At 40.1% G+C, this 139747-nt stretch overlaps 15 protein-coding genes and 1 long non-coding RNA gene across 21 annotated transcripts; 10 read left to right on the top strand and 6 right to left on the bottom strand.

Moving 5' to 3' along the window:
* The first annotated feature begins 9007 nt into the window (after nucleotides 1–9007).
* On the top strand, nucleotides 9008–10681 carry LOC116262958 (plant cysteine oxidase 1-like). Its single transcript, XM_031642506.2, has 5 exons — nucleotides 9008–9313; nucleotides 9416–9561; nucleotides 9648–9810; nucleotides 10104–10307; nucleotides 10454–10681. The coding sequence occupies exons 1-5, from the start codon at nucleotides 9199–9201 to the stop codon at nucleotides 10549–10551; spliced, it is 726 nt and encodes a 241-aa protein (XP_031498366.1). The 5' UTR covers nucleotides 9008–9198; the 3' UTR covers nucleotides 10552–10681.
* A 10891-nt stretch (nucleotides 10682–21572) lies between these two features.
* Nucleotides 21573–24603, top strand: LOC116262136 (serine/threonine-protein kinase SAPK2-like). The gene is made up of 9 exons (XM_031641241.2): nucleotides 21573–21867; nucleotides 21984–22058; nucleotides 22929–23030; nucleotides 23134–23187; nucleotides 23384–23476; nucleotides 23544–23636; nucleotides 23730–23834; nucleotides 23916–24014; nucleotides 24107–24603. The coding sequence occupies exons 1-9, from the start codon at nucleotides 21748–21750 to the stop codon at nucleotides 24383–24385; spliced, it is 1020 nt and encodes a 339-aa protein (XP_031497101.1). The 5' UTR covers nucleotides 21573–21747; the 3' UTR covers nucleotides 24386–24603.
* Nucleotides 24604–27035: 2432 nt separating this feature from the next.
* On the top strand, nucleotides 27036–29646 carry LOC116262135 (F-box protein FBW2-like). The gene is made up of 3 exons (XM_031641240.2): nucleotides 27036–28334; nucleotides 28692–29398; nucleotides 29510–29646. The coding sequence occupies exons 1-2, from the start codon at nucleotides 28012–28014 to the stop codon at nucleotides 29389–29391; spliced, it is 1023 nt and encodes a 340-aa protein (XP_031497100.1). The 5' UTR covers nucleotides 27036–28011; the 3' UTR covers nucleotides 29392–29398; nucleotides 29510–29646.
* A 3097-nt stretch (nucleotides 29647–32743) lies between these two features.
* LOC116262137 (uncharacterized) lies at nucleotides 32744–36258 on the bottom strand. 2 transcript variants are annotated; one of them, XR_007574416.1, is made up of 3 exons: nucleotides 36056–36258; nucleotides 35536–35778; nucleotides 32744–33452 (listed from the first exon to the last, which is right to left on the bottom strand). It is a non-coding gene; the product is annotated as an uncharacterized LOC116262137 (long non-coding RNA). The 2 variants fall into 2 exon arrangements; XR_004174426.2 differs by lacking the exon at nucleotides 36056–36258 and adding an exon at nucleotides 35928–36054.
* A 2864-nt stretch (nucleotides 36259–39122) lies between these two features.
* Nucleotides 39123–41983, top strand: LOC116263317 (phospho-2-dehydro-3-deoxyheptonate aldolase 2, chloroplastic-like). Its single transcript, XM_031643008.2, has 5 exons — nucleotides 39123–39734; nucleotides 40405–40682; nucleotides 40771–41047; nucleotides 41203–41448; nucleotides 41547–41983. The coding sequence occupies exons 1-5, from the start codon at nucleotides 39189–39191 to the stop codon at nucleotides 41820–41822; spliced, it is 1623 nt and encodes a 540-aa protein (XP_031498868.1). The 5' UTR covers nucleotides 39123–39188; the 3' UTR covers nucleotides 41823–41983.
* A 1892-nt stretch (nucleotides 41984–43875) lies between these two features.
* LOC126410422 (uncharacterized) lies at nucleotides 43876–46381 on the bottom strand. Of its 3 annotated transcripts, XM_050079848.1 has the most exons (3): nucleotides 45777–46381; nucleotides 45167–45436; nucleotides 43876–44166 (listed from the first exon to the last, which is right to left on the bottom strand). In XM_050079848.1, the coding sequence occupies exons 1-3, from the start codon at nucleotides 45864–45866 to the stop codon at nucleotides 44149–44151; spliced, it is 378 nt and encodes a 125-aa protein (XP_049935805.1). In that variant the 5' UTR covers nucleotides 45867–46381; the 3' UTR covers nucleotides 43876–44148. The 3 variants fall into 3 exon arrangements, 1 of the variants encoding a protein (XP_049935805.1); XR_007574379.1 differs by having other exon boundaries at nucleotides 43876–45426; XR_007574378.1 differs by having other exon boundaries at nucleotides 43876–45302.
* A 7979-nt stretch (nucleotides 46382–54360) lies between these two features.
* LOC116263340 (uncharacterized) lies at nucleotides 54361–59448 on the bottom strand. Of its 2 annotated transcripts, none has more exons than XM_031643032.2 (5): nucleotides 58856–59448; nucleotides 58083–58208; nucleotides 57628–57779; nucleotides 57329–57449; nucleotides 54361–54935 (listed from the first exon to the last, which is right to left on the bottom strand). In XM_031643032.2, the coding sequence occupies exons 1-5, from the start codon at nucleotides 59381–59383 to the stop codon at nucleotides 54744–54746; spliced, it is 1119 nt and encodes a 372-aa protein (XP_031498892.1). In that variant the 5' UTR covers nucleotides 59384–59448; the 3' UTR covers nucleotides 54361–54743. The 2 variants fall into 2 exon arrangements, with proteins under 2 accessions (XP_031498892.1, XP_031498893.1); XM_031643033.2 differs by having other exon boundaries at nucleotides 57329–57440.
* Nucleotides 59449–62041: 2593 nt separating this feature from the next.
* On the top strand, nucleotides 62042–64890 carry LOC116261874 (lysM domain-containing GPI-anchored protein 1-like). The gene is made up of 5 exons (XM_031640787.2): nucleotides 62042–62808; nucleotides 62999–63116; nucleotides 63831–63992; nucleotides 64073–64104; nucleotides 64274–64890. The coding sequence occupies exons 1-5, from the start codon at nucleotides 62163–62165 to the stop codon at nucleotides 64540–64542; spliced, it is 1227 nt and encodes a 408-aa protein (XP_031496647.1). The 5' UTR covers nucleotides 62042–62162; the 3' UTR covers nucleotides 64543–64890.
* Nucleotides 64891–71205: 6315 nt separating this feature from the next.
* LOC116262881 (auxin-responsive protein SAUR27-like) lies at nucleotides 71206–71994 on the top strand. The gene has a single exon (XM_031642411.2). The coding sequence runs from the start codon at nucleotides 71381–71383 to the stop codon at nucleotides 71900–71902; it is 522 nt and encodes a 173-aa protein (XP_031498271.1). The 5' UTR covers nucleotides 71206–71380; the 3' UTR covers nucleotides 71903–71994.
* An 11466-nt stretch (nucleotides 71995–83460) lies between these two features.
* On the top strand, nucleotides 83461–89286 carry LOC116262965 (uncharacterized). Its single transcript, XM_031642519.2, has 5 exons — nucleotides 83461–84273; nucleotides 85604–86540; nucleotides 86649–86744; nucleotides 88235–88371; nucleotides 88870–89286. Exons 1-5 carry the CDS (start codon nucleotides 84062–84064, stop codon nucleotides 89042–89044), a joined length of 1557 nt encoding a protein of 518 aa, XP_031498379.1. The 5' UTR covers nucleotides 83461–84061; the 3' UTR covers nucleotides 89045–89286.
* Nucleotides 89287–93396: 4110 nt separating this feature from the next.
* On the top strand, nucleotides 93397–99651 carry LOC116262589 (partner of Y14 and mago). Its single transcript, XM_031642078.2, has 4 exons — nucleotides 93397–93961; nucleotides 94102–94215; nucleotides 97383–97625; nucleotides 99188–99651. The coding sequence occupies exons 1-4, from the start codon at nucleotides 93791–93793 to the stop codon at nucleotides 99326–99328; spliced, it is 669 nt and encodes a 222-aa protein (XP_031497938.1). The 5' UTR covers nucleotides 93397–93790; the 3' UTR covers nucleotides 99329–99651.
* An 850-nt stretch (nucleotides 99652–100501) lies between these two features.
* Nucleotides 100502–101366, bottom strand: LOC116262117 (probable calcium-binding protein CML29). Its single transcript, XM_031641213.2, has one exon. The coding sequence runs from the start codon at nucleotides 101104–101106 to the stop codon at nucleotides 100633–100635; it is 474 nt and encodes a 157-aa protein (XP_031497073.1). The 5' UTR covers nucleotides 101107–101366; the 3' UTR covers nucleotides 100502–100632.
* A 2369-nt stretch (nucleotides 101367–103735) lies between these two features.
* Nucleotides 103736–110184, top strand: LOC116262116 (magnesium transporter MRS2-4-like). Its single transcript, XM_031641212.2, has 4 exons — nucleotides 103736–104242; nucleotides 105011–105447; nucleotides 107306–107590; nucleotides 109350–110184. Exons 1-4 carry the CDS (start codon nucleotides 103957–103959, stop codon nucleotides 109626–109628), a joined length of 1287 nt encoding a protein of 428 aa, XP_031497072.1. The 5' UTR covers nucleotides 103736–103956; the 3' UTR covers nucleotides 109629–110184.
* Nucleotides 110185–111221: 1037 nt separating this feature from the next.
* Nucleotides 111222–114737, bottom strand: LOC116262841 (probable receptor-like serine/threonine-protein kinase At5g57670). 2 transcript variants are annotated; one of them, XM_031642358.2, is made up of 11 exons: nucleotides 114410–114737; nucleotides 114185–114306; nucleotides 114002–114138; nucleotides 113782–113930; nucleotides 113198–113689; nucleotides 112867–113121; nucleotides 112619–112776; nucleotides 112465–112544; nucleotides 112098–112233; nucleotides 111837–111986; nucleotides 111222–111751 (listed from the first exon to the last, which is right to left on the bottom strand). In XM_031642358.2, the coding sequence occupies exons 1-11, from the start codon at nucleotides 114627–114629 to the stop codon at nucleotides 111587–111589; spliced, it is 2064 nt and encodes a 687-aa protein (XP_031498218.1). In that variant the 5' UTR covers nucleotides 114630–114737; the 3' UTR covers nucleotides 111222–111586. The 2 variants fall into 2 exon arrangements, with proteins under 2 accessions (XP_031498218.1, XP_031498219.1); XM_031642359.2 differs by having other exon boundaries at nucleotides 114002–114114; nucleotides 114410–114735.
* A 2026-nt stretch (nucleotides 114738–116763) lies between these two features.
* Nucleotides 116764–118399, bottom strand: LOC116263245 (uncharacterized). The gene is made up of 3 exons (XM_031642907.2): nucleotides 117970–118399; nucleotides 117709–117828; nucleotides 116764–117263 (listed from the first exon to the last, which is right to left on the bottom strand). The coding sequence occupies exons 1-3, from the start codon at nucleotides 118240–118242 to the stop codon at nucleotides 117204–117206; spliced, it is 453 nt and encodes a 150-aa protein (XP_031498767.1). The 5' UTR covers nucleotides 118243–118399; the 3' UTR covers nucleotides 116764–117203.
* A 15054-nt stretch (nucleotides 118400–133453) lies between these two features.
* LOC116262783 (nitrate reductase [NADH] 1-like) lies at nucleotides 133454–138752 on the top strand. Its single transcript, XM_031642278.2, has 4 exons — nucleotides 133454–134629; nucleotides 134842–134982; nucleotides 136960–137192; nucleotides 137277–138752. Exons 1-4 carry the CDS (start codon nucleotides 133588–133590, stop codon nucleotides 138618–138620), a joined length of 2760 nt encoding a protein of 919 aa, XP_031498138.1. The 5' UTR covers nucleotides 133454–133587; the 3' UTR covers nucleotides 138621–138752.
* Nucleotides 138753–139747: the final 995 nt, after the last annotated feature.

The raw sequence follows: 139747 nt of genomic DNA, 5'->3' as shown, positions 1-139747 counted from the left end.
GATGACCTTATTAAGCTTTCTTGCACCAAATCAAGAATTTTCACTTGCAGCAACGATCTTCACCAACTTAATTGCTTAGAGAGAGCCAATTCTCCTGAATTACAGGTATCGCGGATGAGTGTCTTACTGACTTTATTAGGCATCAACCGGAAGTACGAAGATGCTGTAATTTGCATTAGATAAAAGTGTTTGCTATTTGATACCAAATATCAAACTTAGAGACTCCTGGTTCACTTCGATTACACCCTGTTACTTGGGCAGGGAACTTCCTCTCATATATAAGATCGTCTCAGCAGATTCAAGCTTTCCTCTAATTTCCATACTATCCATCTTATCATTGCTAAGTCTTTGCCACTCGGGGCTAAGGCCATTGTACTCAAAGTCACTAAGTTCTTCATGCTCATTTGATTTCATCAATGGCCGCAAGTTGCTAGAATGGTCTTGCTCTAGCTACTGAAATTGCAAATTCGATGGAACGAAATGGCAATTCACTCTATATGCTGAAATAATAATCTCCATAAAGGTTATGATTTTTAGAACGACTGCTATTTCAATACCTTTCTCGTAAGGGATTTAGGTAAGGCTGCACGCGAGCTGAGTCTACCTTGAGTTGGGTAAGCTCGACAGAACAAGCTCAAGCTCGAGCTCGACTCAATGATACAACGTTTAGCTCAAACTCAACTCATTTAACTCTTCTATGTTAAGCATGTCTTGTTGCTTTTAACTCTTGTAGTTGCTACTCGTTTAATTATTTTCTTATTATAATTCAATATTCATTGTGTACAATTTGAACCCATCTCGTTTAACATTTTTAACATATACTTGAACTCTAGCTCGACTTGTTTATAAACGAGTTTTCACTCGTGCTTTAACATCCCAACATCTTGTTGGTTTCCGAGATTTTAGTAATGTCCAATTTCGTTTCCTTTTTTGACTGTCGATTGTAGAAGCATACATAGTAATCAGTTTTCCCCCATGTTTGTGCATTTGTACCTTTAAATGATCTTAGTTAAATAAAATAAGTTTAAAGTTAGATTGATCTGAACTATTTCTAGCCAATTTTCTGATTAAATTTAATCATGCACGACAAGCGAGTAGAAAATGTGGCCCTCACTATTTCCTGAAAAGGGTCGCGACATTTTTCTGAGTTAATCGTCTTTCCTTTTTCAACTAAGATATATAAATGCCTTTTGAAAACGAGTTTTTGACAAGAAAAACGTTTTCCATTACAATTATATTATGACTACTTGCAGGAAACTGCTTTCGGCATAAAACCCATAAGGCCAACACATGGGCCTACTTCTTTTGGCATTGGCAGTGAGCTTGAAGTCTTAATCATACTTACTTAAAGTTTGCGTGAGTACATGCAATGCATGCATATGTTCTTTTTATTTTAAGCGATAGCTCCCAACGCTCAACTGTTCGAGTCTAGGCTCGAGCAGCTAGCTGCTCGGTCACACAAACAGGCAAAGTAGGCTCACCAGTTAAACTGGTGCTGCTTGTTATTTTATTACTACTGGCTTAGTAGGATCAAAGCCTAAACAAAGATCTAACTCAAAGTAGATGAAGGTCTTCTCCTTAATAATGCAAATGGAAGTAGTGAGTCAGAAATTTTTTTTCCAAATTTTGACACAGGCTGAAATATCATTTTTTGAAATTTTTATATAGGACAAATATTTTTTTTTTCAATTTACATATTATATTTATATATATATATATATATTTAAGGTGGGGCCAGGGCTGAGTTTCGCTAATCGAGCCTTGTGTCTTATCCATCTAAGACGATAAGGCCCAAAGAGATGGGGGATAGTGCTGGGCCATGGCTGTTAGGTGTGCAGTCCTGATTCAACTGTCATGGCTGTCATCCCTTCCGTAAGGCAAACAGTTTCAAAGGATTTCTACCTCTTTATACTGTTCTCAAGGAGGTTTAGGATTTTGGATCTTTAAAAACCATATATTTGAGGTCAGATAGGTGGAAGGTCTAACCATGAATAAGGATCTCAGCGCGATGAAACAAACACAACTTAAAATTGGTGAATCAGTGTCATTATATATAACCCATATTAAGAGAACATTTTTTAGTGTTATATCTGATAGTTACAATCAGGCCTTATGTTGCATTCGGCATGAATTACTTCGAACAATGGTAAATAACTAGAGATAATCTTATCACCATAGGGCCTATACATGTATGTACATTGCGTGTGTGTGCCATTATCATAAAATTTAGTCATGAAAACACCAATGTTAGTGTCTTTGAAATTGATGCACTGCACTGTGGGGCAATTATTTGTCAAGGTTTTCATATGCCCATATTTATTTAGGAATTATATAATCTTAGTGTTAATTTGTTTTTTCGCTACGACAGGAATGTAGGGTCGCGTTTGTCGCATTTGATGATAAAAATACTTTTCATTTGTAAGGGACACATAGGAAAAACATCAAAATAGCATGACTGGATAATTGTTTCAAGAAGTGTAGTGCAAACGGGCCGCTAGGTGGATTACAATCAGTGGAATCCAGTGGTCATTGTCACGCTCCAGTGTATTACTCTTCTTCTCTGCTACAAAAGGTAAAAAATGTGAGTAGAAGAATGTACATGATATCCACCCAAGCCAAACGAAGTAAAAATCTTGAAGGTACAAGGGTACAACATTGTGAGTTTTTTTGCAAAAGATGGTTTCTTATAAGTAGACATTAAGAGAAAAGAACATGATTGAATAATTTACAAATTACTTCATGCATGAAAGCAGTTTTTTCACAAAAAAAAGTAGATAATAATCAGCAGCTAAAATGATGTAATTTTAACATTTATAGTTATAATGTTTCTTGGGACAGACATCATACGTATAGAGATTTTGTATCTTCACTAAGGATAAAATATATACACTTAGACGATAACAGGTACAACATGATCTGTAAACATGCTAATTCCTTCCTGTTTCATCTAAAATTGAAAATAGTTCATGTGAGTAATTAATTAAAAAGCAAGGCCTCAATCTCCCACGGTTCTAATCTCCTAGAGTCAACCATCAAATGGTAGTAAAATAATACATATTTCTGTTATCTATTTACTCAGCAATGAAGATCATGTGCTGGTTAAGCTACCATAATATATTAATTAAAAAAAGCAACCTACTGTCATAAATTAAATCAAGATTCCTACCAAACGTCCATATAAAAGAGAAAAAGATAGTGGTACTTGCCAAACAATTTAAGTAAATTCCATGATAGCAACTAAGGTGAAAAAAAGCAACTTAAATACGTGGAATGTTTTTTTCTTCACAAATTCAAAGGTATATATAAATGCAACGTTTCTAAATTTACCATATTTTGAAAAATGAAAATGGTATATGTATATGTCAAATTTTTTGAAATTTACAATCATATATTTCTTCGATTAAATGCTAAATTTAGATTAAACATCAGATTTTTCATATTTTCTTTTAGTTGCTTACATGTTTTCATATTTTGCATCTATCTATAGCTAGATTCTTAAAACCCAACTAAAACATTGGGACGCATATATCAATGACATATTTAGAGAGTTATAATTCAAAGATTATAAATAGAGTGTGTGGTCCTCTTATCAGCAAAAAAAAAAAAAAAAACAGAAATAGGAAAACAAAGTGCAATCTATCACATGAGAAATTAAAGATTGAAAAGTTAGATGTGGCAATTAGCTGTGAGTCACTCAAGTAAATCCATTGGATAACACACAATAGTTTGTGCTTGTATAGCTCACGATACCATTAGTTCTTGATCGAATTAGTTTATAAGGGAGTGTGTCAGTGGCGGTAGGCTGCTAGCTGTTTGAAAGCGATTTTTCTTTCTTCTATTCGGTCACTCTATTTAGAAAGCGTGCGCATGAATTGTGGAATTGCTAGCATGGTAAGTGGGACAAGTCCGTTCTTGGGAAAATTTCTCTTATCCACAAGGTCCTGGATTGATTAGGGATACAGTTATTTTCTTTAACTTGATAGTAGTGTTTGCTACCATTTGCAATTCGTAGGAAAAACACAAACGAGAATCAAACTGATGACCGAGCTTTCACTTGCCTGCTATTTTGGTAATCTTTTTTTCGTTACTTTTCTTTCAATGATCTATCCTATCAACGAACAAGATGATTACTTATAGGCACTTAAAAGATCTGGTACCTATTAATTTTTGCATGCATGTTCTAGACTCTAAAGTATCAAACCCGTGACTAATAATTTAAACCTTTGATTCGTTTTCGATGTTGATGGTGGTACGCACCACATAAGAAAAATGTCTTGTCATATTTTCTTCCAACCATCTATCTGAACTAGTGAGTCCAGCACCTCAGAGTCTGACTTCTAATTATTTCGCATGTACATGTACAATAAAGTGGTTTGACAGGCTTTATTAATAATTCACGTTGCACTATACGGCATCATTTATATTTTCCGAAAAATGGCATTGATAATGACGCTTGGTGATTCATAAATAAAAAATAAACTAAATGCCCCCTGATAAATTTACATGATATTCATATAAGGAAAATGTTGATTTCAGGATCCAGGAGACAAATGGGGGCCCATACCCGACGCTAAGGCAGGGGAAGGCCGACGCCAAGATGAAAACAACGAAAGTCACCGGGCCGTAACGGCTAGCGGTTTCGATGAGATGCCGGCCGCGGTTTCATTAGCAACATCCCATTGTTGATCGATACTTTTCAAGTCAGTTTCGAATGAGGAGGCGTCCCCAGTCTGTGGACTTTGCTTCCACATTTAGAGCTGCTCTAAACTCCAGGGCCCACGGCCACGGCCACGGCCACGGCCGCACCCTGGTTTCTCTCTTCATTCCATTTTAACATTCACAAAATTGGTTGGAATTATGGGGAACAGTGGCGGAGGTATGTGTGGGACACCGCTCGTGCCGGCCGCTGGATCTAGTTCTAAATGTAATGCCTACACCAGACTCACGTCAATGCCCTATAAACACCAAACCGACTAAGGTTCGCGCTCCTTTGATAAATTTTTTTTACTATGCCACCCCCTTTTCCTCGTTTATTTGAAATGCAAACACAATGTTTTTTCGTTTTGTTTTTAGTTTAATGTTTGTTTGGGTGATGGTTAAAATTAAAGTTTTAAAGAACCCAATTTTTGAGAAAACGACCGACTCGGAAGGGCGTGAATGATCTGTCCTTGAATGTGGTTTTGGTTTTGTCTCCTAAACATTAAAAAAAAAAAACCTAGATATGAGCTTATTAAAGAACCAAGTTTTTGCAAAAATATTCTTTATTAGATTTATATGTACGTTTGACATCACTTTCGGGAACTTAAATGTTCAACTACCGTGCCTCGCATGAAAAAGGTCAAACTACATGAAAAACTATATATATATATATATAAGAAGATCAACTATTATATTATATGAATTTATGGGTGACCACGGCCCCATAAAAAATTTCTGGTTTTGCCAGAAGAAAAAATGACGATTGTTCGTTTTCTAGAGAAAAAAAAGTGACATAAAAAGGAAAAACATTCCTAGCATGTATATTAGACATCCTTTTGCTTGATTATGTTGAAGATTTTGGTTTGTGGGGGCATAACGCCCCCTGGTTTCGCTCCCCTTCATTTTTATTTTGGGGGACTTAACTGGGGTCGTGTTCTGTCACATGCTTTCTTGGTCTTTAGATGTTAGTTTTCTTAGTTGATATAATAATAGAGTGACGATATATAGTAATCGACGATGATATAATTTACTTTAACAGTCATAAAGAAACTTAACATTCAAAAAGCATACAATCTAAGATACGTGGATGAGCTGGGCAATGTTCAGGCCATCAATTTCTACCAAAGAAATTATCTTAGGCGATGTGCTAAACGTTTAATTACTTAAGAAAAATGGATTGGATCTTAGAATCTATCACTCTAGATAAGTTAAAATTAGTATTATCAAAATTGGCCTATTAAAAACACTGGTGACACATGTTTTTTTGCTCTTTTTAAATAGTTTTATGTTTCCTTCCTATTCTTAACCATTCTGGTATTTTTATTTATTTTTCAAAAATAAATGAAGAACTTTTTTTTTTTTTAATTTTATACCACTGATAAGAACTTAACCCAAATCAAATTCCTTTATTGTGTTCGAACCGTAGTTAAATGCCCTTCTCTAATTCAAGGTGGGTCAACCTTGCTTCTCATCTGGATTCTCTCTCCCCTATTGGTAGCATTTCTTTCATTTCTAGCGTCTTAACTTATTCTTCATTTTGTCTTCGATCACGTTTTGTTTATTTAAGTTTAAGATTTTTTCTACTTGTTTGCCTCTCAAGCACCTACTAAGATAAGACGAATGATCAAGATTATTCCTTATGATTATAGCACTTAAGTCTGTCTGGTACGTACAATGTATATATTTGTTGAATTCGAAAGAAAATATAAGCCGAGTGGTGAAGTAAGACCTCAGCTTTGTTTGGAAGTGAATTTGTGTACCATACTTTGGAATGTTCATGAACTCCAATGTGCATGGAAAAGTTTGTTAGTAATATATTTTATGATATATAGTCCGCCAACCTTAATCATTCGCTAAAATTATTGGGGCTCTTGAACCTTTTCCTGAGAAGATAAAAAGAAGAAAAGGAGGAATATTTCCCGTCACTTCAAACGCCATGAAGCCTACATTATTTGTTCTTACGAACCTTTTTATCGGGAAAAATGGAAAAAAGGGATCAACTATAGTCTATAGAAACGACGACGTCCACACAAATTGTTGAACCTGGTTACCTTTTCGTGCGCAACGAGGGAGAGACGTGGTTGCGAATGGGTCAGGTCCTTTTCTTTCCAATATGCGATTGGAGTCGGATGACGAGGGAACCTTCTTCTCCTTCGTCCATACAAGGAGAGATGGATTGGATGACAGATCGAATCCCATTTTGATTAGTTCGCATCCTCAGTTGGATGTTATCGGATTCTACTTAATCAAAGTCAGACACCCAAATCCGGACTTAGAAAATTTCAGATTTGACAAAGGTAAGAACCAATTTTATTGTATAATCAAGTCTGATAGCTGAACAGATCCGCTTTTGGGTAGCAGCTAGACAGATCTTACCGAGCCATTTCGTTTAGAAAGAGATGAAACCTATTTCTTTGATGATTTACATATAATTTTTAACTCAAGTGTTGTGCATGCCACTATTTACTAGCTCACCAAACGGACCAAAGCCCCTCCGGCAGATGAGGTTCGTGAAGGCAATGCAGTACATAGATTTGCATCTTAGTAAGCAGTATGGAGAAAATTTTGTAGCGATGCAATTCAATAATGAGCTTTGGAAAACGTATGGTTACGTGCTTTTTGTCCACCTCGAAGATTGAATGGCGTGCAACGCGGGGGATCTCATCCGCTGCTTTGCTTACTTGTCCATTCTTCAGTTGTAAACTTTATTATGGGTGACGAAGTTTTGATCAAGCGAAGAAGGTGTGGATGCTGTGGTTTCAGAATATATGTCTCCAGAATACATGACAAAAAGATACTGTTATTGTTCAAAGTTCAAACAAATACAGTGTGCATTACGTTCAGCGTTTGATTCTTGGATCTAACAACGACATCTACATTCACATCGTGATTCTTGAAACAAAAGCATGGTGATTTTACAAGATTTATGTTAAGAACATGTGTTTCAAAAGTTCAGTGTTGTTCTTCTCAAATCCCTCCAACGTAACCAATATTTGGGATGTGATTTTCGGCATATTTCTGTTGTGGCAGATTTCCAACTTGTTTGGATTATACCAATCTGAAATTTTTGACATTCCTACTGGGTTTAACAAGCTGAAGTAACGAACATCTCCAAACCCAAAACAGTATTTTGTTGGGGTGGACTGATTCTCTCCATACCCTCCTTTCTGTTTTCTGCATACCTTTTTCTGGTTGCTGTTGTTGCATCAGAATGGGGGCCATAGCTCTTCAATTAATCACAGTGTGAAACTTGGCTTAGTGGACAGCACATGATTTAGTACAGGACTTTGATTATGAGAAGCAAACAGTGGGAATAGAGACAGAAAATATGTGAATTAATGTGAGTCCATTTTTATAGTTCCGGTACTAATCTTACGAAACACTAGCTTCCTGATGTCTGCCACCAAGATGAAATGGTGGTCATCCTTGAACTATAGTTTCTAATTAGCGGTGGATATTGAAATAATTTCTGGATGCATCGAGTCATCTGACCTTGAGCACGACCAACTTCGAATTCCAGTTAGCAAAGGGTCGGATTCAATTTGATTTGAACTTGAGGTCTGTTCCAAATAAGAAACTGCGCACACAATTTCTATAGGGTTGATTACAGAGGGACCTTGTTTTCATTGCCAAACCTGAACAATCAAACCTAGAGTTGGGGAGTTATTATAGGATCGACGATTTGGACATGTTGAAGGGGAATGTGCTGTGTCCACCACGTCAGGCGCAGAAAAGGAAGCTTCTCTCCGCAGTACTGCAGCATGGGCAATCCGTTTCTGTGGGACTTGATTCACTATGTGACAATTCACAGCAGGAGAGAATTCTTTTCCTCTCAGGAAAGTCAATCCTCTTAACGAAACAAGAACTTCATGCTTGTCAACCACTTTCCATGGAATTTCCTGCCCTGACATACCAACTTCCATTCAGACTGAGTTCTGATCCATAGTTTATCATTTTAACACAAAAACTGTTGGATCTGGGGTGATGACCAGGTCTGCTGTTCACTTTTCATGGCGTGTGGGCTTGGAGTTTGGGAAGTTGGGAGCCCCGGAGCTGCCCCTTGGTACAAACTCTGCGAGTTATGATGAAGGCCACCTCCCACGGGAATGAGAGTAAAGGACTGTGGCCCAGCCCACCGGCTGGCAAGGCAGGGTTCAGACTTCTCCTTTTTTTTTTTTTTTTCCAACACTAGACTCTTCTGTCAACCATCAAACTCTTCTTTTTTTAACTGACAGGCAAAACCAAAGGCTTCCTATTGTTCAATGGAATAAATTAATATTCGACATGAGAGAGAGTGACAGAGAGAGAGAGAGAGAGAGAGAGAGAGGCCCATTGTAAAGGAGAAGGGAGCCCCCGGGTTTCGAATTCCGTTGAGAACTTAAATGAAAACCGCCCTTTCTTCTTGGCGGAAGTAAACGTATATATACTTATTCATTTCCCTTCCAGCATCTGAGAAGTAGCACAACAAATGCAATCCTAGAACACCCACAACCACAAGAAATGGCAACGATCGAGACCACCAAAATACAGCGCCTCTTTGATGCCTGCAACGCTGTCTTCGCAGACCAGGACCCTCCCACTTACAGACAGATCCAGTGGCTCCGACGCATATTGGGTACAATTCTATCTGATATCACACACAACCTCTCTCTCTCTCTTTCTATAGATCTTTCTGTCTGTCTCTTACACATATTCTTTCTTGGTGTTGCTTCTGCAGATTCAATAGAAGCCGAAGATGTTGGTATCAATGAGTTTGGTCATGTGGAAGGATCACCAGAGTCCCCTGGAAGCAAAAGACTGATAGATGGCCAATCCTTGTCCAACATCACGTATATTCATATCTATGAATCAGAGTTTTTCTCTGTGAGTTTCCTTCCACACAGTTGTCTGCCCTTACTGAAACCTGTAGGAGGGAACTTCATTGAGGTTATTTGTTTTGTTCTTTCCAGATGGGCGTCTTCTGTTTCCCGGCCGGAGTAAGCCTGCCGTTTCACGACCATCCGAGCATGACAGTGCTCAGCAAGTTGCTGTATGGCTCCATGTACGTCAAAGCCTACGATTGGGTTCTTCCCACCGACGTGGCCCATATGAAAGATCGCCACACCCGAACAGGTCTGTTTTCTTCTGCAACTGCGCGTAAAACTCAGAGACAGGTGTCAAACATGTACAACACGTCTCTTTCTTTTTCCTAGTAATTTAAGGCCTCCCCCCACCTCCTTCTCTCTCTCTCTGCAACGGAGAGAAAGAGTCGCCATGAAGTTACTGTTAGTAATAATGGAGAATAAATTAAAAGGAGGGATCTCAAGAGACAGTGGAAGACATGGTGGTCCCTGAACTGAAGCGTCTCTCTGATTGTTTGCCTTTGATCATGTGGTCAATAGCGGTTGAACTTTGAATGGGTGCAGTGGGGCTGGCGGGACTGGCGGTGGACGAGGTGTTGGAAGCGCCGTGCGAGCCCAGCGTCTTGTTCCCGAGGAGTGGCGGCAACATTCACTCCTTCACGGCATTAGCGCCGAGTGCAATCCTCGACGTGCTCTCCCCTCCTTACTCAGACGAATTCGGAAGGCCCTCCACTTACTTCAACGAGCTACCCATCCGTGCCCTACCAGGTCTGTTTAATTTCTTGCACTTTTTTTTCTTCTTCTTCTTCTTCTTCTTTTTCTTCTTCTTCTTCTTCTTTTTCTTCTTCTTCTTCTTAGGTTGATTCATTAGAGATTGGTTAGTGGGTACATGTGTTTTTGTTTGTTCCTTTCAGGGTATGCGATTTTAGAAGAGAGGGAGTTGCCTAAAGATTTGACAGTGGAAGGAGCTCCGTATCTTGGGCCCAAACTCATGGATATTGAAGAAAGTTGATGATCAAAAGGAGCGCTGACTGAGTTTGATCCTTATTGTACATATGTATGTATGCATATCTTTATGTAGACCACCTTCCCGGAGTAGACATCCAGTGCATGAATATAGCAGAAAAAAGGTTTCCTGTTCATATGTATATAAACACTTTTGCGTCCCTCATTACAGAGTGAGGGAGAATCGAGGCGAGGCGAAATACGTGTTTCAGAACACAAATGGCTCTGAGATAGATTTTCTAGTTTTCAGCATCTTCTTGAATAAGTCTATTGAAAGAAATATTTAAAAAGAAGGAAATCACTTTCTTAGTCTACGGGATGAGTGTTGATGGGAGAAGAACAATTTGTTAAGAGAAAAGAAATCGAGATCTGCTTAGTCTTGAAGGTGAGTGGTAATGGAGATAAGATGGGGGGATATATTTATTTACAGTGGTTGCTGTTGAGTTATTGGGACGGTGGTGGTGCATTCTCTCATGACGTGAGATTTTCAGGAAAGATCGTTGATTACCTAACGTGATTTCTTGCGATGGCTCCTTGAGATTTCCATCGTTAACCAAAAAGTCCTCCCCATGACTGCAACTGCAGGAAAAAGCTCCAGCTCCCTTTCTTCTTCCTGTCTAATAAAATATAATACTTTTCGTGCAAGAAACCGGAAGATTTATCAAACATATAATATTGACATCTACCAGATTCTACGTTCATATGTTAGGGCTGTGGTGCCATTGGTCGTTAATTAAGTTCTTACTTTTTATCTGAACTCCACACCATGCTTGTACCGTTCATATCACAAATTGGGCGTCGTCACTCAGACAAGTCAATTAATGGGGTCATGTCTACATCTTCGTGAGTCTCCTTATAAGAAACAGGGCATCTGATGCAGAATAGTAGGTCCAACTTCTCAGTCATTTGGTGTTCCATTTTATATATATCCGTTGCATTTTATAATATCCAGCCATGCTCATCTCCAACTTAATCTACTGATCTACCTTGTCTCCCTCTCATGTCCTTGCCTCAGCACGATTGACCAAAGCCATGCCTATTGTTATTGACACCAACCTGTTTCCCTAACAACAAAAGAAAAACTTGAAATGGTTGTCATCATCTCACAATGAAGTGAACAAATTGAGTCATTAATTTGCTAGGAGACGACGGAACTGTAAGTATTTAGGCGGGCCTTAGATAGACCAGGCAAGGGTAAAACTTTTTTGAGGATTACCTCTTTGGGGTGAATAAAAAGTTAACAATCTACTTCTTAAATAATACCAAAGACCTTTCATTTCCCCTGCTTATTTTGGGTTGTGTGGGAATTTTAGTGGGGTACATTATACTCTTCAACTTTGAGTATCCTGATATCACATTTTATCGTCTAAAAGAATACCACCCAAAAGAATCAAAGATGTACAGCCCTTGAAAATCAAGATTTACCACATACCTTGCATGAGAAAGTTTTTCTCGATATTTTCACCTATTTTTCGGGGATCGGCTCTTTTTTGTTCTGAAATGTTTAGACTGCCATTTTTGGGGGAGTCGGAGATCATGCGGAATTAAGATTGTGCAGTGGCTTAAGGAAAAGGAAAAGTTAAAATTCTTGGGAAACTTGCGAGCAGCACAAACAATCTGATTCTAAGTACCGAAGAAAGCAACTGATTTAATAAACTATTCTGTGGGGCTTACAGCCCAAGCAATTATTATGACTGGGGAGGGTCGCCGGCAATGAACAACCGGCCGGCCATCATGGGTTCAAACTTCACGGTCACCCTTTTAACTCGGAGAAAGCGCTGTTCTTGTTCGGATGAAGGTTCTTAAAAGTTCATGGGAGCCGATCTACTTCGATGTCACTTCTGGTTAAACTATTACAGCCAGAAGTCTTTCACCTCAAGAGCGACTTACTTTTTGCTGCTTCGCCGATCGATCGGGTGGGCATCCTTAAAGATCTTTGAGGACATCGCTTGCTCAAGTTTTTCCAGGTTCCTGCATTAAACTCCGTGGGAAACAGAGAAAAATTAAGATGCCTCTTCTGATCCTTTTTTCTTTGTGCCTTTTGACTTCGGTTGGCACCAAAACAACCGGTAAATTGATATTAGTGCAATAGAACGTGTCCCACATTGCGTTTGCACCCAATGTTGGACAAGGAATTCATGCCATGGTGCTGAAAGAAACACGGCCACATGATCTGGTTGCCTATTCTTGGGCATCACTATCAATCAAATGTTGCACATCCATTTACTAATTCAAAATGTGAACTCTTGTTGGTAGTCTTTATTATCATGATTGCTTTCTAATAGTCTCTCTCTCTCCCCGTCTCTTTCTGGCATTGGTGGTCAGTGAAGCAGGTGGCGGTGAAACACAATCAATGGGTGGAAAAAATATAAACAGGAAAAGAGTTGACGCCGAGACAGTTGGCGGTTGTTTCAGTACAGCAGATCTCAAGTCCTGGGCTTTATATCATATCACCTTAAAGTCATAATTCTGCGTGTCGTAAGTTTCGAACCAGAACTTGAGAATCTTCATTAACCCTTCATCGACTTCTAGTCAGGACTTTAGATCCTTGAGGCTTGAACTAAAGATGCATCTTTCAGACAAAAGATCTAAGATACTTGATAAAATCAAAGATCCAAAATTCTGAGATCTTAGATTATTAAGATTCAAAATCACAAGATCTTAGATCGCTTCACAGATTACCACGTCCCCTCCCCAGAGAAATGAAGTCCACCTACGCCTGCAAGAAATATTGATACTCATAAATGTGGAACTACTTGATGTTCCCACAGTACCATATTGCAGAGGGCGAACATATACATTAAGGGATTATAAGCCCATTGTTTTCATCATAATTTTTTCCTTAATTGACTAAAATACACTAGAGTAGAAGACAAAATCATCCACCCAAATTCCAAAAGACCCCGGCTAGTAACCCATGTTATCAACATTACATATCGTATTTAAGCTCTTCATTGCCAAAATGCAGGGGCTGATAAGATCTTTCTCTTCAAATACAGCCCAGTTTGGGGACCATAAGAGCTTTCCAAATAGATATGATATGTTTTTTGTGTCCCGACATGCTTTAGAATTCCTTAGCACCATGTAGCTCATAACTGTGTCAAGCTTTCTCAAGAGCTTATATCAAAACCAAAATTTTTGGCTACTCATATTTCGTTAGGCTGATCCATCTTAGCTTTGGAAGAGAAGTTGGGTGGGAACGTCCACTCAATTATCTCTTAAGCACATGCTTAGAGTCCAGACAGGGTAGAAAACACAGAGACATGTCTAATGTCTCCCAAGTCATTGGGCAGAAAAATGCACATATTCAATCTTCCTCTCTACTTGCTTTTGTGCCCCACACATGGTTCCAGTCAAGAGCCAAAACAGGCTTTCTCATTCCAATCAAAAGTATGTGTTCCTAAATATTGTTTGCCCAATTACTGGATGCTAACAATGCAGTCATTGTGAGTGTTTTTTTTCAACTCAAAGGCCCATGAAGCCTTCTATCCAAGAAGGCCAATCAAAGGCTACAAAATTTGGTTCTTTCATGCTCATGTACTTCCAGAGTATCGATTAAACTTGAATCGTCTCTCAGTTGGACACCCTCCTCGCCGTCTACCATATCCTACTTCACCTGTCCCAGTTCAGCTTGTTCCGTGTCTCAAGTAATTACCCTTGTCAGAAAATGACTGTAATAAACAAGATTTAGAACAAGTTACAGTAAGGTCTCTAAGCTTGATTCTCATGGGCACTATAACTTAAGTACCTGGGTGAAAGGTACACCACTACCATCATTGACGGCAATGCAGCCCAAAACCCTGGAGGCAGGGAGAATTGGAGGAATTCTGACTTCATCTCTGGGCAGTAGATTGTTAACATTCTGCTCATCCAGTAGGACTTCATATGCTCCAAGTGTGAGTTTTATATTGTAAGTTTAAAAATCAATCGAATTAAACATCAGCAGATATGTAATGTAGGGATACTTTCTTTCCTTATGTGCTTACAACGTGTGTTATATGCCTGCAGCAGAGATCTGTTTGCTTGATTCTGCAGTGGAAACTCAGGAAATGCCTGACTGAAACTGACTGTTATCAGATCAGTCACGCTAAGGGCTACCATTAAATGTTTGAAGAATTGTTGCAACGAAATAGAAGATTGCCGCCCCAATAACGTGTTCAGCTTTCATGGTTGGCATTGCTGTACATGTCAGTTTCTCACGTTCCAAAAAATTGCACCATTCTGCGTGTAATAAGAAAGTGCATTCAGATGTTGCACCACTCATCATCTGGGTCACCACATCATTTTCCACAACTTAGAAAGTGCTTGCCGAGGAAATCAGATGTAGGAACTTAGAGATTTCTGAAAGTGGAGAAACTGAAGACAAATGGTTGGGTTCAACAGTGAAACATTATTCGAGGAAAATGAAGGCTGATATAATTGGATACGTTTGGATACATTCTCCGAAACTAAAACCAACTAGTGTAGATATACGTGTTAAGCACATCATGTTTGAACAGTTGGTTCCACCTGGTGAAATGTTCTTCACTAAGTTTTTCTTGAAAAGACACGCAAGGCCGGGGATGCCCAAGGCTCCGATTCATTTTCCTTCATTGTGTTCTTTCAAAATCAAAACAAGTTCAACAGATTTGGAGAGGGCTTGGTGGTCTTCCTCATTAATTTTTACAGGTCGCTGAGAAATGCTTTCAGGAAATCGATGTTGAATTCCGAATTTACTCAGGCCGCAGCCATCGACAAGAGCCAGATCACCCAATGAAAATCCATTCTCTGGCATTTTTCCACCATGGAAATCTAACTTCTGGATTAGGGCCAAGCTTCAACTCCGAGAGCAAGTTACACAAATTTTATCAGTGGCACGCAATCTGAGGCCAGGAAATGGAACCATTCTGCAGCATTTCTCCACCACGGAGATCAATGTATGTCTTTGAATTGGACCACCATCAGGCAAACTTCGACATCGAAGCAGAAGGAACTAATATAGGAGTTCACAGATGGACGAAATGTACGCTTGAGATCATTTTCACAAAACCAACATCCATTAACCAAAGTAGAACCAACGGAATTGCTCCCTGATTTAGCAATTTAAAAACTTGCACAAAACATTGAGCAATTGCTTGCACCTTAAAGATCTTGTTCCTTGTTTCTTTTCTACATTCTGACCATATGCATGAATGCTATATCTATTGTTGAAAACATAGAAGTCCATTATGTACATGTGAAATTAAGATCTCATAATCTATGAAATTTGGAAATTTTGAAGCCGTCAGATTTTAGATCTTCATAAAGTCCTCATTAAATATTAGATCATTGACCCGTAAGCGAGTGGTTTCCTACGCTTCAGTCCGTAGAAATCACATCCTTGTAGTTAAAACTTGGAAACTAAGAAAGCCCAAGAAAACTAATCTTATATATTTTACAGTTAAAATTTGGAAAGCAAGAAAACCCAAGAAAGCTTTTTAGCAATTACATGGCGCAGGAGCTGTCCATCTCCTGTAACATAGTTTCACTTACGGGGTGTTGGATGATGGTCTTGAATTTTGATTCTAGAACTAAATTCTAAAAACAAAATACCACCTCAAACTGAAATTTGGATGAAAATTCCAGTTCTAGTTTCTATTTGTGTTTGCTAGTCTTAATTTAAGGATTGAAAATGACGTGTTTGATACAGCAGGAATTAAAATTCTAAAGTTGAACTAAAAGCATCATGACAATAAAGAGAAATGAAAAAAATTCGAAACTTCTGAAATCATGATAATCCCACTCCCTCCCTAGGATAGACCACAATTCCGAAATTTTTGATTCAAGAATAAGTCTATAATTCTACAATCAAAACTCTTTGTTTGATAACAGAATTCTCATTTCATCAAAACTAAGAATTTTAATTATAGAATTCCACGATTCCTGCCTCATCAAACACCCCTTTACAGTTTATCTTGAATTTGAGCTCCTATATTCCATAGTTCGATCTTCTCATATCTCGGAACTCTTTTTCCAAAAATGACAAAACTCCATAACCCAACCCACAATTCTATTTTCATTTTTTTTTTCTTTCTTCCCTTCCTTTCAAGGCTAAACAAAATTTGCTGGTTCGTTCTAAGTTTAGGAAGTACAAGACCTGCCCTCGACCACAATCTTTTTCATTTTTTTGTTATCGAGTTGCCCATCTTCAAGGAACTCCCAATATTTTGAAAAAGTGAACTTTCCCTCCGAAAACGTTCATACTCAAGAAGAGCACCGGATTGAGTCGTTCGTTCGGACACAAATATCGCAAGCATTATGTGCCCCTACGATCTAGCTAGCTGACTGCGTGAACAACACGGGAGGAATATTTTCATGTGGTTCTCATAAAAAGATGAATTTGGCATTCTTCCAACTTCTTGCCTTTGAAACTTAGTGGGAATAAAAACGTCTGCATTTTGTCTGCTACCACTGTTGCTTTAATTCACAGAGACAGGGAGCTCGTGGTAAAGTTAAAAAGGAAAACAATGGAAGGTTATCCACAACTATTCAGTTAGCGCCAAAATCATGCCAAAGTTAAAATACCTTTTTTGAGAGATCAATTGGATAAAGAACAACAGCTAGTGTGAGAGTCCATCACATGACTAACTAGAGTTGCTGAGTTATTATTGTTCTTCTAATGAGTTGAACTTGTAATGAGATTTATGTTGATTGCTTTTAATTATTGTAATCACAAGTTAGTATGAACACGAGAGGTATTTGAGTCATCATTTGCTTTTTAGTGTAGTTAATCTAATGAGTTACTTGTTATGACATTTTTATTGATCGATTTAAATGATCATAATTACAATTAATCCAATATATTTAACTTGTAGTTACATGTATATTGAATGGTAATTGTTTAAATAATTTTTTTTCTGCAGAGATTCAATTATTGTGCCTTCCAGTGATGAATAGTCTTGGACTTTCTTATCCATATGTTGGGCAAACAAAAGCATTCCACTAAGAACTATTTCCGTATTCCTTTTGACAAAGCATATTAAATATTTGTTATGTAAAAAGGTGCATGAACAAGACTTGGAAAACGAGAATTTTCAGAATACATAATTGCAAGATATTCCCTTTTTCAGGTGACCTTTTTTTCACCTTTTGGTTCTCTGATCTATACACCATACACTTTTTTTTTTTTTTGTATAGAGAGAATCTTGCCCTACATTTTAAATTGCAGATTAAAAGCATCGTTACCTTAATCTGCAGCACATTTATGGAAATGCTGTTTCTTCCTGCTGTAACCAGCAGTTACATAGACTGAATTATAAAAATCCCATTTCTTTCTCATTTTAAGTCTTAATTAATTACCTAAACAAGCATTGTCTAGAATAAATACATAATTAATCCATCGATTATAATTAAATCAGTCAATCGAGTTGCTTTGATTCAAACCCTTCTTGGCACATTAATAATTTTCTTATATTATTGTTGGTTTTACATTTCCAATTTCTTAAAAAGAATACGAGTTTCAGTATTTTCGCTAATTCAGGGGATTCTCTAAATTTTTTTACGGATTGATTTGAATCAGAAACTGAGTTTAATTTATACTACTAAATGCTGACGTACGCTATCTAGGAATGCCAATGGCTAAGCAAAATGAGTTGGATCCGATCTCAGACTTCGCACATAGTTCAGGTGACAAAATCTTAATGTGATATTCTTTAAAAGGATTCAAGCGAATTATATATAAATTTCATATCTTATGCCTATCAAATTCGGATTCAGTTCCAGAATTTCAAGCTGAAAGATCTGGCTAAATTAAATACGGCAAATGGTGGATCCAATTGACCAAGTTGAATGTGATAAATGATGAATCAAACCCACAAGCTCATAGAAAACTGTTTTTGGACAGAGTCCAATATAACTACTTTTGGGAGCAGCGATGAAGGGAACATTTTTACCGATGGGTTCGAAAAGGTTCATCCACAATGATGAGTGCACAAGGTAAACATCAATTCAAGAAAATAAAATAGTTAACAGAATTAGTTGGTATTCTAGAGAAATGAGAGAATATATATTTCATCAAAGAATGAACAAGCTTAGTGAAATTAACCAACAGCTAATGTTCAGTAAGAAAGCTTGATATGGTACCATTTGATGATGTTACCTTTTTGTAGATGTGCATTGGTAGTTCTTTGCTTAAAAAATTGATTAACTCAGGTAGCCTTTTATAATTACTTTGGCATCCATAAGTGCTTCAAAAGTTAGCAGCACCTGGAATCTAGTATTAGATTCATGCCACACCAGGGAACATTGCTGAATCATATATGGTTTTATCCAACACTCACTATTGGAATTTTGGTTGAAGGAACAATAATTCAAGACTTTCAATATTTTTTCATATATATATATATATATATATATATATATATATATATATATATAGAGAGAGAGAGAGAGAGAGAGAGAGACACACACACAAAGGAGCGTTGAATCAGCCTAATGCACCGCTTTTGATATCCGGACAACACACATGACTTGGCTATTCCAGTTGCTATCAGCCGCCCCTGTATTTCGAAACTTTGATGCTAATCTTTTAGGAAAGTTGCAGACGTGTTGCTTCACCATTGCTTGCAACTAAAGTCAGAATTTTGCACAAATCACACAATCGCATCAACATCACTTATATATATATATATATATATATATATATATAATATCAGTTAGTCTAGGGATGTTCTGATTGTCGAGATGTACCAATGCATGTGCATGATCATTAAGTTGCTTTCATGTTTCCATTTACTCTGTGGACAGATGAAAGTAAATCATATTTGTATATATAAAACATATTTTACAAAAAAATTAATAATTTAATTATCTTAGTTTGCTTGCCTCTCAAAACTCGTTAGATTTGTATAATTTTTCAATTATATCTTTTCAAACATAGGCATTTAAGAGTTTTGGCATAAGTACTTCGGGTGCCAGACTTAAACAACAAGCATTAATGGGCAGCATGAACCATTCATTTAATATTTTATGACAATTTGAATATGAATTAGTATGCATATCACAATTTATTTAATAATTACGAATCTGACATTTTATCCATTGAAAAAAAAAATTATTTTTGAAGTGGAAATACATGAGATAGAAAATGAGTACTAGCTAACCAACTTTCTGACCCTTTTTTTTTCAGAATTTCATAGAATAGTAGTTGGTAAGAACGGTCGATGATAATCAGGGAGGTTCAAAATGAATTGGACCCATTTCCATTTCATAATGATGCAATTTTAGTCAATGTTACTTGCTATTTTTTTTTTATTTCCTTTGTTTTTAACACAATTGTGATTCATTTCAGCTGATCCTGTGAATCCTGTCCTGGCTGATTCGGTTCAAAAATTGCATTGAAACAACATGGTTCAAGCAAGCTACCCTTCTTATTTTCTCCGGTAAACAAGACTTTGAATCTTGTTCACGTATCAGGAATGTGGGGTGCATTCTTTGTATACTTAATTTACTTAAGGTGTTCAAACTCTAATTTCTTACATATTTATTTGGTCTCCTAATCAATTCCATTACACATTTAAAATACAACCAGTCCTGCCACCAGCTTCGACCATCTTTCTTTTTCTCTTTTTCTCTTTTTCTTGATCACTTGAAGTGTATGAAAGATGAAACCCCATTCCATTCCTCCTGTTTTTAGGGTTTTAGATTGTTTTAGAACCTGAATAATCTATCCTTCGATTTAGGTGTGGAGCCTGTGTGCCCCAAAAAGACTCGTCTCAAACCATACATCTCATTTATATATATATATATATATATATATATATATATATATATATAGGGAAACAGAAATGAATAATATCATTGATAATATTGATTAGGAGGTTGTTTGGGAGATACTTTAAAACCAAATTCAGGGTTTTAGAGTGTTTGGGTGGCAAAACCTGATTTTGTAAATGGGGGTGAAAAACCTTAAACTAAAAAACAAAGTTTTCAGAACTCATTAAAAAACTTTATCTTGATAAAATATAATCTTTAAAAAGCTAATCCGGAAGAAGTCGACGGCGCTTTTATTTTGGTTGGAGGTTTCTGTGTTGCAATGTGTACACGTTTCTCCATGGCGTGTGAAAGGTTGCACTTGCTGCCAAGTCAAAAACTCTGTGTTGGTAAAGGAAGGAAGTGGGGAACCCGAACCCCACCAACTGGACCACGTCTAGCAGCTTTCATTTACAAGTGGTGGAGAGAAAAGAGAGGAAGCGAGAGGCTCTCCTCTGTTCATCCATTCCATCTCCGTTCGGAATGCGAGGACCATTGCTGACAAGAGCTTAAGTGGGAGACAGGCCAAGGATGAGTCGCAGAAGAGAATGGTAAACTATGGATGTGGAGAAGGAGCCATGTCCATCTTCTACTCAACAAAGCTAATGAAAAGGTACGTAGTTATGAGATGACCAATCTTTAAAAGAATCTAGCACTTGTAACCAAACATGAAAGAGATTTGACGCATGTTGAGCAGCCGATAGATCTGTAGGGAGTTATTGTTTCTGTAAAATGTGCTTGCTTCCGGCCGAATCTCATGCCATCTGATGAGAACCAACTCAAAAAGACACTTTTTAACTTACTTTGAACTTGTAGATACACTAGTTATTGCTGACAAGTTATATCTTTAATTTTAGATTGGACAAAGAAGATCAATTCACCCATTTGGATCTTTCCTTTTTTCTGATGTTTTAAATTCATTGTTGAATTTAAGACAGTTCAATGTTGCCCTGTGCCAGATACTATCAAGTCACCAAAATTCAAAAAATTATTACTAGGTTGACATTAACTGTGGTTTATGGTTTTAGTAGTTTCATCAATGATTTGTGTTATATATATATATATGATTTTGGTAAAACCGGGTTCCAAGCGATCCGGCTCTGTCTCAACACTTGTGCCGCCACAGCCACAGGCGGCCTGGAGTGTGGACTTTCGTGTTTTCTTCCACCCAGTGGTGGGCCCACCAACTCGCTCGCAGTGATGTCTCTCTCATGTGTCCTCTTTCTACCGAACGCAAACCCCTGCTTTTTGTAATACTGCTTTGTATTCTTTTGAAACTTGATCGCCTTTCCTGCGTCGGTTTTGAATAGGACCCAACAGAATTTATTCTCTAACGGGAATTAGCTCCCACTGATAATCGTCGACAAGTTGGTTATCCTTTCCTTTGAGGGATTACCGTGAACTCTTCTCAATTGGCGCAGACTGCAGAGGAAAGATGGAACGGTATGAGCTTGTGAAGGATATTGGTGCCGGCAACTTTGGGGTCGCTAAGCTGGTCAGAGACAAGAGAACAAGAGAGTTGTTTGCCGTCAAGTACATCGAGAGAGGGCAGAAGGTGCGCATTCGTTTCTTTCTCTCTTCTCTGTGTTATCTTTACCTTGAGAAAATTTGTTGGTAGGTGGAGTTTGGTTTTGTGGGTGGCCTGGTTTTTGAGGAATTATTGTTTGGCAGATTGATGAAAATGTTCAGAGGGAGATCATGAACCACAGGTCTTTGACGCACCCCAACATAGTTCGGTTTAAGGAGGTAATGGTTCATGGATTATTTTTTATGAAATCTGTGGTATGAGTGTGTATGTGTGTGCGTGTCTGTGCAAGTGAGAGAGAGAAGAGAGAGAGAGGGAGAGGGAGATTTGTCTTTCTGTTTCTTTCTTCTTCCTTTTCTATTTCCTTTTCTCGGCTAAGACATTCATGTCCGGTTCAGAGAAAGGTTTCATCCTTGTGCCATGAGAAGCAATTGCTCGATAAAGTAGATGGTAGATGACTTCATAAGAATTTCGTCAAGTGATTCCAATTCCATGCTTTCGTCATATTTATTCACTTTCCCCCTTACGGTCGTTATTGTATATTTCATACTCTACGATTGTCTTTTTATTGGAGAAAACCAATGTTTTTGGTATTCGAAATGAACGTCCACTTCCTTCACCTCCTCCCCTGTTCTGTCGAATGCCTGGTGATTGGAGAATCTTCTTTTCTATGAAAAGTAATTGCGACAATTGAGAGAGAGAATTCTCGGAGAAGATAAGCAGTAGGCATACAGCATACTCACAAATCATGAAGGGCGGGATTTAAGGTCATTACTTGAATGTTCTCTTTAACTCTAAAACATGAACTGATAAAAGTGACCTCAGTTTGTAGCTTCTGCTTCCTTCGCCTTTTTCAATGTTTATCTGTCATTCAATGTGGTCATGGGACGCGGAGGTATCCTCAGTTTGAATCCAGATCTTGTAGCTATTAATTTTTCTGTTGGGCACGAAGGGTGCAGCTTCTGGAAGCTATACAGCCTATACTGCCCTTTTCAGAGTTCAGGCTATTAATGTATCTAACCACTGTTGTTTCTTTAAGCAGAGTTGCGAATGCTCACCGGATTGATTTGATTTGGCTTTGGCTGTTCCAGGTTCTGCTTACGCCAACTCATCTAGCCATAGTAATGGAATATGCCTCTGGTGGTGAGCTTTTCGAGAGGATATGCAATGCTGGGAGATTCAGTGAGGATGAGGTTCTATAGAATCCTTTGTAGTGTATATGGCTATATTGTTCTATTTATCCCATTCTTCTCTTTCGTGAAGTTAACCAGATCGTTTTCTGGCGAATTGATACAGGCGAGATTTTTTTTCCAACAACTGATATCAGGAGTCAGCTACTGCCATTCCATGGTACATTTCTCTGCACTTAGCTTTTCATCTCTACCTGGAATTATTTCTTATGCAGTCCCTTAATTTGTTCCATTAGTTTTTACATGCAACTCCCTTGACTGCAGGAGATCTTTGATAAAAATCTTAAACTTGAGACTTTCCAATGTTACACTGATTCTTGCTACTTAAGTTTTACATGCATCTCTGTTGACTGCAGGAAATCTGCCATAGAGATCTCAAACTTGAGAACACTCTCTTGGATGGAAGCACGGCACCTCGTGTTAAAATTTGTGACTTCGGCTACTCAAAGGTACTGCTTGACAGTGCAGGTTCTCTTATTTAACTGCCTCTATTCATGCTACTCTCTGTATTTGCAGTCGGCTGTTTTGCATTCTCAGCCTAAGTCAACAGTGGGAACGCCAGCATACATAGCCCCGGAGGTTTTAGCCCGACGTCAGTATGATGGAAAGGTTGAGCCTCACTACTCTTACATATTGCTTTTGATAATCAAACTGGTGCTAAATTCGTTGGAAACAACTAGTGCTAAATTCGTTGGAAACCAGATTGCAGATGTTTGGTCTTGTGGAGTCACCCTGTATGTGATGCTTGTTGGTGCATATCCCTTTGAAGATCCAGAAGACCCAAAGAACTTTAAAAAGACAATTGGGGTAATCTTCTTCTTCAAAAATAAACTGCTTAGTGACATCCTTGATGGACTAACAGAGAGTTTGGTTGGTTTTTTTTCACAGCGGATACTCAGTGCCCACTATGCCATTCCAAACTATGTGCGTATTTCTGCTGAATGCTGCCATCTGCTTACCCGGATATTTGTTGCTAATCCTGAGAAGGTAATGCAGAAAGACTGTCACGGGAAGTCATTAAGATCAAATTACTTTTTCAGTTGGTTTATCTTATATTCATCTTCCCCTGTTTGTCACAGAGAATAACTATTCCTGAGATAAAAAACCATCCATGGTTTCTAAAGAACTTGCCCATAGAATTGATAGAAGGAGAAGCAGCAATGTATAAGGATCAAGAACCAGACCATTCTCAACAAAGCATGGAAGAGATCATGATGGTTGTGCAAGAAGCACGGAAACCTACAGACTTTCCACTGCTTGGTTGTCACCTAATTGGTGGTAGCATGGATATGGATGATATGGATGCTGATGCTGATATTGATATTGAAAGCAGTGGAGATTTTGTGTGTGCAGTGTGAGCCACGTAACACGATCTACATGTGACAATGTCGAAGATTTGAAATTGCTCCAAACGGAACTTAGGGGAACACCCAGTTCCACATCATTTGTGTCCTTTGTTTTGTATCTGTAAGTTGTAAGTCATCTGTTGATTACACCTTGTTTGCACTAGAGAAATGTGCTCCATGATTGTAGTCTCTTGTGCTGTTTGGAATATAGAGTGAGTCTGGATTTTCAATGTGCGGTTTGCTGCAGTTTATTTTTCATATCAATCACCTGCGAAGCAAGTGATTTGGAAGTGGTTCTCGCTTTCTGGGTTCACGGTCTTTTTCCCGATGTGCAGAATTTGTACCCAAACCTGATTTGTTTGTACCAACTCGATCCAAGCCCAGATCTCTACACGGTCGTATCACTAAAATTGCTCCATTTGCTATCTTTTCTTGATTGTCCTTAGCAATTATTTCCTGATTCCCCCATCTTTTCGCCGTTAGAGCTGCTACCTCCTCTGAATTGGACGCACAGTTCGTTTGCATGTCACTCTATTGGAAAAAGAAAAAGAAAAAATTAGTATTTGGGTAGGAACAACTTACTGGATAGTGGATAGGTAGTGTAACAACGACCCACTCTTGAGCTTTAGCCCTCCCTGGTTTGGTGGATTCTAACCCGTCCCTCGGCTTCAGCCTCAAAAAGAGTAAAAACCAAGACAATCATCTCATTAATAACCCACTTTATAAGCCCTTAAAGATAATCTTCAATACGAAATTAAATTTTTGAAGTATTATAATCCACCTCTTTAAGGCATACGCATCCGCGAGTGTGGGACTCTAGGTCTGAGTGTTGAATCAGCTATGATGCCATTGTAACAACTCGACCCACTTTCGGGCTTGAGCCCTTGATTTGGTGGATCCCAACCCGCCCCTTAACTGTTTCGACTTCAATCTCAAAAAGACTATGACTAATTTATGAAATAAAAACAATCATTTATGGTAATGATTCCCTTTATAAACACTTAAATTCTTTACAATGTATACCTTTGTCCTCATGGTCCTTTGACACTTGACAGGAGCAACTGGTTGTATGGATTCAGCATGAAATTGTGGCACCTTCCAAACCTCTCTCTCTCTCTCTCTCTCTCTCTCTATATATATATATATATATATATATATATATATATATATATATATGCACACCACACACAATTGATTGATCGCAACATTATTAATCTCACTTCAATGGAAACAGAAGGGGTGGCCATGCAACTCTGCCTTCCTGCGTTTCTAACCCTTCCAGATGCAACGAACTGAGGCTTGCAATTTGTGTGGAAGAGTTATAAATGCTGTCCATGGAAAGGCAAAATTCCCTATTAAGCCATGGAGTAGAACAGATGAGAAGGGAAACAATTTAGGAAGCCCTGGTTGCTCCTTTCACTTTCATCATTTGCCATTATCTTATGGACAAGCTTTCACCGGTTCACCGTGACAGAAGCATCCCCAATGGTTCTATATCACCAGTCAGAACCAGTTCCTTGATGGAGAAAGGAACATAAAGAAGAGGGTGGATCCACGCATTCCCTTTCTGTGTGGTAGTAGATTGGACGCGCTCTAGTACTCTTCCGGGGCCCCTTCCCTAGAGCCCCACCGTATCCTGCGCGTCACTCTTCGGCGACAATTTCGCCACATGTCTGCGTTCCCTAGGAGAGAGTATCCTTGTCGCTAATGAAGTCGCGCTACTCAAACTTATCCCCTGTTGAGATAATGATGTCCTCGTTTGGAGGACCAGAGCACTTAATAGCTTTCCCTTTCGAGAGATGAACATCAACTCCTGTGATTGGAATGTTGGTTTTCATTCTTTTCGGCCCTCGATTTCAAGACGAATGAAATTGGAAGATATGAAAATTGGGGCAGCCATTAATGACCTGTTGCTGCGCATCCGTTGTCCAGCACAGAGAGACGAATGTAAATGACGGTCGATCTGTCCAAGCAATGGCAAAGCCAGAAATCTGAAGAGGGGAGAACTGAAGCTAGCAGGCAGTGTCTAGAGGAGGCACCCCATTGCCTGAACCCGGTTCTCCAGTGTAGTCTTGAGCAGGGAGACACATATAAATGACGGCAGGCAAATGCAAGGATGGAACTGAAAAAGGGGCCACGGGGCTCTGGCTCCCTTCAATTTTTGCTCTAAAAAGTTTTGAAAGGCAATTCACAACACCATGTTGAAATTTTAGTAAGTAAAAAAAATATCTATCGTGAGAAACGTTTTGTTTTGAGGCCTTAGTAATAGCAACTTTCTGTCGAATAAAGACTAGGTTATGAATAACTTAAATTGGATCTTTGAGATAAAATTAAGAAAACACTCAACAATATTAATATATGTTTGACTATATCAGTTAGTTCTTTGTTCTAAGCTAGCGAGCTACTTTTATTTTATTAAGTGGAATTCTTGTCAGGCTTTGGATTTAGATCCAAAAATGATGCAAAACCACATAGGAAAATGCAGGTCCAACTGGCAATGGTTCTTCTTTTAATGAAACTCAAGTGAACGGGTTTGGACTGAACCCGATGTTTAGATAAACCCAACCCGTTGACAACCCAACTACCCAAGACATGGACCCAGCGGAGCCAGCTAGCTAGTTTGTTCGTTGTGATGTTGTTCCCTTGAAAGGAAGAAGAATTTGCAGACACACTGGTGAGTTCTAAAAGTTTGCAGTCATGTGAGGATGAACTCCCTGAAGACAAGAACAAGGGACTTCGTGCAGGTGGCAGCAATGGGCTCGTCATTTTCTCCTCCTTTGCTGCTTCCACTTTGTCTTTAATGGTGTCCGTCTGTCAAATTTCAGTTCAGTGGGTAAAAGATGCAAGATATTAATTTTGGTGTTTTCCTTTCAAATTCGAATCATAGGCAAATGTTAAGTCCGTTGTCCCCTTATTCTTCTTTGGCTGTTCATTCTTGTCTGTTGCTTTGGTTCTCTAAACAAGTTTTTGAAAATAAATTTGACAATCGAAAACCGATGTTGTCAAAAATTGGTTTCCAAATCAAATCGACTTTCAATCATAATAGTTTTGAGAAACAAAATTTAAGTACATGATTGACCAGGATAAGAGCTAAACCTGCCGAATATAAGAATAGAATATAGCAATGGCCTACAAGTATAAGAGGAGACCATTTGGAGAATTTACTCCTGCTTCGGTTGGCCCTTTGCAGTTTGGCTAATTGCCCCACTCCATTTTTTTTTCCTTCTATCCTCCTCAAAATTACTGGTCTACGTTTGCTATCGTTTGTTCTTTTTTGGAGCCTTCTTGTCTCTATATTTTTGAATAGCCTACCCTTCTTGCAAGGCGGGGAACCCGGACTACTCGCTTCTCGTTGGTAACAAACTCAGCTGGTTCTTGGTTCTTCTCCCATCCCAGCGTTCCCCTTCATTCCCCTCCCATTGTTTTCTTGTTCATCATCAACTTGATTTGGAGGATACCCATCTGCTATTTCTGTGGAATTTGTGTTGAACAGTTGAAGCAGGATTCCCGTATCGGTCTCGTCGATAGAGGGAATAAATACCGTTTTTGAAGAAAGCAAGAAACATTTCTTCCTACCTTTCATTTTTTCCTTTGTTTGGTTGGCATTTGATGTCTCAGAGCGAGAGAGATAGAGAGCAATGTGTGGTGGTGGCAGGGAGGCAGAGGAATTGCGGTCTTGGGAGGAATTAGTTCCCGACGTGATTGGGCTGATCTTCAGCAAGCTTTCCCTGCGAGACTTACTGATGGTGGTGCCGAGGGTCTGCAGATCGTGGGCGGAGGTCGCCGCTGCTCCTTACTGCTGGCAAAATATCGATATCGAGGAATGGTGCATGATGCATAGCAAACTCGACCAGGTGGACCGGATGCTTCGCCTTCTCCTCCCCAGGAGCTCCGGTTCGCTCCGTCAGCTCTCCGTCTACGCCGTCCCGGACGACAATTCCTTCGCTTTCATAGCAGACCAGTAGAGTTTCCCTCACACTTCCTCTTCTTCCCTCTGTTTTTTTCGTTCCCTTATTTTATTCTTTTTTGCTTCTTGCCTGTGGGGTCTTTTTTCAACATTTCTTTGTATTTTTCTGCTTCCATTTTTGCTTTACGCTGTTCTTCAAGATTCAAGTTCTTTCGCCTGCTTTACGAGAGTATCTGCCTGCCCTTGATTTATGCTTTCAATTTCTTTTATAACTTCTTTAATATCTGTCTTCCCGGGTGTTTTGATGCATATGCTTCTCTACTTCTGGCCTTCTTCATTTTGTTTTCCCTTTGTGCTGTTGCTTTATTCTGCATTTCCAGTGATGTGATCTTATTCTGTTGGACATGTCAGTGCTTCTTCTCTGGAGAGCCTGCGAATCCCCAAAAGTCAATTAAGTGATGCCGTTGTTGTCCAAGTTGCTGCCAAGTTCCAGAAACTGAAGTTATTGGATATGAGTTACTGTGAGAGCATTGGGGCTGAAGCTCTGGAGTCTTTCGGCAGGCATTGCAAATCTCTAGTATCTGTGAAGAGGACAATGCATCCGATGGGGGTGTTGAGTAAGAACCCCCAAGACGATGAGGCGTTGGCGATTGCAAGGACCATGCCGCAGATCAAGCATTTAGAGATGCCGTATGGTCTGCTGACAACGGCGGGTGTTAGAGAGATCCTTTCGGCGTGCCTGGAGCTGGAGTTCCTGGATTTGAGAGGATGTTGGTATGTCAGATTGCAAGGGGAGGAATGGCTGACTCAGAGGCAGAAGCAAGGTTTGAAGGTTTTAGGACCAGAAGTGGTGGACCAATTTGATCTGCATTATCAGGAGCCTTGCAATGACGAGGAGGATGATGATGATGAATGGAACTCAATTGGGGATGAAGAATTCGACTCGGATTGGCACCTCCATGATGGTGCGGATGAAATGCTGGACAGTTATGATGGAAGCGCTGATGATGTGTCGGATGATTATGAAGAGGATCAAGGGTTGGATGGTCTAGGCATGAGGATCTATGTTCCTGATACGAACCATTGCGTTGGTTGGCCTGCAACACCATGATTCGTCTGTAATTCTTTTCTCCTGTTTCTTCTTAGCTCACATTTGTTTTCTTGGTAAGATGTGTAAAAATGCTGTTTGGTCATAGCATTGATTTGTACTCATGGTATACTTCCTGCAGCTGCTCCAACATGCTCCTCTGGTCGTAGCATTGGTTTGAAGACTTTGAACTCATGCTGTGGAGTGTTGTCCATCTTGTTGATTTCTCATATTTTTTCTTAGAACGTAGGCCTCAGGCCCTGTACTGGATTTCCTGCACCTGACTCTTGCATCTTTCTTCAGCTGTAAGCAGGTTCTGTCTCTGTGCCTCAGTCGTAATCATCACCACCATCATCGCTGATTTCTTTCGAACGAATCAGCATGGCTGCAAATTAAGGACTTAGCTAATGCTATATGCTGCCAACTTAAGCAGCTTGAACCATTCTCTAATGGAAAATAAAAATCTAAAAAAGAAAGTAGTGAAAAAATACTTGAGCAGTTGTTCTGCGCTCCCTATCCGTAGATGGGGAATGAAAACAAAGCCGTTCTTTCGTATTTAAGAAACCAAAAGAAGTTTGAAGCCAACTCTTTGTTCCTAACAAGAGGAAAGGGGCCTTAGCTTGTCCTTCCAGGTTTTCCAAAAGTTATCCACATTGTCCTGGAAAATTTTGTTTATTCTAGCAAGAAGCAAGTCCAGTTGCCGTCGATTCAGATTTGCAACAGTACTATAATAAAGACGATAAACTTATCATTATGCAATGCAGTTGTTCATTATAGATGAAAAACTATTCTTTTCTTCCTCTCTGATTCTTTGAATTTTTATCGACATTTCAGTGCTTGGGTAGTCATCGATCTATTCTCAGGTTTTCTCACCTTGTTAAGAAAAATGGTGCTTCCATATCCTGTGAGTTTATCAAAACAGAAGTGGTAAATGCAGAAGATAATTGGATGGTTTGGAAGGTAAATGCTGAAGATATCATTTATCGAAAGGATGGTTGCACACGCATCAAGGGGATAGTCAAAAAATCAAATTGGATAAACAATGGAAGCTGTTAGAATAAAAAATTATTTTACATAATTCTATAATAATTGAATCAGAAAGTATGCGTCATATTTGAATGGCAGTGACTGTAGATCTGCAGCAAAAAATTACATAACCTCAGTGTGTACGCCTAGTTGGTATAAATATAATGATAATTGACAAACAATTCACGAACATATTTGTGGTGTAGATGTTACAGCACATGGTTTACTGATGAAAAAGGAAAAAAAACTCTTTCTTAAAGGAAAAAATGTGCATTTAGTTCGTGTAATATCCTTCATCTTATAAAGAAGCAACATACAACTTATTTACAAAGCTATTGGTAAAGTAAGGCTTTAATTTGTTCACAGTCCATGTGGTCTTAATAATTGTACTACTTTTATGGATGATGCATCCAGAAAAGTGTGATCCTATATTATAAAACGTAAAAGAAAATTAGTATTACTTATGGAGCTTTTCATGCGTAATTAAGCATGAAATGCACACGTTTACAACGTTGCATAGACGAAAACAGAAGTGAATAAAAGCTGGAAGTAAAGTACAAGATTTGACCATATTCCAGAAAGCAAGGTGAGGCTGCAACTAAAGGGTGAACAAGATGATATTGGAGAGGAAGAAGAGCATGTCCGCTCAACTAAATATTGCCAAAATTATCTTCGGAGAAAGATGATGCATATAGCAGGACCTTACCGATCTTGCTCAAAAGACATATTGCATGATCGTTAATCAGTATTTGAATGCAAGAGCTTACTTAAGCAGTTGAAGTTAAGAGATGAAGGAGTGCCCAAATATTTTCCAGGTGCATAAATAAGGAGCTTAACTACAAGTCGTGAGATTCCAATTAAAAACACTGTGCAAAAGAGTTGATGTGATGTTCAAAGAATGAGAGTTAATTCACCTTGAATAATCAAAACAAGAAAAATTGTTAATTGTCCCATGTCTGCAATAGAATTGCATCCGAAGCAACAAACCCGAATCCGAAATATTTAAAGAAAAAATCGATCAAGAAAGATTTTCCAAGAAGTGAACGATTTCTCCATAGAATGTGTTGATCTGTAAACTGGAATCGGGAAAAGCTTCTCATGCAAAGCCATATGAGGAACAGAGAGGCCAATGAAATTGTGCCTCTTCTACCGATTAAATATTGTTCCGATTAACATATTGTGCTTACAAAAGTGGAAGGCTTTATAAAACTGCATTAACAGCTTTTCTTGAAAGTGCAATTAAAGATTGAGAGATTTACAAACGCAAAGAAGACGGCAATAACTCTTCCAGGAATGCCAATTTTAAGGTGGCATTTTATTTTTAGCTAGGGAATATGTATTGTGGGCGTGTCTAGATTGGCAAAAAACATATGATTTCTAAATAAAGAAATCCTTATGATATAATCTTAACCATAATCTTTATGCAGAATATGAAAATCGCTAGCGTTCTTCATCCGGGCAAAGAATTATGTTTTTTTACTAGACAAGTCATTTCAATTAGAAAAGAACACATGAAAAAGAACGGAGTGTTAGGTGAAGATAGCGACTTCTTAGATCAAGGTAGACCAGATCCACTAGCATGGTAGAGACCACCCCTCGTGTTATTCAAACCGGGAGATATTTGGGGGTGTAAATGGTCGGAGAGCTATTTCTAGGTGCCTGTTTCATTCCTACAAGAATTTTGTGATGTTTCTCCTTCCTTGCCTGTTTTATTCTTTATATTTAGAGATTTTGTAGTTAATTTATTTTTCAGATCCAGTCACGTGATTGGAAAAGTTTTTTTTTTCTCCTTTAGTTGAATAATGAGCACTTCCCCGGTGGAAGAATTAATACCTGGATTCCCCTGCAGTAATATGGTGAGTATTTCCACCACTCCATATTTTGCCTGCCTAAGCATCTACCTTCATCTTTTGTCCCATGATATCCATACTAGCGGCCCCATTATATCAGCGTTCATGTTATACTAAGGCTAACCAAAATCCCAGAATCAAAATCGGGTGCAAATTTCGACTTTCATGGATGTTTCACAGCCATCGTGAGTTACATCTGTCCCCTAAGTTAACAGTCTAACAAGTTTATCTCTACCAAACCTTTCGAGCGATGATCAACACTCAGATTGTTGTGCAACAGTAGGTACTCATCGCACATAAGGTGGGAAACTCATGATAACTTGTATGAAATCCAAACAATGAACCCATTCATATTCTGTAACTTAACCCCTCGTATGAGATAGCAGCCAAAAAAATCTTCCTGCAATTCATCTCCAAGGGCTCATTCCTGGGACCCCATTTCGTCAATTCCCATTCTCTGCTGACTTGAATTAGACACGTCAACAAAGCCTTGGCAATTGTAAGAACAAGCAAAAACAATTCTTACTTTTTGCTACTGAAAGATGTTCATCAAGAAGATAGAGAAAGCAGGTTAAAAGTTGAAGAATTATAAAACAGGAACAACTAATCAGCACACTTACAGGTCCTAACAGAGAGACCGAAGAAAGCAACCAAGCTACAGGTGATGCCAATAACAATTTAGAGAACTTTTTTGGGGATCAAAATTAGGAGTTAAGATTACAGAATATGCAACTAATAGACAAACAGCGTACTTTTTGGCATCATGCCTGTTCGCAAATAATCCAGGATAAAGGTGGACTCAAAGTTCTTTTGTCACAACATAACATCAAACTTTTTTCTCTGTGGGATATCTTATGGTTGACGTTTTTGAAATTGGACTGGAGTTTTTAATTTCATAGTCATCAAATTTCCACCTAAATATGACGATGAAGTTGAGCATGCTTCAGGATAATCAGCTAGAGGTACCTTGCCTTCACACCGAGGACTGCGAGTGACTTTTCAGGCCCAGGAAACTATGAGATGGAGATGGTGCTTTAAAGGTAAGAATTCATTTTGCAGAAACGAAAGCCTTGAACCTGAACCATACCTTTGGTTAGTTGAGATCCCTCTCAATTGTCAGGACCCAAATGGTGCTTTAGAAGTTACCGCTGACAGAGCAACGTCACAGATTTTTACACCGAAGAAGTAAGTCGGCAATTATGGAATGGTCTAGAAAATAATGGTGAAGTTAACTCATTTCAGTGTCAAAACTCAAAAGCCAATTAAAGACAAGAAAAATATGCAGTGTGACATCTCGACAAAACCATTACCATCAGTTCAGAACCCAAGTGTCTACAACAGAGACCTAGACGGTTTAAATGAACTCAGTAGCATGTGATAACATGTTTTCTATGTGATTTTGGCATATTATTTGCTAATAGGTAAATGTTTTAGCAATTATTAGCTCAACGGCTCAACCAGAAAATGGTAGATTTAGATGATCTAGAATCCATTAGCTAATATGCTTTTGTCTCTCAGTAGTTATTACAATTACCTACGTGAATGTGTATTCAACCCTATGTTCCCATCCCTAGTGATGTTTAGAGGGCTCAGCATATCTTAACTGCTGTAAAACATGTAAATGAACCAATATTTTTTCACATAGTTCAGAAGAACTAAATTTATCTTTTCACAGAAATTTATGTTTAGCCCGGAATGAACCACTATCATGTTCACATAGATTCCTTAAGAGAGAAAATCCACGGCCAAGAAGCCTGCTCTAAAGCATGAAAAAGCAATCTTCACCAATGAGGAGCTTCACTAGAGGGCATATTCATTCACAGGAAGCAAGAACACAATTTACTAACAAGCAAAATTTCAATGACTTACTATGAACACAAGATAACGTTTTGCATAACTGCTGCAGAAAATCCTCTGTATTATTTTCCTCTTTTGCATGTATTATGAGACACTTTTAGAATTCTACAATGTGCAATATTTGACAAAAGAGTAAAAGACAGCCACGAGACACTAAACTGGCATTGCCAACAAAAGCTTTTGAAACTCAATAGGCTCTTTCAGAAGAATATCTTCTTGAACTGCAAATATCCGTGTAGCTTTAGAACAAACAAATACTGTTTTCTGCATGTGCATATAACAATATCCGCAGGTTACTTCACTAATAACCAGCTGAAAACAGTAATGACGTCAGATAAACTGTAAAAGCACATACGGGTACAACTGGAAAAGGCCAGCCGAAATGATATCTCGCTTTTTCTTGATGATTTTCGCATGGACAGTGTTGTGTATTGATTTCTTTATCAATTTTAGGAAATGTTTTATATATGGTGCACGCATGATGATGAACGATGACTGTACAAGCGACAACCTCACATTTTGGGTAGGAAACAGAGAATTTTAGATAAAGAAGACTGGCAAGCCAAGAGCTTCAATCTAGGAAGATTAATTAAAACACAACGTTTGTCATCTAGATGCTTCCTGTGTTGGACTGTGGAGCCTGACTCATACTTAATAGGCTTTCCTGTGAAAGGGCATTCACATAATTTTATGTTTTGTGGGTTTTCCCTAATCCCCATGTTTTTGAGGGGGGCAGTTTCTTGTATTCTTCTATTCTTTTGTGGTAGTGAAAACTCTGTGGGGCCGAGGACGTAGGAGAACCTTATCATTGAACCACATAAAATCCTTGTGCCTTATTATTTCTTCTCTTCTTTGGTTTCTTCTCTGGGTGTCGTAAGAGAAAGTGAGAGGGCGTCGTTCCTAACATCCTGCTCCTCACTCTCCATACTCTGTCTGAGTCCTATGTGACTATAAAGTCGTGATAACTGTAGTGGAACCAAAGCTCCTCTGTAAACTAAACTCTTAGCAGGTGATGAAGTACAATTCCGCAGTATCGCGACCACAAATTAACTAACCACTCAAGCATGGAATCAAAGAAGAATGTGGACATTCCTTTCTTTGGATCCATCCAAACTTGAATGAGTTATTTTGAAATAAAAAGTATTACCAAAAGCAAAATGATGGTAAATTAATATGCCCGAGAACTTACCTACAATCACTAAACAAAGACGGACAGAATGAAAGTTCAAAGCCCAATCAAGCATCATTTCAATGTCATTAATGGAGCATTTCAACTAATTACCCATTAATCCAACTTGAAATAACTCAAAAATCTGCACTTTATCATTGCAGTCAAGGTGCAAAGCAATCGACAAGGAACTGAAACAACTGTGAAAGAAGAACGAAGAGAACAACAGCAGAAAATTTTACTTCAGCAATGGGCTTCCCCGCTTACCTGGTCACTCTAAATTTGATTCCCGACTTCTCAAGCAGTCGCAACTATGGACCGCGAGCCAGTTACCAAACTCTGGACGTCCTCCCCAACTTCTTCGTTCCCTCAACCGCACTAGAGCCTCGATCACAAGAACTGCCGCTACCGACCATAATACACGGATTACTCCTAACTAAGGCCCTGACTGCTATCGCTCCCACCAGTAGAACCAACTGCCAAGCGATCAACCAGTTCGCCGAAGCCATCCTATATTTCAGCACCAAAAAAAACCAACATTAGCACGTAGCAGCCCCAAATTTTATCCAAATCAGACACCATTAGGGAAACCCAACAAGACCCAGGAAAACGAAGGAAGAGAAGAAGCATATGAGTTTCGAAACTAGCAGAACCAGCACCGGCACACTCTCTCTCGCAAAGAGGCCTCCTATAGACGAGGGAAGGAAGATAGCCCAAGATGGAGGGCACCGGAAAGGGATCAAAAGGAAATCCACGCAAATGGATAAATCCTGGACGAGGACGTTACCTTCTTCGCTTAATTAACTACGCCTTACCCGTCGGTTTTGTTCCATCAATCGGATTTCTTAAGATCAAAAAATTTTAGCTTTCTCACTTGCATATATACCAGGTTCCATCCTCCCCATAAATAGTTGAAAGAAATGTTAAACAAGCTCCAGTTGTGCATGCCAACATTACGTTGGTTCACTTAGCTGTGGGGTATTTTTGGAGTCGTCAACTCCGGGGGCTTCCCATGTTACTGAAACTAGGTATAAATCGATTGCAGTGAGATTTTGAAGGTTTCGAGTAGGCGCTGGCCCACACCAACCACACTGTAGCTCTGCTGTTTCTTCAAAGATTCCGGTTTGGTCTTCCCACCTACTAATTAAGCACACAACGTCATTTTCTTGATCAAACTTTCAAACCTTTTATTGATTGTGAAAATTTTGAAGCTAATTTGATAACTAGGCAAGTGGAGACCTTGTAGCCGGCTAGGAATAGTTAGTTGTTGCAGGTATTATTCTTTCTTTCTCTTATTACTATATTCATAATCTTGGTCAATTCTGATATACTACCTAGAAACTAAGCTGCCTATTTAACTTTGGACGCTGTCTCTTATTCTAACCAAACAAGACGAGAAAAATAATTTCATATAGTCCATACAGATGGAACAATATGGTGTCTAGTTTTCATTATTGTTGCAGGTCACAACAGTCTGTGCGGTTTGTGCTTATTCCGCACAAGTTGGCAACGGTATCAGCCATGGCGGAAACATGGTGAGTTTAATATTTGTGTTCAAATAATTCAAACATGAGATGAGATGTTGCACAAATAACTATTGGCTTCAAATGTGTAGATGTGTACGGTTCATTTGGTAGCCGTAGGAACGGAGTTTTTGAGATCATGCTTCGCCAGTGTAAAAACATCACTTTCCGAAGTTGTTGACGTTTGTCTCAAGGGGCATAGCGTAGCTGGTTGAGCTAGGGGCCTGTACTAAGGCAGGTCTCTAGTTCGATTCCCGTGGGCGTTATGTTCCTGTGTCTTAAGGCGGTAGGGCGCGGCATCTAAGATGAAGGGTGCACCGTTGCTATCGCCGACACCGACGCAGCTCAGGACCCCGGAGGCAGGGGGAATGGGGGGGCCTTCGGGCCTTTTTCGGGCGGTGGGATTAATACCCCTTGCTCACCCGGAAGTTGTTGACGTTTGGCATTTTGCCTGGCCTTCGATTTTCAGGAACTTAAAAGATCCTGATCTTTGGCGACGCCACGATTGATTCTTACTCGAACCAAATGTTCCTGGCCTATGACGTCATCGGGCGTCATTACCACCCTATATCTTGTTCAATATTGAGTATCAAAAGGATTCGAATCGTTGAATCAAATTCGGCATAAGCATTTATTCAGCTGTTTTCTTTGGTAGATCGACATTGGAATAAACACAGAATTTGGACGGATATAGTCAAATTTGGTGTTTAAATGCATTTTCAAGGGAGTTGGTGCAATGTGGAGGTAGGAGCTGGGCAGGGGCCAGTTTTTATTTTGAGTTTCTGGAGCGTTGACTTCCAATATTTTTAAATAAAACGCCGTTATAATTTGAAGTATAGAGAGAACATCACCCCAAGACACCAAAAGCAGATCTGGTGTCGAACAAGAGCGAGAGTTTTGGTTCTTTGGTTGAACAGTACTTAAATGCATAACATGAATTCGGATCTGATCAGGCAACTTTCAATATCGGACTCGTCAAGAGGCCAGGCTTAGAAATATGAACCTCAACGGATCAGATATAACTGTTTCACGTCCGACTAAAACTTCGAATCAAATTTAAATATGTGAAAAACAGAATCACTGTATCTGAAACTTTACAAGTTACTCGATTTAGATATGATCGGTTAAAATTGGACAAGGAACATCAAGATTTTTTACCAAATCCAGCTACCAAGATTGGGATTCAAATGAAATACCAGATCATTTCATATTTGAGAAACCATTAATGGCGCTATAGCTAATTGACTGAAAGAGAAAGGTTTTGGGGGTTGGTGGGAGGGGTGAGATAGAGAGTGGGAAGGAGGAGGTCGATGGGAGTTGGAAAATGTGAGGGTAGGTGGCCACCGGGCCTTGTCGTTGATCCTTTCACGTCACTTTTGCCAGCCCCCACCCCCACCTTCCTATTAGCATTATCATCTTCATTATTAGTAGATAAACCATAATCAAATGCCCCCTAAGTGTTCTTCTAATGAAGATCAAGAGGACCTGTGGGCCATAAACTTTTTTGTTGCGAGATTCTAAGGCTGATCTAAAATTTGTGTCATGTAAGTGAGATAGCATGTATGTTTAAACAAAGAGAGGATCTCAGCAGCACCAACATAAACATTTCTGCGAGATTCAAGGCTGATTTAAAATTTGTACCAACCTCATATATACGCTAAATGTAAGAAAAAAAAATATGGATTTAAGGTCAGATTGAAGGAGAGGAGGGGGGGTTGGCTTTGGCGCTGACTAGCATATAACCCATTTTGATGCGGATCTATTCGCTTTAGATGTTCGTATCAAAAATATCTTTTATGATTTTGATGTTACTATTGATACCTTTTATGATTTTGATGTTACTATACAACGTCGTAGAACTGAAGAAATCGATTTTTGCTCAAAACTGGTTGAGCTCGCCAATATCAACGTGTTGCACCTTTTAGCGAAGAGTAGATATGAGAAAAGACGCTTGAATGGATGGTAAGCCTTAGTTTTGGTCAAAAAGAGCAGCATACCTTCAAAGACCTTTAGCTCAGGCTACCTTGCTCTTTGACGATTAGAAAAACAATGCAACAATCCCACTACCAAAAAATGTGACATCATCAATATATATAAAATCATTGTTCCAATGAAAACTTATAAAATCATTATTAAACCTCACCGATTGGTCATATATATATATATATATATATATATATATATATATATATATATATATCAAGAGAGAGAAGAGAGAGAGAGAGAGAGATTCTCTCTCTAAAAAGGCAGCCACCAACCACCCTCCTGATTGGGTCAATGACCACCAAACTCTTTCTGATTACTTCCTTATAAATTAGCCCTCTCTGCAGATCTGTCCTTGTAGGGAAGCGCTTAGAGGAACAGCTCCCTGTAGTAGTACCATTGCACCAAACTAAGATGGCATCTCTGTCAGCTGCCGCCTCAAGCTCCATGCTCCTCCAGAAACCAACGGAGCTCCACCAACCTTCCTCCACCTCCCTATTCACCCTGAAGAACATCCCTACCACCGTCGCCAGGAGGAGCCTCAGGGTCTCCGCGGTCCATGCGGAGAAGGTGCCGGCAGAAGGAGCAGCGGGGAAGGTGAAGGCCGCCGCCGCCGTCGCCGCCGCTGCTGCGCCGCCGGCTACTTCCAGCAAGAACTGGACCCTGGAGGGATGGAAGAGCAAGAAGGCCCTGCAGCTGCCGGAGTACCCGAACCAGGCAGAGCTGCAGGCCGTGTTGAAGACGCTGGAGTCGTTTCCCCCCATTGTGTTCGCAGGGGAGGCGAGGCATCTGGAAGAGAGGTTGGCTGAGGCCGCCATGGGCAATGCCTTCGTCCTTCAGGGCGGCGACTGCGCGGAGAGCTTCAAGGAGTTCAACGCCAACAACATCAGGGATACCTTCCGGATCCTGCTCCAGATGGGTGCCGTCCTCATGTTCGGAGGCCAGATGCCCGTCGTCAAGGTATTTTCTGCATCCAATATTGCAAAACTTAAGATTTGAATCAAATCCGAATATTCAGCATACTATAGAAACCATTGATTTTCATTACAGAGGTAAATTTTTTTATGCTAAGAGTTAGATTGAAGAAATTATGTCAAATGGGAACCTGAATATTTAGATGATCATCCAATTTCGGCCCCTTTTGCAATTATATATTAAAAAAATGGCTGGAGTTTGTTATTATGTAATAATATAATATGGAAACAATATTTGAACTTACCCTCTCTACCACCAAAGAGGTTTGGTGGAGTTGGTGGACACAAAATATGGATCTGGGTGGTTGGACCCAGCGATCTTTGAGTACACTGGCAGGTGACTGGGCCAAGTGTGTATAGATGCGGGGAGCCTGTGGATGCTTTGACCGAGATCAATGGATAACAGATCCCTGTTAATCAAGGCTTCAACACAGCTTGAGCTTGAGCTTGAACTTGAACTTGAACCATGGTGGCAATTGCTCACTTAAAATTACAAAGAGGGAGCAGAAACCCATGAATTTGGGTTTCTTTGTGATTCTAAGGTTAGTCGATATTAGGATATTTCAATATATGTATACAAGTGAAATTGATGAACATGGCGCTGCTTAATTTTCTCTTGAACGGCGGTGATGACTTAATGGGGGTTGCACTTGCAGGTGGGGAGAATGGCAGGGCAATTTGCGAAGCCAAGGTCGGATCCGTTCGAGGAGAGGGACGGGGTGAAGCTGCCGAGCTACAGAGGGGACAACGTCAATGGGGATGCCTTCGAGGAGAAGGCGAGGATCCCGGATCCGCAGCGGATGATAAGGGCCTATACCCAGTCGTCGGCGACGCTCAACCTCCTGAGGGCCTTCGCCACCGGTGGCTACGCCGCCATGCAGAGGGTCACCAACTGGAACCTCGACTTCACTGACAACAGCGAGCAAGGCGACAGGTAGCCGCCATTATACAATTGAGAAAGCTACTTTCAACCCCTTTTTACATGGGCGCCATGATTGAGATGGAGACTCGAAACATTGCAGGTACCGGGAGCTGGCGCACAGGGTGGACGAGGCGCTGGGATTCATGGCAGCAGCCGGCTTGACGATGGACCACCCGATCATGACTACGACCGAGTTCTGGACATCGCACGAGTGCCTGCTGCTTCCCTATGAGCAGGCGCTGACCAGGGAGGACTCCACCACCGGCCTCTACTATGACTGCTCTGCTCACATGCTCTGGGTCGGCGAGCGCACCCGCCAACTCGACGGAGCCCACGTCGAGTTCTTGCGCGGGGTCGCCAATCCCCTGGGGATCAAGGTACAACCAACACATACATCCCACCAGACTCGATCAACAGTCGGGTCTGATCTGGTTCCCTGCAGAGATGACACTAAAAATTTCTTGCTCACACTTGGTCACAGCAACACCAAGATCCTTCTTGATGATGATGTTGTTCATGTTTATTCTTTTAGGTGAGTGATAAAATGAACCCCAGTGATCTGGTTAAGCTCATCGAGATCTTGAACCCCCAAAACAAGCCCGGGAGGATCACCGTAATCTTGAGAATGGGTGCTGAGAACATGAGGGTGAAGCTTCCACATCTCATAAGGGCGGTCCGCAGAGCAGGCCAGATTGTTACTTGGGTCAGTGACCCCATGCACGGCAACACCATTAAAGCTCCATGTGGTCTCAAAACCAGGCCTTTCGATGCCATCAGGGTAAGAAATTCGGCTTGAAATGCTAATCCAGCTATCCTCTGTTTCTTAAAATTAAGTAAAATCGGTCTCCTAAGTTTTCATGGCAATGGCTTTTACAGGCTGAGGTGCGTGCTTTCTTTGATGTTCATGAGCAAGAGGGCAGCCATCCAGGAGGTGTTCATCTGGAGATGACTGGTCAGAATGTGACCGAGTGCATTGGTGGATCGAGTACCGTGACATTTGACGACTTGAGCTCACGGTATCACACCCACTGTGACCCAAGGCTCAATGCTTCGCAGTCCCTTGAGCTTGCATTCATCATCGCAGAGCGGCTACGCAAGAGAAGGATTGGGTCTCAGAAACTGCAGGGCTCACCTTTTCCTTCGGCCTTTTGAGTTCTGTTAAACTGCAGTTATTTCATCATTGTGGTCGATATTTTGGTTTATTATGTTGCTAAGCTGAATGGTGGGAGTTCTCTGTTGTAATTCCTACTGCGCCATGCAAAGGTGTTTGTGAGAGTGGATTTAAATAACGAAGAAATCGAGATGTTCTATCATTTTGTTATTATCCAAAGCATAAACAATTACCTGCCGTCTATTGTTGTTCACGCATTCTTCCTTCCCATCAAATGTCTGAACATTTAGTTTTGCAGATCTACAATTTTGCAAAGAGTAAAATGTGGAAGAAATCCATTCTCTTACTGGTTGAGAAGTAGAAATATCCTTTCCCCCCTTTTTCTTGTTTCTGATACAAAGAAACCACATCTGAAGCATAAGACATTGTCACACTCCCGGCAGCGTACACCCATGGCTATGGAGTACCATCCTCCCATGGCAAGATATCTTACAGATGACCCGAAGGAATTGGTGCAGGTGGGATAAACTGTATCTCAGATCGCCCATCATGCGTCAAACGATCTTATGGGGCAGTTATTCCTGCCAATGCTGAAAACAAGGTCCACCTTGGAGCATACTAGAAACCCAAGTGGCATTACTGCTGCTCCAAAAAAGGATTAAGATCTAACATTTCAATTCAATTTATTTGAAAAAGAGTTAGGAAGTGTTATTTATGGTTCCCTCTGTAGCAGATGAGAGCCTGAGATGATGTAGCAGAGATGGCAGATCATGACACTGATTTGATTACCCACTAGACATGGATCGAGACCATGGAGTTTAGAAAACAACTGTTATCTTGCGGTCAAGCACGGTCTTGCTGCCTTGCAAACTCCATGCTTGCGGATCATGATTCTGTACACTATGCTTGGGAACTGTTGAAGTGTTTCCAAACGTCCTGCACCTAAAAAGGTGACTTCGTTGGAATTTATCTTCATGTCAGATACAAAACTTCATGTCAAATATGAGACCACGATCTATGTCCCAGAGAATAGCCTACAAGCGATGCTTAAGAAAAGAACGAAAGCACCCTTGAGAGGAAAATAGAGAAAAGGATAAAAATGGCTGGAAAGATTTGACCCCACAAGAATCTGAGGCCAAGGACAATAATCTCATTGCAGTCAGATGCCTACCACGAGAAACAACCAAGAGATCATCAGGTAATTTGCAGATATTCGGCCAGTACTAAATACTTCAAACAGCTTTTTGACCCACTTTTTGCCACTCCTCGAAAGGTTAAGGACTGATATAGGGAGACTCATTCTAAGCCCCTAATGCTGTCAAATGTCAGATACCACTACTGTAGAATGCAGAACATCCAAAAAACAGTATATCAAACTGAACGTGTAATAGAAAATATATGGCTCTTCATTGACCCCGTGTTCAGACCTTGCTGAACTTGCAGGTGTTCTGGACATACTGCACCTAGTAAAGGTAAAAAAGAATATTGTTCAAAAAAGAGTATATATATAACACAAAGTGCATAACACAGCCTGTAGGCAACATTCCTTCATCAGATCGATCAATACTGGAGTAAATTCCATGGTTAAACGGACAGATACAGCTACCACCGAGCAAAAAGTATTTTCTGGTTTGGTCCAAGAGTGTAAACAACATCCAATACGCCTCAGAAAAGACAAACTAACAAAATGTGACGAGAAGATATCAGTAGCGAAGGCATGCTTTGATTGCGACTATAACAAGGCACCGACATAGCAGCACATCAGTAGTAAGGTCTGTAACGCATTGGCTTCCTGAACCTAGGAACGTTCCTGCTCTGAGAAATTGGATTGAACACAATAGCTTAGTTATAATCTCTCTCTCTCTCTCTCTCTCTCTCTCTCTCTCTCTCTTTACACAAGATAGTACCATAATTGCTTCCCACACTGGAATGCTAGCGAGTTAATTTACCCATATCCATGAGGTGAATAGATACTTGGAGGTGGCATAAAGGGCCTCCTATGATATGGATCGAAACATTTACCACAATATGCCATCACCATGGCATGTTGGTCCTTTTAGCTAAAACCTGCAAATTAACCTTACAGTGTCCGTCCATATCTTTGACTACAAAAGATGCTTTTAGGGTGTAGTTTTACTAAATCAAATTCACAACATAAATTGTCCTCAAAAGTAGAGACACATTATGACTAACAACTGTTGCTTCATTCAAGGATGCCCTAAAGTTCATGATATCTAGGGCAAGGGCAATATTATGCACCTTTTGTTGACGACCATGGAGCTCTGGTTCTTTCGAAAGGAGAGCATTCTGGACAGCTTCTGTTTCTAGAAATTCCACATGAAAATCCTTTAGGTTGGCCAAACTTTGTCAGTCAAAATTGTAACCCTGTCAACAGTACCACAAGATTGGAAATGTTGCTGCGCCTAAGATAAACATAGTCATATATCAACATAATCGATATGATACACCAGCAAAATTTCAACCGCTTGTTTGGATGCTAGTTGAAGCCAGACATGACAACTTAGAAGAGCTGTACAGATGAAATGTCCAAACTCCAACTCCAAACATATTTTAGGATATCAAATATCATACATTGACAGAAGGAACCAAAATATATGCAGGAACTGAAAATGTGAGACATCCAAACATGTTCTTGGGAATGCTGACAATGGCATTGGAAGATTTCAAACCAATGAAATATATAAAGCTACTGGATAACCGAGATCATGGCAGAAGGGCATCTAGTGACCTGGATCTAAATAAGATCCCATACCACTAGGTTTGATAGAAGCATTAATCAACATGAAAGTATTGAAAGAAGTCATTTATGCCATGGCTAAAGGCAATACACCTGTCCTTTGACAATTTCTCACCTGAATTCATCACCAATCTAGCCAAACAATTAACAACTCAAAGTAAGATCCTTGTTGAACCTAACATCAAATGGCTAGATCCAGAGGATATAATTTATGTCCCAAGAAGACACAATTTTGCTGTCGGAAGATTTGTACAAACAAGCAAATTACATATAATAAGACTGAAATTGTTAACCAGAACCCCATCACACCAGCAAGAATTCGACTGCGAGATATATTAGTCAAGAATGTTCGATGCAGGCAAATGAATTCTTTCTACAAAAGCAATAAAAACATCACATTTTGTCCCCAAAAATGTCCGACTATGTTACAGATATACAAATACATATGCTTATGTGAATTTTGTACAGGAGTGTGAACTTTCAAAAATTCTAAAAAAGTAGGACACAAGGACAAAATACACACAGGCACACTCACTCATAGATATACATATGGTAAGAAACGTGGTGCCCTCAATCCCAAATTAGAGAATATTAATCCATCAAAGACAAAAAAAAATGAAACCTTACATTACCAACAGACACTGATTGACTATCCACTTCTTCCCTGCTTGCCTGTGCTTCTGCAGCAGTAGCTGGGTCTGAATGCAATGTAAAGGGTGCCAAGGTGGCTACGAGAAGCTTCGGATAAGAGAGTGGGGTACAGCTGGAGTACAATTGTATTTGCAACAGAAATGTAATTAGTATTCGGTTTATACAGTATATATACAAAAGAATCGAATCATTATGTTTGCATTTCTCATCTCCCGTGTCTCTGTTTTCCTCTGATACTGCAAAACTCTCACAGACAAGAATATGTAAAAGAAATTTAGAATTGAAAATTATGAAGGAACAGAAATATTCATGTTCATAATCACGAAAAGACGAACTCAAATAATTTCATAGACATCGTTAACATATTGAAAGTATTAGCAGTTGAAAATGTGGGCCATAAGACAGACACACATGAATGCCGTTGACTTAGCTTGAGCAAATGCAGGGAAACATACTTAGTGAAATCGCAGGACCCAAAAATGCATACAGCGCTTCTATCTGATAACAGAGAATTTGAATTGAAAAAAAGTAGGAAACTAAGCTGAATGGTGGGTCAAAATAGAAAAAGCAAAAGAGGAAGACCAACCTTGAACAGGCCCCATTCTTGGTAGAGCTTAGCCTGCATCTCTCGACGAGCTGCAGTTTCCTGCTCCATCTCCTTCATCCTCTTCTTCATCTCGTGTAGCCTTGTTTTCCCCAAAATGCAAAATCCCAGAATAGCAATCGAAGAAAGGGCCCAATAACAGAAAGTGAAAAGAATTGCAGCACTTCGGTGCTCAACGAACGGAAGGAACACCCACCTCACTCCTCAAAAACAAAATCTTCATGAAGCCAAGAGCCGGTTAAGGGCAATAACAATAAGAAGAGGAAGAAGAAGAATGAGGAGGAAGGAAAGATACTTTCGAAAGCAGCGGCATCGGCATCAGGCTCACCGCCGGCGTCAGCCTCGCCATCGTTGTCCCTGGACATGTCGACGTCGTCGTGCCGAACCTCCATGTCGGGTCCTCTTCCATCCCTTCCTCTTCCATCCTCTCTCTCTCTCCCTCTGTGCAAAGCGACAGTGGTAGTAGGGGTGATTTCGGCTTCTTTTTCCTGCAGAACGAGGTTTGAACCTGTAAAACCCACGTCTGGTGAATCTGCGTCAGCCTTCTATGCCTACCAATCATTTTATTCCCCACCAAAACCATTCGAATCCCCCGCGAACATCCATTGGCTCTTATTTTCAGTCATCATTTTCTCCCGCTCTCAGTTTTCCCTCTTGGACGTTATAGAAATGTAAGATCAGTAAACGGGACTTCAGCGTTGATAAGTAAGATTCTTAATGTATTCTCATTCAGAACCCATCCTTAAACTGGCACGTAAAAATAGAGCTGCTTGTGCTGTTAAGTGCACGATTACTTCTCAATTGTAGCCTTCTAGACAAGATTTTGAAGTGTCTAACGTGAAACTCTACGGCCAAAATGTAGTGCTAATTAAGAGTGTATCTGGTTACACAATACCTGGTTTGTTTATTTGCTTAGTGTATCTGAATCGACTCGTTTACAGAAATAGATTGCTCCACTAGTCCTGTAGTTTTTCTAGATGCGTAATCGGAAAGAGGTTGAGAATTGACTGATGGCAACAAACGAGATCGTTGTCAACCTCTGTTAAATGATGATATTCAGCTGCAGTGAAATTATCTGTTCTTGATTGATGATAGTTGGGAAAAGTTGGCAACGTGAATTCCCGTTCATATCATATGTGTAGTCGCAATTTACTTAAAACTTTCAGCCATAATTTGAACTGAATTCTGGCCATTCTTGTTGAGTCGGAAGACCAATAACAGCAGGCTTTCATCAACCCTTGGCGACATTCCATGATTCCAATTTTCTGTTCCTAAGATGGTCATCAACCGGTTAGATCATATAGATGACGGGATATTCATATATTTGTCGTTTTAATGATCATATACCAGAATAGAAATCGTATTATATGGCATACACCAATGTTGCTAACATTTGCTTATAAATCAAAAATATTATTGTTCAGCATTTAAAAAAAAAAATAGAGAATGGACTGACTTAAATTGGAGTTGAATAATTTGTGAATCGGATAGCAAATTTTATATTTATATAATTTTTGTCCTTGGCTAGATTTACTTAATCCATGTACATACGTCAGCTGAACAAAGCTATTATTGCAATTAAAAATGATCGAGTTGGGTTTTGTCTTTGTTCTTTCTGGATGTGACTTAATTTGGTTGGAGGTTTCACGTTCTTCGATTAATCCAAAACTTACTTGAGCAGCGGGTCGGTCCACCTAATTAACCTCCTTTGTAGCAAAAGATACAGTTACATGTATATAGCTGTTGAAGAGTTTCTCAAGAACTTTCTTACGGAAACTCTGTAACAAAAGAATTAAGATCAAAAGCTTACCCGGCATGACAAAATTAACCGTAAATCAACATGCCTAACTTTTGTGATGCTCCTTATTAATTTCTCAAGAAAAACAGTAGCAACAAAGAGTTTTTCTTTTATTTAAACCATGATTTCACATGTTTTTCATTACCTGTTTACTCAAGAATATGAAGTTCCTAATCAATCACATGAAAAATCTTGGGTTCTATTGCGAAACTTAACTGGAATTCAATCAGTGAATTTTCACCTATTTCAAATTAAAGCACGTTGGCATCGAAGACATCTAAATGTTACGAACAATATATTTCTCCACTAAGTAAATGATCATGATAACCACGTCCAACTTCTCGGAAAATAGCCAAAGCTGTCTCCTCTCATGCTAATGGGGAACTAGTAAACCGTATCTCATGTTCATGTGTGCATGTGTTTGTGCGTGTGCGTGCATACCCATCCAGGTCTGTCTGTGGACGTCTGTATGTCCGAATGCATGTTCATGCATATCCGTGCATGTGTACACGTGTATTCATGCATTGCATGTGTGTATGCGTGCATGTCAGTTCATGTATACATGTGTATATATGCATGCATGTTCATGTACATGATCGTGTGAATCAATTTGTAAGTGACTTTAGTGCAACTATCTATATCATTCTCTATCTTCGTGCACATGCATATATGCATGCATGTGTGAGCCTGCACACACTCCCGTACACGAGAACAACAGCTAATTATATACGCACAATTAGCTAGGTTAGGATGGACGCCTTATGGAGCTTATGAGGAAGAAATAGTGGCCGCTGCCCTCCCAATCTCAAATCTCCAGTCCAGGGAAAGAAGCCAAGCACGTAGAAATTATATATGCTTTGACCCTTAAAACTAGGCCAAGCATGCAGCAGGAAGAAGATCGCTGCAACACAAAATGCATGATGAACAATTATATGAATCTTTTTTACAAGGAGAAAAGAAGTCTTTCTTTAGTGCAACAAGTTTTTGGTTGGTTAGAACATGACAGACTCGCCAACCCAAAAGTGCATATCGATTGAACATATTATATTCTAGCTAATTATGAAATTGGTATAAAACGCGTTCTTGATTAAGCCAACGTACTTCTGACCTCGCCAGGATGTTGAAGCCTGCAACTGCAAGTTGCTTCACCTTTATGACCATATAAATATGAGTATATGAAGCGACTCTATAAGGCTGCTTCCTAGTGCAAATATCCAACTATAATATTAATGCAAAAGTTCTTTGTTTCCGCGACTATATGTTTATTAACATCGATTTGCATCACTGTAACTAATTAGTTGCTAGATTTATGTATATGATAGTAACTAACCATATCGCAACTCTTCTTTCTAGGATCAAACAGATTTATAGAACTGAAGAAAGTCCCATTAAATTATAGAAATGGTTTTTAGCCAGAAAAGGAACTCTCTATGCCCCATAGCTAGCTTAGACAATGCATGGTTTTCAGGAAACTTGCATAGTTGAATTGGACAGGTTTCGAGCACTCCCTTGAATAGATAATTGGTTATTGTGAAGTTACAATATAGAGATGCAGTAACTTTGATTAATGGTCCTGCCAATATGTACAGAACATAACAATATATTAAAGAAAGCATCCATGCATGTCACATGTCAACAGTGCACACTGTAATCGTAATTATACTATGGGCCACCATTAAATGATAGTTTGCTACTACACAGGCTCATGTAAAGTTCATATGTGATTCATAAGCTACTATTACTCATTTAGTGTTCATATGTTGGTCGCATCACACACCTACAAACTTATATGTACCCATGCAAATGCAAAATCAACCTTCATAGGGCATTCAATGCCCACGTATGTAAATGAGCTGTCAGTGATCTGGTTCGGATTGCACCGGCTCTTACGATGTCCCGCAGAGTAGAAAAGGCTCAATCAGCCTTGAAGTAAGACTGAGATCTAGTTCTCAATGCGAGAAACCAAAGTAATTTAAACTTTTGCCTGAAGTGTATTCAGTAAGTAAATTTGATACTGAATTTGGATTCGATTGACAATAGGATTTAGATTTCCTTCTCCAAACCAAGCAACTGTACTCAGATTCAAATCAGAGATGAGACAAAATGTGACCCATTGACACCCTGTCTGATTCTGCACAATTCCTACTCACACCCAAATCTCAATAATTCTGCGGTTAGCTATAATTTGAACCGCGGTTGGATCGTAGCTGAGTAGACAAAGAAGCTGATTGTCATATGTGGCATGTGGAAGGGAATCTGCCCATTAACAGCAGAAGCTTATAATATACAATCTGCTGCTAGTACATGTCATCTTTTCGATACCCTTGCAGAGGAAATGCATTTAATGCTAATTCCAGGTTAAGGGGTTGAACGTAAGAAGCAAGGTTTGACCGGGGGAACAACCCAGGCTCTTTGTGTCAAATCACATGCTTGCTACGTCATTTTCATATGGACCTTCCTTCATTGATCCATCTTGATGATACTATGCAAATAGATCCTTCATTTCTGGCCACTAATAGATCAGATAGGTTGGTTTGGAATCATTAGATGATATACGTGTTTAATTTGTGATCAATATGTAGTGCATATGAAATTAAATTCTGCAAATGCAAAGTGGTTCTCGGAAATCGGGATTCAAATAAATGGAAATCCAGCGGATCCTACGATCTGTAGTCAATCTGGTTTGCTGATCGAAGTAAAAGTTTTTTAACTTGCATGTGATCCATTAGCTCCAACTACCAACGCTACGATTCGTTTATGAAGGTAAACTTTGAAGTTTTAACCAACCATGTTTACCAAGCAGCAAACAAGTTGATGTTCTTCTGTCTCTGCTTGTCGAGAGAGAGAGATGACATACAATACCAATAAACACCATGTGTTTAAATGATTAATTTAAAACAGAAGCTGCCCTGTGGTAACTTTTTACTGTAGTTTTCGCAGATGATACGTTAACAAGCTAGAATCCTCTTTATGAAAATGGACATCAGTCTTCAAGCACGTGTTGGGAACTTGAAAGACTTGGCCCCCAAGAGCTCAGTAGTGGTGGAGAAATGTATATTAGAAGAAGAAGCTACTGGATGAAATATGCCGAATCAAATTCAAGGAATATTCAAGTAGTCTTCACTCTTCAGCCCCTCTACTCCTCATGTTGATTTATATTACAATGAAATTCAGATCTCTCTCTCGCACGCCTCCTAAGACCGCGATAACACTTAAAAGAAGAAACAGAGTAAACAAAAGCAGAGCTAATTTATAATTACAGAGAGCGCAGAGAACACATGGGCGTACCCCTGTTGGCTCGACAAGAACCGGCGTTGCCCACAAGAGGGTGCAGAAAGAGAGAGCACATGACATGCCAGTTCATCGGTCAAAACCAACCACTCTGTAGTCAGTATGGTGGTGGAACCCTCCCCTCTTTCGCATCTTCATCCCCACCATCTTGCCTCACATTCGTTTCTCTCCCTCCTTCATTCCTCTAAAAAGCCGCCAACAAGCCTCATAAGTGATTTCTTCACTCTTCTCTTTCAATCTCCCTCCCTACTCTACAGCACAGGGAGGTTGCGGGTTGCTAGGGTTGCCACCGTCCCCATACATTTCCGTGGACTCGTTCCTGTAGGGCGTCTATCTTCACAGCAGGCAGGATGCTGTGCGTTTGCAGGAGGAGTAAAGACATGAGGAGAATCGAGGTGGGGGTCAGCATCTCGTGCTGGACATGCCAGACCTTGCAGAGGAGCGTGCAGAGCGCAGGAGCTGGTGGGGACTTGGTGTGTGGAAGGCGATGCGGGGAAATGGTGGGATGCTGGAGCCGGAGGGCGGCGCACAGGCAGGGCAAGGAGGAGCGGCGGCGGCAGCAGCAGGAGGAGGAAGGGGAAGAAGAGGAGGAAGATAGCCCCATGACACCTCGTGGTCAAGGAGGAATCGTGCTTGAGGACGGGCAGCTGCCACCAACCGAGCCGCGCTTGATGAGGTGCCGAGCGGTCCGGCGTGACTGGAACTTGGATGAGTTATGCAAGGAGGTAGGAGTCGCCTAATGGACCAGAACTGATGGATGATCGAAGTGAATAAATCCCTCTCTCTTCTCTCTTTGTGGTTACTTCTGTATATTATATGAACGCCGACATGTCTTTGATTTTGTTCAATTTTTGGTTGATCTCCTGTCTTTCGTATATAGATAGAGAGATATGGGAGGAGACTCAAGGTTGAGGTTTTGTTGTCTTCGTTGGGACATGAACACGAAGTTGAGTGTCTCCGATGTGAAAATTGAATTACAAAGTGAAGTACTTTCTTCTCCTTTTTCAGGAACTTGCCAGTTAAGTGACTGGTGGGGTTAGATCTACAAATTAAAGATCTTTAGTCAGAAGACATCGAGTGTATAGAGTAAAATTAAGTGCAAAAAGAAATCCACCTATCTCTCCTTCTCTTTGGTGGAAGCGATTTAGCACGATGGCCGAGTGGGAACTCGAAACACAAGCAAACTAGCAAAGCTTGAAATAAACCAACAGTAAGCTTTTTTACTAGTATTTTTTGCTGTATATGTTCTTGTCATTCAACATAAAGGATGGGAGCCTTCTCCCCACAGCTTTAGCAACACGCTTTTTCATAATATTGTTTCTTACAACGTAAAGCATAACTATCTAGACACTGATGGGGTCTAAGCCAAGTGCTTGGCTGTGAATAGTTTGGTAGTGCAATCGAAGGCTTCTTCGTTGATTGTCATTGAAAGATGAAATCAGAACCATGGAAGGTAAAAATTACATCTAGGAGACCGCCCCTTTCTTGGGCCGGCTTTCGTCAGAAAGCGAGACCTTTAATTTTTAGGGCTCAGACCTATCGGGGTTGATCATCATCAGGATGTATAATAGACATCATCGCTATATTGGCAGGAAGAACCCAACTAATATAGAGTTCAGGGGTGCAAGATTTGCGTAGGGATGATAGATTAAAGGCTACTTGAATTAGCAGCTTTCTCTAGGAAGAATGAAGATACGTACATGTAATTCACAAGGATGCAAAGGATTCATAATTAATTTGGATGATATAAGTGAGTCGGATGTCTGCTTGGATCAAATTTGGCACAGCTGACAAAAGCAAAACTTTGAAACTCCTATAACCCTTTGCATCCCTAACAGTGAGACTTCGTATCTTATTATCCTACAATCCTTTGCATCCCTAACAATGAAACTGTTTATTATGAAGTTTGGTCTTCAGCGTAGGAATAACCCGAGCTTGGTTGCGTACGTGTTTGTGTTTGTATGGGTGTGAACATGGATCAATGCAAAGTGTCATCAACTCGGTAAGAAATTAAGTTTCAATTTTCTTTTTACTGTTATATGCCATGGCTGGGTCATCCTTTCGTTTCTTGGTGAAGAAGCATGACTCTTCAAAACCAGAGTCTGTACGAGTGCTGTAGTTTAACTCACTCATTTATGGTTAGGTTCCTATTCTTTTTCCCGGAGAAGCCTCTCTCGAGGCTAACTCAACCGACACAGTTTCATCGCCACATGGGGACAAGACAGATGCTTCCAAGCTTTGGGGATGAATGCCCTCAATGCGTCTCCTAACTCTTGATCAGCACCATTTAGAATAGTCACAAATTCTTGCTTGTTTGCACAGACCCCAAATTTTTTAAACAGAACAAGTCAATCAACCAACAAAGCAACCACCACAGACCTATATAATCATTAATAATGAACAGTTAAGGATAGAGTTATAAAAAGGCCAATAATTGTCGGGAAAATATTTGATATTCCTCTTACTCCCACCCCTTCCATTCACTTGTTTTCTCATCCCTGCAGCAAAATCATCATATCCAAGCATTCCTTTTGGCAGGAGACCCTGCTTCTGGCCGGCCTCGGAATTTGTATTAGTTTGATGACGGAAACTAAAACTGAGATATGTGCGCAGTGTGAGGAGATCGGATTAATTGGAGTCTCTCAGAGTAAATATAAAGATCCACACACAAACCATGCATGAGCAAGCATTCTAGTTTAACGATCTTAGGTATCCATTTTTTACTTTCTATTCTTTCTCATTACACATTCATATGTATGGTTAAATTTTTAACCAAAAAGGGTAACTATAAAGTACCAGACAACCAAATATGGGAAGGAAACAACATGTAAGAGCGTGTTTAATTGTCTGGAGACCTTTATTTCATTGAATGTTTTACCCTCATTGCACAAAGGACAATCAAACAAAAGGAGAATAGATTCATGATTTTCTTTACGCCATACACGTCTAGACTAGAAATTGAGGGAAGAAAGTGGGAGAAAGAGACCTTTTATTTTAAGTGGAAATACAGCGTAGTGACTGTCCACTCAAGGAGCACAATTCAAGCAATCATTGTGCACCTACACAGACAGAGAGAGAGTGTGTGTGTGTGTGTTTTATGGCATACAAAATTCGCCCACGATGAAGCACAAACAAGAGCTCTGGATGTGACAAAAACCAGCTTTCGTCCTCGGCATGCTACTCGGGGCTAACAGTCTTCTGCTTACCTGTCTACATGGCTGAGTTCGGATTTGGTTCAAAGGTGCTGCTTCTGAGCATTGCTCAATGCTCACGGAAATGAAGCTCTCCTCATAAAGATTATAGAACTCATCATCCTTTTATTTGGAATCTGTCAGTACCCTTGCTCGACAATAAAGGCCATTTGTAGACCTCTCGTCTATCGGTTCAGATCTTGCTGTATTTTAGTTTTCCAAGGGTCACTTTTTCTTTTTGTGGTCAACGGAAAAGTTCCCGAGACAATTCACTACAGGAAATAGCTAACTACAACAAAGACCAGCATTACTAAACTGATGAATGTATAAATTACAATTTCCTTTTTGTGGAGGGCAAGCCTTCCAACATCGCTCCGTAACTCAGTGTATCGTTCCAATTTTATTGGAAAAGACGTCCAATACAATTGGGAAGGGTGGCAAGTGGCTAAGCCCACAGGGAGCAAGTGCTACCGTATTTGCTGTACAAGCCTCAGATGAACAGGCAACGACTTCAGTACGGTTCTTCAAGCAGAATCAACCACGTTACCTTTTGTCACACAAGCAGAAATCGTCATGGCAAGAAATAAGCTGCACCGCCACTTAATGTTAGTCGAAGGACCTTCATTTTAGGTAGTCCTGAACATGTAGAAGCGACCGATGCTGCAACATTCACTTAGATAAGTTAACCAATTTGAACAGAGACTCTAATCCATTTCCCACAGTACAAATTCTGCTCATGTGCTCCCGACGTTTCTGCACCCATGTTTCCATTTGCTCTTTTACTTCCCACATGCTGCTTTCCTTCTCCCAATCCCAAACATCCTTCCATGTAAGTTGTTCATTTGCCACTTTTACAGTTCCCTGCCAATGATCAAATGCATGTTTTTATTCTGAAGATATAGGTAATGGATAACATTGTAGAGATATAATGTGGCATCAAGCAGCATCTCATCAGCTGATGAGACAGTCCTGCCTAAATGTCTTCGTAACTGCTACTATTTATGAACAAATATTTTATTTCCATACGGTGTCTATTTTAGATCGTAGACCCTGGTACGTCTATGCCAGGTCAAATTTGATAATATTATCCTCATAGCCCAAGCATGTTTATGGAGCACATTTTGTGTAAGAGAATCCCACAAAGAGCAGCTTCTACAATTTGCTTTTCGTAATTGGAAAACAACAATGGAGGAAAAAGAAAAACATTGAATGTGCAATTCATGAACAGCTGTAACATATACGGATGTGCACCAGAACATATTCATAATTATAGTACAATCATAAATGTCGATGCTACTCTGAACATCTTTGTGATTTTGTCATAATTCAGGAATTGAAAAAGCATGTAGCTGACTAGCTCTAACATATTAGAATGTGCACCAGCACCCATTGACATTCAGATTAAAGAACGGTCACAAATTTCAAAGCAGTAGTTAAAAATATTGTCATTTCATTGCCAAGGAGTTGAATGACGTTACTGGAAAATATCATCATATTTCCAAGACATTTCTAAAAAATAAATAGTGATGATATCCGCATATTTTTCTTTTCCTAAGAAAATTCTTCTTTTCAATATGTGCTGTCAGTTTCTATTTTCCATTTCATTTCCTTCAAAATTTAAACTTTGTTTTGAACATTTGAAAAATGTTTGTAAGAAATTTAGTAAAATACATACTGTGATATTTCTTTTATTATTCTTGAAATATTTTAGTTTTTTTAAGTTCCCAAGGTTTTCCTGAAAAAATTAAAAGATTTCTGTGATAGACCTTGACAGGAAATTCCCTGGAAATATACTTCTGTCTTTGAACTAAAGAAAATCCACAATCACTCACAGTTTTTTCTTCCTGATATCCACTGAACAGTTCTCTTTATCTGTGCACCAGGTTGGTCTGGGTAGCAAAAAAAATTAGGCAAGCTAAATAGATTATGCTTTTACCATGTGCAGGTGGAAGTTATACCTAGAGGTCCTGGACTTCATCATCTGGCAACTGTCAATCAAGCATGTTCCTATGCATAGCAGGTCCATGATGGCCTTAGTAGGGCAGTGAAAGCCCTTGATAGATTTAAAATGCACCTCCAATCATTTCACGGACAGGGGCCAAAAGGCCTATATTGGACATACGCAATTGCAAACAAATAAAATCTATCAAGTAACAACAAAAAAAGAAGTTGGAGTTTAACTTTCAGGGGAGACTGTGTTCAAGTTACAGAATGGTGCTGACTTATTTAGGAGCTAGTTCATAACTTCCACCACCCCTAATACAGTTATATGCGCTTCTCTGGCTAAAGTTAGTCCCCAGGTCTCTCTCTCTCTCTCTCTCTCTCTCTCTCTCTCTCTGTGAGTGTGAGAGAGAGATTGGGGTTCTCTTCCCAATTCAAAAGCAGTTGTTTTACCTGGCGAGTGGCTGCATTTCTAACAAACGAAGGCCTGTGTCTCCCTTCTTGAAGCACAGTACCACTGAGATTGTTAGATTGGCACTTGCAAAACTGAAATATGCACTCTATCAAGGCATTTCTTGCTGGCCCTAAAGGTGGATTGGTAAGATATGAAGGTGCAGCTATGGATGGTCATGATTCTTGATTGGTGGCTTCATTGGCATGAAAGCAATGAAAAAAGTCCCACCCGAATAATGTTTTAAAGGCCAAGTTATAGATAGCAGATCTGCCCAGTATTCCTAAACTTGTAGCAAGAAAGCTAGAGGCAAGAAAGCTAGAGGCAAATGAAATGAATCGGATCAGGTAAATGCACATAATCAGGATCCCTAATGTCGAGATTCACCTGAACTACTTTTAACCATTCACTAGCTAACCTTGCACTGTGGTGAACACATTATTTATTGTCTAATGGAATACCCAGCCAATTGAAAAAGTTCCTATGTATTAGTGGAATCCTGAGCCTTATGGGGTGGCAGTGCAGCACCATGTTAACAACCTTGGACCCTAGAGACAAAGGGAAGAGTGGGGGAGCTTTGGCTTCTTGTACCAAATTGCCATAGACATGAGGGTGAATTCAGCTGATCAGGTTGGTTGAAGCTTTGATGTCAGTCTAAAATCTTACCATTTGTGCTCTTTTCATGCAGCTCTCTTAGATTCATGACAATGTCAGTAGTTATTAAGAATGTTTCAGTTCATGGTTGGTTCCAGATTTTCTTAATTTGAAAATAAAATTGTCTCGGTTACAACTTACAAGAGATAAAGAAAATCTTCAACAATAACTCTTTCAAAGGGTACAGAACAGGCCAAATGTTATCTACCTGATTTGGTTCATCATTGTGAAGATAAATAGGTTGCTTAATAACCCATAGTGCTGTCTCCACATCAAGATAACCTGCTTCCACCATTCTTCTCAATGCTCTAGCCTGAGATCTTTTCCCTCTTTATAAAAGAAAAAGTTAGAACATATGCAGCAAGAACAAGTGCAACATCTGAAAATGCACATATGCAAGAATAAAAACCAAGATCAGTATAACTCATTCCTTAGAGAAATTATGAAAGAATATCATCCAAAAAAAACAGCAACAGAAAAGGAGAGAAGAATTCATGCAGCTCAAACCTGCTCAGGTCTTTAAAAGGTGACAGAATTTCAGGCGAAGGTATGATGCCAGCCAAAAGAGCAGACTCACCCAAACTGAGTGAAGTTGGGCGCTTCCCAAAGTAAAAGGCAGACGCTGAATTAATTCCATACACCCCATGCCCCCAATATATCTGTGGCAAGTGACGTCTGATTGAACATTTTTGTGTATGTGTATATAAATATGTGTGTGTGTGTCTATATATATATATATATATATATATAAAGAGAGAGAGAGAAAGAGAGGGTAACCATCAATAATTTATGACAAAAAGTCGGAAGTATATAATCCTTTTCAATCCACATATCCAATGAACCAAACCACTTATATGGCTAATTTGCTAAAAAACCTCATGAGATTATGCAAATCACACGATCAACATTTCAAATCAAGGACATTACTCAATTAAGGTCACTACCAAGATAATTTAGCTCACCTTCCTCAAGTAAGCCGATAGGATTTGCCACTTTGACATTTTCTTTTCCAAACAAAGAGAAACCAGTCCTTCCACAACTTTTCTCGCCCATCTGCACTCGCTTCGCAGGAGTACATTCTTCACGAGCTGTTATAAAAAATTTTAAAGAAGAGAACCAGCAATCAGCTTTAGCAAATTAAACAATATATACTAAAATTCCTAGTAGAAAAATATTTTCCATGTCTCATGTATTTGTATTTATATTTTTGTTCGTGTACTAACTCGCGTCCTCCTGCTGCTAATATGGTACGGGCAGTTGCACTTGTCATCTTATAAAGCATGTCGAGCAAATGAGAGTATGAGGCCTATAGTCTATAGATGCATTTTGCGTGGACCTTTTGATAGGCATCAATTCATGGATCACGTCTATTGCTAACTATATGTGATTTTTTAACTCTTGGACATAATTGAAACTCATTTGACTTGCAACTCCAATCGGAAAACAGGAAGGCATCCAATAAGGAAACTAAACCGAGTCACGATTTGCGTTGAGCGAAACGAGGAACCTGGGTATAAACAAAGATTGTTACCAGTGCTTCCAATGTTAGAAGTAAATTCACGAAACTCAAAAGTCAGGGTTATCCTCTATTGGCCCCGGAGTTTCATTCACAAATCGAGTCCATGCTCCTCAGCTAACTCGATCATAAAAGAGAAAATCAGAATAAAATCCAAAACTCATGTAAAAGTAAACTGAATCGAAGCACCCCAGAAGCCAAGCACTAACTTGACCTCACCTGTTGGGTGATGGTGCTGCCGCCTCCGTTCGTCGCGAGCGAGAACACGGCGCGCGCAATCCCCCTCGGGTCGACGCCCCGATGCTGGAAAAACCGGCGGTCCTCTGATGCCACCACCGCCTGCCAAACGTACGGAGGGACGTCCCAGGCGTCAGCGCACGTCGCCTCCTCCCGAACCAGGGCCTCCCATCGGCTCCCGAAATTGGAGGGAACGACGGAGAAAAGAAGGCGAAGGACGGCCAGAGAAGAGGCGAACACGAGGACGACGAGGGCGTTTCTAAGGATCAGCCAGATCAAAGTCCAATCATCCCCACGCGTCAAATCGGAGTAGGATCTCGCTGCTCGGCAGCTGGGGAGCGGCGGCATCTCCGTTCGCAATGATGGACGGAAGAAGAGGGACAAGGAAGAAGGTGGTCGGGGATCGCTGAAAGGGAAGGGACGTTGAGGAGAGGTTGACTGGTAAGGACGGCGACGGACAGGAGGAGAATGCCGGACGGCGCCGACGCCGAACGAATATGATGCCAGCATAGTCACTGCATTTGGCGCCTCGTCTCGCCCGCGCGTCCCCGACCAGGAGAAGCGGGAGGGCTCGACTCCGTTTGTTTTCACTTATCACTTTTCCCCCGTTTATAAAGGAAAAATTTTTAAGTTAACGGCCGACGTTATTCTTGTTTTCTTTTGGGCGTCTACTATCAGCCAAGCAGAGATTTCAACTTCTCCCTATCTAAAAGGTATGAATTTCATGCTTCTCTTGTCTCATTATTTTTAGATCATAAACTATAAATCAAAAGCACATTATGGCCCCTAAAGAAAAAGACGATCATACTCTCTACTTTGCAGTACAGTCAAATGAAAGTTATGTTCGTTCCTGCTACGACAAAGACCCTTGGCCGGGTGCTGTCAAATGAAATGTTCGTTCAGTGACAAAGTCTCTTCGCCTTTGTAAGGTGAACATCAGTCGAGTCGAGTTCAATCACCAATTATAGTTCGACAAACTCATAAACTCGTTTGAATATATCAACTTGATTAAGGTTCGACAAACTCGATTAAAGCTCGAGCTCTCGGCAGTTACCTGCTGAGCTTGAATTCAACTCGATTATTTAAACTAATCGACTCATTAACTCGAGTTTGACATGTTAAGAAAATGACTCGGCCCGAACTTGTTCACGAGCCAAGTTTTAACGAGCCGATCTAGCTGGTTGTTCACCCCTAAGCCTAAGTGTAGTTTTATCAAGTCCAACATGCTTTTAGTGCAGAGGGAGTAAGGGCTTGAAGGAATAAGGTACAAAAACAACCAGCCATGAACTGAGAAACACGACTAACTTTGGGAGAAAAAAATAGGAAAGGTTAAAGAAGATGTACGCATTTGTTTGGCTTGGAAGACATTCACCTGCCAAACATTCTCTTCATGTACGTACGTGCTTTTGTATTTTGTGGAGAAATGAAATGAAATGAAGTGACGAGGGGTGGGACAAGACAAGCGGACAGACTGGTGCATGGAATTCTATGTTGGATGCCACCCACGATGAGAATAATGAGTCACATGGAAGCCATCTATTTTCTCATACAGTTTGTAAAACCTAACCATATAGATGTGATTTATATAATTGGTTTTGTAGGAGACTAGAATCATTATTCTAAATTGTAGATGGATTGTTTTACATGGATAGATGTCAAATTTTTTTTTTATAGAATGTCAAGAACACATGTTTTAGCTTTGTCTCATAGGATCTTACCACCACCGAAAAAACAGATTGGCTGCAGACAAGAATTCTGCTTAGGGTTTTTTTGCACTGGCATTGTGTCTGTCTTAAAATAAGAGTATATTTGTGAAACATTTGTATAAGAATTTCATGAATCTTTTCGTTTTTCAATAAATATTGATGAAACACTCACACAACATTCATAATGCTCATAAAATATGTGTTATATTCATGCAACACTCACGCAACATTCATAATGCCATAAGATATGTGCTCTTTTACACAATATATGTGCGTAAATTTGTATAATGACCCATAAGATAAGAGTTATTTTACTTTGTTCTTAAGTGGCCCATTAAAGGACCATGACCCACCGGACTCATTAAAGAAACCGATAAGGCCAAGTTCAAGTTCTTATAGGCTCAGAGCAAATTTTTCATGGGTGGGCACCCTGACCACCCCATCTGGGTGAAAATATGTTAGGAGATGATTTAATTCAGAAATATCATTATCGGTCAGAATAAAGCAGTCATTATTAGATCACCATGAATTTGGTAAAGAAGTTTTCGCAACTTAATGGTGTAAAGACATCCCCTCGTAATATTGGCAAAAACAAGGGAGAAGAAGAAAAAAAAGACAAGCGTTTTAATGGCGAGGGGGTCCCACGCCAACAACTCATTACAATTCTTTAATTTTGAACATTCCGAAATTCGCAGCAGAAGGAAAAAAGATAAAAAGAAAAAGAAAAGTAATCTTTGGTGGTCGCCCCATACTTTTCACGAAAAGCAAGAAAACAGGATCCAGACTTCAAAAAATTCTGAAAAGCAGGACCTTCTTAAAAAGAAAAAAAATGGTTGGATCGATCACGGCCTTTTTTTTGGAAGAGGGATGGTGGGGTCAATTGAAAGACCCTTTAATGGCAGCCTAGCTTAGTCCACTAAAGCTGGTCTGGGTTCAGTTTCTATAACAATAGTTGGTTCCTAGATTGGCTTCTCATTTGGTGAGAGATGGTATAAGAATACCAACCTTGATTATGGAACTTGTGGACTGGTGATCTCAAATCTAACCTACCATTCACAAAGTTATTTGATTGGTATAAGCTTAGTTCGACCGAGACTAGGTTCAATTAATAGTTGGGTGGTAGAGGTTTTAAGGGTTTTTTTTTTTTACTTAGTGGACTCCCATGCCACTCGAATTAGTGACCAACTTCTTATTAACCTTAGACATGAACCAATGTACTAAATTCTTTAGGCTAAATGGAATCTGACCAAAAAATTTAAACCTTCAATGAATGATAAGAGATGCCAATCTGTCTTTCACTTGAAGAAGGTGAACATGTATGATAAGGATGCCATTGTAACCCGAACGTATACTAAATTGCATTATGATAAAAAAGCCAGCGTAAATGTGAAAACTATGAAAAATGATGGCCTGCTACCGGAAAGAGTTCACCTTTTCCTTCCCTCCCCTCTCTCTCTCTCTCCCCACTTTCGCAAGGACAAGGGCTACTTGTACAGTACATGACACTCTCTGGATACCCACGCTTCTCTGCAACCCTCACTGTACCTCGGGATAGTGGGAGGGAGAGCTAGGGAGAGAGAGCCATGGCGGTCCTGCTGCAGCTGTTCCTCTTCTTCCTCATTTGCGTCTCACGGGCCTCGGGGAAGTCCACCATCGAGCCCTGCAGCGGCTCCGACTCCTGCAATGCCATGGTGGGCTACACCCTCCCCACGGACCTCAAGGTCTCGGAGGTGGCCACCCTCTTCCAGGTCGACCCCGTTGCCCTACTGACCGCCAACGCCTACGACCTCTCCTACCCGGACGTCGAGAACCACATTCTTCCCGCTCGCCTCTTCCTCAAGGTCCCTGTCCCCTGCTCCTGCGTCGACGGCATCCGCAAGGTAGCCTCCGTCACCTACCGCGCCCGCGCCTCCGACACCTTCGCCTCCATAGCTTCCTCCGTCTACGCCGGCCTTGTCACCGCCGACCAGATCCGCGACGCCAACGGCATCACCGACCCTGGCCTCGTTGATCTTGGGCAGCCCCTCAAGATTCCTCTCCCTTGTGCTTGCTTCAATGGGACCGACAACGGACTCCCCGCCGTCTACCTCTCCTACGTCGTCCAGGGGCCCGACTCGCTTCCCGCCATCGCCGCCAGGTACAGCACCACGCTCTCCGACCTCATGACTGTCAATGCCATGGGCACGTCGGCGATCACTCCTGGCGACATTCTCGCCATTCCGTTGGCAGGTTGGTGCTCTGCCCTCTCTTTCTTCCTTTCTTCCTCCTTTTTTCTTCTTCATCTTTTCTGTATTTCTTTTGGGGAGTAGAGGAGATAAAGGGGAAGATAAAGCTTAGACCTTTCTGTTTCTTTTCTTCTCTTTTATTTGTTTCTTTCTTTTTCATATTGGTTGAAATTTTTGGGTTGTATTGAATGTAGCTTGTGCTTCTGGATTTTCGAGGTTCGCTACGGACGCGGGGTTGGTCGTCGCAAACGGGAGCTACGCCATTACTGCCAGCCATTGTGTTCAATGCAGTTGTGGGCCTGCCAATATGAAGTAAGACAACAACTAGCACCTCCCATCCTTCTTAACCTTTTTTTTTTCCCTTGTTACTTGTTCGTCATCCTGCCCTTGTTTATGGTTCTGAGTCTGCACTGTCGTGCTGGGTGGTTTGCTGTTGCCTCTTCTGATTTTGGATTGCTGAAGTTCCATTGAGCTGTCATTGGTTTTAGACTAGTAGGATGGATGCGGCTACATAAAAGTAAGAAAAAAAAAGGGAACATTTTTCTTGGTTCAATTTATCATATGTGTTGATTCATTCAATTGGTTATCCTTGCAAAGTTGGAAAATTAACTATTTTCTTAACTTTTTTGTACTATTTATTTATTTTGTTCATATGGTATTTTTCTGTGACATTTTAAAGGGCTTTTGGATGCACTTAGTTTGTGACTCAAAAACCAATGTTCCCAACTTAGTTGTAAGTACAGAGCAACAAAATCATTTCCTGTTTGATTGCTTAAATTTGTTCTTTGACTCCCCAACTTGTCTCGGAAAAGGAGATAAATAGGGGCATTGCATATGGCATAGGAAACGTCTTTTTGTGGTAATGTTCAGTTTGTCAGTCTACAAGAGATTGAAGCGTCTTTTTTAGCTTATATCAGTTTGATACTTGGGTTGCTTAATGGTGCCTTCACTAGTAACCTTTTTGTCTAATTCATGTTCCTTATGTTGCATAAACTGACTGTTGTTTCGTATTGTATGTAATTGCAGTCTCTTCTGCACACCAGCGCCACTGGCCTCTTCATGCACGAGTATGCAGTGCAGGAACAGCAACCTTATGCTTGGGAATTTTTCTGCACAGCCATCAAGTGCAGGTTGTAGTGTTTCCTCCTGTAGCTACAGTGGCTTTGTCAACGGGACCATTATGACTACGTAAGTTGATAGACTCCTTCCCTTGCTTCTGTTTGTTATTTGTTTTGGTCGATTAATTTATTTTGTTTCTGTCTCTGTAGCTTATCAATATCACTTCAGCCTCGGTGCCCAGGTAAAATTCATAAATGTGGTTGCCTTTCATCAACTTTACAAATTTGTAGTTTCTTTATTTGAACATGAACCATGAGAATATATTTAGTACTGAGCCTCTGATACTTGTTATGAGCTCTTGAATTGGGTGATTTTCTGTTAGTTTAGATGATTATTTGTTTATGTTTTAGGGGCACACACCTTCCCTCCGCTTTTGTCCCCGCCTACAGTATTGCCTGTATCTGCAATTGCATCATCTCCATCACCCTCACCATCACAGGCAGGTGGTCCTACATTAACACCTAGGTCATCAACAACAGGGGTTGCTGGTTCGATTCCAGGAACATTGCCAGCAGCTGGTCCATCTGGAAGTACTTCTGACTCTTCATCATTGACATATCCATTGTGCCATATTTTGACAATATCTCTTTTGCATCTTCTACTAAGGCTTATTGGTTAGATGAATCCTTGCAGTCTGGTGAAGGTTGCATTTGAATATGAGGTTGTGCTTTGGGGATGCCATCTACGGGATTAATGTTGTAGCCAGTTACGACCATTCACTGTATCATGATTTGTTGGTTTTGTGTTGCAGATTTCAAGGGGTCTTTGGCATTTTCATGCATCCCCTTTGGACCTTGAGCGGCTATACTTTCATGTAATTTTGTTGTCAAAAAATATTTTATCATTTAGGTCAGGATGACAAGTCAGCTATCTGGGTTCAGTATTTTGCTTTTGTTGTAAAAAGTTCCAATTACTGTGTCAAATGTGGCATTTTCATTTTTATTGCATCACTTTCATTTTTACTGAAGCATGTGAGCTATTACACTTCTCAAATTATTGGTGACATTTGGAAGTTGAAGTCAACTCCATATGGATGCATGTGTGGTGAAGATTTGTGGGCTTAAGCGAATGATTCACTAGATATGGTGCAATGTACAGGAGAGTAGAACTGATGTTGTGTGGGCATGTTTTTGTGTGAGAACTTTGGTGCCGCATGAGCAGCACTTGTAGCATGGCATGTCCCTTGTGAACCCCCTCTTGTGGGTTCAAGTTGGTGATTTTCAGATACTTGATTATAGTTGGATGTTAAGTTTAATGCTTTATCTACTCAGTGCTGAATTTTTGAAAGCTGATGTGATGCGACCCTTTTTACTGTTTTGGTTTCAAATTTTCCTCATTCTTCCCAACATTGAATTGCAGCTTTTAGGGCCTTTTGGAACTTCATGATCACAATGGAAAATTATTTAAGGAATGAACTTTTATTTTCTCTTCTGACAAGATATGTAGTTCGAATATTATTGTTGGATGATCAGCTCAACCGCGTGTGGATTTTGCCATTTCGCAACTGAATGCCAAAAAATTGGAAAGGTCGTGCGTAGAGTCATTGACTCCAGAGCGTTTAGTGTTTCATGAATGTTAAACATCTGGTTTAGCATTTTCTTAGTATTAATAATGGATATCTTGTTTGAATGTTCATGTAGAGCTATTCAATTCCACAAGGAGGTGTTAGATATTAAACTGTAGAGGTCGATTTAATTGTGATCTGGACGGACCGACTTGAGGCTTTTTGTTTTCGCTTAACCACCGAATATTGTGATGTGACCCTTGTATTATGCTCATAATTATATTATTTCATCATGATGAGAATTTGGTATGCTTTGTACTTTGGTAAGCTTCCAGTCGAGAAACTTACTGCTGTTATTTGGATTTCAGAACGCAAGTAAGCAGGTTGAAATTTGGTGAATGACCACGCTGCATGAGTGCAAGCTCTAAAGTTATAATGGTGTTCCTTTAATTAGCTGAACCTGTAGGGCCCAGGAAATACTTAGAAACATCATCTTTCTACGACGTGGAAAAAGAGAAATCTGAAAAGATTACTGAGGTAGGTGCTGTTATAAAATAAAAACAGATTACCAAAGGAGTTGGAAGCTTCTACCTAACCCCGATATTTATGATGAATTGGTTGCAAGCTGCCATCATATGAAACAGGTTCTTTACTGCATGTAAAAGGTTAAATCTACATTTATGTCTACTTCTCTTAAGGATGATTCTAATATTATGACGGACATCTTTGTTGCAATGTACAGCTTATGCCTTGTATCATGGACATTTACCTAACCCTTAGTATATCACTCAAGACTGAATATCAATGCGTCTATATATATATATATATATATATATATATATATATATATATATATATAATACAGTAGAAAGTTCTCAGGAATAGCTGGTACAAATTCTTAGCAAAATGTTGAAGATATCGTGTGAGCAAATTCTGTTTAAATATTCTTTATTATGTGAGAAGGCAAAGAGGTGAATTCTGTAGAACCTGTGATAATGAGACATGAAGCATTGTCATTTGACGATACGACCTTTCCTTGAAAAGGGACGAAGACACTGAATTTGCGGCCGTTAGAATATGGTGTTTGGTACCATGCCAAAAGATGTGTCCCTATTGTTGAAGTAGTGTGGTGAACATGTAAACCATCGATGGAGCCAATTAGTTCCCGACCACGATTTCAAACATGAGAAAATTGTCAATAGTAGGTAGTAATGCAGTCCTAAACTCTCATGCAAGCAACAGTAGATCATCAGAGATCTTTCCTGAATCCAACAGAACTGATTATCTCTCACCCTTACTACAGCTCTTTTGGTTTTAATTTATAAGTACTCGGTTGAGTAATGTTGTCTCAAACTGGTGTTGGCGATATGAGTGCATAAGCAGAAAAGGATCTCACACACTCTCCCAAAATACGTTCACAAATTTCATAAACCTTAAAAAATTTGAGGCTGAATGTTTATGAAAAAAGAAAGGATGCTTCATATGAAAAAAAAAGTTAATTGAATACAAATTCTCACAACTTCGTGATCAAGGGAAGGATCATGGCCATTTTTGTGTGTCAAGACATCAAAAATTCATCCTGAATACGCATAGCAACATGTTCCTGGTATCTTTTCCCACTTTTTTTATCATCCAATTAATGCATCTCTTTCATCGTGTCACAAGAGCTAGACTTCAAGTAGCGAAAAGTCCAAGGTTCGACAAAAATAATTTTGTACAATTTAAACCTGATTCAAAGTAAAATTGTTAGTGTACTTAGTCATCAAAGTAGCAAACCATTCACTTTTGAAAAGGATCCTTTTTCTTTTGCAAGTTAATGAGATCTATGTCAAACTTGAAAGGTACATTATCCAACTTTATGGCTTGATGGTCACACAAATGCGTGTTGTTACATGTTCACTATAATTTCTTAACTCGTGAAGATAGATTAGCTTTCTCCGACATTCTTCATGTTTTTAGAGTTAAAAGTTAGTAATAAAGCTGCAAGTTTCCGTTTGTTGATTTTCTTCACCGCCTCGATCCCTGTTTACACACCAGCAGCAACGAGTGAAGAGCAGGGTTACAGTTTCTAATGACAACATAGCCAAAACCCTGAAGAAGGGGAGGCCATGCTTCCCTGGTCTTCACAACAAGTAAGACGTCTACGTGAACTCTTCAGCCGGCCTCTCCACAGTACTGGGTACTCTGAATGGTTGTGGGTCAGATCATTCTATTAGTAAAAGTGAATATCCTCTCATTTCTTGTTCATATTATTATGAATTGAATCCAAGAGGGCATTAGACGGGAAGAACATTGTGGTCTGAAGAAACATGATTTTAGAATGCATCTTTTAAGAACACTGTACTGTATTTGTTTCAGGAAGTATGGTGTGATTGATAGACATAAGATCGTCGTCTATAATTACAATTTGTTTCTTTGAACAAGAAAAGCATGTCCCTGGGACATGTTTCCTCAAAATATGTCTTCTAAGATGAACGTCAATTTCAAGAACTGTAAATTTTTAGAAAAAAAAAACCCATTGCTTCTTGGAGCCATAGATTTTGGGTCTTGGTGGTGATCCTGTGGCCAGCCGTTTGGTTCTTCGGTGATCACTGATTTGAAATATCTGCCGTTTCCTTTGCTTCTCTACGCATTTTGATCGAGAACATGACAGCGTCGATGCCGACAAATCTGTTCATTGAAATCGGAAACCGAGGCGATTGACCTCACACCATAAAAATGTTCCTTCTCATTACCTCTATGTCTCTATCTTTGTCTTACACACAAAGATGTTTTCTTCTGTTCTCTACGACAAGAATGCCTTTGTTTCGGTGTTTGGACGAATGAATCACAATTCGAAGGAGAGAACAGAACATCGAGTTCAGACCACAGCTTGCCTTCATCTGAGAAGTTTGATTGACAAGGACCAATCAATCCATCGGTGAGTGGACGAAGGACTCGTAATTTGAAGGAGTGAACACAACATCGAGTTCAGACCACAACTCGCCTTTATCGGAGAGGTTTGATTAAAGACAAGGACCAAGCAATCCTATATAATACATTACCATATTCCTACGGTCCTACTCCCATAGGACGCAGCCGGTGCATATCCTTTGTATACGAAGATGGTGAAGTAGCTTTTGCTGGAGGTACCATGATTTTATACACACACATATGTTCACATATATATATATATATATGTCTTCATATGTACTAAAGAGCTACCAAACCTTTATATACCAAACTTTGACGAGAATAATCTGGACTATTGATTCCAGAAGATTAGAGTGTAGCTAAGATGTTTTTTCAATATTCTAATATACGCTTCATAGGAGAAGAGAGAAAGAGGAAAGGAAACAATTTTTTTTAAATGAAACCCTTTATCTCATCTAAAAGGTGGTTTAAAGTCTTAAAAAACCATTATAGCTTCTATATTTGCAGTTTAATATCAATTGTTTGAACTTCTCCATCAAGTCTCATATATAAGGGTTTTTAACAACTATATATATATATATATATATATAAATTAAGTCTTTATTTGATAGCACTAAAAAATTGTGCGTCCTTTATTAAAAAAATTACAAAAGGTGCTCTCTTATTTTTTAAAAAATTTGTTAGTAAACAAAGAAACCTGAAAAAAGAAAATCTTCCTCTCTAATATTTGCTATTGGTTGATAGAAAGGATCGGGCTCTCCCTATGCGCCCACTCTCTTATCACAATGCTTGAGCTTTAGTGGCTGTGAATGAAAGCTAAAGTTGGCCATGCAACTTTTCTTTTCCTCAAACATGAAAAGCGAAACCATAGAAGCATGTGCAGGTGGAAGCAAGTTGAGTCCCTCTAAATTGTTGCCCGGACGATGACAGCGTCTTCTATTTTACTTCACACTCCAAGCTTTAGAAGCGGGTAATTCCGGTGGTTAATTGTTACAAAGGGCACCTTTTGAGTGAGTGGAGGAGAACGTCTTGGATGGAATATTTGAAGTTGCAACCCTCCAATTCTTTTGCGACAAAAAAGAAAGTGTTGCCAAAGAGCTCCCCCTTTCACGTGGTTGCGTTGGAATGGAGAATGTAAAGCGATCGAGACAGATTAATGTTTATCTCGGACGTTCTCCTCAACTATATTCAAACACGCCCTCAAGGATGTGTTATGTGTATAACTTACTAATGTAATTAAGGCATAAGGTTGTGTTATGAAATTAGTAAAACCATATTCATATCATCTCGCCAATCTTTCCCTACTGTTGCTTAATGACCATTACAAAAACCAAGTGTGAAATTATTATTGTTGTTGTTGTTGTTGTTACCGCCATATGCATGTCAAAAGATTTGAAAAATCATTTGATAAAAGTATAAATGAAAAAATGTGTGAAAAAATATTACCATTGTACAAAAAACACCAAGTTCAGCATACTTATCTATGGGGATGTTAAAAGAGAGTAAGTATAAGAAGAATTCCCACCAGATTCATGTGCAACAAAAAGATCTGTTCTATTTTATTGCAGCGGATTCCCCAAAACTGCTTGGTCTTTCTGGTTATTTGTATCCGAAATCATACTTCAAACAAGGCATAAATGTGTATTTGGCAGTCAATATTATCGTGCTTAGGCCAATGAAGAGTGGAGCATGAATTTGAAAAGTTAAGAAAAGGGAACCATGATTTTAGGAATAAGTTGATGCATGGGGAGTGCTAAGGAAAAGTAAATCAGAAATGTGTTTGCTTGCAATTCAGCAAAGAAGGGAAAGACAGAACGATAAGTAGAACGGGTATGAATGAAATGCGAGTGAGTCGGGTCCGAAGGAAAATCCGGTTGGGATCCGGTGTTGTCTTTATCGCCGAAAGCGACAACTCACCTCACATATTGTTACTTTTCTTTACACTAAATCGATTTTTTATTTTATTTTATTTTTCAATATATAAAGGTTGACTCATTGTCCTAGATTCTTGATTTCTGAAACGCGTTTTTAGTTAGGGTTGAGTTTGATAGTTAAATTAGATGTTACATAAAATGATGTGTTTTGAGAGAAAAATATGGTATTCTCCAAATCAATCCCTCATATGGTATGCTTTCAAGTATTATACATACCCTGTTAAATCTTATTGGTTTTTCAAACTATGATGTATATATATATATATATATATATAAGTTGGTAAAAGTCGGATCACTTGCGTAAGAGACAAAAACCACCTTCATTAAAATGAATTATTAAAACATTTCTTTTGCAATCGAACCGTATAAAAAATGATCTTAAGAGTAATTGGTGGTAAACATATATTACGTTCTTTGTTTTAATATTTAAATAAATTTTGTTAACAATAAAAAGAATAAACACTCTCATCACATAAAGAACCATATACATTAAATTTTGATGGAAATTATTTAAACTGCATTTAAGGAGGTCAAGCAGTAGACCTTTAAGTTCTAAATGTAGAAGTCAAATTATTCTTTAAAAGTCTAAAAATATGCTTAAAGGGGGGATTGAGAGAAAGGGGAAGAGAGTTTCCTTAAACAGAACTTCTGATTTTTTGAAGAGATATTTGAAACTATATAAACAGATGATGTTTATATTTACAACTTAATTTTTACTATTGAATCTTCTTAGAGTGGACGGACTTATATGATTTTCACCGAATTTAGTTTATGATCCTGTAGCTACCTTTTCTTCCTCTCTCCTTTATACATATATATATATATATATATATATATATGTGTGTGTGCGTGCGCGCACTGCTGCTGATCAGTGATGTACTGTGGAGGGTTTAATTCAACGTTAGCAATACGGAGCCTATAATAGAATGCCACCAGATAACTCCAACCCTCTCTCTCTCTCTCTCTCTCGCTGTGGTGCACACACAATAAAATCAAAAGCAATCCGTCCTCTTCTCTCTCCCTCTGCTACTTTTAATTGAGTTGGAGGGAGCAACGCCACTCTCTGTACGTCTCCTTTTTGCTCGTCGTTCCTTTCGCTTCCGGCTATGATAAAGACGAAGTGGTCCAAGGGATTCCATCTGGGTCGCAAGCTTGTGAGGCTATGGAGGTGCTTGAAGAGGAGCCGCCCTTTTAGCTACTACCATCGCCTCCATCCCCCGCAAGAAGACGATGAAGAAATCCATCAACGTCTATGGACGGGGGGCAGCGGCCATGGGAGGGTCAGGAGAAGAGTGCTTCTGCACAGGAAGGGGAAGGGAGGGGAGGTGGGGGGAGGGAGAGGGAGAGGGGACGTCCCCAAGGGTCACCTGGCGGTGTACGTTGGGGTTAAGGACCCGGAGCACCGCTTCTTGGTGCCCATCATTTACATCAACCACCCCTTCTTCAGGAGGCTGCTGAAGGTGACGGAGGAGGAGTATGGGTTCGACCAGAAGGGAGGGATTACCATCCCCTGCGGTGTTTCCGACTTCGAGAGCGTCAAGAGGAGCATAGCCGAAGAAGATGGCCGTCATCATCGAGCCAGGAAGGAGACGGTCATCCATCGTCTGTTCCATATTCATCCCTTCTGATGATTTTTCTCTTGTATTCTCTCTCTCTCTCTCTCTACCCTTCTTGTACAGTAGAGAAACAGGAAATCGAAGAGCGGTTTTTTCTACTTTCATTGCTCTCGTGCGTCTCTGTGTTGGGTTCATGGTGTTTCTGCAATTGCGTTTCAGAACCTCAATCCCCACCCAATTCTGCAGCGATACTGAACTTCGAATCCTCGCTTATGAGAAAGAGAGTATGTGGGGAGGGGGTTTCAATTGAAATCTAGAAGAACAAAACTTTCCATTTTCTTCAACAAATCTAAATTCACGCGGAAGCTCAATCTCCATCTCCGTTAATTTCCTGTGCGCAGAGGAGAGAGGAAGAGAGAAGCAGCAGACGCGGACTCTCATCGGATAGGTTTAACTCGGAGTCGTCCGGACCAAATTCAACTGGTGCATGCTTTGATAGTCCCGGACGAAGTCCGAACCTGGAAGAAAGAAATCATTACAAAACTGACGGCCACGCCCGTACCATCAATCGTACGGGTATATTTAAATAAATATAAAAAGCCCACGACGAAACGATCCCCGCGGGCAGCCGAAAAAAGATCGGACCCTGACCGAACCCACCGCCCTGACCGTACGCTTTTTCCCGTATCCCATTTTCTAATCTTTTTCCCAATACCTTGGTGCATCAAGATCTTACAATATCTTCAATTCTTAGCACACCTTCTCTTAATTAAAGAACAGCCAGAATTCCAGCCTGTGCTTATGTCATGTACTGCTGGCGAGACTTAGCGGTTACGACTTTACCACGGTCACGTACAATTGTAAGCATAATTTGGAGTGTACTTGTTGGAGAGTTCAGCTTGACCAGCCATTTTTTTATGTACTACTAAACATCAGTCTTCTTGTTGAAGAACTGATGGTATAGCGATGAAAATAGTAACATAATTGTTATGTATGGAGTAGATTCATGAAAATGTTTCATAAATATGTCTTAATTTTTTGTAGCAAATGTACCAAACAAATTAGATGTAATGCAGTTTTTCAAGTTTTGATAGCATCATGAAACAGAAACTTTGGGAGACAAGGAGCTACCTAAAATATCCAAATTATTGACACATGAATCAACTTTAGGTTATTTAGCACATCTAGAGCGCTATTCATTCAGATTTGGAATCAGTTTCTAATAGACATCTTTCATCCAATATCTATATATTTTGTGTGACTCCCAAATGCTTGCATGACTATATCAACGCTCTTCTTAAACCTAAGAACCAACTTATGTATGAAACCATGGAATGGCTACGCTTGTTTCATCTTCTTTCTGGTGAGCAGGGTTTCTTATCGCAACCCTCCCTTCCCTCCAATCCTTTTATTCCTCTTATGATGCATACAAGGTTCGCTTTCGATACTTCGAGATGCCGATTCTATTTGCGCTTCAAATTGTATATCAGTATCTCTCTCTCTCAATTCTTTAGTTGAGACCTTAGAAATTCAAAAGTTATATGGAAGAAATAAATGACGATTAAAGCACTTGGAACACATAACAACTCTTCCGACTTCCTGTCAATGTAACGGAGGGGAAAAAAGTCGATCAAAAGTGACAGGATAGGTAACGACCATGGCCTTTCATCTCCATGAAGCGTCGTGCTTTTGGTGTTCAAACTTTCCCACACATGCGTACGACCAAGCAACACTCTGACCAGCCTCCTGCAGATAATTCCTTCCCCAGTTGGCATCTGTCGCCCTTCGGCTCGAAGAATTTGTCATTTTCCAGTGTTCAGATCTTTGAATCCCGTCCAGACACGAAACTCAATCTGCAAACACCTGGTGTTCTTTTTCTCTCATTCTCATCCCTTTCAAACTTTTTACGTCCTACCAAGCTTCGTTTCTGCGGGAGCTGCTGTAATGGACAGGGCAGGTGGCCTAAGTCTTTATTTCAAGCTTTTGAATTTAGTTTTAAGCAAACATTGACATCCATATATTTTGAAAAGGAGATTTTAATGTACTATAATGCGATTCAGATCTTCTTTAAACGCTGGATTTGAATGTATAAAGTGAAAGTTAGATTCAGATGGTGAACTTAAAATTTGGATTTAAATATATTATCGACTTTCTACGTTTATAATCTCAATTTGAATCCGAACATATGAACATTCGATGAATCCGATATGGTAAAGTTTATTTGTTAGGTTTCGTGTTCGCTTTACAAACATTATCATGATCATTATCACCATCATCAATTCATCAACATCTTCTTATCTCTATGTTACTATCATCATTAAATAGTGCACTTGTATATATGTGAGGGACCAAACTCTTTTGGGGATGTGAAAGAAAGTCATATTGGCAATCAACCATCAAGTGTCTCGCCTCTATGGCGTTTCATGTGTACAAGCAATCATACTGAGTGCTCTTTATCTGGTATTGTACTAGAGGTGGAACTAGAAATTTTTTGCTAAGAGGCACTATTTATATAATTTTAAATTTAATTTTAGGAAGCACCTTTATGAAAATGAATTTTTAGGAAGCATCTGGTTTCATACCAGAGTTCAATTTTCTTTCATTTGTGACTCGAGAGACTTTGTTGCTCGACCAACAGCCTAAAACCCAGATAGTAGTAAGTCAGTTCCTAGGGTCTATGCTTGTTTAATTGGTTTATGCATGGGGTTGCATCCCACAAGAATCGAACCAATGACTAATGTGTTACTAGCCGCTGGCCGAACCAACTAGACTAAAGCCAAAGAAGATGTAGCCCTATTTTGAGACTCTCACCACATACAACATTAATTTTTTTAACTTTCAATCGACATGTCAACACCCAATAGAGCCAAAAATGGCCCCTGCTGGCCAACATTTACTGCTTAGATGCCCCAGTATTTAAAAGTTGATATGGCCACAACATAACAAACAGTTCCATGTCAATCATTAATTCCATTGAATTGTGCTGCCAATATAAACACATACAAGGGCGGAGCCAAGATAATGCCTGCATGGGCCCTGATCCAACCTTAAATTTTTCTTCATAAGAAAATTTACATGTAAATTTTAGAAAATTTAAATTGTTTTATATAAAAATTTCAAAAAATGATATTTCAGCCCTAGTCAAAATTTAGAAACTTTAATTCGACTCCCCTTATTAAAAGTTTCTGGCTTCGGCCCTGAAGCGACTCCACAAATCACAAAGGGACACCATTGTCTTAAATAGTCACTCGATCAATGTTGATTTGAATGAGAACAAAAGATAAACTCTAAGAAAGAAAAGCAATATGTAATGTTTTAGGGCTACCAATCACATGCCGGAAGGCCACACACATATGTTGGTTTTTTTTTTTTCAAATAAAAATTCATTCTTGAGTGGACCAAATTGCCAAGTCAAGAATCACTAGATTTGCCAACGGGTAGATCAATATGCCTCCACTTTGAATAATTCTTTGGTGATGAAACTCAGAATTAGTTAGCTGTTGATGTTCTAATTAACAATTTTGAGGATAATTTACAATATTGAAGAGATAAACAGGACAATTAGCAGGCTGATCCACTTAATTCAACAGCCATGATCGCATTCATTAGAACAGCTTCGCTCTTCCTTGACCCTACTGAAGTTATCCAAGAAAAAAGTGCTCTCACGGTTGATCAAGATAACTTGCTGTGCATCTTTGAAGTGGAACCGATCCGCTAAGTAAACAATAGAAAAACAAAATACAAAAGGATGTTATGAGCCAATAATAAATAACTACCCAATTTATAAATTTAAATAGATATTCAAATTTTAAAAGCAATTCTCAAAGAGCTGCCTACCGAGAGGCAATATTAATTTTTGATATAAAATCATAAGTTACTCTTATTGTTGACAAAAGTATATTTTGTCAGCCAAGGGAGGAGGGGACGTTTCTTAAGAGGTGTATTTTATCGTTTTACATAAAAACTATATATATATATATATATATATATATATATATATATATATATATAAGGCTGTTTGAGAACTTTTCTTATAAACTTTTAAAAGTTGAGCGGCTCTATTTTATTTGCTCAATCGTTAGGAACATTGTAATTTGTTTCGAAGCAGTGACATGGTGGATATGTTCAAAGTTTGCAGTTTTTCTTAGATCTAATTAAGCCTGAGCACTCGGCCAAGCTAGGTACCTGTTATTTAGCCTGACTCGGGCCAAAAAGAAAGGGCATCGGGCCAGTTCAGGTGGTCCGACAAGCCGAGGTGGGCCCGATAATATTATATTTTATTAAATTTTTGTATATAAATATAATTTTTTGTTATTGATTAATTATGTTCATTTACTATTTTATATTAAAAATATTTTCTTTTTAACTTAATCGGGTCGGGCCAGCTCAGGTTTTTTGGTCCAGAGGCCAGACCGGCACGATGCCCAAGCTTAGATAGCCTCAACCATCCTCTCTCTTTCGCATGGTATCAAAGCCAGTTCCCTGAATTGTCCTCTAACTCTATTATTCTTGAGTAACACCGTCAATTCAATTGTGGGGGCTGATCCTTGGCAGAGAAACGAGTGGGACTCTTTCTTGTCAACACTACTTGATTTCGCGTGATCAGAGAAAAATAAAAACATTACAGTATGAACTAAGCTACCTTTGAAAAAATGTTCATCATTTTTTTTTCTCAACCACCTATCACAATAGATCAGACGGTCCTCATGAGTAAAATGGGTAAACTCTGGACAACCAAACTGTCACCATTCGCTTTTCCAGCATCCCCCCCGTGATTAGCTACTGTTGTTTTGAGATGTTTGAGCAAACAGCGGCAGAGAGAAGGGAGGCTGAAGCTCACCCGCACCAAAGGCACTCGTTGTCTCATCATCAAACTTGAAGATTCTTCATTTGGAAACTGAACTCCAAAGCTTCAAGGGTTCATGTTTGAGCATCTCATTGAGATAATATTTTTTGTAGATTATCTTCTAGGGTACTTGCCTGGATATCTCTCGTGGATGGTATATATGGGTAATGTGATAACCTCCTAATTTCTCTCATGTATTGTTGCGGCTATAAATTTATGTCGCCTATATGCGCTTCTTCTCTTTAACTCAAAATCCAAAACTATTTCCCTTTTAAAGCTGGATGGTAATCGATATGGGGGTCTGGAACGAGAAAGGCATGCTTCCCTCTCTTAAACAAATTAACAGGGCATGAAATGGAGAGGGAGATCAAAAGTAGAAATATAGGAAAAGTTCGAAGAAGGCGATATTGCTACAACAAATAAAATTGGACGATGAATTCTATATCTTAGCAAATGCACCCAAGCTACAGAAAAGAAAAAAATCAAAAGCAATAACAAAAACACGAGCAAGGAAGTTCCCGGTAAAATAAAAAAGTGCTATACGTAGCAGACATGCGGTACATGCGTTTAAGCTTAAGCAGAAGGAACGCAAATGAAAGCTAACACATCGAGAAAGCAGACAGAAAATTGTCACAGAGCAAACACAAGTATCAGCTTTGAAATTATCAGGAAACTAAAATATGAAAAAAATACGAGAATGAATCATGCGAAAGTGGAACTTCTAGATCCTTGAGGGCATTGGCGCAACAGACAGGGCTTCTGTTTCAAACTCCTGTGGTAAGCTTCACCGCAATGGCGGTGGGATTTGACTCCCGCTCGCCCTGAAGTGGAACCTCTATTACAAAAAGGACAACAGATTTAGCACAAATGAGAAACAGAAGCTCAAACCATCGTCTGCAGCGTTTGACTTGAGGATGAGCTTCCTCGGGATCTGCTTCACCTTTTAGATGTAAGGGGCACAATTCCACAAGCCAGGGAAGGGACAGGGAAGGGTCTAGCCCCCGCTTATAGCTTCGCTTACATAGATCACCGAGTCCAAGCAGAACGAGAGACATCAAAGGAGCCGAGCAAACCATGAGACACTAGAACTTCCCCATCCCAATCTCGAACAACAAGCATCAAAGTAGGACACCATGAAAGTTCTAGCAAACCTCCCTGGCAAACACAAGCAAAGCTAAGAAGCAACGTCGGCCGCATGCACCGGTCAACAGTGGATCGACTTGCACAACCCTGTGCAGCTGATGCAATCGACTCCCGGTACCATTCCCTCTCCCCCCCATCCTTGCCAGAACTTCAGGTACAAAACAATTCAGATGGAGGATCGGAAGAGAGCAGGAAGCATCTGAACCTGCCGGCCGTGCCGCCATCGCCGGTCAAAACTTTCCTAATGCACGAAAATTAGACAGGGGCAGCCTTTTGCTCTGGGGGGAACCCAGCGGCAGTTGGGAAGAATACGCGGAGACGTTCCCAATGCCGGGCCCTAAAGAGCAGCATGTAGTAGTACTACTGCAAGTCTAGTCTCCGCCTCTCCATCGCCGAGACCAGAAGCACATGCTTTGTACTTGACACCCCGAATTTCGGCCTCCCCATTTTAATTTTGGCACGAGGGACGCCGGGACAGCGTCTGCAGCCTTTTTCCTTTCACTCAATAAACGAGTTGTCTGCGCGTTGCTTATAGCTTCTGCGTTAACCGAAGGAGAGTAGGCACAGAAAAGGCCAGCCTTTCTGCTGTACGTTGAAGAGGATCCGAGATGTCTCTCAAATTTCAAACTTGAGAAATAAACAACTAATCTCAGTTATCCGCAGAAACAAGCGAATGGTCTTAGTCTTATATGTCTTTTAATGTGCTCAAGTATGCAAATCCTTCGCAACTCTTGGGGACTACAAAAAGAAACTTCAAAAGCGTGATCACTGTTAATTCCAAGACGACAGATAGCCTTTTAAGCCGAAGGTACGGCGGCCGAAAAGGCAAAAGACCATATCAAAATCCAAACATATATAAACCCCTTCTTGACGTGAAAAGTAAAAGGCTGCCCTTTTAATGAAACATTCCTTCGAAAGAGCAGGAATATTCGGAAATAGCAGTGAATTTCAGACAAGAATGAAGAAAGAGAACCATAGTTGTCCATTACATGCATGGTGTAAAGCCGCAGGTATCTGGAAAGGTGAAATAGTTTAAGAATTTACGTGTGTGGGAGAAAGAGAGAGCGAGAGATGATTCCGTTCTCCGCATCGTCCACAACCATGAACGCGTATACAGATGAAAGGCCAAACGGAAGAAAATTCAAGGTCGAGAAACACGTTTGCCGCTTGTGACGCCAACCGAAGCACAGAATCCGTCTCGAGGAGGAACAAACTCGACGGGCAGATACTCATCAGAATCACAGGCGAAGCTGGACTGAGAAAAATGTGCCTTGAGAGCTCGTTTCCCCTGAATGATCAAATCAAAAGATAAACATGTTGCTAGACAAGTTAAAAAGAGACATAGGCAGCGGAAAATCTAGTGACTCAGCCGCAAATGGACGTAAATATATGACGACCCATCTACATGATCGGGACCAATCTAACCTGAATCCTCGCGTAAGTGATTTGACATATCTTCTTGGAGCAGAAATCTTGCCACCTGCTCTTGTGAAGATACCTGTAAAGCCTTGAGGTGGCGATTGGAGTCGTAAAGTTAACGAAGGCATACCCCAAATTACACCTACTCCTGAAAACAAAGCATGAAAAAATAAGAACTAAGAAGACGTCGATTGCGTTATGAATCATGGATTCATATTCAGAGTAAGCCTACTTGAAATCCATCGGCAAGTAGACGAAATCATATGTGGACGGCGGCTGCTTCTCCTTCTCCCCATGGCTCGCAATCTTCTTGTTCACTTCGGCGCAGTGTCCGTCGAGCAAATCTATCAGCATGTTCCGGCTGCAGTTTCATTTTAACAAGGCGTCAATGCCCTTGTTCTATACACACAAACAACAGATACACAACAGGGAAGCATGGAAGATTCTAAAGAGGGAGAGAGAGACCTGTACTTATTAGGAATGTTTCTTATCATCACAGTGGTCTTCCCCACGTCCTCGGCGACCTCCTCCTTGAACTCGAAGAGGGTTGGAACTTTAACGTTGATGACTTTGGAGGGTTTGGATTTTGGTCTCCGGTGAGAGACCACCATCTTGCCGTTCCTAACAGTCCTCCTCCTGCTCCTGCTGCTTCTCGTCCTTGCCTCATCTACCATGCCCTCGACGCACCGGGGGGATGAAACGTTCGGAACGTGAGGTCTGTAAGGATAGGGCGAAGCTTGGTACCAGTGCGCATAGTGATAACACCAGTCGGAGGGGTAGGAGAAGCAGCAGTACGTGGGGAGAAATGCCGTGGAAGAAACAAAGAACTCGGGAGCGTTTGCATTCAACATAATGGTTGTTGTCACAGAAGCTGCCTTAGAAATTTGAAGAGAGAATGGAACAGAAAGAGAAGGCTTCAGGATTCCGAGTTGGAGGGAGAGGAAGAGGAGGGGATAGAGAAAAGTCCGGGACCGGAATGCTGCGCGCGAGACGGGCAGCTTGAGTCGATGTTGGGACGGAACGCCCTGGATCATCATGTCTGTAAACGTACAGTTAGACTAAAAAAAGTTTTAAGAAAAAGAAGAGCCGCTCGATGAGATCAGGTGCTGCAGATCCCAAGTCTCCGATCGGGTGACGTTGTTAACGAGAAATGCCGCCTAAACTTAGTGTTGCCTCCCCTTAGTTTTACTACCTCGTTGATGATACACCAATTAAAATTGTATGTTGATTCAATGTTGTTTCCTGTTCTTAACAAGTGCTGGACTTGAACTGCCACGTTTCAAGTTTAGCCCGTAAAAGTAATGCTATTGAATTCATGAAAATGTACCATAGTTTAATATAATTATAGAGAAAGGTTTTGATAATTGAACAAAATAACTACGAACTTTCTCACATTAAAATACAATACAGTTGATGATCACCTACATACTTCTCCACTATTATTGGGAAAAGAACAAAGAAAGTATGCATGCTTGCTCTTATTGGTATAAACCATCCGCTTATCAGGTGTGTTTACTTTGTAGAAGCCTGGCAAATATTTACTATCGTGATAGACATTGTATCTGATTGCCAAAGTTGCTGAAAAGATTTAGCGGGAATGTGCACTTGCTGTCTCTGCTGATAATACAAGTATCTCTTATTATTTTGTTTTGCTTGCCAACATATTGATCTTACTTCCAATCGGAAATTGCCTAACAAATAATGCCCGATGTGGAGTCTCCTGTAATGCCTTTCGTTCAAGCCCTTTCCGTTTCGCCTGGTTACCAACAAGCAGGATTGAACCAGGCTGTCTGCTGCTTTGACAAGGAAAATGAACACGTACATTACGAGTAACTTGCGGGCACCACCGGTCTTCTGCCACAGCCACGAGAGTCTGACTGGTGGGCAGTGGATGCATGATCTGTGGATGCGGAAATGAGAAATGAGAGCAACCACCATCATTGCGCTCATTTAAGAGAGTAGATTAGAGCAGCTTCCGTGGGGATTTTGTACCATAAGAAGAAGAAAGAATGATCTGCCCACTGAGGATCATGAGATCTACTGACTGATGGCTAATGATTTGACAATCATGTACTCATTGCGGCAGATGTAGGAGACAACCGTCGCCCGGAGGAGAAGCCAGGCGGCCGGACTCCGCTCCGTTGGCGGAGGAAGATGCATTGGCATTAAATGCGACGAGAAAGAGAGAAAGAAAGAGAGGCCGTTCTAAAGTTGGGAAATTTTGCCGCTGCTGCTGCTCCTGATGCCGGCGGAATCATTCCTTATCTATTTTCCAGGTTTATTTAATTCGACATCGTCGCAAGCATTCTCCAGAGTCCAGACCCTTTTTTCTTGAAAAGCAGCGAATCAAGCAGAAAGACGAAAAGAAGATGGAGATCGAGCGTTTCCGCTTAGCACGACCCTGATCAGATCTTTGAGTTTCTAAGCCCTTTTTGGTGACCGATCGGCGGAACTGGCAAAGTGAGTGCCTAAGTTCACGCTGCATCATCATGGAGCCTGACTTCCCATCTTTTCATCCCCGATATGCGTGTTATCATCACTGTGCCGCTAAGATCACTGTTCTCATTCGGGTTGCACTCTATCTTAACCGGCCGCCACCGCTGAAACCGCTTCTCCTCTGCCACCACCACCACTTCACTCTTTCAACTCTGCTGCGGTAAACAAACTGTCATGCATTTTTATTTCTAAAACCCCTTTCATATAATGCTTATTTTTAAGGTATCATGTTCCTTCTAAAGAAACATAAATATGACAATGTTCAGTGTTTGCCCTTTTATAATCACTTCATACTTTTTTAAGAACTATATTAAAGTACGCAATGCGAGACAAATATATATATATAAGGAGAGAGAGAGAGAGACAGAAAGGAGCTGAAGCCGATAGTGAACAGATCTTAAATATCAGAAGCTCTTCAATGTATGCAGCCTTCATCTGTAAATGATGTTCACTGCTACATCGTCACATGCATTTCAAACTGGCAAGATTTTTGCATCCGAAAAATCTGCGAGTAAACATGAAAGACTCTTAGCCCAGGGTTCGTTCTTTTCTCCGAGTACATGGAATGAAAAAACTGGTTTGATGAGATATTATGTTCTACGGCTATGTAAAATAATCTCCGATCATGGTCCTCATCGTTTTGGCATTCTTTCCGGTCGTCAGGATGAAAACTCGTTACTGACGGAGTTTGGTTCTATGTTAATGGTAATTGTAGTTGTTTGATCTTTTTTGTTCATCTGAATTTCTGATGCTGATGTTTAAAGTTGAATGCATTGAGGTGTATTCCAATACTTCCTTGTGGTCTCTATCATGTCCGTTGATATTACGCGATGGTGGATCTTTTGCCTTCGGAAAGAACTATTATAATAATTGAAAATTTGTGTTTTTTGATTTTACATTTTTACACAAAGGTTTTTTTTTTTAAAGGTGAGCTAACCCATTTAAGAAACTTATTCAACTAGAGCCAAACTGAACTCTAATGTAAAACTACATAACTCAACTAAAAGTTTTTTATCTTTTTATTTTTTTTTTTCAATTAACTGGGTGGTGCAGCGGCCTAGGCGAGCTCCCGTCCTTATATCGGAAGATTATGTCGAGGTCTTTATATTTTTTCTCATTAAGATTGTTTAGTGATTGATTGTAGTTTTTTATCTTTTTATGATTGAAATCAAAATTGTTAAAGGGCAGGTTGAGATCTGTCAAATTGAATGGTAACAACACACAAACCTATAATCTCATGCATGCAAACACGTATATCTTAAAAAGGTAAATTGTAACATTTTTATTTAAGAAGTTTAGTTTTGTATCTAAAATTATGAACAATCTAAATAAAATTGTTTAAGTGATTGACTACCTTGATTCTTAGTGTTTTTAATGCTAAGATCAAAACTGTCGAGAGTAAGTTGGAACCCGCCAAATACATATTTTGATACAAATTACTTACATATAATATTGGTCCATATTAATTTACTTTATAGGTGGCCCTTAAATTATCATTTGACTATATTTTTGAAGAGTTTAAGATTTTTTGAACAGTTACGAAATTTGTTACTATGTATTTGGAATTTCTTTCATTTTACTATGTATTTTTTTCATATAAAACAGTTCTGTGGTCGTATTTATTCAGCTTAACATGTTGTGCTTTCTCTTTTTATATATCGAACAGTGGTCCAATAAGTTCCATTTGAAGATTGGTTTTTTCCAACTCCTTTTTCTTCCTCACTTGTTCGCTCACTTATTTTTTTGGCAACATTTCTTCTCTCTTAAAGCTAATGAATCTCAGAAGTGAATTATTATCTTCTCTCCCCAAAACAAGTTTAGCCCTTGGATCGCAGTCTCGTTGGATTACACTTGCAGTCATGTTAAGCGGGAACAGTATGGCTGCAACTGTGTGATTCAGTTCCCTTCCGAGTCCTCCACAGTCTCCGCGCCGACTGGCCGGCGGACGGAAACTCCTCCGCCTCCTTCAAGGATCCGACGATTTTACCTCTCCAACCATCGGATCTCCAGCCAATTACCTACAATTTGTGAAATATTCCGAGGACATTTCTTTGAATCGGTAAGGGCTTTTTAGTTATTTGGAGCAGTCGGCACAGACATTCATAGTGAGCGGAATCCCACTCACAGCGCCGTTAAGGGCCTTTGACTCCTCACTGCTCTCTCTCTTTCCTCTCTGCCCGGTGTTCTCGACTGGTTCATCTCGCGAGGCCTGGCCGATCTGCATTCCTCCTGGCGTCTAGTGACTCTCTGAATCTGGGTTTGGTAGGGTCTGCGAGATCGGACTGAGGGAATTTCTTGGTCCGTATCGTGGGGGCCCGGCTGCGGCGATGGAGTCCCTACGGTCCAGATCGGTGACGTTTCTTCCCATCCTCTTCCTCGTCCTCGCGCTCGCCCTTGCAGCTACGGTTAGCGGCTCCATCCACACGTACGATCGGGAGAGCTTCAGGGAGAACGGGAACGCTTACCTACTGCCCGGGGGTAGCGAAGGGATCGTTGCCGCAGGCGAGAGCCGATCCTTCAGTGGCAAATCTTATATCAAGTGATTCCTCTCTCTTTCTCTCCCTGCCTCTTGTTGAATGGAGTTAGGGAATCCGGTGAATTTGTCTTTTGCGACCGTCAATTTCATGCTCTAAGTAAAGCGCGTTTTTTGTTTTTCTTCGTTGGGGTCTTTGCAGTTGTTAAATGGCGGAGCTTGCAGAAAAATATTTTGGCTTTTTTTTTGGGCTTTCATTATGTAGCTTTTTGTACGAGCTTATTCTTAGCATTTTCCCCAAATTTGTGGAACTTTGTTTAGAAACTACGAGCAACTAAGATCTCGGTGATTGTTGGATTGTGTCATTTTCCCCAAGACCATATGCGAGTTATGCCAGTTATCAGGGCTTCCACACTCCACACCTAGGGGCCGATTTAACCAAATGTGTCTTGCAGACCATTAGGAGATAACGTGTTAGTGGAAACGCAGTCACCGAAGTCATGGCACGAATAAACATGGTAAAATTCAGTTACTCAGTAAAGAAGTGTGAGAAATGTGTGTATGCGAACAGATTGATTACATAAGAACTCAAAATCCTGATCTTATTAGGGGTATTGGAGCGTAATAAGTTACTTAGTAAGTCGATGCCCATGTCCTGTATTAATGATAAGAATTAAGATATGCATAAGGTAATTGAAAGGAATGAGGTCTATGACTGAGCTTTCTCCTTCTACTGGATGGTTGTCCTTTAGGGAAAGCTGTTTTACGGGTTTGTTGTTTATTCTGCTAGCTTTCTGGGGCTTTCTCTATTATATAATTAACACAATTTGATGTAACAAGAGCCACAGGTTTAAGCGAACAAGGCGAAATGGGAAGACAAATGGTAAATATTATGAGGCAGAAAATGGTGTGGAAGGATTTGGGACGAGTTTAAGAATATAATTAAATGACAATAGAACGCTACAAGAGTTTATTCTAAGTATGGAAGGACTTTTTGATGGTCATGGTGAAGCGTTCTTCGATATGTTGACCATTGGAAATTGTCTATTAATATCCATAGCTAGCGTAGGTCTCACATTTGGGATGTCAATGAGAAGCCCCCTTCGAGAGTCGAACCTGCATTTTCACCTCGACAAGCTGAACACTTCACCAAGGAAGTCCATATGCCATGGGGCGACCTTAAAATGATGAACCGCTTGTCAATCTTCAAAGAATGTGGAGAGCATGCATATGCCGAATACATCTCTAAATGTAGTTCGCTATTTCTAATGTCTATGCATCATATGTTGGTATCATGGCTTTTGCTTGTTCTGGCTCAAGTTTACTTTGTTCTTAGATTTTCATAATCCATATCAATTGAAGCAGCGTGAGGATTTACAAGTGTGTGCATAAACAGGTTTGAGAACATTACTTTCTGGAGGACAGCTGAAGCTGCTTCCTACTATACGAGTATGGAGCACAGCACAGGATTGGTCCAAGCTATTATTTTTGAGGCTTCTGATCGTGACAATATTGGAGGTTCTGCTTATGGTGGACAGAGGTCGTTATGTTGCACGGCAGATCTTGCAAAGCTTGAAGGTTGTAGACAAGGTGAAGTTTTGCGGCGTCCTTCTTCCGGAGATATCAACTGGCCCTATGTGCTAAATACACAATTCAGTGGAGATGACTTATCTGTGGATTTAGTACCAGAGGAAGTCCCCATAACAAAGACTGGAATGTATAATTTGTTCTTTATTTTTTGTGATCCAAGATTAAAGGGGTTAACAATGAGCGGGAAAACGGTGTGGAGAAACCCAACAGGTTATCTGCCTGGAAGGATGGCTTCACTGATGACATTCTACATCTTCATGTCACTGGCATATTTACTGCTTGGTCTCATTTGGTTTTCCCAGTATGTGAGATTCTGGAGGGAGATTCTGCAGCTTCAGAACTGTATCACGCTTGTCATTGTTCTTGGACTATTTGAGATGACATTGTGGTACTTTGAGTATGCAAATTTCAACACTACTGGTGTAAGACCTGTTGGTATTACAGCTTGGGTCGTAACTATTGGAGCTATCAGGAAAACTGTTTCTCGCATTTTAATACTTTGTGTTTCTATGGGTTATGGTGTTGTAAGGCCAACACTTGGTGGTCTCACATCCAAGGTGCTTCTCCTGGGTTTTACATATTTCCTGGCCAATGAATTATTGGATATCTCAGAGAACGTCGGAAGCATCAATGATATTTCAGGGAAAGCAAGACTTTTCCTTGTTCTCCCTGATGCCTTTTTGGATGCATTCTTGATATTGTGGATCTTTACATCTCTGTCCAAAACACTTGAAAAACTGCAGGTAAGAAAGTTATCATGTTCACTCTTGTCTAGTAGTGGTATTGCTTATTTACTTCATCACAATTTGTATTTGTTTGTGTACCTCTGGCACTAATTTTTGTTTCTTTAGGCAAGGAAAAGTTCAGTCAAGTTGGAAACTTACAGGAAGTTTGCTAATGCATTAACGGTTGCTGTAGTGGCTTCTGTTGCTTGGATTGCATACGAGGTATGTAGTTGTCATTTTCGATGAGACCTCTTTAACTGGGTACTTGTTATGGGTCAGTTTAGAAATATCTGAATTTAATCAGGAGACTGCTTTTTTCATTTGGGTTGTCCAAAAATTTCCATTAAATAAGCGTTCTGAACATGTTATGATTCTTTTTATGTGTTTGTTTTACTCGGCAGTCTTTGAAAGTCTTCTGGTTTTATCTAGTTCTGATGCCATTGGCACTTCGTTTATTGGTTACATATTAAATTACCTCAAAAAAATAACCAAATTTTATCATGTCTGTTCTCAACGGCTTTTTTTGCATAGTTTCTACTAAAGCATTGGACTAGAGATTTTTTTTCCTGTTCAGGAACAGGCTGCTAAGTTAGATAGTGAGCAAAGTTGCTTGAGGATATACACAATTTTTTTTTGAATTTTAGATTTACAGAATGTTCCTAAAAATTGAGTTATCCATTAAGAAGCTAACTGAAAGTTTCTGTAACATTTTCTTGAAAGGTCAAAACTCAAGGTTAAGTTGAACTGGGCATTGGAGGTGGTGCCATTGTGATGGTTGTATTAAGAAAGGAGAAGACAAAAAGAAACAGACAGAGTTAACCAATGATATCCAGTTACATTTTCAAATACAAGGAAACTCCTGTTTCTGCTGTACAGAATAGTACAGCTTGTGCCTTTTATGTCATTTAATATATGGATCTCCTACTTAATGGGGACATGAGTTGGCAACTTTCCTTGTAGATGTGAAGTTCTTTTGAACATCTTGTTGTTTTGTAGTCAAAGCTATGAGGTTGGAATAAACTATTCTGAATCTGTTAGCCTATTTCTTTCCTCTAACACATGCCTGTCCTCGGTTTCTCACAAAGTATACATTGGAAATCCTTGAACGTTCTTAACCAGAAAATGTATCGAAGGGGTGCTAGCTGCTTGCAATCGAAATCATTTTGATACAAGCTGATACAGTCGATGCCTTCAGTATTGTCAAAGCCAGTCCCTTCTGAGACTGGTTGAACCCATTGCTTACACACACACACACACACAAACACATGTATATGTTTGTATGTCTACAGTCTCCATGTATTTAATTGGTGGTAAACTTGCTGTAGCCATGATCTTGTGCCTTTGTTTGACATCAGTGCCCATGTCATATGGTGTCTGTGTACAGTCTAGGCTTTATCATTTACTGGCATGTTCAGATTTTCCTGTTCTAGACAGTTACCTTAACTGCAATGATTTAGGGAGGCATATCATAAACACGTGTACTAGTTTCCATGATGATGCCAACTGCTTTTTGTCTGGCATGTCGTTGCATTTCCATTCTTTGCAGCATTTTGTTTTGTTGCTCCACATGCCGCTGAAAGGTTTGATGGATCTTGTTTGTAACCTTTATGGTATGCACAACTGTTCCACTTGGCGAAGTTACAGTTGTTTGGAGTTTGGTATGTTAGTTTTTCTCGTGGAAAATGCGGTTTAAAAGTCCCGCTGTTCTACAGGTTTATTTCAAAGCGACCGACCCCTTCAGTGAACGATGGCAGAGTGCATGGATCATCACTGCATTTTGGGATGTTCTTGCATTTGTGGTGCTCTGTGTTATCTGCTACCTGTGGGCTCCATCCCAGAACTCAAAGAGGTAAACTTTTTAAAGTCCTGAAGCATTGTTTCTCTGATTGCTTGTAAATAATTCGACTTTAAATAGGTTAGATTGTTTTGGCCTTGACAAATTCGCAACACAAAAAGGCTCAACCGTGAGCAAATAAATTTCCATTGGTGAAGTGAACCCTGAAGCTTTCTGCCAACCACGTGGCAATATGGGCACGTGGCCTACTCTTCTCTTAAGACTGATTATAAGCTGAAACGATGCGAGCACTGACAATAGAAGAACAATTAATAATCCTTCTTCCTTAAATGTTAATTCACCTGTAGTTGCTTATAAATTGTGGCCTTTATCTGTGTTTCTCTTGTCGTGAATATGGAAAGGATTAATGGTGTGATCATCGATACAGGAAATTAAACTCTCTCTATAGGTAACAGCAGGGTACTGCCCCAGTTGTTTCCATAAGACATAGTAGGTTATTTACTTAAACATATAGATAAATTCTGAAGAATCCTCAATTTCCATGCATGCCAGGTATGCGTACTCGGATGAGGCTGGAGAAGAGGCGGATGATGAGGAAACGGTATCTTTGACGAAAGTAGTTACCGAGGGCGACATCAGTCTAGCCAAGCGTGACACCGATAAACATTCATCTCATGCAGATGGTTTCAGTCATGATGATGACGTGGAGGAAGACAAGAGGGAGTGAGTGACTGACTGCTTGACACGAGTTCTGCAGATCTGCGCTGAGTTTTGCAGTTTGAGAGTACATGGACAATGTTTGCAGGCTTGCAGCGACAGGTCTATGTATCCTCTATATGGCAGTGGGGCATGACATTATACAAGGCCCGACTTGGGTAAAATATGATAGGTTGTCTTTGGTGTATTCATATTCATTGACAAATGTGCCGTACAAAGGAAAAATTCAATTGATGAGTTTTCAGTGCTCAACTGGTACGATAGCAGTATGGTAGTCCAATGCACGTTGATTGACTCAATTCTCCGCAATCCAATTCAATGGTGAGGCATCAATGGGAAACCCAGTCTCCCACTCGTAGATTTAATTTTATTCGATTGAGGATGCCGCTACCCATTGGCCACTGCACAATGACCTAACGAGTTTAATGGTCCTTGCCTATACACACCGAACACCTTAGGCAATAAATGCATGCTTCTGTTATTGTCTTCCATCTTTACTTAACTTTGGCAAAAGAAGACTTACATCTTCACGAAGGGGACGTAAAGAATCCGGTTATTATTGTCAAACGCTGAACTCTGCTCATCGTGTTTTACTACCGTAGACGGTTCTCTTTTGAAACCTGGGCAGCCGGCGATTCCACTGATGTTTCTGAATGAAACCTTGGGAAATCATTCCCCATCTGTCAGTTGAACTGGATTCGAAGTCGAACACACACACACGCTCTCTCTTTCTTTTGTTGGAGTAATGGAAAGAGATATTTGTAATCCAATTCTCATTTGGATAATGCAATGGCTAAAAGATCTGCATGGCCCTCTCTAGAGTTTGAGACCATTTCCCTGGTTACTGCCAGGCTTTCTGTCCTCAATGATGAGCGTCGTCCAGCTGGTTCCCAACCAAGCAGCCAGCTGCTGCTTGTACGAAAATGACGGGTGGCAAACCCATTCAGTTCGCATCGACTATAGTCGGCATACCAGGAGCACTTAGCGTGTGTGGGTCAATTGACAGCTACTTCCACATTACAGACATTAACACAATGTGGGTTGCAATCTTCCTCCTTGACACACATGCTTGATTTCAGATCTATACTTCCAACAGGTAATTTGATGCAGAAAAAAAAGTTTCATATACACAGATGCGAGAGACGGCGAGAGAGAGGTAAGGGAAAGACCACTTGAGCTTGACATTGAAAATGAAAGTTGACGAGTGCTTGGTTAGCTTATAAAACAGTAAATGCTGAAGTGCGACGTGCCAGGCTAGGCCACGCGGAAGCCAGGCAGGGGCTAATCATTTGGGAAACAAAACTAGAGGCGGCTGCCTATGAAGTTTGTCCACGATTGGCATGTGGACTGCCTCCTCTCCTCCGTTCTTGTTATCTCGATCTGCGTTGGTCCTGAATTCCCAAACACCTTGGCCAAAACAGGTCGGGCCAGGAGCCCGAACTTTTGCGGACACCAACTGAACCTGCCCACTTCGCGTCCCCATCTGTTCACATGCAGAGGCTTCCCCACTACTCCCCCTTTCCCCACCATCATGAACAGCGACCCAAATGCTTATCATGATTGTGTTAATGTGTGGACCTTACCTGTGCTTGCTTTCTAGTTTCTTCCCTTCTTCATACAAGTACCTCAATTCCATTCGCAGAAACCCTCTAATTCAGCAACTTGCAGCTTAGTTCATGGGAAAGATGAAGCACCGCCCTGTCCTCTGCTTCCTTCTGTTTACCGTTCTTGTCTTCTGCTCTGGTAAGTCATTTTTCCTTCGGTTTTCATAGTTTTTGTTTCTAACAGAGTTCGTTTTATGGACTTTAGCATGCCCCAATTGGAGATGGTTGCTGCTGTTCAAACTACTGAGTTGCTGCTGCCACCTCCAACATAATTATGTAAAGCGTCTTCCCATCTTCAGAAATGTGTGTCACATAGGTGAACAGATTGAGTGATAGATCTCATGGACTTACAGAACACTTGCCCAACTCTTGACAGTGGCTTTTGGTTATTAAAACTGATACTCTTATTCATAACAAATTTACAAGCGTTTGGTGTTGGAAAGAAAATTGGGATGAAGTCACCTGGTGTTCATGCAATATGTACCAGAGAACACAAATGTGCTTGACCAGGTTTGTCATGATGAGACACCGAATACTGAATGTGGTGGTCTTAGGGACAATGCACATTTGAATGATGACTTGCAATACTAGTTTGTTGATTTATAATCATTCACCACCACACATTTTTATATCACTTCATGAAGACGACTATTTGTCTCCCACTTCACGAATCAACCATCAACTTGCAGTCGATCAACTTGGGTTACTCCAACCTGAACATACATAACACTCGCAGCAACCATGAAAGTGCAGACCTGCCTCGAAGCGAGACGTTCATCTCGCAGTAACGGAATTAGAATATGCTGTCATACCCAATGTGGCAGCAGCTACTCTGTCTTTCTGACTCTCACTGAATCATCGAGCTGTGCAGTATGATCACCTTACTGGCCTCCATGAGTTTATACGTGCACTTTGCTAGAAGCTACTTCCATTTCTGTTCATATTTTATAGGCTTTCCTTCTGATCAAACGCTGACTGTCAACTGCCGTGCAGAGGGCCAGACGCGGTGCTTCTTGATCTTAAACCAGAACCGGTGCAACCTGTCTGAATGTAAACACCAGTGCCTCTTCCAAGCAAACGGCAACGGCTTGTGTGAAGCAAACGTGAAGGGTTATCGGTGCACTTGCTTTTATAATTGCTTGATGACGAACAAAAACGACAAGAGTGGCAATCGTATCTGAAGGTTTCTCTCGACATTGAGATCAGATGAGGCGCTGATGATCTTACTTCTGTCATGGGAAATTGTCTAGCAGAGTTTTCCTTTTTTCTTTCGTTCAGATGAAGAACTAAACCACATCATGGGCCCATGAAAAAAGCAAAGCTAAGGCCTAAGTGTGTGAAATGACATACTTGATACATGAGGTTTGAATAACTTTGAGTTTAATAGGAAATTGTTTTATATTCTCAAGGGATATACTTCGTTCTTCTCGAAAACTAATTCATGGAAATGAGATTGGAACTCCTTTAACGGAAATAGCAAAAAGCTTTCAGTAGTGAATTCATGACTAAGGCCACGGCCGGCCATAGACAGCCGGCCGCTAACGGTACCTAGACTTTATCGCATGCGCTTCAGGGTAAAACTTCGAGGTTGCTTCCTCCACCCCAGGATCAGAGTTAAATCCTGACTTACATTTAATATATCACAAACACGGGAAAACTGGAAACAACTTCATTAATGTTCATGATAAACATGTGTGTCTACTGTTTGAATTCATGAGATAAGTTCCAACGTGTCTTGCTTTCTTTTGCTTAACTTGTTGCAGACCTCTCCTTGTCAACTTATTGTACTGCTGTTTGGGTATTTCAGGTATTGATGATCTGAACTATCACCGCATTCAACTCATTTGATGTCATAATCCAAAGACATGCATTTGATACTTTTGGGACAGAGGGATTCTCATGTTTATTGCATCAAGTTTGCATTTGATGCCTAATGTTTGCTCGCAATTATTAATCTCAAACTGTTCATTAGACGTGCACCTTACATATGGTTATTGCTCCAAGGATTTCAGTCCGACCCATATAGGTGTCCAATTAGAAAAGGAAAAAACAGTACATATTTTTTGTTATGGGAAAGGACAAGGATCCACCCTCTAGTGTTTGGGTGAAAATTATTCAATCTGTCGAATACAACTAAATTTATAAGTATAATCCATCTAGTAAAGTTCTTTTAAAAATATATATGTTACATACAAATCAATACTTAAGTGCTTCAATTCCTAGGGCTATGTGGGTGGAGCGAAAGACCTTCAAGTTGGTGGTAGTCAAGAACCCAACATCTCTTTGTAGGGGGTCGAAGTCCCCGGTTTAGAGATGCATCAGACCAAGTGAGCTTATAGTTACTTCTTTTATAATTCCAAGAGTCTATGAAAATCAAACTGACAACTCCTCAAAACTAGTTAAACTGTCTACGAGAATCGAACTGACAACTAAACTCGCTCCTCAAAACTAGTTAAACTGTCTACGAGAATCGAACTGACAACTAAACTCACCCCTCAAAACTAGGTAAACTTAATTTGCCTCTTGATAAAGTTACCGAGAATATTAGAACATTTTGAAACTATTTTTCCACTCTGGTTCCTGTTGCAAGGCCTCTAGCCGGGATACTTGTGCATTCAATGTGATTCAAATTCGAATTGGAATTTGGAATTCAGTCTTGTTCCAAATTTCGACCCGAATGAAATCCAGATCAAGTCTCGGATCCTGATGTTACGTTTCAAGAATCCGATGAAACACGACTCAGATTGAACTGCAATCTGGGCCCGTTTGGGTCAGTCCACCGACCCCGTCAAGGGCAGTCTGGAAATCTCATCCCCTCCGTCGCCAGAAACCTGGACGGTGGCGACGGGAAGACGGCCCTGCCGCGGCTGCCATTGTTGTCTCTGGCAGGAGAGGAGGATAAGAGAGAAAGGAAGAGGAAGACGGCGACGAGGAAAGGAGGTAATAAAAGGGTTGGAGCTAAAGAAGCAAGAATGGCGGTAAATGCTTCTCTTTAACGCGGGGAGGAAGAAAACAAGGAAATTTTGGATATAAAATAAAAGAAACGCTCCTATCTTTAGCAGCAGGCGCACAAGCACGCGGCATGCTTCTCTGAGAGGAAAAGGAGGAGAAGCGGGAAGAAGGAGAGCCCTAAGTCGACCCACCTACAGAGAATGGCCACTGCCGAGGAGCAGGTGGCCTTATTCGGGAGAACCTTGAAGGAAGGGGAGAGACTGCTAGCTCCTACCATGAGACCGGACGGCACTCTCAGGAAACCCATCAGGATCAGGGCCGGTTATGTTCCTCAGGACGAAGTCGCCATCTATCAATCCAAGGGTGCCTTGGTGGGTTTTGTTCTGTGTCTCTTGAAATTTTTTTTACTTCCTTCTTTTTTGGCGGTCACCTTCTTGCGCTGTTTTCCTTTTATATTTTAGAATTTCTGATGAGATGGGTTTCTTGATATTTGGGATGGATCGATGGGCAGTTGAGAAAGTCGATGCCGGAGGTGCCGCCGGGCTACGATCCAGAGCTGGATGCGAAGCCGAAGACAAAATCGGCAAAGAGGAATGAGAGGAAGAAGGAGAAAAAGCATCAACAGGTTATTTGTTGCCTGTTTTACCTTTTTCCTTTCTCTATCTCTTCTTTCACATCCTGGGAGATTAAGAACGTAGTTCGTACTTTATCCCATTTTGGAACACTCTGAATTGCTCTTTTCCTTTTGGAATTGGTAATTGTCTGTTTAGTAAGCATTAGAAATCTTAGTGGCGTAAAGAATTTGTTTTCGATGGCAGCAGAACTTTCTCTGGAACTTATAATTTTTACTTGGCGAAGTTGAACGAGGTGAAGTGCTTGCTAGTTGGAAATTGTTTCATCAGATAACATTGGAACAGAAACGAGAACTACAGAAGGCCGCAGATTGCCACGTTTTAGTTTCCTGCCTTTTATTCTGAATGAGGTGGGATCAAGACAGCATTGACTTGCATATTCCATCACATGGTTTTAGGATTGGCGTCATATCACAAGCATTTTTTCTCATTATATGTTGGACGGAGGCATCTTCTTTAGTTTCATCTTCTCTATTAGAAAGTGCAGCCTTCTCCCTTTGTGGGTTTTGGAACGTTGATGTTACAAGTGGAGAGCTTTCCATACTTCTCCTATGATTGTTTTGTAGCATAGCTTTATATCATGTTTGATTCAATGATTTGCTTCTTCCCTTCTTGACCCAAGGTGGAATGAGGTCAAAACATGTTGAATGGGCGCTTTCGTAGAGCGCTTGTCTTGATGATGGTTGCTGCGTAGTTGAACGGGTGCTTTCATACAACAGCTTGACTTGATGGTGGTTGCTTGCTTGGGAATGGCAACTCGTTATTCTAAAAAATACAAGGTCATTTCTTAATTTCAATTTGTGCCTAAAAACTCCGAAAAGGAGAAAACTACTAGAGCTGGTTGAGTTGTGCTTACCTTTTTCTCTTTGTTATAATGGAGAACGTATAATGTGTAAGTATAAAGCCTTCTATAGTTCTAAAGAGCGCCTGTGACACCGTACTTAGTTTTAGGAAGAGCTGTGCAACATGTAGTTATGTGAACATTCCTGTGTATTGAAAAAGGTTTCAGATATCCATGCAGGCATGCTTTCTGATCAACATGTTGAAAATAATGCTTGTGAGTGTTTTTCCTTTTTGCTTGGAAGAAAATAAGTGTATGATAATAATCATACTAGGACCCATTCCTGGATTGGTCTTTTTGGGTGTATGGATAGGTTTGTGGAGGAGGATTTAGAAAGTAGTTTTCTTAAACCTTATGGCTTGTCCCTGTTTAAATAAAAATGCTTAGATTCTTGGGCCTTTGGCCATGCAAACCACATAAAATTTGTTTCACGACGAAGAACTTACGGTATGAGTTTAACTTGTTGGTTTGTCATTCCCCAGTATAGAAATATTTACATCTGGACTGTATATGTCACCAATTAGTTTATTGAAGGATCAGAACCAACTAATGAACAATAGAAGTCTGAAACACCTAAATGGTTCATGCAAACAAAAGAAAAACCTCTTCTATCATTACATAAAAAATACGTAAAAAGTAGATATTTTTTGGAGCAAATTATAAATGCGTGATGAGATATTCTGTTAATAGTCAAACACTGACTAGTCAGCTGAGTAGGTGGATAAGTCAGTTGTCAAACCAGACTGGCTAGTCCTTTTAGGGTCTCAAATGACTTGTGTTTGTGTTTTTGTTTTGGCAACCTATGGTATTGTTTGAGGAGGCTAGGCTTTTTCTTTGTTGACAAACAAACTCTACTATGATTCTTGAGAAAAAGCTTACGTGCATGCACATGAATTCTATATTTATATGAATATTTGTAAAAATTTGCTTTACTCCTATGTTTTTGTATCGATATTCTATTTTCTTTTTCTTTGAAGAAGTGATGGAAAAATCTTTGAATGTCAACTCTGGGGAAATCCTTGCTCTTTTCTTGGAATTTTTTTAAATGTTTTATATTTTGAGATACATAAATGTGAGGTATTAACATGAGAGTTCTCTTTAATATGTTCCATAATGTTCTGTACTTTATGCTATTCTATCTCTAGGACGTAATACATACTGATCATGCAAATTCCTACCTGCAAATGCTCAGCATCATCTTTGATTAGTATGATCCAGTTTCAAGTTACTTATCATGGACCATAGATATGACCACACAATGTGTTATGCTGCTTATGCACCCCTAGTTTATTAAGCAAGTCAAGTTCAAGCTGAAAAGGTAAGCTCCTTTATTTGTACAAGTTGAGCTTAAGTCAGGTGAGTGCATTTTTCATGAGCTTGATTAGGCTCCTCCAAAGTACACATTGTTTTATTACAGAGAGAGTTTGTTGGTTACCATGTGCGTCACTTGTTTGCTCGACATAGGTCTTTCAAAAAAATCTCCTTATGACAATTGATTTTTATTTTTATACTAATCCAGCTAAACTCGAGCCTTAAGCTCTCTGCTTGAGCTGTCTTAGTCTTGGTGAGGGTCCAGCTCTATTTTAGCGCTTTGACGGCTCAAGCCAAGTTTGAGCCTGCTCAATTCTGCTCAAATTCTGCTAATGAAGGCATGCTATATGCAGAATATGGCTTGTTTGTACGTTAAGCAAGTTTTATTGTCCAATACCTGCTTAATTCCATATAGTCTATTTATTATTTACGTATTGTTTGTATATGTGTGTATTTTAGTGGAGGGAAGGAGTGTGGGGAAGTGGTTTTGCTTGGAGGTTTGAGGAGAGTTGCTGATGTTTTTGTCTTCCTGCTTCCTAAACCACTGTTTGTATGTGTGTGATATGGCAGAGGTTTGAGGAGAGTGGCAAATCACACAAAATTGATTCCGTCAGTTCTTCCTCACTTCCCTATAGGCTCCACTGTGCACCATTTGGATCATATTGCAGCCAATCCACTTCCTAAATTGTTGGGCTACGCTGTAGAGCTGGTGTTATCTAGGAAATTAAGATCTAATTATACTGGAACCTTCCTCAGCTTGACCCTCAGGAGGTTTTGGACATTGGATACTATCAAAGATACTACCTTATGCATTTTATTTTTTTTATCTTGACATTTTTTTTAAATACAGCTGCTAATCTTGGCCTTCTTACATTCATGTTTCTTTACTGTCCTAATACTCGTTAATTGCAATAAACAGATTTCTTATCTGTTGGTTCGTTTCTCTATATATCTTTCGTTTTATTTTTTCTTTTTTAAGCTTGAAATGTATATTTCCATTCCTGCCAGGCTGCCCTTGCATCATCATCTGCTGACAAAGAACATGTTGTGGAGAGAAGGGAAGCTGGAGAGAGGTCTTTAGTGGAGGATGTTTACCAGCCACAGGATGTAGATGCATTAACCAACCAAGTAGATAAAATTTCCCTTTCCAGTAAAGCAGTACCTAATGCATCACCACATAAAATGGAGAATACAAATTCCAGGGAATCAGGTCCAGATCTTGAGAAAAGAATCCGGGCACTGAAGAAAAAGGTACCTTATCTATTTTTCCAGATTATTGTTTTTTATGGTTGAAACCCAAAATTCTGTTTGACTTTAGTGTATAGTTTGTTTACCCTTAGCAAGCGTTAGTGGTTTTATTCAGCAAATTACTGGGAGAACATTAAAACAGCTATGAATCTCTAGTGTTTGATGTTGGCAAATGCTGTTTTGCATATTGAAATAGTAATGGGGATTATTCCTGGTCCATTAAATCAGTCATGGTTCGGTTGCATTTTTGAGAATCTAAAACTAACTTGAAGCTTCTTCTCTGGCTCAGCTTTTTATGCATTAGTGTGTGTCAAATGGGACTTGGCTGTACAATGCATTTGAGGATCTCCAAGCTGTTCTTCGTATGGTCTAGCCATTCGACAGGAACTCCTAAGGCTGATCGTCTCTATATTGCTAGTGAAATTGACCCAAGGGGGGCTCACTCCTACTTTTTAATTTGGGGTGCAATGTGACATAGAGTTTGAGCAACACGTACATCACAATCAAACTGCTATTGCAGTCTCCTGAATTTGAAACATGATAATAATCTGAGATCCCTGTGCCTTTTCCCCTATGGTGGAAAGTGTCATTTATTGGATGGATAAAGAGTATAAAATGACGATTGCATGCAGTAAAGTGGTGTCACTGGTGTGAGATATTTGGTTCTTCATCTGGTATTGAATTCCTTGAAAAACTTGATTGTTGACCTCTTTCAGGAGAATAAAATCAAAATCACAAGTATTAAGTTTGCATGCCCTATGAAGTTGTATTGAATTTGAATCTTTTACGTGCTCTTTGGCTTCTTTTCCCTAAGCTACGTTTGTTGTGAAAGTAGATCATGGCTCTTGATTTCTGCCTAACCTAAAAGATGCAAAAGATGCTAAAGTCTAGGTGTAGCTTCTGTTGGTGAGCCACGGTGATCTATTTACTTGGGTCTATCAACTGAATTATGTCTCTTGCTATGTCACATAGGTACGGTACGGGTGCCGGTGCGGGTACGGGTACTGACCATTTTCAAAAAACTTGGGTGCGGGGGTACGGCCGTATATATATATAAACAATAAGAAATACTTAGAAAATATGTATCAAAATGAAGAATATACATCAACATAAACAAATAAATAACATAGAAAATATATATCAACAGCTCTTGCAGCCCCTTAGTCAAATATGAAAAACTATGAAAAACTTTAAATATATGGACAACCAAGCAGCCCCTTAGTCAAATATGAACATCAATCGAATTTTCACATCCAAATAATAGAATAAAAAGTAAAGTGGAAAAAATTAAATCAAAGAAAAATTAAGCAGTTTGGATCTATAGGTATCCAAGTGTCAAAGTACCCATTTTGGGTACAGGTACGGCGACACGGGTACGTGGACCTTAATGAAGTACCCATGTGACTTAGGTCTCTTTGCCAGAAACGTTACATTTTGCTGGGTATTTGTGTATTGGCTTTTATGCTGGTTTTTTTCAGTTGCTGTAGGACGGCTTTTAGACTTTTTAGCATGCTTGGTTACAATGGACTTGGTATTTATTTGCTTAAGCATTACATGTACTACAGATTCGGTTGACAGAGGCATTGAAGAAAGCTGCCAGTGAGAAAGATGATTTGAAGCCAGAGCAACTAGAGAAACTCTCTAAATTGGACAGCTGGTACAAAGAGCTAGCGGAGATGGAGTACAAAAATAGTCCGTCTGCCTGACCAGATCTGAGTTCTTTATTTGCTGCATTTTCTTGACGTCAATGCTCAGTCTGGTGAAGCACTCTAGCATATGGCCTGCAAGGTGCTAATTTTGTCGATGCTTCTGAAACAGTGAGCCACAAACCGCCTACTGGTGGTGGAGTCTAGTTTCCGTTTTCACAGTTAATTTGGGTGTATCAGTTCGGGCCTTCACCTGGTTATCATCAGATATGAGCCTCATTGTGGGCAGTCTCTGTGATGCAACGTAGTTGTGCATTGTGAAACTTGATATGTACTTTGCTCTCACTGTGGATGTTCAATGAAGATTCAGAACCATTTTTTTTTGCGTTGAGTACACATTATCAGCCCTCTTTGTTAGGATGACTAGAAAATAATGAACACTGAAGGTCATGCAATCCGCTCTTATACATCGCAACCTTTATACAAGGGGACACCTGCATACCCAGCGGAAGCAGATATACTCTGACCCTCAAAACTCAAGTTCATTAAGATGTGTCGTGAGCTTAAGGAAGTGTTAAACTGATGATTTGGCTTTAGTCTTTATTGTCATAAATTTATTGTGCGAATGGAGTTATAGTAATGTTGTAAACGATATCTGAATACAATTCCGTGTTCCTATGTATCTCTTTATTGTCGGCAATATGCATGGCATTCTAATTATTCATTGCGGCAGCAAAAAGTTTTGTTGGTCGTGGTGTGCGTAGCTCATGGACTAGTTTGCTAGTTCTATCACATATAATTAAGTCTTGTCATTATGCAAGGACAGAACCCCTTTCCAAGTTGGTTTTCTCAAAATTTCAGTTCAGACAAATTTTCTTGAGACCATGAACTTCAGGGGCTTACTTCTGACCATGCAACATATGTTGTATAATATGTTTCTAGCGACGGTTGCATTCTCACTGCTACTTTTACAAGGTTCCGAGCTATGCTTCACATCTTACGTTTACTAACAAGTAATAATTTGCCTTGAGCTTGCCAAAATCAATTTTACATCTTTTCTTTAACCTGTGTTTTGATTTCAGTGGGCGTTTTTTCGTGTGTCGTCATACATCGAACTTCATATTCTATAGTAATTTTACTTGGTAAGCAGATGGGATCTTCTTTTGCTTATATTCAAGAGGGCCTTCAAGCGGCCCTTCTGTTTCAACCACACTGTAAATGGTTTCCAACAGGTAAACACATAAAAGTTTCATTTATGTTTTGCAAGCAGCTACACTCTTAACACAAGAAACGAGCGAGTAAGAGAGTATCTATATGATTCTTTATCATATACTCCTACGGTTACATGGCGTAATAACATCTGACTAAAGAAGCGCGTTGGCTATGGTCTTGAAGTCATCCAGACCAACCATCCCATCCCCATCCACATCGAGCGCCGCGATCAGGGCCTCGCACTGCTCTTTGGTCACGCCGCTGCCCAGCCCATTCACCAGCTCGTACAGCATCACCCCGTCGATCTCGTCACCACCATCATCAGCAGCGGCGTCCAGCATCTCCAGCGCCGACCTCAGCAACCCGGCCAGGCTCCCCAGGTCGACGTTCTTGAGGCTCATCTCCAGGAACTCTTCCAGGCTCAGCTGCCCGTCTCCGTCCACGTCCGCCTCCCTCATCATCCCCGTCACCTCTTCCTCCGTCGCGTTGTACCCCATCGACGACAGTATGCCTGCCAGCTCCGCTGCCGACACCAGGCCGTCGTCGTCCGAGTCGAAGGCCGTGAACGCCTCCAGAAGCTCCTGCACGTGGCTCAGGACGTCAGGTGATGACGCTCTTGATGCCATCTCCGTCGCCGATCGTTACTCTCTATGGATCTCCCACTCTGAGGCCTGCTATCTTTATACACCCAAGTTCCCAACTCAAATTAATATCTACGAATCTAGAAGTTGCGGTCCTTTCGGTGTGGATATAAATTGTGGATATAAAGCTATGAAGAAAAGAGGGATTCGGATTCCATATGCGGTCTCATCCTTCCAGATGCTGCTTTTTCTGGAACTCTGTCTTTCTCTCTCTCTCTTAATGATATGGAAGCCATCGGCCCGAGCAAGGCTACAGAGATTTTGGAGGGCAAGTTTATGTGTCTGCCTCATGGAAAATAAAGACTGAATCGAAGCGGCTACGTTGTCTCGGTTCCTTCTCCACCAATAACAGTAATGTGCAGTGGGTTCCATGAGGTATTGTAGAACCCATACCTTTATAAAGGGTGAGAAGTACTTGGTAGTCCTTCCTATTGAATTTTTTTTCATCCATTCTTTAGTTCGAGCTAACTCGTTATCATGCTGTGAGTATTGAGATAGAATACTGACCTTGTGTTGTTGGGAATGGGGTAGCAAGGACAAGCAAAAGAGAAAACGGGCGGGGAACAAAAATGATGAGGGGCGGGGTGAGCATATTAACAAAATCACAACTCAGAGAAGCTGACAGATATTGACAGTAATGGAACTTGAGTTATTTTGCTGCGAAGCCCCAGATTTGATCAAAAGAGTTCGAAGGCCATGATCACAGCAAGGCTTTGAAGATATGTATGAGGGAAAGGAAAACATTGTTCTTCAATGGAAGATAGCAGCGTATATAAACCACCGTCTCAGAAAACACGCTTTAATCAAAAAAATTTGAGCGGAAAAAACAGGAAAAACACACTTTTCTGACAAAAAAAGCTAAAATGAATTTCAACTTTTTGTGTTTTTTGCATTTTTATATATGTTTTAGTTATCATATTTTTATTTTCACATGTTATTTTTAGGATTTTTCTTTTTAAATTTTTGTAAAGCTTACTTAGATTTTCCTGATTTTTTTCAAGAAAAACAACTCTGCCAAAAAAAACCTCACCCGCTAATGCCCAAAAAAGATATGTATGACAAAAATATAAGCTTGTCCATTGCGACCCCACTAGCAACAATTCTAAGGAAGACAGATGCCAAAGATTGAGGCTAAGCTTACGCTTATGTTTAACATAGTCGATCTGTGAAATAGTTTTTCGTGCGGTGAAATCATGTTGGTAAACTCCCCTCCTAAAACAACCTTTATATTTTTTCCAAAAATCGGATGCGTCGCGAGTTTAATAAACTCTTGAACTTGAAAGGAAATTGACAAAAGCTAAATTTATATACGGGAGAAGTTACGTCTACTACATGAAATCATCAACAATTACGTCATAACATTGACGAACTTGATACGAAATCCCTAATTGAAATTGAAGTTTTTCAAAAGGCTCTCCATGGATAATGGCGTTCAAAACTAGAGATGAAAGACTAATAGATTTTACCACGTATTTAAGTAACTAAATTTGTGAATAATATCATAGAATTTATAAATGAGTTGTTAAGTTATTGATGAACTGGGTCCTACCCTTATAGGAGAGAAACCAAAATTACTAGGAGACAAGTTGAAATCTGAGCGCGGTACACATGTGCCTCCAAACTTGTGGCATTGTTTTGATTCTTGCCACAAAACCAAGATAAGGAACACACTGAGTTCCAGCTGTCCCATTGATGAATGCTCATGAACTCTTTCTTGTGTATGATCTGATATCACGAAAGGAAAAGGCATAAAGGAAAGTCGTATTTATTCTTAACCAGAGCAGATCAGGTCGGTTCCCCGCCTCGTGAGCGTCACATTCAAAGTGAACCATGAACATGTTACTTTGTCCCATTGCAATAAAGGGGTTCCTGCAATATGCTTTCCACTTTATGTGCAGTAAGTATGGAAGACTCTCGCCGTCTGGTTCTGCAATTTAATCTTCTTCACCTTTTCCCTTGTTAAGTGTATGTTTTTATCTTCTTGATGTCCTGGTATTTAAGCTTTAGAAAAAGTGTTAAAAAACAAAATAAACTTTATGAAATTAAATTTATCACGGAAAAGACTATTACAGCTCTGTTTCTAAACAAAAAATTGGGTTCTAGCGCGCCTTCCTCAATTATTTAGCTGAGACTCATACCCGAATTTTTTATTCAGGTATTCTTTCAAAGCATGTTATTTATTAGAGCATTCTATTCTATTGCCATGAAGGAAATGGAATGTGCCAACACCCATCATCCCATGTTTACTACTTAGAGCTGTAAAGCTGGTACATAAAGTTGCTTTTAATAAAACAAACTACATGACTGTAATTTTGATATAAACAAGTAAAAAGCACCAGTGTAAAATCTGTTAGTAAGAATATATACAACTCCCATGTTCCAGGAGGTAGCTCGTGTCACGAGATATGATTGACATCGTTAAACTTGTGAAAGGCATTAACGTATAAATATCAGTTAGTTTGGATATATCGGGAAGGATAAAAAGAAAAAAGAAAGACGCTTCAGACTGTTCTGCCAAAAATGTTGAAAAGTAAGGACCACATCAGAAAAAAGACATGAGGCAGGACTAGCAACAGTGAACGGTCCGGATTTAAAGTTAATCGCAGAAAAGGCGACACTACGTCAACCCGCCATGTCTTACTATATGTTCGAGCAGACATCTGGCGCCTGTCCGTCAGACTCCCGCCGGCCGGCGCCCTCCATTTTTGCGGCACCTACCTCCCACTCACAGGGTAACCATCCTTGCATCTTACGTTGACCTGAGTCCGCTGCTTCCGTTAAAAGGCCTCTCATCTGCGATACCAGCGGAACGGTGGCGGAGACCGCGCGTTGAAGATGGGGAGAAGACCCAAGTTGCTTGGGTCTTCCACTTCCAATCAGAAGATTGGTCCGGCGAATACGGAGATGCAGCCACTCCTACCGCCCGGCGGCAACTCCGCCGCGGTGGTGGGGGGAAAGGGGAAGAAGAAGAATGGGGCACGGCTCTGGATGAGGTTCGACCGGACCGGCCAGTCAGAGCTCATCGAGTGGGACAAGAGCGCAATCATGAAGCGCGTGGCTATCCCTGCTAGGGATTTGAGGATCCTCGGTCCAGTCTTCTCTCATTCTTCGAATATCCTTGGTATTCTCTTTCTCTTCGATTCTCGCTTTTTACTGAAACTTGGGAAAGCACGGCCTCTTGGGTCATATTACTCTGTTCTATTCTTTGGTTATAGAGTGTTGTGGCTTCGAGCCATTACTAACTTCTACATGATTGAAGTTACTCAAGAGACCGTGGTAGGGAATTTATGTATGGTTTGGACAGATGGTTCTCTGGAGTTCATGTTCATTGGTGAGAAGTTAATGCACACAGAGCTGCTTTATGTACCAAATGTTTTTCAAATTTCCTACTCTTGTTACCAATTTCTCCACGTTCATATTTATGAGAAGTTTTTGTCGTGCCCCTCCTGTACTCTTATTTTCCTTTTCCTTCATGCTCATACGTGGACCTATCAGCTTCAACTTCCACTTTTGAAGCTTCATGGTTCTGCCTTGGTCGTCTCGGATGCATACGAATTAAGTAGGATTCGTTTAGGACTGTTCAATTGTACGCCAGTTAGAGATAAGCTGGTGTCAAGCACATATTTGTTCGATGGTGTTGCAAGGACCATTGCGAATCTCTTCTTGACAAAATCTCAGCGACGGAAAGACCTGGAGGTAGGTTTTTGCGTTGCTTCGTTTTCCTCAAGAGTACAGCGTAAGAGCATGAACAAAAAGTATAAAGCAGTTTGAATACACGCGATACAATCATGAGATTTGAAAACGGAACCTGATTTTTGTGTTAATGGGGATCGAAGTGACAGGAAATCGAGTAGCATCCTGAATTCTTCTTACGTTGCTATATTTGCAGCTAGAGAGAAAGCTATGGTTGTTAATCTTGAATTCATAAAGGCCATAGTGACTGCCGAAGAAATCTTGCTGCTTGACCCTCTACGTCAGGAAGTCCTTCCTTTTGTTGATCAGCTTAGGCAGCAATTCCCACGTCAAAGAATTAATGAAGCTCCACTTGTTGTGCAAGAAGAGGACACGGCTTTTTTTGGTTCCAATCATTGGTTTCATAATCCTGAAGCTGCTGAAGTCTTGCAGTCCGAGCTTCCTTTTGAGTTTCAGGTACTTGAGATTGCACTGGAAGTCGTGTGCACATTTTTGGATTCTAAAGTTGCTGATCTCGAGAGAGAAGCTTATCCAGTACTTGATGAACTAGCTAAGAATGTGAGTACCAAGAGATTAGAGCGTGTGAGGAGCTTGAAGAGCACCCTTACCCGTCTCCTTGCACGTGTGCAGAAGGTACTTTCATGGACTTTATTCCTTTTCTGTTTGATTCTAACTGTTTTCCAATCCATTTTTATTCATACCTGTCATTTGGAAATTATCATGAAGAAACCTTGTATAAGGACTCTTTACTTTCAATGCACCGAATTTTTTTATGTAATATATAAAAAGTCGTGATCCTCTATGTAAACCAAGTTATATTTGCATTACTTTATGTTTTCCATCTTTACATAAATGATTTGAATGTCATGTTTTTTTTTTTTCTTGCGTACCCATAGGTAATAGGTTTAACCTACTATCTGTCCACAAGAAAGTGGTCTTTAACTTTTAACCACAATGACTTAGAACATGAGAAAGACAAAGAGAAGGGAGTTGTGTTTGCATGAGTGACAGGGTTAGCAAAATTCTAGCAACTGCTAAAAAATGCTGTCAATTTTTTCTCAAAAAGTATCCCAAATAAAAGGAGGGAATTATGGAAGGACTCTTGGCCCTAATACATAAAATGAATACCTGAATATCCTTAATCCTTGTACAAAGAAAAAGAATCCAGACATACAAAAATATCCACAAGAAAATACCAATGCCACATGTAGACTCCACGATACTAAGTACTAGCTACTCTCACACTTTCTCATAAATTTCGAAGACGTCTATATCACATGTGTAGACAACATAATGCCTGTTCTATTACTCCTTTGTACTCAAGTTGCACCAGGAAAATGCCTTAGAGGTCTCGACAAGAAAAAGGTGCAAAAAAGAAGTCGAAAAAAGTAAGGGACTGGTGAACACATCTGCCTATTGGTCTATTCTAGTACTTTAAAGTTTAAAGTAATGATATGATGTCAACCCAGTCCTCTTGATGCAAATAGTTTTGAATAACATAATTGTGTTATGCTATTTCATGAAACTTCTGGTTCTTGGCAATATGGCAATATACATGGAAATTTTATTGTCACAAGACACTGATGTGTAACTGGAAAAAGAACATTGTATTTAAATTCATTTGATGTCAATTTTTTCCAGTGAATTAGAATGTCAATGCATAACTTTCTTAATTGTGAGAAATTTTGTTTTTCTGCTTTGTGTTTGTTCAAATCAGTGAAACTGCTAAAACTCTATATGGAATCTAGCTATAGGTCATTGAGTTTGTGTTGTCATATAAAGTTGAATTAGCATGGTCATAGTACAGTACCTTCCCTGTGAACTGTGAAGCTTGAGCCAAATGGCATGATAAAATTTCCTTTGTGCATTTCTTGCTTTTGATGAACCTGAAACAAATAATCTGCATAACTTTTGATCCATTATCACTTGTTCCAGAAAGGCAGAAACATCATTTGAATGTTTTGGGTAAAACTATGAACTATCATGTATTGTGTGTTTGTGTGCAGACTACCTTAAACTATTATCATTGACTAACTTATTGAACTCTTAATGAGCCTATGCTTAGGTTGTCATGGCATTTTCAATTGTTATGCTTGTTAGTGTGTTTGCTAGATTCACAAGCAGCCTGAGCTTCTTTTGTATTGTTGCATGCCAACTGTAAAGGTGTGCCCATGTGTATTTGTCCTTTCTATCCTCACATACTCAAGCAGACTTGTCCCAACCTGCTAAGTCCTGAGGTTATAGCCTGTTGCATCCTTTATTTCATAAAGTATCACCCTATAGTTTCATGTTTTCAATCTTTTCTTTGTCATGGTAATGTGTGGTTCGAGTCTTTTGTTTTTTGTAGTTTAAAATTTAAAGAGATTTTTTGTGTTTTGAACTTGTGATTTGCGGCTAGTTGTCTTCAGTTTCTACTTGTGTCATATCATTTCCTCATCCTTTTGTGCACTCAACATGCCTATTTTACTGTAGAAAAAGTGATTTATGTCAGGTCCGGGATGAGCTAGAGCATCTTCTTGATGACAATGAGGACATGGCATATTTGTACTTGACAAGAAGGCATGTCCAGAATCAGCAGTTAGAAGCTTCTATGCTGGCCAACAGATCTAATAGTCTCAGCATTGTGTCTAATTTGCCTCATGCTGTTTCAAATAGCCAGTACAATGGAAGCAGTATCACTAGTCCCCATTCTGATGACGACAATGTGGAAGACCTTGAAATGTTGCTTGAAGCTTATTTTATGCAGCTTGATGGCACTCGCAACAAAATATTGTCTGTAAGTTTTATTATCCTTTGTAAGGCATTTATTCATATCTTCTACATCACAGATGAATAGTAGAGTAAAACTTGAATAGCCACTGTCTTCATGGTATATAACTAATTACAGGATGTTGTGAATCTGCATCATAAATGTGGGCTCTGATATTGCTGCTAGTGTGAATGTGCTACATGGAACATAGCCAATCTAGGAAAACAGGCCTACAGAATTTCACATGCCAGTGTTGTTAGATGTGTAAGCCTTGAACTGTGAAGCATACGCTTCAGAGGCATAGGCAAATAAAGTGCTACATATTGCTGGTTAAAATGCACAATGTTCAGAAACATGCGCCTCAGTCTGTGAGGTGCACACCTCACTTCAAGGCGTGAAGTGAACATGAAACATGCACTTCATGTGTTATTGGGGTCAAATGAAGTCCTGCCTTTATTTGACTCATTTGACGATAAAAAATGAAAAAACGAAGAACTTCCCTGCACCAATGTAAACCCTGTTCCTTTCTTCTCACAACCTTTGGCCCCTGCATTGGTGGCTATTGCTGTCTCTTCTTCCCCCTTTGCAAGTCCCTTCTTTCTCTCTCTCTCTCTCTCTTATGTAGTCAATGCCATCTAATACTGTAGTGTGAGTTTGGCATGACTGTAAGCTGGATTAGTTAATTTTGTGTATCAAGTTCTTTAGTTTCACATTCATGTGGCGTGAAAACATATATAAGAACACTCCTTTGTAGTTCCATTGTTCCAATAAAAATTGCGTATCTTCTTGTCATGACATGATTTTAAATGGCGGAAGAAAAACTATGAAATATGGATAAGAAACAGAAGCAGAATTGGCATACATTTAGCTTACGGTAGATGCCATGCATCTTTGGAAGCCCTTTGTGGTGCTAATGACATTATGACACACAATGCATATAATAGTAACTTTTTATGCTATGCACTAAAGTTCTAATCCAGCAAGATAGAGAGAGAGAGGTACTGGCCTGGTATCGTCAATAGGCATTAGCCCTAGTTTGAGTACATCTGGTTCCACTAGGCTTCCTTAAGGGCTGTTTGGCAATGGAACAGTAGCAAACTGTTACATCCATGTATCTGCCCCAATCTTTGGTCCATGTTCCTGCAACAGATGTCCTGGTCCCCAATACACAAGTCAAGCCTGTGTGTTGGTTTCTCATTCACATACCATTGTGACATAGGTTATAGCTTTGTAGCTAGCTCTCTATATTGAAATAATAGGAATAGATGTGGCCTATCTTCAAGGGTACACTCTTCTGATTGAAGTGCTACTACTGCCCGAACTCATGTTGGTGATATGGGTGCTTCTGCTTTACTTATATCGCGCAATTTACCTTTTATTTAACTTTGCATGTTGAACTGCTGTCTGAAATCTAATTTCCTCAAAAACTCGCAATTCAGTTTCCTTTGTTCAATTTTTGGAAGTGTTTGTATGTTATTTAGCTTTGCCTGGACTGCTGCATCAAATTATGAATGCCAGGGTGCTGGAAGTTTTTCGTTCTACATACCGACCAGTAATCCTCTTACACATTTATTTGTTTATTTATCTTTCCCATCATTTTCTCCTCTGTGCTTGATGATGACTTAGATGGGAATCCTTTGGTGCACCTTTGCTGCCTTCTGTGTCTGGCCATGTTTTTTGATTTATCATGATTTTACCCTGTAAGTATTTAAGTGATTGGTTTATGAAGCATGTTTTATCCTTTCTATTCCCTTTTTCTTCTTTTAACACCTTTCTACTTTGACAGGTGCGTGAATACATAGATGACACGGAGGATTATGTCAACATTCAACTTGATAATCAGCGAAATGAACTAATCCAGCTGCAGCTAATACTGACTATAGCATCTTTTGCTATAGCAATCGAAACACTGATTGCTGCCGTGTTTGGGATGAACATTCCCTATACGTGGAATGATACAAATGGAGTTTTTGGTCCCTTTGTTATAAGCATTTCAGCTGCATGTTTATTGCTCTTCTTGCTTATTCTTGGATACGGCAGATGGAAAAGGCTGATTGGTGTGTAGCTGTGTTATCTGAGAATGCTCGTAACTGTTAGATCATCGCCTGATTAAAATTTCTCATGCATGGTTCATTTGACAAGGTGCAGCATTCAAATAAAAAAGCCCAGTGGTGTGTAGTGTGGATAGTTCCTGAAGAAACTAAGGTGTGAATCTGAGGATGCATTTGTAAAGGAGAGGCTTGCCTCCCGAGTGAATGTACCGCTGAAGATGTGAATAATGATGTACTACTGGAGATGTATATATATTTGCAGCTTCTATCTTCAATGCGAAACTTATGGCGATACGGTTAAAAGCTCAGCCAGCAAAAAACCTCGGGGTCGCCTTCTGGGTACTGTGACTAGATAGGAAAGAAAGCCTGTATCCATGTCTTGTCTGTTTTGTGTAAATTTCAGAAGGTGTTCAGATTAGGACCACGCTAATTTATTGTAAGCATGTAATTTTTGTCCAGCGATAGCAAGTATACGCATTTCAGCTGAAGTTTTTTCTTTGATAATCTCAACATATCAAACAGTTACTGGTACCTTGGCTGAACGCAAGCTGAGAAGGTTTAATCTCTGTACATTCTTTTGTTTCATTACTTCCTAGAAGGCAATGATTAGTGGAGTTTCCTAACTCATCCACAAAGCTTTCCGTAGCGTCATCCCCTCCTCCATTTTCCCTTGATACAAAACGCTTGGGTATCTCTTGCCCACCAAATTTCTATTTCTTCTGCTTCGGGTCCAAGGGCACACGTCCTGAGCATTAAACTCCAAGGGGCTTTTTCGTTTGTCGCTCTTGGAACATGAGGAACGGATTTTCTAGGAAGAGCTGTTTCCAAGACACTGTTCTAGGTGTTCTAGGGACAAGTATTCCATGTTTCTGTAGGTGGAACTGATGACACCTGCATCTCTCTACGTCTTTTGCGAGTCCCGCTTCCATCCATTTGAAATTTTGAATGGACCATTGGTTTGGACCGACGAGTTCAGAACGCACTCTGTTTCCGTATTTGCATTGCACTCTGTTTCCGTATTTGCATCAGATTAGTAGGACTGGGGGCTCACCTCTTGCAAGAGATCCACTTTCCCCTAAAACACGGCGTTCCGTCCAATCAAACTTCCTCTAGTTTTTCTTAACTTAGAGGCCTTACGCAACCTGCCTGGCCAGGTATTTGGAGTCCATGTCACTGAGAAGTTTCTTGTAGGCTTGTAGCAAGTCCATTGAGTGGAGTTGCCAGAACGGCCCCAATGCTACTTATCTTCCACGATGTTCTGCGGCATTATAGATTTAAAGGTAGTACAGAATGTGCTTGGTAGCTTGGACATTCGGCCAACTGCTGCTATTTTGGTGTCCGACAGAATCACAATTGACAAGCTAAGAAGCTGCAGAACAGCTTTTTCTAATTTAGAGAAAGGGAAGCCAGTGTATTTTACGTCTGCTTTTACCAATGTGGATGGAGAGTTAGGAAGGTCATGGTGGTCTGAAGGGAGATGTCAAAAAGAAATAGTAAAGAAACGGGTAGCAGGATTGCCATTGGGTGCCAAATATGGTTGCTAGGTTGTTTTAGCGTTAATTTGGTGAAACGGGCACACACACCTTCATTCAAAGTACATCAAATCATAAACCAGAAAATCTTCTAATCATTAACATGCTATAGCTCTAGCAACATATCCTGCTACTAACAGAGGTTCTGCAGATAGTAGATTAAAATTTACAAGAAATTGCAGTTTATAGCCATGGATTTCCTAAAAAGAGCTCCACCCATCTAGCTATGGAATTGGACCAAATTCTCAAGTTGAAGAAGCGCTAGAAATGAGTATTCTCTGTCCGGCGTTGTTCTCATAATATGGTAGTATCTGCCTAACCCCAACCTTAGAGAAAACCGTGGATTGGTATTGCCCCAATTATAGAAGTCTTTTGAGCCGCTGCGGAGCAGGTAGCTAAGATCTCCATCCGTTGCCCTGGGCCCCTGGCCAAATTAACTGTTAACTATAGCCTCGAATCTTAGAATATGGTGTACGTAGAAACTGGCATTCTATATCCGTGACGTATCCATTCGTTTCATCATCGTAACAATCATCATCAGATTCTGACACTTTCCAGTTCTTTCCATCCCTTGAGGCAGGTACACCAGTAATAATCTGAATCACCTGAGGATCCATGGACAGATAGAAGCAATTCAGTAAAACAGAACTCATTCGCTGGCACCAACAAATGAAAGAGCTCGTGCTTCACCTCACATATTGATGGGCGCTCTGTTGCGGATTCCCTTACACAGAAGGATGCTGCAAGAACTAATCTATGCATCTGGTTAATATCGTACCTGCTGCCAAGTTTGGGGTCTGCAAGAGCCGCATAATTATGTAATTCCATAAGCGGCTTTACCTACATTGCAGTTATTCAGATTACTTAGCCGTAATATGAAAATTGCGAACATTTTATACATTGTCACATCCGTAAAAGTTACCAGAGGGATATCACTAATTGTTCACTCACCCAGAAGAGAAGGTTATGTTTGGATGGATCTACTGGCTTCCTACCAGTAATGATCTCTAGGAGGAGAATGCCATAAGAAAAAACATCTGTTTTTTCATCAACAATTCCGTTTGTGAAGTATTCCGGAGCCAGACACCTGCCGAATCATACATTAATCGAAGGCAATTTGTGTCACTTTCAGCCATCTATCGACTAAGTTTCCATCATTTTCAGCATGGTATGTAGTTATCTGGTGATTAGTTTGTTAAAAACGGTGTTAAAACATGTCCCAGACCAGCACAATCAAATTATAAGCCCGCCATGCCGCATTAGAAGAACAATCCAGTATAAGCCTGCCATGCTGCATTAAAAGGGATTAAGGATGTACCCGTAGGTGCCTTCTAATGGAATCACAGAGTGATGGCTCCATTGCTCCGGAAGCCACATTGCCAATCCAAAATCTGAAACCTGTGGAAGATGAGCCAAGTCAGGTATTGCAATGGGTTTTCTTTTGCTGAAAGAAGATGAAGTTATGGATGCACCTGCGGCTCAAAATCTCGTCCAAGAAGGATGTTGGATGCCTTAATGTCTCGGTGGATGATCCGTTTCTTGCAACACCTATGAAGATAGTGCAAACCCCTTGCGACTCCGAGGGCAATCCTGTATCTGGCTGACCACTCTAGTGGACGATTGCTTTTACCTGAAGATTTTGCAGAGGACGTAAACTTCAACGCTATTTTTCATTCGAAGTCTTCCACCGTGGAAAGGAAAACTCGTATTCATGACTCACCATGCAATGCTGCTTCTAAGCTTCCATTAGGCGAGAAGTCAAAAATCAGATACAGTCCTCCTTCGATGCAGAAGCCAATCAGACACGTTATGTTGGGATGACGGACATGCCCCATGATGCCTAATTCTATGAGGAATTCTTTCTGTTTCTGATCATCTGCATTTTGGTTTGCTAATTTTTTCACTGCTACCATTTGGCCGTCATGGATTTGGCCTTTGTAGACTTCTGCACGTTCTCCTCCACCTACGAGATTGCCTGTCATGGAAGCAGAGGTGTTGTTAACTGAATCGGACTTGGTTTCCAGTTATTGTAGCAGTAATCATCTTATTACCTGGATGAAAATTATTTGTAGCCTGAAATATCTCACCATAGCTGAAACACCTCCATGTTGGTTTCAGACCATCCCGTTCAGATTCAGCCAATTGCTCGGAAAAGTTTCCATCTTTCTCGAGTGCGCCAAAGATCGATGGGGACAAAAATTGGCTTGATGAGCTGTATTCCCATCTGCTCGACTGGCTTTCTTGATCTGCTGGACCTTTGAGCTCTTCAGGTTCACTAGCTAGAAGAGATCCCAAGGTAACGAAGTTTTCAGCAGAAAAATGAGCATCTCTTTTGTAGAAAGTTTCATCACCAAACGGCCCGTCCTGAGGCTCTTCTGCTGTGATGCTTTGAGCAGATGATCTACGGTTGTGTTGATCGGAGTTTTTGTAATCCATCCTATTTCTGTTCAGTATACTGCCATGAAACGAATTATCTGAAGATTGACCCACCGTGTCAAAATCCCTTTTCGGCTGTTTCGAGCTCATCTTCTGCAACTTTGGAGCTATTTCATGCCAGAGTTAGATGCGGGAAAAAGGAATAGCATGCATAAGGAGCAGCTAATTCTTGTTTACCATTAGGTCTACTTGTACAAACCTTCGAAGTAAGCTGAGCCGGGAAGAACGTCCAAAGTAGAAGAGGCTTTAGGTGCGCTGCCTGGCAACTCCAGTCTGCTCAGAACAGCAACCACAGAGCAGTCAACTGGGGCATGGAGATAGCAGTGTGTCGAAATTGCGAGTGATTGCCTAACATGCAGCAGAAAACTGTAAGTGAATGCCAAAGGCAAGGCAACTCTGACAAGTATGAAGTTACATACCTCACTTTTTTTGAGCGACCCAAAATGAGAAAACCCGCTTGTGTGGATGTTGCTTCATCAACAAGACCTTTCTCTATAGCAGAACTGCACCTGACCTTTGCCTGTACCTTAACCTGTAAGATTTGACAGAAACTTCTCTTTATTTCTTTCTGAATGTTTAGCTACAAGTTATGACACCATTACCTGCTTAGGTTGATAGATGCCTGTGAATTCTCCTACTATGGTCATAGCAAAAGCTTTTGCTCGGCGCATCATCTTCATCTTTTCAACTGTGCCATACTGTTGTGCTTGCTCGTCCTTCACTTCTGAAATTCCGTGGACAAGTGAGCCAACGCATTTTGAGATTCATGCTTGAGGAGGAAAAAAAAAAGAAAAAGGGGAAGAAGAAAAGAATCAACCACCCATTACCAAGGACATGTAAGGCAACTATGGTGTCGCCTGGGCAAGCAGCAACCTCAATTGTCCAGGAGAGAAGCTCCATAGCAGTTTCAGCATTCGAGGATATGCCAACAAGTATGCATGTGCTTTCAGGACTGCTACTACTACCAGGTTGAGTTCCTTGATGGCTGCTGTTGGAGGCCATGCTTCTATCCCGCTTGAGTCTCTCACATAGGAAAAAGGTGGCCATTTTATATTGGTGATCGAACTTGAATGCTCAGATGGGCGACGTTCATGCTGCAGCAAGAAGCGACTACGAGCTACTTTTGCTTCCAGACTTTCCTCACGGAGATTCTTCCTTCTGCGACAAAAGGTGGGCCAATTGAGTTTATTGGGCATGCTCAACTACCTTCCTGAAAATTATAGCTCGTTTGCAATTTAAGCAAAGTCATGGTGCAGATAGTGCGCTATTGATTGCCAAATGTGGCCGAAGAAGAAAAGCAACTCTTGCCAGTCAAGCAAGCAGAATCAGAAAGAAGATAATGAAAGGCATCTCGGACATTCACGTGCGCATGGTATTAGCAAATGAAATCTGGATGCTCCTTTTACGGAAGAAAATCAAGACATAGTTGGCATTTAGCTGGTGGCTAAAATTGGCCGTGCAAGTGACACATGATCGATCAAGCCCCAGAAATTTAAATCAGAATCACATTATAGCTTTCTTTTTATGCTCTGTAAGGAAGAGCAAAAAATCTATCTGTTCAATAGTATGTAAAGTAATTTGCAAGTCAGAGAGCCTTCGCAAAATGTGACTTTGCCCCTGCCCGTGCTGAGCTCCTTCCGAGCAAAGCCGACATGGTTCGCGGATTAAACGGCGGAGCCTCCTGAGCAAAAGAACACCGGACGATCTCCTCGCAACCAGAACTGATCCTCTTGGTCATGGCTGCTTGCTTCATTCAATCAACTTCCATTATCAGACAAATCACAAAACAAGTTGGCTCGTTTAAGTTTTGAGTTTTCTTTTGGTAGTAAATAGTAATTGCTTTGGTTGGAAGGTGGAAGGACGATAATAATTGTAAAGGGTGGGACTAGCGGCACAGACCAAGAAGAGATCAATCATTTCCCTTGCGGCTCTTTGTCTCTTGATGTATATATAAAGCAAGCATCAGCTTTTGTAGTGCATGCGCTATGCCAGGCCCATGCCTCTGCATTGTTTATATGTTGAAACTCGAAACTAAGTCATGGGCCGTGTCTCCATGGTGAGGACTTCCTCATGTTCTCTATCATACTCTCAAGTTGGCACTTCAAAATTAATTCATACTGTTTTCCAATGATCAAATTGAATCGTCTGAATAAATTTAACACGGTTGCTTACGATCGATACTGAAACCATTGAACTGCATATGTTTGATTTCTTCTGCAGGGTCAGAGTAACATATTGACGCAGGAATAGTACTTTCCCGGAGAATTAGATCTATGTCACACCATTAATGCAGGTCCGACCAGGTTCATATCTATATAAAAGTTAGATCTTTTTTGTGTGTTTGGTGCTTACCTGTTGTGATAGGGCTTGGTAATATTGGTTCGATCTGTTGAAGAAATTAGGTTACGATATGGACTTGGGAATTTCAGTAAACCCCATCCGCTGATCTGAACGATTGGAGGAAGGTAAGAACTGTTGATGGACACAAAACCATCCAGTACTATAGTTGTACATTTTTTTGAAGAAGATGCTTGCCAGTTCCATGCGTCCAACCAGGAAACATTTTCTCCTTTCATTCATAAATAAATGATAACGAGACTTCTTATTAAATTACAAATGAGAATATCCTTAATTTAAAGATTACGTATCACATATATGACAACATTCCAAAGGAAAAAGGGCTATACAATCTTGAACGAGCTTTGTGTATAACCTCCTACAAACTCTAGAGCTGGGATCAAACCAACGAAAAGACATTAAATATAAAAGAATATTGCACTTCGGAAAAGCATTACATAATTTCTAGGCAAAACTCTGAATGGAAGTACTCTTCAAAAGATAATACAGTAATATATATATGCACATTCTTATTGTTGAATGATTTCCAATATTAGAGTTCTTTCAAGAGCACCCACCAAGGATCATTAAGCAGATCCATGGATTTTCATTCATCTCGCAACCCCGAAAGGTGGGATTAAAAGAAGGGAGCAGACGATTGTATTTGGAGTTGCAAGGCGTACGCCTGTCATAAGCACAGCTTCGTCAAATTAATTACTAGAGTATACTACTGCAATGACGTCTGCATTTTTACAGTACTGGTTTCTACGTTGAAACTGTAGAAGGAACAATTTTGAGTTCATTGATAAAAAAAAAGTGCAGAGAAGTGACAACTTTCTCCTAGAATCTAACTGTCGAGAAATTCCCCCCCCGATTACAGAAAATAAAAAATATTGTCTGCAGTACTTACAGATGAAAGAAAAAGTAATGAAAATACATGAATTGAAGGTTTGGAATAATTCTCGTCCACTAATTAATTTGAACAAACATCCCATGCAATGGTGGAGCCACACAGGTTAAAATGGCTACCAATGCACCTGAGTCTAGGTCGAACTGGCCCTCCTTCGACTCCATTCCTAAGAAACCCCGTAGAAATAGAACGGCCACTATTTTATTGTAGCTTCCACTACTACTTGCAGGCCGTTTCCACTTTCCGATCGATGCCTTTGCCGCCGGTGCAAGTACGTCTACTTACATGTCCTCCATTTGCATCTAGTTTACAGATCTCTGGCTTCACCCAGGAAGCTGTGAGGCGTTTCACTTAGAAAAAATCCATTGAGTCTCTTACGTTCCTTTGCAAGTGCAGGTTGCTCGTATCTGTTTGATAAGGCACCTCAGTGGTCTCTGCTTACAGTGGAGAAAGTTTTCACGAAAAAGAAAGATGATATAGAAGAGAAGCACATATATATAAAAGTTCAAACAATTCTACCAATTGGATCCAGACTTAATGGGGGATGCAATGCAGTACTTAGAGCACAAAAATTGTGTAATTACACCATTATAAAATCATCTTTGAATCAAAATTGTGTAATTACTCCATTATAAAATAAACATTCGCAAATTATTTGACAATTTGTTACACCTGTAGATTTCTATAGTTAATTTTTTATAACATAGCGATCAGCTAGGTTATAGTTGAAGAGTCACGTCTATATCCTCAGAAATTTGTTAAGAGAACATTTAAAACGTAATAAAACATTTAGTTTTTTAATTACATTTGATCATTCACCGACCCTCACCCCAAAAAAGAAAGACAAAAGAAAACAGATAAATGAAGATGAGAACGTACCAAATAGAGATTAAGGTTTGCAAAGATCCCTACTTTTTCAGGGTCTGCCATCTGCTGATATCTCCTTGATCTTCTAGGAAGGCAAAACAAACCCCTGATCTTCGTTCCCCATTTCCTCCTCTGTTAAGATCAACCAGAGAAAAAAAAAAACACCGAATTGTATAAGATTATTGTGTTCTGCTGTTACACAGATTAAATGGGTGCTCTGCTCTAGATCCCTCATGTTCTATGGACAAAGCCAAGGCCAGGATGAAGTCCTACCTCTCCCATATTGGGTGCATTCCTTTTTTCCCTCCTCAGCCTTTTCGTTGCATTGAGCGATTTGCTTCTTGTTCTTGCCATCTGCCCGCTTCTCCTCAGCCGCTGCGTGTAGGCAAGCAGCTCGGCCCTTCGATTGTATCCGACGGCCGACGTCGGCTTTCTCCATTTCGGTTTGCGATGCCGGCCATTCGTTTGTCTTGGCTTGTTCATTTTTGTTGGTGCAACGTAGATGGTGATGAGAACACCACCATGGTCCTTCTGCTTCTTCTCCATCTTGGCAGCCAATCGATCGTCTTCCTCTCCTTCTTCTTTCTCCTTCGGTTCACAATTCGCGTCGATTATGCGTCAATTTCTGGTTTTAGTTCACGCAGGATTCGGGAAGTTACATGGCGACAACCTTTACCTTGGACATGTCCCCTTTTTCGTTGGAGAATGCACGGTACGTATGAGATGAGCAGATTATATGCAAACTCCACATGTTATATGAATCTGACATGAACAAGATATCACAAGAGCGAATTAATCTTAATGCAAAATCTAAGGTCTTCAGATTCTTAAAAATATGAGAGTAGGAGTACTCCTTCGCACCCCGCCCCTTAAATAATCATTGCCAATTCTTGCTACCTTTTCTAACTGCTCCAAGTCCATTTCTTTTTGGACATATCGAGACGTTCATCTAGTCATCAACCCATCGTTCGAGTAAGCTGAAGTATGGAAATTAAGGATAATCTTTTTTAGTTCGGACCAAACTCGAGAAACTAACATCGATTTTTTAGTTCATATACAGAATTTTAGGAGCCGAATGGATCGACCATTTATGTTTAAATCCCTTATAAATATGCTGAATTAATTCTGCCTATTACACAAAAAAAAAAAAGAAATGTTGATTCATATGAGGGTAATATTTATAGAAAAAATCACGGGCTAGTTCAAAATTTATGTTTTTTTTTTAAGGGTGAATGGCTTATTCTATAGATAGAGGTCATTGTCTTCCCTTGTGTCCAGATCTTGCTTTGCTTTGAGACCTATTATGATCTTGATAAAAAAAAGTATACTGATGAGTATTCTAATTATAAGATTTAAATACAGTCCTAAAGAATGGACCAATTAACATGATTTGGAATCGTGGGTGAGGAAACTATTGCAGAAAATATAAATATATATTAGAAAGTTACGTCTTCCCGATAAAGCTGCAGTCCAAAAAATGTGTGAGGAATTAATGAAAAACGCGCGTTGAAAACCCACAAACGTTAGTCACATTTTTCTTGCGGACATTTTTCATGGTGCATCTTTTTTCCGGAAAAGAAAATAGGATAATTCCAACGATTAATTGGGGAAGAGATTTTTTTTATGTAAAAATAAGAAACCAAAAAAAAAAAGGATGAAAAGCTTAACTACTGTTTAATGAATAGTCGAAGCGATGCCCCACATAGACCTAGTCAAAATTAATGGCGACACACCTGTCCTTCTCACAAAGTCTGAAATTTTCATAAGAAAAAAAAAAGGAAAAACATGAATTGTGTGTAGAGTGATAAACCTTATTGGCATATTGAATTCCCCCTAAAAAAAAGAAGCATTTTCCTAAAGTAAATGCGGGAAGTTGTAAATATCAACATCAGTTTTGTATAGGTTTGTTCACCAATATGGTACATTGGTCGATCGATGGGTGTAGTTAAGTATTAAAATCAAATTAATAATTGGTTCCGATTCGGAGCAATATTTGGTAACAGTAGAAAAATATGTACTAGTGAGGGGCATGCGCCTTCTTACTAAAACATACCTAAAAACTAAAAATGGATAATATTGCATATCCATATGAACACCAGCATGTTGCTTTCAAGTTGGCAGAGGAATTAAAAGGAAAATTACTACCTGTTCAAGGAAAGCATTTGACAGCTACAAATTAAAATTAGTCCTGATTGGGATGTCAATGATTGGATACTCAGTTTGAATCTGAATGAGATCCGTGGGATTCGACAATAAAGTCCAACGCAATTAGTAATGTTTGGATTTTAATGTGGTGCTGGATTTTTTTCCTCTGCTACTGATTAATCTGATTAAATTGGATTTTAATCTAAAAATTATGTTTTGTATATGCCTTATTTTGTAATAACACACTTTATTGTTGCTTTCTTTTTCAGAAGCTCCCTTGTTTACTTTAGGTTCTAGGATACTGATCATTAATTTCCCGTTGAATCAGGAGTTTGTGTGATCCTCCTAACCGATCGTCACAAATGTCACATCGTCCTTGGGTAATTATGGGAATTGATTTCTCATCATAATTTGCTCAGTTTTAAAGAAGACAAACAGTCTCTATCTTTGGGTACTATTTGTGAATGCCGCTAAGAATTCACACAAGAAAGGAAAATCCAAAAATCTAAGTAATTTGGAGAAGCGGATCTGTTGGCATCCAAAAAAAAGTCCAAAAAAAGAAGCTCTTATGCCTTATAATTAATTGTATATGTCCCGAGGGGCGTAGTTGGTCGAATTAGGAATCTGTATAAAGACAGATCTTTAGTTCGATTTTAGTGGGCGCTATGTTCATGTGTCTTAAGGTAGTAGGACATGAGATCCAAGTTAAAGAGTGCACCATTGTTATTACGGACACCAATGCAACCTAAGACCCTGGAGGTAGGGGAAATGAGGGGGCCTTCAGGCAGTGGGATGAGCCACTCGCTCATCCAAATTGTATATTCTTGCATAATAAATAATGGTGGTAGACGTACGTGCCCTTCACATATCAAGATACACTTGGTGTTTGATTAGTCGGCTTCAAAGATTAAGATAGATTCATAAAATTCTAAAACTATTGTTTTATGAATCTGACCTAAGTTCACAAAAAACTCACACTGTCAAACGACCTCTAAGCATCGGTATCAGTTATTGATAAACAAAACATAGATGATACAAATCGATAGATTATGTCAGGGGGTTGTACCTTGGATGTTTGGTTGTTGGTCTGATCTGTTCTTATCCAGCTATTTTTGCTTGGATTCTTCTTACGGTCTTGTTCCACTCGGTTGGCGTGGTACACAGGAATAAAAGATACTACATAAGTGGGCACAGGGTCCGAAGTTGGCCACTTGCATGGTGAGACGTACGGTCCATCATGCCAAAAAATAATAATGACTTTTTAACTGTTTGGTAGGTAGAAGATCGCATCTAAATGAATCTCTAATGCTCGTCGTATAATACATCAGAAGGAACGAAATGAACTGCAGTCCGATAGCTGGCTTTCTCATGGTGCTGTCAGCACAAGTCTAGGTGCTCTGAGGTCACCCTTGATGATTCCAAAATAAAAGATTAATAAATGGTTGTATGGCATGAGAAACAATATGGGTTTTATGAATTACCATGAATATTGAATATTTCATGAACCACTTGAACAACTTTTCCAATATTTAAGGCAGATTAGTAGCAAGTGTTTCAACTAACTGGTGTAGTATTTCTGTGCCAAACGGCCCTTAAAAGAACAAAAGAATAGTTAAGTCATCCATCATTAGGAAGAGGCTTTTATTAAAAGTATAAGATCATTGTGCTTTTGCCTTGTCTCCATTTTTCACTCGCAATATATATATATATATATATATATATATATATATATATATATATATATATATATATATATATATATATATATATATATATATATATATATATATATATAACCACTAAAAAGTAAACATATATTGTTAAAAACAACTGTCATAGGAGCAATAATGGTGACAGTTTATGGTATACCAATGGTTCATGATTCTCTTGGCATTTGGCAACAATTTTATGATGCCTTTAATGTTAAGTTCTGATCAAGATTTGTGGATGGAACAACAACACACACCCTAAGAGTGCTAAAGAGAGTATATATATATATATATATAATTGGTAAATACCAGGTAATTGGGTTAAAAAGTGTTTCAAACAAATAATTGGTAAATACCAGGTACATGGGTAAGAGACAAAAAGCAGACCTCTTAAATTTGTGTTAAAAAGTGTTTCAAAAAAAACGCGAACCCCTTCATGTGTTTATAAATACTAATTTGATATAAATCATGTTTTAGTTTAAGTTATTTTTGAAAAAAAAATTGATGTTTCTACTATCAAAATTTTGATGTTACAAGAGAAGTTCGACTTTTTAGTATAAAAAATATAATAAAGTAAAAAATGTCTAACTTAGTATGATTTTCTCACCAAATCACGCTTAAGAACATATTTGTAAGGTTATATTGTAAAAAATAGTAATTAATTGTAATAAATCTAGTTTTTGTCCCCTACCCAACTGGTTTGGCATTTACCTACTTTTCTATGTATATATAAGTGGTTTAATTTCTTGGGAGCACGCATGTGAATAATCGCCAGATCTGAATGCCAAATTTACCTCGAGAAAAAAAAGGATCCGAACAGTCGGATGATTTTGGTTATTGAAAGCGGAAAGAAATATAGTTCTCCAATGAGCAGCAAGTTAAGATGTGAGGATAAGGGAAGGAAGGGGCATATCTAGAGAGCTGCCCTTAAACCAAATGCTTTTTGTTCGACTTTTTGCGACCCACTTGCGGTGCTCCAGATTCCATGAGAGAAATGGGGACAGAACTTGTCAACCTCAATGTCCTAACCTCAGTACATCACGTGAAGGCTCCTTACTTCATCAGCCCACTCAGTAGCAAGGTAGAGGGCCCATTCCTTACATCTCCATCGATCCTGATGTGTTTCCCATCTCCATCCAAGCATGCACTCTCTGATCATGAACGCCGGAAGTGATGTGAACGCATCTTTCTTTATTTTCTTTCTCTTTCTGCTTTCCTTTCGTTCCAGTGACTGCTCCTCTGCAGGATAAAGAGATAATTGTCACCTCCTCCTTCTTCTTCTTCGTCTTCTTCTTTTTCTTAAGGCCACGTAGAGTATGATCGTGAAGAATGGACATGATGGGAGTGAATAATTGATATCAGAAAACAGACACAGAAACAGAAACCAGTCTCACCTTTCACAAAACTTATTGGTTAGATGTGCTTTAGAGCAACTATCTCGGGTCTAGCTTAGTTGCAGGCCTTCTGATTGACAGATCAATGTAGACCATGAAGGCGGTCAGTACGTCTTTGCCAAAACGGACGGCCGGGACACTTTCGAACTGCAATATAATTACATCAATTTAATTCGCAAGTATTTATTTTCAGAAGTGAACATTTAAAGTTTTTTGACTATCCACTCACACTTGAAATATTACACTTGCGTCAGTCATGGGACTAACAAAGAATATGAATTGATAAATTGGTCTATATATAACATATATCTCAAGCTGAAGGCAAAGGAATAATAGGTGGCAAGAGGGGAACGGAAATGGAGTCATGTCAAAAAACCAATATTACGTCTCAAGACTACCATCTATCGTCTGAGCTTTCTCATGCATGCACGCTTGGAGTTGCATAAAGCCAGGATTGATGGTCTGGATTTCACCTCATGAACTGAGATCGAGAGACAACATAAAAGCAGATACGCATACTGACATACATACATATATATAACTGCCCTTCGACCCATATTTGAATATCCTTGACGATCGCCAAGAACGTACGTGGTAGTTCTGAACCACACGATGCAAGCACTCTTGTTTTCACAGAGTGGAATCAAGCGATCAATTTAAAATTAGCATATGTTCGCGCTTAGAGTACTGATCTGTTTTTACCATGCCACCTAGTAGAATGATCTTCGAACAACAAGAAAAAAGTGAACATGCAGAGGTGAATACTTCCAAAGATGGCCCGCTGGTGTGTATACAGAGAAACACCATTGTAAGATAATGATCTCCGAATTAACCATGACCGATCATTATCACTGTTCTCGTCATGATGGGATCATTCCTTTGGGAGGTTCTCGTTGCGTCATGTCGTCAGCTTAGCTTTTCAACAAGGATGTATGACGATCCGTGAAGAATCATGGAAAAAGATGAACCAGAAAGTGGGGCTCGATCGGCAGGCAACTTGGCGTACGTGACGATGCATGTTCCTCGATTTCGGTCAGTTGTCTAGATTGCCCACCTGCTCCGCTAGCTACCTCCTCTCTTTATCTTTTTCCGCAGTACAGAAGAAAGAAGAAGAACGCTCGTACACCACGTCTCTTTCAAAGTAACTAGGTTTACACAGCAAGCGGTCGGTCGGGCACCTTCTTTCGCTTCCATTTCCACCACACAATTTTCATTTATTTTCTTCTTCCAAATCTTTCTTTCTTTAGTTCTTGTTTTTCCAAGTTGGCCCTCCTGCGCATGGAACGGCCACAGCTGAGGAGAGTACGATGGCTCTTCACTGAATCGACGAGCCACCCCTTCCGGCTTGTGGTTGAGATTATATTATTGGCCAACTTGCATCTCTCTCTTACCCGCCGCTCTCTCTCGCTGCCCCCACCGCTCCCCAATTGAGTTGTTTTGCTTTCTGCACGGCCGCCTTCGATTTTTCCTGCCTGGTAGCTGACCCCATTTCTCCATCTTTTCCTTACTCTGAAGAGAGGAGGGAGCGAGGGATATTCAGTGAACAAAAAGATAATATATATGGTTGTGCATGGCACACAATAATGACTAAAATATTAGGAATTCTCTGCTTGTCAGGCCAGTCTTTTCAAGCCAACTGCATATATTTAAAGTAACTAGATTGTAACTAATGAAAAACAGCTGAATCTAGCACATCTTTTTTTTTTTTTCTAAATGTAGCACAGAATGGTAATTTGTATGACTGATTTTGTAGATAGAAAATTGACATGGTCTTACTGATCAAGTAGGATTTAAGGATGCCAACGTCCGCAGGAAATAAATTTGATAAATATTAATCTGGCTTTAAAAGGTTGGATTTTTATCAAAAAGTACTTCAAATATATATATATATATACACACAACACTTAAAGTTGTGAAATTGCTAACCCGATATATATATATACACAGACACACAACACTTGAAACTTGTGAAATTGCTAACCCGAGTCTTTTCAGGTGTTTTTCAGTAGCTGTTAGTAAACTTCAGACCTAGTGAAAAGGGTTTGTGTTTTTCGTCATCAAGTTCTCATGCAATTTGAAGCATAGATTTTTTTTTCTAAAGAGTTGCGGCATCGTTTCCACCAAATGAAGATCATAATTGGCTTAAATTAAGCGGCAAGCACTTGTTGCCATAGTTTTTATGAGAACCAAGCTTGTATCTAACAAAAAAGGTTGTTCGGAACCTCGCGTTTCTTCTTATCTTGTTCTAAATAGAAATGATAAAACAAACCATTAACAAATAGATTAACAATTATTCATGTTGGTATGCGGTCTATGGGCCCAGAATGGTATCTTAGAAAGTGGTTGTTGGCCAATAAATTATAAACACGGCCACATGCGAGCTTGGAAATTAATAATCAATTATATAATGAGGATACAAATCTGTCAGGTTAAACTCATGAGAACAAGCAATTCTGTAAAACGCTATACTGTAAAACTCTACATGACATAATTTTTAAAAAAATCTGCATCTACTTGTCTTTTAATATGAAACTGTGATTTTGTAGGTAGCGTTCATATCAAGTCTCATGGTGCTGCATCCATCAGGGTGGGTGATCGGGTTGGATTCGTCGTACCAGACTCCCCCGTGCATCGCATGGGAGCTAACGCATCTATGTATGTACGTACCTTTTGCAGGAGGGAGGGAGGAGACTGTTGAAGAGAAGGTAAGTGGCATGGTTGAGTGTGAAGAAGAAGAGCAAATTAATGGATCTCGTCGGGGTGGTGGCCATTGTACGTGAAAGGTGTGAAGGACCGGTCTGTTTCATCCACTCGTATGGCTAGAACAGATGAGGTGGCTCCAATGGACTCCGACAGAGGTGTTAGGGTGTCCGAAGGTAGGGCCGAGAGCCAAAGTTTTGTGACTTGTTTAAAACTTTTTTGACCCTGTAGAAGAGCAGGAGTTACACTCTGTTTTTCGCAAAGTCGTATAATATAGAAACTGGCAAGTACTTGACTGTTAGGTACAAGATTCTTAAGCAAAAAAAAAAAAAAATTACTCATCTAGTTTCGATTAACAATTTTTTCTCATTGATGTTATTCAATCTTTTGTCTTGGAAAGATTAATAGTGGAGTTGATTCCTTACGGCACCTTTTGCATCTAACGATTACTTACTTATCAATTATATACATATCGGTATCATAGATTTTTTTTTTTTTTGAAAAACCTTTTTACATGTCAAAAATAGATTAGCAAAAAAAAACCCATCTTTCAAAAAGGCACGAAAACAAAAAAAAATTGCCAAAAACCAAGAAAAATGTGCGTTCTTTTCTCATTTCTTATTTTACATTTTATTTTTGCATTTTATTTTAAGATTTTTATTCTCTATGCTTTTTAAATTGTCAAGATTTTCAACTTCATTGTATTATAACTCATAAAAATCTCGCCCTCTAAAATTCATAAAAGATATTTGTGACAATTATATATATATATATATAGAGAGAGAGAGAGAGAGAAAGAGAGAGAGAGAGATTTTTTTTTCTAAAGTTCTTGACAAATAAAAGTTATAGTCAACTTAGAATGAACATGTCACTATCTAAAGGTGGATCCATTGCACCACCCAATAGGATTTGGAGGAACAGTGGCTGATGACATTGATCAGACCACCTAATGACCAGATCGAGTTGCGTGCACACTTTTGTGCAAATCTCCCTCCATTTAATAAAGTCTCTTGTCCTTGTATATAAATCTGCTTGTGAATTTAGTACAGAAATCAAAAGAAATCACACAAAAATTATAATGGTTCGGTAGGAAATTAACATACATCCACTTAGACTCTATTTTTCACCATCGCCATGGAGGAGAGGTCCACTATTTTTTGGAAAGCGGTTACAGACGATCCTTAATTTTACGATTAGGTTTTACATTCAAATTTTGAACAGAAGGGCACGATTTAAAAGCAACGACAGTGGTAACAAAGCTTTGATAAGCACCAAGGAGGCCATTTAAAGTAAACAGCAGCAGATCTTGATCCTTGACAGTGTCATTGACAGCAGTAATGGAGTCGGCCAAAAAATTTGAGCTCCGTTAGATAATCCACCATCGATTCGTTGTTCTTTTAATATTTTGGAGATCCTTTTTGATTCGTAGGATTTGCATGTTGGAGGAGCAAGCATATGCTTGCCGCAACGCAATCCAAGCTTCCTGATCAGACACCATGCGAATGATTCTACTGAGCGTGGACTCACATACAGTAGCTTCAATCCGTGAGAGAGCTTGCTGATCTGCTCTCTTCCATGATATAAAGACATGATTCGATTCTTCTTTTCCATTAACGGTGACAGTTTTTAATGGTGACCGTCTACGTATTCAGAAGGTGTCGGGAGAACATGACTGCTTCCAGTGGAGATCTCCATAGGAGATAGCTGGTGCTTTCGCTATCGATCTTGACAGAAACCAAACTTGCGAATTCCCATTTTTGTTTCCAACACCCCCTCCATTTATTAAAGTTTATACTCATATATGGTAGGCCCTTAAGCTCGGATGGGTCATAAGCAGGGCCGGAGGCAGGTGTAGGGTATGCAGACCCCCAAAAAACTTTTCTATTTTAATTTATGTTGATATTTCTGAGTAATTTTTTCCTTATTTATATATTAATGTCCCTCAAAATTTTAAAATCAGCACCTCTTAGCCAAAATTTTCTGGCTCTGCTCTTGGTCCACGAGTTCCGGTTTTCCTGTTAGTTGGTTGAAATTCTTGCAACTGGGAGTTCTTACAGCTTAGTTTTACCAGATGAAGGACAAGGGTGGGTGGGACTTCGTGGTCCAGAAAAGCACCAATTACGGAGGTGGTCCATTTGGCCATTGGAGGCTTGGTTGGGCCATTTTGAACACATACGTCATGATCATGAGCTCACATGATCAGCGAGGTGATCACTGTCATGTGGCTTAGTTTTTCTTCATCTCGTGAGTGATCTCAATACAAAACCCTGAGTTTCTATCTGTAACTTTCTTTCTGGAATCAAACGGTTAGATTCAAGAAGAACCTTATTAGATCATGATGGCAATGGAGATGCTACCTCACATTCGATTATAAAAGTTTGGCACCTTCACTCTCATCAGCCAATCTTTTACATTAATGCAATTTCCACGGACAAGTGTTTGAGTTTGCAGGAAAAATTCTTCCACTTGCACCATATTTGCAGTACAGCTCTCCACAGTATTAATTCCCTACCATGTAGTGTTACTATTTTGTGGGAGTAGAAAGCGAGGGTAACTACAAGACGAGTAAAGATCCAAGTGGTGGACCATTTAGGTTTGAGCCACCACAATCATGTCATAGATAGCTATATTCAACATTTACCTTTGATATTGTCCAATATGTGATATTGGATGACACGTAGATATATAGCATTTTACACAATAAAGTAGCTTGTCATATACTCATTCATTTCATACCATCAGTGTACTTCTGATTCCTAGCTTCTTGTAGGGGGAACGTAAAAGTCACAGCAAGCTGGAATCAATCAGATTGATAAGTGGAATATACTTTTTACTTTAGTTTTCCATCTATACCTACATTTTTTAACTTTTGAAAATGGAAGAAAGATTAATGGCTTGGATATCCATGCAGTTTTTCTATTTTATTTATCATTTCAAATATCAAGCTTCTAATGGCTTGATCCACACTTGGATTTTTTTTTTTTTCAGAGTGGTTCAACTCTACCGCCTCGAAGAGAGTCAACTGCCTCTCCACTGTGCGCATCATCCCCCAGGGTTTGCAAAGCTTACGTCAGGACCTTTTACAATTCAGAGGATGAGAAACACTGGGTGGCGACAATGACCATTGAATCTGAACTGAAGTGGACCACCTTGCTGCCCAGTGAGCTACAACCCTTTATCCCAAGCTCATGGAAAGGTAAAGTAAAGGTGTTTATCTAATTCTTTGTTGTACCTAATATTTCATGGCCCGACACGTTTTGAATCCCATAACAACATCTTCATACATATATAATTACACTAGGGTTGGGGGAGCAGGGGCAACTAAAAATAGTTGGAAAGTCCTTGGGCATTTGATAAGGGGGTCCACTATCTAGATATTTAGCAAAAGAACTTCTAGTTCATTGAATCAAGGAATATTGGAAGCAGTGGTGGAGCCATATATTGGCTGGTGTGGGCACTTGCCCACACCAGTCTTACAATTTTTTTGTTTATCTTCATACATGTGTCTTTAAATATTTTCTTATTTATATATGCCAATGCCCCTTAAGAATGAAAATTTCTAAAATAATGACTCATTCCAAAAAATTTCTGGCTCCACCACTGATCGAAAGAGTTCAAAAAACTTTTGATCTCTTCCTTGTCACAACTATCTTGTTTGATGTCAATGTAGTTAATGTATGGATTGGTGGTACTTAGTAAACCTTTTGATGATGCTGTACAAAACATGAAAAATAAATTTCATCTTGTAGTGACCAGTAAGTCAAAAATAAAAGCAATTTGGTTTATGATCCAAGTAAAGTTAATGTTGGCAACTTAAACCTGCTTCCCTCCTCTTCTTTTTTGGGTCTACCACTTTTGGCAAATCTAAAAAGAGTAATAACAACTCATGGACGATAAACTCTACAAAAAGGAGGAAATGTGAATTTCACCTAAAACGTTAATCTCATGTCTATGGATCTACTATTATTCTATATTTGAATCAAGCGACACAAAAATATCAAAATACCAATATATGTATATTTTGACACCACTCTCAGTCCAAATACCAAATATCCCCTTCAAAATGATATAAGAAGATAGTGCTACCATCATGAACTGCCTTGTTTCTCCACTACCAAATTTTTCAATTAAAGAGATCGATTGTAACATCTCAACCCACTCCTCGGCTCGGGCCCTTGGTTCGACGGATCTCACCTAACAATTTTGGTTTCAGCCCTCGAAAAGGCTAGGAACAAAGACAATCAACTCATTAATGGTCTCCTTTTATAAGCCATTGAAGATCCCTCACAATCTTCGATACAAGACTAAACTTCTGAGGTGTAACATCGATGGATAGAACGTAAAATTTAGACATCTATTTCTTTAAAAGTAAGAAGGAATAATCTTTCTTTTACCAAACTTGGCACGATTAACTTTCCAAGTTTTAATTGGTGAGCATGGTCTTTATTCTCCGCCTCATATACAAGACATTTAGAAACAAGACTCACCCACAGGCCATCCTTGTAGTCTAGAGTCAGTGATAACAATGCCTTGACAAACCAAGTAGACAAGCAATTCCCCTTGGGATTTTCATATATACTTTCTCCAATTTTTAAGAGTAGCTCTCATTCAAGCAATATCCTAGATGAGACCTCCTATATCGTCACCTCTCAATAAAAAAACACTGACAATTGTACTTAATTTCTTGTAAGTGTTCAATTAAATTCTCAAAATAATGTATATGAGGTTTAGAATAAAATAAAGTTTAGTTAATAGTTTTCCAAATAGTAAAACAATTTGATAATTTGATTCGCATATTCATCTGTCTAGAAGCAAGTGCTTGACATTTTTAATCATTTGTTTGACTTTATTAGATATACATCTCCAAAGCCAATAAGATGTCTTTCCAAATGTGGGAAAGCTTAAACTTTGTTTTAATTGTCAAGAAATTGTGCCTATAAGAATATTTGTCATGAACTAAGTTAGCTAATGATGAATCTTTTGTGATGAACTAATGTGGCCAAGTAATAACAAGATTAACCAAATTAACTTTATTCTTCCCTCTAATACCAACACAACTTTCCATAATAGAAAGGCAAATTTGGTTTCAAAAAATAAGGCAGGAATGGGCAAGAAGATGTTTAATCGAACAAGGACAATCAACATAAGGCAAATGTTTGTCTTAAAGTTCTTTTTGCAACTAAGAGGAACTCTCATATTTAGTAGGCGAAGTCCCTTTTCTTCAATCAAATCTCACATCCAATCTATCTACTTTAGAAAAGGATAGATAAAAAGAAACCAAAACAGATTTCACATCATCTAGTTGCATAACTAAACCGTCCCCAAACACTTCCTACCTTCTTCTTAAAGTACATATGGATTTGGGAGAAGTCTTATTGAAGCAAGAGCAAGTTATTTGCATAGAGCAACATGAACATCTAAGCCATATGCTTACTAATTGAAGGAACTACATACCTGCAATTAGTCTTCATAATCTCGAGTCAACATTCCTTTGTTATGTGAAAATTATTTGATGTGGGAATATAATTTTCCAAAATATTCTCAAACAATATAACCTCAAGGAATTCATTGGTGGTTCTAATCCGTGCCTACAAACATTTGAATCTATTAAAGTGATTTACTGCTTTTAATTGCTGAATTAATGCAACACTTGTAGGTTTGACTAACTCATAAGACTACTGAAATTCCTTGAACTTATGAATCATGAATTATAAAACTAATTACATGAGCAAGAAGGGATTAAGATTTATAAATATATGTTCAACATGGTAAGACCACTTCTCAACCTTCAAAGCCAGTTTTAAAATTTATCTTTTAAGGCATCGGTTAAAACGTATCTATTTGGTTCTTGATCATAATTTTTTCTTACCTGATATCAATGAATGAGATTTCTAGGTGGAGTTTAATTCCAGAAGGAAAACCCAGCAAAAGTAACTTTGTCACAAAATTAAACAATTCTCGTTTGAACTTCACATTTTTGACAATCAGTACCTTTAGAAATGTTGTAATATATTTGGCAATTTGTCTTCTGTCATCCACTATTGCTTGCCAACCTAGAACTTGTAAAAGGAACATGTTGATTGCCATTTTCTTTAATTGTTCAGATTTACTTATTTTTCTTTGCCTTCACCAGTCCCAACACCAAAGTAAGACCTACATGCATTATCATATTAAATGATTTATATGCAAACTTTGATTAATGAAGATTTACATCAACAAAGCTTAGTTCCATGCCAAACAATCCTACGTTCCATGCCATGCACAAATATTAGACAATGGCAAAACAATTTAATGTTTGGAGTACCTTAGGATAAGGTTTGTGTAATATACATAAGATCTCTCTCTCTCTCTCTTCATCTTTTATATCACTAGGAGAAATTTTTTCTTTTTAATTATTTATATTTATTACATCTACATCAAATGCAATCCTTAAATCTTAAGTGTCATTTTCTACAATGTGAATTATTTTCATTCAGCAATAATTTCTTTTGGAATGCATTCCTTCCCTTATTTTGAGTAACTTTATCCTTTATGCACAAATTTTTCTCTTTAGGTGATGCTGCCTACTACCACTTGAATATTTTTGGTTGCCAAGTTCATGGAAGTCACTGTCCTGAATCCTTTTGAGGCATTATAATTAAATTTTGCTAACTGATGCGACTTGAAAAGCGCCTCTGCAGGCAAAAGATAATCTAAATGTAAGAAATGGTGTTGCTTACATTGGCCGTTTATAAGAAACATAATTCCACTACCAACAGTAAAAACACAGACGCATGCGCCTTGCTACTTATAATGCAGTAGTGACTCGATCGAGAGTATACATTTCTCTCTTACGACTCCTTGGTATCTGATTAAATGAAAAGAACCATTTGATTGATGAAGGCAAATCCCAACAATTCTGCCCTATTAATATTCTTTCTCCTATTTTGAGAAGAAAGAATCATGTTTGAACGATGAAGAGACTTATGTTTTTAATGGTAAGAGAGTTGACCTGAAACTTGCCGTTTGGAAGAGCTTTCAGATCGCCTGTTTTCGATTCATCTGCATCTTGGGACTGCGAAAGGTTGGTACAAGTTGTTGGACTATTGATCATAAGCCCGCAGCATTAAATTCTTGTCCTTGTTCATTTTGATGAGCCTCACAAGGTTGACGATCTCATATTCTCATCTGGGTCTAACATTCCAAGGTGAAAATTTCATGACCCTTGGAAAAAAAAAAAAAGGTGGAATCTAAGAGGTAGAGTGTTTTAACTTTCCAAGGAAAAACTTTCTTGGGAAAAGAGGTGAATATATGTCAGAAAGACAACTATGTTGCAGCCAAAACCCCAAACAGGCATTGTAGGGGGGAAAAAAAATTGTGTTCTGTGATTAAGAACAGCATGAAACTTCGTTGATGAGATCCATGACAACTTTATCATGAAGTTATACTCCAAGAAATTCGTGACAATTTTGTAATATCACCTTTTTTGTGGTTGACTATAGTAACATTATTAACTTTTTTAATAACCATTGGTATCTGGCGATTTATTTAATATTTCTCAAGATCTCCTTCATAAAAGCAAAACTTTATGAAAAGGAAACAATCGCTTCGTGGCCCATGATCTTTAAATTGTTGAAACTTCAGGAATGACCTTAGGTTTGCATAAGTTTTTTGCTTATGAAAGAAAAGAGTTGAGACCGTCATAAATATCGCACCAGGCAAAAAGCGGGACCCTCGAGAGAAAAACTTTTCCGGAAAATTACAAGGAATTTTTCCTTTTTCCATTACGTCTTCTCCAGGATCCAGAATCGCATACACAAACAGCCACCAGACGTCACCAAACCCTGTCTCTCCCTCTCTCTCTTCTGAAGCTCTTATTAAGGCCATAGCCCCGACCCTTCCCGTCTCTCAGAGGCAATCTTTCCTGTTTCTCGGAGGCAATCTCTCTCACATAGAGGTAGCACATGGCGACCCGGGTAGAAAACCGGCGTTTCGACTCCCTAGAGAGCGGAAGACCCACCGGCCGCAGAGCCTTGAAACTCAGCCGACCGCAGCCCAACGGCCGGACAGACCCTCCTTCGCTCGTTCTCAACGCCGATCTCCTCGCCATGTCCTCCTTTTCCCCATCCTGCCAGCCACCAAACAAGGCAGAGCAGCCAGAGACGGACAGTGAGGAGGAGGAGGCGGTGGTGGAAGAAGGATGGCGGTTGCCCTCACCCGCCGCCGACCCGTTGCCACCACCGGTACTAGACCCGAGGGACCAGGGAACGTCGGACGACTGGATCCCCCGGAACCCCACCTTGGTGCGGCTGACCGGCAAGCACCCGTTCAACTGCGAGCCGCCGCTGGGCCGCCTCATGCACCACGGCTTCATCACGCCCGCCCCGCTGCACTACGTCCGCAACCATGGCGCGGTGCCGAGGACCAGCTGGGACGACTGGACGGTCGAGGTGTGCGGCCTCGTGCGGCGGCCGGCGAAGCTCACCATGAAGCAGCTGGTGGAGGAGTTCCCCGCCCGGGAGCTCCCCGTGACGCTTGTGTGCGCCGGCAACCGGCGCAAGGAGCAGAACATGGTGAAGCAGACCATCGGCTTCAACTGGGGAGCCGCCGGCGTCTCCACCAGCGTCTGGCGCGGCGCCAGGCTCTGCGACGTCCTCACTCGGTGCGGCATCCTCAGCAGCCGCAGGGGCGCGCTCAACGTCTGCTTCGAGGGGGCGGAGGACCTGCCCGGCGGCGGCGGGTCCAAGTACGGCACCAGCATCCAGAGGAGTATAGCCATGGACCCCTCCAATGACATCATCCTGGCGTACATGCAGAACGGCGAGAAGCTCATGCCGGACCACGGCTTTCCGGTGCGGATGATCATCCCAGGCTTCATCGGCGGCCGGATGGTGAAGTGGCTCCGCCGCATCATGGTCACCCCGGTCGAGTCGGACAACTACTACCATTACAAGGACAACCGGGTTCTCCCCTCCCACGTTGACGCCGAGCTCGCTGACTCCAAAGGTAAGCTGGCGAGCCCTGATCAGTCATCCCCTACCTCACCGAGTCACCATGATTCCGCCATTAGAAAACAAACCATTCCTCCTTCCTACTTTTAAATCATTTACAGCGAAAATTTACATTCTCGAGAGAGATTAAACCAACGCGATCAGATAATATCTAAATGAACATAATTGTGGAAATGATTTGTTTCTTTTGTTGGATTATGATGATAGGGTGGTGGTACAAGCCGGAGCACATCATCAACGAGCTGAACATCAACTCGGCGATCACGACGCCCGGCCACGACGATGTGCTGCCCATCGATTCGTCGACAACGCAGAAGCCGTATACCTTGAGAGGATACGCATATTCCGGTAAGGGGAATCGCCGCCCCCTCCTTTTCGTCTCTCGCTTTGTATCGTCCGCCAGCCTCAGCCCCACTTTAGTAACAGCATGACGTAATTAATTTAATCGCACGAAATTTCTTATCAGGTCCAATTCCCTTTTTTTATATATACATAAGCACCTCTTGGCAAGGGAAATAACGTTTCGCTTGTTACCTTTTTCTTTTTGCTGAAGCGGGTGGGAGGTCCACGCATCCATAGGAGGGAACTGGGAAGTTGAATTTGGTGTCGCATAAAATATGAGAGAATTGTTTTGACTTGCCGGTCAGGCATAGTAAATTAATTAAATACATAGTTTTCTTTAAAACGAGGGCCAATGAACCATGAAATAATCTGGAAATTCTTTTCTTCTCTGGTTTCAGAGAAAAGGCTGCGGCTCCGAGATGTCCTTTCCGAAAATTTTAGCCTCTTTTGATAATGTTACGCCTTATTTTGGGACTATTAGAAACTTCGCGCAGTACAAAATGTGGTAACAGTGTCGGGCACGTGGTTGCGCCTCGCCTTCGAGCAATCCGTGGACATCTCTTATCTATACATAAATAAATAATTGTTTTACGTAAATAATAAGATATTATATAAGTAACTAAGTCTAACCGAGTGTTCGGATCTGATTAAATTTAAAAAAAAAATAGTATTAGACCAATTGAATTTTATAACGAGCACCTCCTTTTTTTTAATCTTTAGCCAATCTAAAATTGTCGATTTTAAAGTATAATAACATCGAATCATGTTTTAATTGTTTATGAATAGAATTTGTACTCTTATAAATCCCGAATTTATGCATAAATCGGATCTAAAAATTCACTGAATATATATATATATATATATATATATATACTGAAATTATATTAGAATTTTAATTTTTAGGCAGTATCCAAAATGATTTTTGTGAGATTTGATATACTTTATTCAAAATGCATTAAATTATCTTTTTTAAGAAAATAGCAATTTTTTATAAGGATTTTGTTTATATACATATTATATATAGGTACTTATATCTTCCAAAATTATTCGTACCCCCTTTGTTGTGCCTACACCCATGTGACTCAGTTGGTGTTTGAATTGTTTAAAAGAAACAATGGTCAGGTGGTATCTAAATCGTACATTCTATTAATTCAACTGAACTTGAAGCGGATGTACCAGCTAGTTGTTGTGGATCCATCTAATAAGAATTGATGAGCTCGGTTCAGATTGGGAGTCAAATTTGGATAATGCAAAAGTGCAGAACTTCTGGCCTAATCAGTTTCAAATGTCTCCTAGAACTATAAACCAAGTTCAAATCCTATTACTAATCGATACCAGATCTTTTTATTACTGCTATAAACCAATAGGATGGTACTCACCGTCTCCGGTTTAAACCCACCAATCTACTAGACTTATCATAGCTATAGCTACTAGAAATTGGATTCGAAAATACATTTTTTTAAAAGTTATATAAATCTGAAAAAAGAAAAATATTAAAAATTAGCAAAATTAAAAAAAAAAGTTTTAAAAATATTTAATAAATAGTTGAATTTGAGAAGCTGGAAACGGCTGCCGGGACCAAATATTTAAAAAAAAGTTTTTAAAATATTTAATAAATAGTTGAATTTCAGTGCGTAGACATGATGATGCTTAGTTAGGACCATTCGTTTGTAACACTTGAGAAAGAGAAGGGGCAGGGAGCGTGACGGAAATGGCGCTTTTTTTGTCGCCCGTGATACATGCTTGCTTTTCGACGCAAACAGAATACAAGTGAATCTGGATCATGTGTCCAGAGAAAATGACATGGATGGTGCAGGCGGACAGCAGCTCAATTCGGTCCCCCAATTAATTGAGCCCAAGAAATGTGTTTGATACGTGTTCAGACTTCGTATTACTTGATCGTTATAATTTATGCGAATCACTGACATTAATAGACGGACCAGAGAAGATTGCTGCAAATTTATTCGTTTGTGCTTTGAGCAGGCGGAGGGAAGAAGGTGACGCGGGTGGAGGTGACGTTGGACGGCGGCGAGACATGGCTCGTCTGCAATCTCAACCGCCCGGAGAAGCCCAACAAGTACGGGAAGTACTGGTGCTGGTGCTTCTGGTCCCTCGACGTCGAGGTCCTCCAGCTGCTGGGCGCCAAGGAGATCGCCGTCAGGGCTTGGGACCAAACCCACAACACCCAGCCTGAGAAGCTCATCTGGAACCTCATGGTGAGAATCCTCTTCAACTCCGGTTCCTTCATGGTGAGAACCGAGAGGCTTGACGAGTTGCGCTGTGTGTGGTGATGTGAACAGGGGATGATGAACAATTGCTGGTTCAGGGTGAAGATCAACGTATGCAAGCCGCACAGGGGAGAGGTGGGGCTGGTGTTCGAGCACCCGACTTTGCCGGGCAACCAGTCCGGCGGTTGGATGGCTCGCCAGAAGCACCTGGAGATGTCGGAGGCGGCGCAGGCCATGAAGAAGAGCGTCTCCACTCCCTTCATGAACACCTCCGCCAAGAAGTTCACCATGTCCGAGGTCAAGAGGCACTGCACCGAGGAGTCGGCGTGGATCGTCATCCACGACCACGTGTACGACTGCACCGCATTCCTCAAGGACCACCCCGGCGGCGCCGATAGCATTCTAATCAACGCCGGCGCGGACTGCACGGACGAGTTCGACGCCATCCACTCGGACAAGGCGAAGGCGATGCTCGACGCGTACCGGATCGGCGAGCTCCTCCCTACCGGCTACAGCTCTTCCGCCTCGGCCAGCAGTTCCCCCAACACTTCGGTCCACGGCGCGTTCAACCTCTTACACCTGTCCACCATCAACGAGACTGCTGCGCCTTCCCGGCCGGCGGCGCTCGTGCCGCGCGAGAAGATTCCCTGCCGGCTCGTCTCGAAGACGGCGATATCGCCGGACGTCCGTGTCTTCCGATTCGAGCTCCCGTCCACGGACCAAGTTTTGGGGCTCCCCGTGGGGAAGCACATCATGGTGAGCGCGACCATCGACGGGAAGCTTTGCATCCGAGCCTACACGCCGGTGAGCCCGGTGGACCAGGTGGGTCACTTTGACCTACTGGTAAGGGTCTACTACAAGGGCGTGAACCCCACCTTCCCCAAAGGTGGGCTCATGTCCCAGCACCTCGACTCGCTCCCCCTGGGCTCGACGGTGGACATCAAGGGGCCGGTGGGGCACATCGAGTACGCCGGCCGGGGCAGCTTCAAGCTCGGCCAAGGCAAGCGCCGGCACGCCAAGAGGCTGGCCATGATCGCCGGCGGCACCGGAATCACGCCCATATACCAAGTCATCCAGGCCGTTCTGAGCGACCCATCGGACGAGACCCAAATGCACCTCGTCTACGCAAACCGATCGGAGGAGGGCATACTTCTGAGGGAGGAGCTGGACGGGTGGGCTCGGCAGCACCCGACGCGCCTGAAGGTGTGGTACGTGGTGAGCCAGTGCGGGAGAGATGACTGGGATTACAGCGTCGGTCACGTGACGGAGGAGGTGCTCAGGGGGAATATTCCGGAGGGGTCGACGCCGGAGACGCTGGCTCTGGTGTGCGGGCCGCCCGCCATGCTCGAGCTCGCTGTGTTGCCTAACCTTGTGAAGCTTGGCTATGATGTCAAGGACTCGTGCTTGCAGTTCTGACGCAGAATATACATGTGCATCCTCGCCTTTTCTTCTTCTTCTCTCTTCTTCCTCGTCTTTGCATTCTCTTCTTCGTTGTCCAGGGCCTGTAGGATAAATTATGAAGAGGAAAAAGAAGGCTTTATTAGTTAATTGATTCTCCAATTTGCAAAGGCAAGAACTCATACGTGGACAAGAACAAACGTGGCCCTGGGACGGGCTGCGTGTCCATTCCATGGTGTTGCGCAGGACACAATTTGTCTTGTATTTGCATCCATGTTTGCAGAACAAAGCGTTCTAGGAACGTGCATGTTCCCCAAATCAAACGTCCTCCATCGTCAATAATCTCTCCTTTTCTTTTTCAAGTCTCCCTAGGAAACATTCTCTGACGCAAAGGCAGAACACACATGATAAAGAATCTCCTTAAAAAAAACTATGAACTTTAAATGAACCAAGTTAAGAATGTAGTTTAGAAGAGGTGACGTTTGCATTGTCTACGTAGAGTAGAAAGCCTACTTTTACCACACTTCAACTACTTAAACCTCTCATCTAAAAAAAGTTTATCTTTTTTTACTTTAAAAAGAAATGGTCACTTCATAAAGTTTTATACACGAAGGAACAATTAGTGTTTGCAATTTTTTGTATGTAGAGTTGCGTGTATTTCCTCGTTTGTATTCTCAAAGTTAGATCATAAGCTGCTTGAGAAATTTTATTGGTTTAGTATTTCTTAGTTGGTTCACAATTTATTAAACTGAATGGTGAATTGGTCGAATTCACCGAATAGAATGGCAGTCTCTGCTGATTTGGTCCAAAAGATTGCTTTTTACAACACAATTTATGATTCTCTCTGAGAACTTTTTGTTATGGTCCCATGGAGACTATAACATTATGTGAATTGTGATTCAATAAAATTATGTGAGCTGTGATTTTTATTTATTCTTTTAAAATGATTTCCGTAATTTTGTAGTTTAAGTTGTCTTTTGTAGAATATGTATTTTCAGACTAACAAGATATATACTTCGCCTTCTCTACGTGTATACTGCATGAATTAATCTCTTGACCGAAAGACGATTTGTTAAGTCTTGTTTCTTTCCTTCTCTTTTCGAGGTACTTCTATTAGCGGCTGTTTGAAAGGCAGTTTTATTGAC

The sequence above is a fragment of the Nymphaea colorata genome, chromosome 10, assembly GCF_008831285.2.
Source record: "Nymphaea colorata isolate Beijing-Zhang1983 chromosome 10, ASM883128v2, whole genome shotgun sequence".
Taxonomy (NCBI): domain Eukaryota; kingdom Viridiplantae; phylum Streptophyta; class Magnoliopsida; order Nymphaeales; family Nymphaeaceae; genus Nymphaea; species Nymphaea colorata.
Note: the sequence above shows the minus strand (reverse complement) of the source record. Positions and strands in the feature narration are given on the sequence as shown.

Bases quoted from the DNA above. Each gene is read 5' to 3' on its own strand.
- LOC116262116 (XM_031641212.2), top strand. From the start codon at position 103,957: ATGGGGAGAAGACCCAAGTTGCTTGGGTCTTCCACTTCCAATCAGAAG. The intron at 105,448-107,305 runs GTACTTTCATGG...GATTTATGTCAG, and splicing joins TCCTTGCACGTGTGCAGAAG to GTCCGGGATGAGCTAGAGCA. The intron at 107,591-109,349 runs GTAAGTTTTATT...CTACTTTGACAG, and splicing joins CTCGCAACAAAATATTGTCT to GTGCGTGAATACATAGATGA.
- LOC116262965 (XM_031642519.2), top strand. From the start codon at position 84,062: ATGGAGTCCCTACGGTCCAGATCGGTGACGTTTCTTCCCATCCTCTTC. The intron at 84,274-85,603 runs GTGATTCCTCTC...GTGCATAAACAG, and splicing joins AGTGGCAAATCTTATATCAA to GTTTGAGAACATTACTTTCT. The intron at 86,745-88,234 runs GTATGTAGTTGT...GCTGTTCTACAG, and splicing joins TTGCTTGGATTGCATACGAG to GTTTATTTCAAAGCGACCGA.
- LOC116261874 (XM_031640787.2), top strand. From the start codon at position 62,163: ATGGCGGTCCTGCTGCAGCTGTTCCTCTTCTTCCTCATTTGCGTCTCA. The intron at 63,117-63,830 runs GTAAGACAACAA...ATGTAATTGCAG, and splicing joins TGTGGGCCTGCCAATATGAA to TCTCTTCTGCACACCAGCGC. The intron at 63,993-64,072 runs GTAAGTTGATAG...CTGTCTCTGTAG, and splicing joins AACGGGACCATTATGACTAC to CTTATCAATATCACTTCAGC.
- LOC116263340 (XM_031643032.2), bottom strand. From the start codon at position 59,383: ATGCTGGCATCATATTCGTTCGGCGTCGGCGCCGTCCGGCATTCTCCT. The intron at 58,209-58,855 runs GTGAGGTCAAGT...TTTTTATAACAG, and splicing joins GCAGCACCATCACCCAACAG to CTCGTGAAGAATGTACTCCT. The intron at 57,780-58,082 runs GTGAGCTAAATT...CACTTGCCACAG, and splicing joins TATCGGCTTACTTGAGGAAG to ATATATTGGGGGCATGGGGT.
- LOC116263245 (XM_031642907.2), bottom strand. From the start codon at position 118,242: ATGGAGAAGAAGCAGAAGGACCATGGTGGTGTTCTCATCACCATCTAC. The intron at 117,829-117,969 runs GTAGGACTTCAT...TGATCTTAACAG, and splicing joins ATGCACCCAATATGGGAGAG to AGGAGGAAATGGGGAACGAA. The intron at 117,264-117,708 runs GTACGTTCTCAT...CACTGTAAGCAG, and splicing joins CAAACCTTAATCTCTATTTG to AGACCACTGAGGTGCCTTAT.
- LOC116262881 (XM_031642411.2), top strand. From the start codon at position 71,381: ATGATAAAGACGAAGTGGTCCAAGGGATTCCATCTGGGTCGCAAGCTT.
- LOC116262589 (XM_031642078.2), top strand. From the start codon at position 93,791: ATGGCCACTGCCGAGGAGCAGGTGGCCTTATTCGGGAGAACCTTGAAG. The intron at 93,962-94,101 runs GTGGGTTTTGTT...ATCGATGGGCAG, and splicing joins ATCAATCCAAGGGTGCCTTG to TTGAGAAAGTCGATGCCGGA. The intron at 97,626-99,187 runs GTACCTTATCTA...CATGTACTACAG, and splicing joins TCCGGGCACTGAAGAAAAAG to ATTCGGTTGACAGAGGCATT.
- LOC116262841 (XM_031642358.2), bottom strand. From the start codon at position 114,629: ATGGCCACCTTTTTCCTATGTGAGAGACTCAAGCGGGATAGAAGCATG. The intron at 114,139-114,184 runs GTAATGGTGTCA...AAAGAAATAAAG, and splicing joins GCATCTATCAACCTAAGCAG to AGAAGTTTCTGTCAAATCTT. The intron at 113,931-114,001 runs GTATGTAACTTC...GCTGCATGTTAG, and splicing joins GGTCGCTCAAAAAAAGTGAG to GCAATCACTCGCAATTTCGA.
- LOC116263317 (XM_031643008.2), top strand. From the start codon at position 39,189: ATGGCATCTCTGTCAGCTGCCGCCTCAAGCTCCATGCTCCTCCAGAAA. The intron at 40,683-40,770 runs GTAGCCGCCATT...GAAACATTGCAG, and splicing joins AACAGCGAGCAAGGCGACAG to GTACCGGGAGCTGGCGCACA. The intron at 41,048-41,202 runs GTACAACCAACA...TTATTCTTTTAG, and splicing joins CCAATCCCCTGGGGATCAAG to GTGAGTGATAAAATGAACCC.
- LOC116262958 (XM_031642506.2), top strand. From the start codon at position 9,199: ATGGCAACGATCGAGACCACCAAAATACAGCGCCTCTTTGATGCCTGC. The intron at 9,314-9,415 runs GTACAATTCTAT...TTGCTTCTGCAG, and splicing joins GTGGCTCCGACGCATATTGG to ATTCAATAGAAGCCGAAGAT. The intron at 10,308-10,453 runs GTCTGTTTAATT...TGTTCCTTTCAG, and splicing joins ACCCATCCGTGCCCTACCAG to GGTATGCGATTTTAGAAGAG.
- LOC116262136 (XM_031641241.2), top strand. From the start codon at position 21,748: ATGGAACGGTATGAGCTTGTGAAGGATATTGGTGCCGGCAACTTTGGG. The intron at 23,835-23,915 runs GTAATCTTCTTC...TTTTTTTCACAG, and splicing joins ACTTTAAAAAGACAATTGGG to CGGATACTCAGTGCCCACTA. The intron at 24,015-24,106 runs GTAATGCAGAAA...TGTTTGTCACAG, and splicing joins TTGTTGCTAATCCTGAGAAG to AGAATAACTATTCCTGAGAT.
- LOC116262783 (XM_031642278.2), top strand. From the start codon at position 133,588: ATGGCGACCCGGGTAGAAAACCGGCGTTTCGACTCCCTAGAGAGCGGA. The intron at 134,630-134,841 runs GTAAGCTGGCGA...TTATGATGATAG, and splicing joins CGAGCTCGCTGACTCCAAAG to GGTGGTGGTACAAGCCGGAG. The intron at 134,983-136,959 runs GTAAGGGGAATC...TGCTTTGAGCAG, and splicing joins GAGAGGATACGCATATTCCG to GCGGAGGGAAGAAGGTGACG.
- LOC116262117 (XM_031641213.2), bottom strand. From the start codon at position 101,106: ATGGCATCAAGAGCGTCATCACCTGACGTCCTGAGCCACGTGCAGGAG.
- LOC116262135 (XM_031641240.2), top strand. From the start codon at position 28,012: ATGTGTGGTGGTGGCAGGGAGGCAGAGGAATTGCGGTCTTGGGAGGAA. The intron at 28,335-28,691 runs GTAGAGTTTCCC...TGGACATGTCAG, and splicing joins TTCGCTTTCATAGCAGACCA to TGCTTCTTCTCTGGAGAGCC.
- LOC126410422 (XM_050079848.1), bottom strand. From the start codon at position 45,866: ATGAAGAAGAGGATGAAGGAGATGGAGCAGGAAACTGCAGCTCGTCGA. The intron at 45,437-45,776 runs GTTGGTCTTCCT...CTTGTCTGTGAG, and splicing joins AAGAATGGGGCCTGTTCAAG to AGTTTTGCAGTATCAGAGGA.